The sequence below is a fragment of the Hordeum vulgare genome, chromosome 3H, assembly GCF_904849725.1.
Source record: "Hordeum vulgare subsp. vulgare chromosome 3H, MorexV3_pseudomolecules_assembly, whole genome shotgun sequence".
In the NCBI taxonomy this organism is placed as follows: domain Eukaryota; kingdom Viridiplantae; phylum Streptophyta; class Magnoliopsida; order Poales; family Poaceae; genus Hordeum; species Hordeum vulgare.
This window is the reverse complement of record NC_058520.1, coordinates 1,736,320-1,874,282: the sequence shown is the minus strand read 5'-3', so window position 1 is coordinate 1,874,282 and position 137,963 is coordinate 1,736,320. Positions and strand designations below refer to the sequence as shown.

Sequence of the window (137,963 nt, the reverse complement as noted above, 5' to 3'; positions counted from 1 at the left end):
CGCCAAAACCGATGATATAAATAGGTGTAGTTGACTAACTCCCTATTCTATCAGCATGTCGCCATCCATATCGGCTGAAGATAGCCTGAGCCACCATCTCCCATCGGGCACACCCAGTAACCAAAGGCTCCCTGGTTTCCACAGGAGTGAGTAAGGACCACATGCGGATCAAGGCGGTAGCCCTGAAGGTGACCTGCAAAAAATTAATACATTGTTGTTTGTTAAAAACTAGGTCATTTCTGCAGTTCCATATAGCCCACAAAAGTGCAGAGGTTCCAACTCGAATTAGTTTGGCGAAAGAAACATTAACCCCGTTCAGCCACGTCCCAAATAACATGTTAATGCTAGTAGGCGGGGGAATGTTAAAAGTAATATGGATTGAGCGCCATAAGATTTTAGCCATAGGGCAGTCCAGAAAGAGGTGCTTAATTGTTTCATACGTCTGACAAAAGCTACATCTTCGATTTCCTTTCCAATTTCGCTTGGCCAAGTTATCCTTAGTTAAAACAACTCCTTTGTGGACAAGCCACAAAAAGATTTTTAACTTAAGGGGAACATTGACGTTCCAAATATGCATTGATTTTGGAATAAGTGAATTATCAATAATATGGTCATACATTGATTTCACCGAGAATGTACCATTGGAGGTCAGTCTCCAAGTAATACTGCCGCAACGAAAAGACTAACATCCATTAGCCTTCTGACTAAATGTAGCCATCTAACCCATCTATTGCCAACTAAGGATCTGCGAAACTGAACGTTGAGAGGAGTCTCGCGTAACACTGCCGCAACGGACGTCTGTCTGTGCTGGGCAATATTATACAGCTGCGGATACTGAAGAGCTAGGGGCTCGTCACCTAGCCAATTATCCTCCCAGAATCTAGTAGATTCACCATTGCCTATGGTGAATTTAGTCCTGTTTAAAAAAGCCGTTTTTGTCCTCATTAGACCCTTCCAAAAAGGTGAATCTTTAGGTCTCACGGTGACCTGAGCTAAGGTTTTTTGCTGTAAATATTTGTTCTTCAGAATTTGTATCCACATACCTTCTGATTCCATAGAGAGTCTGAATAGCCACTTGCTGAGCAGACACCTGTTCTTAACCTCTAAATTTTCAATTCCCAAACCTCCCTGGTCCTTTGGCCTACAAATAATATCCCATCTAGCCAGCCTATATTTGGTCTTGATCTCATCACTCTGTCAGAAAAATCGGGATCGGTAAAAATCCAACATTTTTCGCACCCCGACTAGTACTTCAAAAAAGGATAGAAGAAACATTGGCACGCTTGTCAACACTGAGTTGACTAAAACCAATCGTCCTCCATAGGATAGTAGCTTGCCCTTCCAGCAGCTCAATTTTTTCTCAAACCGATCCTTGATACACTTCCAGTCCTTAATAGTTAACTTTCGGTGGTGAATAGGGATCCCTAAGTACGTAAACGGTAACATACCATCCTCACAACCAAAGAGTTGATTATAAGTGAGTTGTTCTGCTTTTGCGTCCCCAAAACAGAAGAGTTCACTTTTATAGAAGTTAATCTTCAGCCCAGATAGCTGTTCGAATAAGCATAATATTAGCTTCATGTTTCTGGCTTTTTTGAGATCGTGTTTCATGAAAAGGATCGTGTCATCCGCATATTGTAGGATGGAGACACCCCCATCTACTACATGTGGCACTAGTCTCCCTACTAACCCTTTGTCATTATCCCTCCTGATCATTAGCGCCAACATATCTGCTACGATGTTAAATAGAATAGGTGACATAGGGTCTCCTTGCCTAAGTCTCTTAAGTGTCTGAAAGAAATGACCTACATCATAATTTACTTTAATACCGACACTGCCCTTTTTTATAAAACAATCGATATGTTTTCGCCAAATCTCGCCAAACCCCTTCATACGTAGAGTTTGTTGCAAGAAAGACAATTTCACTTTATCGTAAGCCTTTTCGAAGTCTACCTTAAATAAGACTCCGTTAAGCTTCTTGGAGTGCAATTCGTAAAGGGTTTCATGTAGAACGACCACCCCTTCAAGTATATTCCGACCAGGCATGAAGGCCGTCTGCGAAGATTGCACCACGGAATGTGCCATCTTAGTTAGCCTATCCGTTTCCACCTTTGTGAAAATTTTAAAGCTAACATTGAGCAGACATATGGGACAAAATTGTTCAATTCGCGAAGCACCCTCTTTCTTTGGTAGCAACGTTATCGCACCAAAATTAAGATGAAAGAGTTGTAGGTGCCCGGAGAACAAATCGTGAAACATAGGCATAAGATCTTTCTTAATAATATGCCAACATTTCTTATAGAACTCAGCTGGGAACCCATCTGGCCCCGGCGCTTTACCGTTTTTCATACCCTGAATCGCCTGTAACACACCTCTTTCTTTAGGAATGGAGCGGATAAACTCTCATTATCGGCTTGTCCGATCTGAGGAATATCCGCGATCTGACGCTCGTCCATAGACACAAAACTATGAGCCGGAGCACCAAACAACCGTTTATAATAATTTGTGATGTACAATTTTAGATTCTCATGACCTACTGTTGTACCCTCATCTTGCTCTAGTTGTATGATCCTCTTTTCCGATGCTTGCCATTCGCAATCAAGTGGAAAAAATTTGTGTTGTCATCCCCTTGGACAATTGCCCTAACTTTGGCTCTGACAGCCCATTTCATTTCCTCTTCTCGAAGAAGGATTCGAACTCTTTGTTCAGCCTCATTCTTTAACGACCTCTCGAGTTCATCCAGCATGCGAGTCTCTGCCTGACGATCCAGAGTATCTATAAATTGGAGCAGTTTGTCTTGCTCATCTTTATAAACCCCAGAGACATTCTTAGCCCAACCTCTCAAGAATTGTCTAAGATGGCGTATTTTATTTTGCCAGATATCAACACTAGACTTCCCACCTTGTTCCATTCCCTAGCAATCATGTCCACAAACCCCTCACGTGTGAACCAACTTGGTTCAAAAGAGAAAGCATCTTTTTCCCCTTTGTGAGTGGCCTGACCAGAATCTAGTAGGAGCGGGGTATGGTCAGATATAGCCCTCTGAAGTGCACAAACCGTGACTAGCGGGAATTTCTGTTCCCAGTCAACACTAGTAAGTACCCTGTCCAATTTTTCAAAAGTTTGATTATGTAGAGAATTGGCCCAAGTATATTTCCTACCTGAGAGATCAATTTCCCGTAGGTTTAGGCTCTCTATAATTGTGTTGAACATAAAAGGCCATCTGCCATCGAAGTTATTATTGTTCTTCTCATCAGCTCTCCTGATGATATTAAAATCACCACCTACCACCAGTGGTAAAGTGTCATCACAAATTCAAACAAAATCAGCAAGAAAGGCTGTCTTTTGCTCTGTTTGGGCCGCCCCATAAACCGCAACAAGAGCCCATTGGAACCCATCTCCCTTGGTTCTAATTCGAAATTTGACCGAGAACTCCCCTAGCACCACTTCTCGTACTTGAAGTGTATGACAACGGACACCAAGTAAGATCCCTCCAGACCTTCCTCTTGGACGAAGACTGTCGTGGGTATAAGTCTGACAGTAGATGTGTAGGGTACGAAAGGATGGGCAGAGCCTTAGCTACGGCGAGGTTTGTATGAGTTCAGGCCCCTCTACCGTGGAGGTAATAGCCCTACGTCTCAGTGCTCTGGGAGCTTGTTGTCGAGTGGAATATGGATTACAGTGAATTGCTAACCCCTGCACCAGTGGCGGAGGGCGGCTTATATAGAGTGCGCTGCCCTCCACTACGGTTCGGTGTACATGGGTGGAGTAGTGGCGAATAAATGCCCGCGTTACAGGTAACGTATGTCTTAAATGCTAATAAAGGTGCGTGGAAACGTACGACCGTTTCCCTCCAGGGGGGTTACAATGCACAGAGTGGAATCCAGTCGGTTAGTTTGATACACTCCGAATGCTCATCTCCGACTGGATGGTGGAGGATTCGTTACCGACTGGATGATGGGATGTCCTTAATTCAGTCGGAACTGACTAAGGGTCTCATCCCTTATGAAGGGTAGTCCTTGGGTAGGACTTATAGGGCAGGCCTATGACCCTACCCTAGGACTATAACCCCATCATTAGTCCTCGAATGGATTGGGGTTGGAACGACGAAGCGATGCTTGAAGTATGGATGCGACTGGTACGGATGCGATTTTGGCGTTGCTTGCCTCGATCCATTTTATCTTCTTTGACCAACGATCCGAGTGGAAGTATTTGTGAAACGAACTGTTGGGAACCGAGTGCTCCCGCGGTATCTTTTGATGTGACCAGTCAACTGACAGCGGCGGATTTTCCGGGATCCTCAAATTTTGGTTACCGCGCGCTCAGCGGGGGTGACGACATCGCGCTCGAGTAGTACCTGACGCCTCGATCCCCGCGCCTTCAGCTTCTCCACTGATATCGACGCGACCGGTTGGGGGATAAGATTTCGGGGCCACTTGCCAGTGACCCAGTCGGAACCTTATTTAAACCTCGGTGGTGAGGGTTTTTTCGTTACACTCGCCGGATAACTTGCCTTTTCTCCGCTTCCCTCGCCATCCTCTGTGCTCCCCAAGCTCCTTCCCTCTCCTTCTCCCTCGCGAATCCGCAGCTTCCGCCATGACAAAGGGGCAGACTAGCAAGCTGGAGGCGCGGAAGAAGAAGGGGAAGGCGGCGGCTCCTGCTCAGCGGAGGCAGTGAACGCTACCGGCGGGGTGGATCAACGGGGACTTCCTCCCTTCCACGGTGACGGAGGAGAACCTGCTGGAGTTGGTGGAGCACGGGATGATCGCGCACAAGTCGTGGAGGTTGCCGGCGGAGGACGAGACCGAGCCGGCGCCCCGGGAGGGGGAGCGCGTCCTGCTGCTCAGCCACGTGCACCGAGGTTTCTCTCTGCCCCCACATCCCTTCTTCAAAGGCATAATGAACCACTTCGGGGCGCAGCTCCACCACTTTCCCCCAAATGCCATAGCTCATCTCTCTGCTTTCATAGTCTTGTGCGAGTGCTTCATCGGCTGTCCTCCCCATTGAGGGCTTTTCAAACATATCTTCTCTGCTAGATCCCAAACCATCAAACGACTTAATCAGCCGGATGATAAAAATCACCTTCTCCAGCTCTGCGGAGGCTTAGGCTTACAAAAGAAGAGCAAAAGTAGTTATCCCGCTCTTCAGCTGAGTGAATCGGTTAGGAACTCGCAGTCGACATGGTTCTACTGCCAGGACGTTGCTTGCCCGAATGCCACGACAGGGTTGCCTCCTTTTAGCTTAGATCGACCAGCTCCGCCTAAGCAGCTCGCGCTCACGAAGGCGGAGAACATCCATATCCATCCTCTGGTCGACGCACTCGTAGATGTCGTCAGAAAGGGAGTCACCGGCATAGATTTGCTGGAGGTTTTCCTCGGCCGGCGCATCCAGCCACTGCAGGCCCGAGACCATGCCATGTGGCACTACACGGGGCCCGAAGACTCCACTCGGACCAACGTCGAGTGCGTGACCGGGGAGACGGTGGCGTCGTGGGTGCTCAACATCACAGGCGCGTGCGAAAACCCCAGAGGATCCCGACGAGTGAAGGCTTTCCGCGCGGACAACCCTCCTCCGAACGAGGTGAGTACAACTTGTCGAGTGCACATAACTGTCTTAGATTTATCGCTTTCTTGAATCACTGTCTGACGTCTGATGTCGTCGACTGTATCTTATGCAGAAGTGGACCAACTGGTTCTCTCCTGTCTCGAACGGGAATCCGACCGAGGAGGAGGAGGAGGGCAGCCAGGAGGGCAGCGTGGAGAGCGTCGAGTACATCTCCGACAGTGGGGAGACGGAGGAGGAGTCTGGGGAAGAGGAGGAGGAAGACGAAGAGCAGAACTCGCCACCCCCGCTGCCAGAGCTTCGAACCAAACGCCGACACGAACCCGCGGCTCCCTCGGCCCCTCCAGCATCCTCGAGTGCCCCGCCAACCGCTCCTGCGGTTCCGAGCGCCCCGCCAACTATTCCCGTGGTTCCGGGTGCTCGGAGCATCAAGAGAACCAGGGACGCTGCTGCTGAGCCTGCGGGTCAGCCCTCTAAGATGGCCAAACCGAGTGGGTCTAAACCTCGGAAGGCTTTGCCGCGGATGAGGGTCATCGTTCCCGTCACCTCAACGTAAGTGCATTGTTCTTCTAACTTCTTCCGGTATTCGATTGAACTCCTGCTTATTGGTCGAATGAATTTCACTCGACAGAGTTGCTACCTCTGCCACCTCTCCGGCACGGCAGGGGGACGATCCCATGGACATGGACAATGTTGTCACATCCCAGCCAGGTGCGTCGTAGCGATTCCGAGAGTTTACATTATTGCATCACTAATTCTGTCTTCGGTCTTGTCTTTTTTCCTACGATCTCACGCCGTTCGGTCGGGTTTCCCTCAGGGGCGATTTATGTGGATGAGGGTGACCAGGGGAGGTCTGAGCAAGCTGCGGTGCCTGTCCTTGAGGCTGTTCCACCGGTTACTGCTCTCGCCGCGGACGTGCCGTCGACTGAAATGGCGCTGGTTGCTGCTGAACCGACTGGAGCAGGCCTTGGGATGCCCAAGGAGCCTCCGACGATGCCAGGCCCGTCGACTGTCGAGTACAACGTCCAGCGCCTCCTGGAAGATCAGGTGGGAGCAGCCAAGGGAGCCATGGTGCAGGCGGAGCTGATGGCAGGAGAGGCCAAGAAAGCGTACGACTCCATCGCGTCCGTGTACAAGCGAAGCTTGGAACTACGGGACGATATCCGAGTAAGTGGGCTAGTAAGTATTTGTTGGAATTATGCCCTAGAGGCAATAATAAATATAGTTATTATTATAATTCCTGTATCAAGATAATAGTTTATTATCCATGCTATAATTGTATTGAATGAAGACTCATTTACATGTGTGGATACATAGACAAAACACCGTCCCTAGCATGCCTCTAGTTGGCTAGCCAGTTGATCAATGATAGTCAGTATCTTCTGATTATGAACAAGGTGTTGTTGCTTGATAACTGGATCACGTCACTGGGAGAATCACGTGATGGACTAGACCCAAACTAATAGACGTAGCATGTTGATCATGTCATTTTGTTGCTACTGTTTTCTGCATGTCAAGTATTTGTTCCTATGACCATGAGATCATATAACTCACTGACACCGGAGGAATGCTTTGTGTGTATCAAACGTCGCAACGTAACTGGGTGACTATAAAGATGCTCTACAGGTATCTCCGAAGGTGTTAGTTGACTTAGTATGGATCAAGACTGGGATTTGTCACTCCGTGTGACGGAGAGGTATCTCGGGGCCCACTCGGTAATACAACATCACACACAAGCCTTGCAAGCAATGTAACTTACTATAAGTTGCGGGATCTTGTATTACGGTACGAGTAAAGAGACTTGCCGGTAAACGAGATTGAAATAGGTATGCGGATACTGACGATCGAATCTCGGGCAAGTAACATACCGAAGGACAAAGGGAATGACATACGGGATTATACGAATCCTTGGCACTGAGGTTCAAACGATAAGATCTTCGTAGAATATGTAGGATCCAATATGGGCATCCAGGTCCCGCTATTGGATATTGACCGAGGAGTCTCTCGGGTCATGTCTACATAGTTCTCGAACCCGCAGGGTCTGCACACTTAAGGTTCGACGTTGTTTTATGCGTATTTGAGTTATATGGTTGGTTACCGAATGTTGTTCGGAGTCCCGGATGAGATCACGGACGTCACGAGGGTTTCCGGAATGGTCCGGAAACGAAGATTGATATATAGGATGACCTCATTTGATTACCGGAAGGTTTTCAGAGTTACAGGGAATGTACCGGGAATGACGAATGGGTTCCGGGAGTTCACCGGGGGGGGCAACCCACCCCGGGGAAGCCCATAGGCATTTGGGGAGCCACACCAGCCCTTAGTGGGCTGGTGGGACAGCCCACAAGTGCCCAATGCGCCAAGAGAAGAAAAATCAAGAGGAAAGAAAAAAAAAGGAAGGAGGTGGGAAGGGAAGGGGACTCCTCCCACCAAACCAAGTCCAACTCGGTTTGGGGGGGAGTCCTCCCCCCTTTGGCTCGGCCGACTCCTTGGGGGTCCTTGGACCCCAAGGCAAGGCCCCCCTCCCTCCTCCTATATATATGGAGCAATTAGGGCTGATTTGAGACAATTTTCTCACGACTGCCCGACCACATACCTCCACGGTTTTTCCTCTAGATCGCGTTTCTGCGGAGCTCGGGCGGAGCCCTGCTGAGACAAGGTCATCACCAACCTCCGGAGCGCCGTCACGCTGCCGGAGAACTCTTCTACCTCTCCGTCTCTCTTGCTGGATCAAGAAGGCCGAGATCATCGTTGAGCTGTACGTGTGCTGAACGCGGAGGTGCCGTCCGTTCGGTACTAGATCGTGGGACTGATCGCGGGATTGTTCGCGGGGCGGATCGAGGGACGTGAGGACGTTTCACTACATCAACCGCGTTCTCTAACGCTTCTGTTGTACGATCTACAAGGGTACGTAGATCACTCATCCCCTCTCGTAGATGGACATCACCATGATAGGTCTTCGTGCGCGTAGGAAAATTTTTGTTTCCCATGCGACGTTCCCCAACAGTGGTATCAGAGCTAGGTTCATGCGTAGATGTCTTCTCGAGTAGAACACAAAAGTTTTTGTGGGCGGTGATGTGCGTTTTGCTGCCCTCCTTAGTCTTTTCTTGATTCCGCGGTATTGTTGGATTGAAGCGGCTTGGACCGACATTACTCGTACGCTTACGAGAGACTGGTTTCATCGTTACGAGTAACCCCCTTTGCTCAAAGATGACTGGCAAGTGTCGGTTTCTCCAACTTTAGTTGAATCGGATTTGACCGAGGAGGTCCTTGGATGAGGTTAAATAGCAACTCATATATCTCCGTTGTGGTGTTTGCGTAAGTAAGATGCGATCCTACTAGATACCCTTGGTCACCACGTAAAACATGCAACAACAAAATTAGAGGACGTCTAACTTGTTTTTGCAGGGTATGATTGTGATGTGATATGGCCAACGATGTGATGTGATATATTGGATGTATGAGATGATCATGTTGTAATAGAAATATCGACTTGCACGTCGATGGTACGGCAACCGGCAGGAGCCATAGGGTTGTCTTTATACTAACGTTTGTGCTTGCAGATGCGTTTGCTATTTTGCTAGGATGTAGCTTTAGTAGTGATAGCATAAGTAGCACGACAACCCCGATGGCAACACGTTGATGGATGATCATGGTGTGGCGCCGGTGACAAGAAGATCGTGCCGGTGCTTTGGTGATGGAGATCAAGAAGCACGTGATGATGGCCATATCATGTCACTTATGAATTGCATGTGATGTTAATCCTTTTATGCACCTTATTTTGCTTAGAACGACGGTAGCATTATGAGGTGATCTCTCACTAAAATTTCAAGACGAAATTGTGTTCTCCCCGACTGTGCACCGTTGCTATAGTTCGTCGTTTCGAGACACCACGTGATGATCGGGTGTGATAGACTCAACGTTCACATACAACGGGTGCAAAACAGTTGCGCACGCGGAACACTCGGGTTAAGCTTGACGAGCCTAGCATGTGCAGACATGGCCTCGGAACACATGAGACCGAAAGCTCGATCATGAATCATATAGATGATATGATTAGCATAGGGATGCTTACCACTGAAACTATACTCAACTCACGTGATGATCGAACTTGAGCTAGTGTAAGTGGATCATGAACCTCTCAAATGACTAGAGAGATGTACTTTTTGAGTGGGAGTTTAGCGAATAATTTGATTAAGTTAAACTCTAATTATCTTGAACATAGTCTAAGTCCACTTTAAATATATTTGTGTTGTAGATCATGGCTCATGCGACTGTCATCCTGAATTTTAATACGTTCCTAGAGAAAGCTAAGTTGAAAGATGATGGAAGCAACTTTGTAGACTGGGCTCGTAATCTTAAGCTAATCTTACAAGCTGGGAAGAAGGATTATGTCCTTAATGCTGTGCTAGGAGATGAACCACCCGCTACGGCTGATCAGGATGTTAAGAACGCTTGGTTAGCACGTAAGGAGGACTACTCAATAGTTCAATGTGCAGTCTTGTATGGCTTAGAACCGGGACTTCAACGTCGCTTTGAGCGTCATGGAGCATTTGAGATGTTCCAGGAGTTGAAGTTTATCTTTCAGAAGAACGCCCGGATCGAGAGGTATGAGACCTCCGATAAATTCTATGCTTGCAAGATGGAGGAAAACTCGTCTGTCAGTGAACATGTGCTCAAAATGTCTGGGTACTCAAACCGTCTAGCTGAGCTAGGGATTGAACTCCCGCAAGAGGCTATCACTGATAGAATCCTTCAATCACTGCCGCCAAGCTATAAAGGCTTTGTGTTGAACTACAACATGCAAGGGATGAACAAGTCTCCCGGCGAGTTGTTTGCGATGCTGAAAGTCGCAGAGTCTGAACTCCGTAAAGAACATCAAGTGTTGATGGTGAGCAAGACCACTAGTTTCAAGAGAAACGGCAAAGGCAAGAAGGGCAATTCGAAGAAGAGCGGCAAGCCTGTTGCCAATCCGCCGAAGAAACCCAAGGCTGGACCTAAGCCTGAAACAGAGTGCTTCTATTGCAAGGGTATGGGTCACTGGAAGCGCAATTGCCCCAAGTATCTGGCAGATAAGAAGGCGGGCAAAGAAAAATCAGGTATATTTGATATACATGTTATTGATGTGTACTTAACCGGCTCTCGTAGTAGTGCCTGGGTATTTGATACCGGTTCTGTTGCTCACATTTGCAACTCGAAGCAGGAACTGCGGAATAGACGAAGGCTGGCGAAAGACGAAGTGACGATGCGCGTAGGAAATGGTTCCAAGGTTGATGCAATCGCCGTCGGCACAGTGTCACTTCAGCTACCATCGGGATTAGTGATGAACTTAAATCATTGTTACTTAGTGCCTGCGTTGAGCATGAACATTATATCTGGATCTTGTTTATTGCGAGACGGTTACTCTTTTAAGTCTGAGAATAATGGTTGTTCTATTTCTATGAGTAACATCTTTTATGGTCATGCACCGAATGTGAGAGGATTGTTCATATTGAATCTTGATAGAGATACGCATATACATAACATTGAGACCAAAAGAGTTAGAGTAAAAAATGATAGTGCCATATTTTTGTGGCACTGCCGTTTGGGTCATATTGGTGTAAAGCGCATGAAGAAACTCCATGCTGATGGACTTTTGGAGTCACTTGACTTTGATTCACTTGACACGTGCGAACCATGCCTCATGGGCAAGATGACTAAGACTCTGTTCTCAGGAACAATGGAGCCTGCAAGTGACTTGTTGGAAATCATACATACCGATGTGTGTGGTCCGATGAGCGTGGAGGCACGCGGCGGATATCGTTATTTTCTCACCTTCACTGACGATTTAAGTAGGTATGGTTATGTCTACTTGATGAAGCACAAGTCTGAGACATTTGAAATGTTCAAGCAATTTCAGAGTGAAGTGGAAAATCATCGTAACAAGGAGATCATGTTCCTACGGTCTGATCGTGGGGGTGAGTATGTGAGTTTCGAGTTTGGTACTCACTTAAGACAATGTGGAATTGTTTCACAGTTAACACCGCCTGGAACACCACAGCGTAATGGTGTGTCCGAACGTCGTAATCGTACTCTATTAGAGATGGTGCGATCTATGATGTCTCTTACTGATTTGCCGTTATCTTTTTGGGGCTATGCATTAGAAACAGCGGCATTCACTTTAAATAGGGCACCATCAAAATCCGTTGAGACGACACCATACGAACTGTGCTATGGCAAGAGGCCAAAGTTGTCATTTCTTAAAGTTTGGGGATGTGATGCTTATGTCAAAAAGCTTCAGCCTGAAAAGCTGGAGCCCAAAGCGGAAAAGTGCGTCTTCATAGGTTACCCAAAAGAGACAGTTGGGTACACCTTCTATCTCAAATCCGAGGGCAAAGTGTTTGTTGCTAAAAATGGAGCTTTTGTCGAGAAGGAGTTTCTCTCGAGAGAATTGAGTGGGAGGATGATAGAACTTGACAAGGTTGCCGAACCTCTCATCCCTCTGGATGGTGGCGCAGGGCAAGGGGAAACCCCTGTCATTGCGACGCCGGTTGAGGAGGAAGTTAATGATGATGATCATGAAACTCCAGTTCAAGTTTCTGTCGAACCACGCAGGTCGACGAGACCACGTGCTGCTCCAGAGTGGTACGGTAATCCCGTCTTGTCAATCATGTTGTTAGACAACAATGAACCTGCGAATTATGAAGAAGCAATGTTGGGCCCAGATTCCAACAAATGGCTAGAAGCCATGAAGTCCGAGATAGGATCCATGTATGAGAACAAAGTGTGGACTTTGGAGGTACTACCTGAGGGCCGCAAGGCTATTCAGAAAAAATGGATCTTTAAGAGGAAGACGGACGCTGACGGTAATGTGACCGTTTATAAAGATTGACTTGTGGCAAAGGGTTTTTCACAAGTTCAAGGAATTGACTACGATGAGACATTCTCACCCGTAGCGATGCTTAAGTCCGTCAGAATCATGTTAGAAATAGCTGCATTTTTCGATTATGAAATCTGGCAGATGGATGTCAAAACGGCGTTCCTTAACGGTTTCCTTAAGGAAGAGTTGTATATGATGCAGCCCGAAGGTTTTGTCGATCCTAAAAATGCTGACAAGGTGTGCAAGCTCCAGCGATCCATTTATGGACTGGTGCAAGCATCTCGGAGTTGGAACAAACGCTTTGATGAGGTGATCAAAGCATTTGGGTTTATACAAGTGGTTGGAGAATCTTGTATTTACAAGAAAGTGAGTGGGAGCTCTGTGGCGTTTCTAATATTATATGTAGATGACATATTGCTGATTGGAAACAACGTGGAGTTTTAGAAAGCGTAAAAGGTTACTTGAATAAAAGTTTCTCTATGAAGGACCTAGGAGAAGCTGCTTACATTCTAGGCATTAAGATCTATAGGGATAGATCAAAACGCCTGATAGGACTTTCACAAAGCACATACCTTGATAAAGTTTTGAAGAGGTTCAAAATGGAACAGTCCAAGAAAGGGTTCTTGCCAGTTCTACAAGGTACGAGACTGAGTAAGACTCAGTGCCCAGCAACTGATGAAGATAGAGAGCATATGCGCTCCGTCCCCTATGCTTCAGCCATAGGTTCTATCATGTATGCGATGCTGTGCACTAGACCGGATGTTAGCCTGGCCATAAGTATGGCAGGTAGGTTCCAGAGTAATCCACGAGTGGATCACTGGACAGCGGTCAAGAATATCCTGAAGTACCTGAAAAGGACTAAGGAGATGTTTCTCGTATATGGAGGTGACGAAGAGCTCGCCGTAAAAGTTTACGTCGATGCAAGCTTTGACACAGATCCGGACGACTCTAAGTCACAGACCGGATACGTATTTATTCTTAATAGGGGTGCAGTAAGCTGGTGCAGTTCCAAGCAAAGCGTCGTAGCAGATTCTACATGTGAAGCAGAGTACATGGCTGTCTCGGAGGCAGCTAAGGAGGGTGTCTGGATGAAACAGTTCATGACGGATCTTGGAGTGATGCCAAGCGCACTGAATCCAATAACCTTGTTCTGTGACAACACTGGTGCCATTGCCTTAGCAAAGGAACCACGGTTTCACAAGAAGACCAGACACATCAAACGACGCTTCAACCTCATCCGCGACTACGTCGAGGGAGAGGACGTGAATATATGCAAAGTGCACACGGATCTGAATGTAGCAGACCCGCTGACTAAACCTCTTCCACGGCCAAAGCATGATCAACACCAGAACTGTATGGGTGTTAGATTTATTACAATGTAATTCACATAGTGATGTGAGGGCTAGATTATTGACTCTAGTGCAAGTGGGAGACTGTTGGAATTATGCCCTAGAGGCAATAATAAATATAGTTATTATTATAATTCCTGTATCAAGATAATAGTTTATTATCCATGCTATAATTGTATTGAATGAAGACTCATTTACATGTGTGGATACATAGACAAAACACCATCCCTAGCATGCCTCTAGTTGGCTAGCCAGTTGATCAATGATAGTCAGTGTCTTCTGATTATGAACAAGGTGTTGTTGCTTGATAACTGGATCACGTCACTGGGAGAATCACGTGATGGACTAGACCCAAACTAATAGACGTAGCATGTTAATCGTGTCATTTTGTTGCTACTGTTTTCTGCATGTCAAGTATTTGTTCCTATGACCATGAGATCATATAACTCACTGACACCGGAGGAATGCTTTGTGTGTATCAAACGTCGCAACGTAACTGGGTGACTATAAAGATGCTCTACAGGTATCTCCGAAGGTGTTAGTTGAGTTAGTATGGATCAAGACTGGGATTTGTCACTCCGTGTGACGGAGAGGTATCTCGGGGCCCACTCGGTAATACAACATCACACACAAGCCTTGCAAGCAATGTAACTTAGTGTAAGTTGCGGGATCTTGTATTATGGTACGAGTAAAGAGACTTGCCGGTAAACGAGATTGAAATAGGTATGCGGATACTGACGATCGAATCTCGGGCAAGTAACATACCGAAGGACAAAGGGAATGACATACGGGATTATACGAATCTTTGGCACTGAGGTTCAAACGATAAGATCTTCGTAGAATATGTAGGATCCAATATGGGCATCCAGGTCCCGCTATTGGATATTGACCGAGGAGTCTCTCGGGTCATGTCTACATAGTTCTCGAACCCGCAGGGTCTGCACACTTAAGGTTCGACGTTGTTTTATGCGTATTTGAGTTATATGGTTGGTTACCGAATGTTGTTCGGAGTCCCGGATGAGATCACGGACGTCACGAGGGTTTCCGGAATGGTCCGGAAACGAAGATTGATATATAGGATGACCTCATTTGATTACCGGAAGGTTTTCGGAGTTACCGGGAATGTACCGGGAATGACGAATGGGTTCCGGGAGTTCACCGGGGGGGGGGGGGGGTAACCCACCCCGGGGAAGCCCATAGGCATTTGGGGAGCCACACCAGCCCTTAGTGGGCTGGTGGGACAGCCCACAAGTGCCCAATGCGCCAAGAGAAGAAAAATCAAGAGGAAAGAAAAAAAAAGGAAGGAGGTGGGAAGGGAAGGGGACTCCTCCCACCAAACCAAGTCCAACTCGGTTTGGGGGGGGAGTCCTCCCCCCTTTGGCTCGGCCGACTCCTTGGGGGTCCTTGGACCCCAAGGCAAGGCCCCCCTCCCTCCTCCTATATATATGGAGCAATTAGGGCTGATTTGAGACAATTTTCTCACGGCTGCCCGACCACATACCTCCACGGTTTTTCCTCTAGATCGCGTTTCTGCGGAGCTCGGGCGGAGCCCTGCTGAGACAAGGTCATCACCAACCTCCGGAGCGCCGTCACGCTGCCGGAGAACTCTTCTACCTCTCCGTCTCTCTTGCTGGATCAAGAAGGCCGAGATCATCGGCGAGCTGTACGTGTGCTGAACGCGGAGGTGCCGTCCGTTCGGTACTAGATCGTGGGACTGATCGCGGGATTGTTCGCGGGGCGGATCGAGGGACGTGAGGACGTTCCACTACATCAACCGCGTTCTCTAACGGTTCTGCTGTACGATCTACAAGGGTACGTAGATCACTCATCCCCTCTCGTAGATGGACATCACCATGATAGGTCTTCGTGCGCGTAGGAAAATTTTTGTTTCCCATGCGACGTTCCCCAACAGTATTTACTTTCCTCCTGTAACCCAGTGGGTGTTTGATCAATGCAGTCGGATATTTTATGATTGTTTTACAATGGGTTCGCTCTTAGTGAACCCAGTGGGTGTAGTCCCCGAGACTTCTGTCGAGTGCTTGCACCGGCAGTTGTCTTTATGCATATGTTTTTTAACTTGTTCAGATCAAAAATTAATCTGCTCGAATGCTAGCAGTGGGGGCACTCCGAGTGCACCTACTGGATGAGTCCCCGAGAGTAATGTTACTCAGGTCAGGTAGTAGTAACCTCATAGGCTTGTTTGTTGTCATGTATCTCAAATAGGGCGGACCTGTTTGAGCTTCATGCCAATGGGGTCACTCTTAGTGAACCCACTGGGTGTAGTCCCCGAGACCGCTATCGACTGCTTGCGTCGGCAGGGGTCTGAAGAACTTAGAATGTATATTGTTGTCCTTGTTGAATTTGTCTGCTCTTCCCTTGGCGCTGACTTGCAGAAAACTTGCGAGATGGGAGCGACGTTCGAGGCTCTGAGGGCGGAAAAGGTGCAGTTCGCTGGTGAACTTGATGCAGCGATGGTTGCAATGGCTGGTATGAAGGATGTGCTGGCGGAACGAGAAAAATCCTTGGAGCAAGCCCGTGAGGCAAACAAGGCATTGACTGCTGAAGTGGAGAGAATGAAGGCGCAAAGGACCGAGCTGATGGGACAAATGAAAGTGCTGAACACGCGGTGTATAGCACATGAAACATATGTCAGTGACTGGGCCCGGAAGATGATAGCGCTTCTGGGTGGTAAGTTCTGTTTTTCCGAGTGCTTGTGGTATGTGCAATTCATTCGGCGCTTATTGTTTGCTCGTCCTGTTTTTGCAGATTTTTGCATGGACGCTGAGGCTGAAGCAGCTGACGTTGAGCGGTCGATTCTTGAGAACATTCCACTCGGCGAGGATGCCAATCAAGATCTGCTCCGAGCGCACATTCGCCTAGGCAAAGTTGGGCCTTTCATCGGTCGACTGAGAGAAGTCGTCGGCCGAATCGACAAGGAACTTTGGCCTGAAGACGAGTCTCGGCACGAGATGGAAGGCTTGATGACTCGTCTGGAGGAGGTCCCGAACCGAGTGCAGGCATGGAAGAAGTATGCGGCTCGTTGTGGTGCGGACGTCGCTCTGTCTTTGGTCCGAGTGCACTGCAATGAGGCTCGCGAAGAGAAGCTGAAGGCGTTGCAGGTCGCCGACACGAAAAAGCTTCGATTCGAAGACTTCATGGAGACCTTCCTTGAGAGCGCCACTCGCATCGCCGACGGGATCGACCTCGACACATTCGTAGAACCTGCCAGTCCCAGCGCCAGTCCTGACGTCGTTTGAGAAAACTTTTGCGTCGGTATGCCGAGTGTTGGTTGTAAGAAACTTTGGCCACTGCTGTTGGCCGTCACATTCTTGGTTCGGTGTGGGTAAGCTTGATCCACACTGAGCCAACTATCTTTAGGTGAACTTTGAATTTGAATCGAATCTTTTGCTCTTCTGTTGCCAAAGAGTTGTTGATACGATTCTGGCTCGTGTTTTTTGTTTGGCGTTTCTTGGTGAAGCCAATGGCAAACATGCGGAGCATGTAATTGTCAGTTGTCTTGACATCTGCATGAGTCTCACTGAGGGTCTGCTGAGTCTCCGAGTGGATCTATAGGATACACTCGAAGGAAATAGAGTACTTAGGCGATTCATGATCGCGGCTAAGTCGTCGAGTGCGACTGTCAAGCCGCACTCGGAGCGAGTTGTTACTCATGTAATTGTCAGTAGTGTTGACATCTACATGAGCCTCAATGAGGTTCTGTTACTCATGTAATTGTCAGTGGTCTTGACATCTACATGAGCCTCAATGAGGTTCTGTTGAGTCCCCGAGTGTATCTGTAGGATACAGTCGAAGGCATCTGAGTACTTAGGCGATTCGTGATCGCGGCTAAGTCTTCGAGTGTGACTGTCAAGCCGTACTCGGAGCGAGTTGTTACTCATGTAGTTGTCAATAGTCTTGACATCCACATGAGCCTCAATGAGGTTCTGCTACTCATGTAATTGTCAGTGGTCTTGACATCCACATGAGCCTCAATGAGGGTCTGCCACTCATGTAATTATCAGTAGTCTTGACATCCACATGAGCCTCAATGAGGGTCTGCTAAGCCTCCGAGTGGATCGGTGAGATACATTCGAAGGAAGCTTTCTATTTAAGCGATTCTTGATCGCAGACAAGTCCTCGAGTGCAACGTTAAGTGCACACTCGGAGAAAGTGTGTAGTTAGGCGATTCATGATCGCAGTCAGGTCCCCGAGTGCGACGTTTAGTGCACACTCGGAGAAAGTTTGTACTTAGGCGATTCTTGATCACAACTAAGTCCCCGAGTGTGACGTTTAGTGCACACTCGGAAAAAGTTAGTACTTAGGCGATTCTGGATCGCAGCTAAGTCCTCGAGTGCGACGTTTAGTGCACACTCGGAAAAAGTTTGTACTTAGGCGATTCTTGATCGCAGCTAAGTCCCCGAGTGCGACGTTAAGTGCACACTCGGAGAAAGTTAGTACTTAGGCGATTCTGGATCGCAGCTAAGTCCCCGAGTGCGACGTTAAGTGCACACTCGGAGAAAGTTAGTACTTAGGCGATTCTGGATCGCAGCTAAGTCCCCGAGTGTGACGTTAAGTGCACACTCGGAGAAAGTTAGTACTTAGGCGATTCTGGATCGCAGCTAAGTCCCCGAGTGCGACGTTAAGTGCACACTCGGAGAAAGTTAATACTTAGGCGATTCTGGATCGCAACTAAGTTTTTTTTTTGAGACCGGAGTTTGCGACCGCGGAAGAATTTTGAATCTGCAAAAAAAAACTCGATCTGCTTTGTATTATTTCACCAATACTTGTTCTTTACATTGCTTCAGTCAACGGTCACGTGTAGAAATGCTTCAGGAGATCTCCGTTCCATGCTCGCGGCTCGTCTGTTTCCCTGTCGATGTTGTAGAGTCGGTATGCACCATTGTTCAGCACCTTGGAGATGATGAAGGGTCCTTCCCAGGCGGGAGCCAACTTATGAGGTCTCTGCTGATCCACTCGGAGTACCAGGTCGCCAGCTTGGAATGTACGACTCCTGACGTGTCCCGTGTGAAAGCGCCGTAGATCTTGTTGATAAATTGTTGCGCGAGTCAGTTCCATCTCGCGCTCCTCCTCTAGAAGATCCACTCCGTCTTGCCTTGCTTGTTCTGCTTCAGCTTCGGAGAAGAGTTCAACTCGTGGAGCGTTGTGAAGCAAATCACTGGGAAGGACTGCCTCTGCTCCGTAAACGAGGAAGAACGGGGATCGCCCTGTAGATCTATTTGGGGTTGTGCAGAGACCCCAGAGCACCGAAGGTAGCTCGGTGACCCATGCACCAGCAGCATGTCCCACCTCTCGTAGGAGTCGAGGCTTCAAACCTTGCAGAATAAGTCCATTCGCCCGCTCTGCTTGCCTGTTTGTTTGGGGATGCGCCACAGATGCAAAATCCACTCGGATACCTTGGCCTGTACAGAAACCTTTGAATCTGTCCGAGTCAAAGTTTGTTCCAGTTGTCAGTGATTATGCTGTGAGGTACCCCGAATCTGGAGATGATGTCCCTGACAAACTTGATAGCCGTTAGAGCGTCGAGCTTCTTGATGGGCTTGGCTATGATCCACTTTGTGAACTTGTCGACTGCCACCAACAGATGTGTGTATCCCCCTTGGCCTGTCCTGAATGGACCGACTGTATCTAATCCCCATACTGCAAATGGCCAAACAAGAGGGATTGTCTTCAAAGCAGATGTTGGCTTGTGGGACTTGTTGGAGTAGAACTGACAGCCTTCACATCGGTCGACCATATCTTAAGCCATTTCGTTCACCTCCAGCTAGAAGAAGCCAGCTCTGAATGCTTTGGCGATGATTGCTCTTGAAGAGGCGTGATGACCACAGGTTCCCGAGTGAATTTCTTCCAGGATCAACTGTCCCTCCTCAGGGGAGATGCATCGTTGAAGGACGCATGAAATGCTTTCCTTGTACAACTGGCCGTCAATGACAGTGAACGACTTTGACCTGCGGACGATCTGTCTGGCTTGGACTTCGTCTTCCGGTAATTCTTGCCTCAGGATGTATGCAATGAATGGCACAGTCCACTCAGGGATGACAGCAAGAATCTCCATGATCAAATCAACCACGGCAGGTACTTCGACTTCAGTCGGGTCCGTCGAGCTCTTTGGTTGTACTGGTTCCTCTGTGAAGGGATCTTCTTTAACTGAGGGAAGGTGGAGGTGCTCGAGGCAGACGTCACTCGGGACTGTTCTCCGAGTTTCGCCAACTCATCAGCTGCTTGGTTTTCAGTCGCGGAACGTGGTGGAGTTCCAAACCTTCAAACTTTTTCTCAAGCTTCCTCACTGCATTGCAGTACGTGGTCATGGTGGGGTTCCTGACGTCCCACTCCTTCATCACTTGATTGACCACCAAATCCGAATCGCCATAGACCATCAGGCGACGGACGCCGAGTGAGATGGCCATGCGTAATCCGTAAAGGAGAGCTTCATACTCTGCCTCGTTGTTGGAGGAATCAAAGTGTATCTGCAGCACATACTTGAGTTTGTCGCCCTTTGGTGATATGATCACAATGCCAGTGCGGGAGCCGTTCAACATCTTGGACCCATCGAAGAACATTGTCCAATGAGCCGAGTAGATGTGGGTCGGTTGCTGTTGTTCTACCCATTCTGCTATGAAGTCAGCCAGAGCTTGAGACTTTATAGCTTTCTTGGCCTCGAACTTGATGTCGCAGTACAACATCTCCATTGCCCACTTCGCCACTCGGCCTGATGCGTCCCGATTGTGGAGGATTTCCGACAACGGAGCATCAGAAACGACGGACACCGAATGGTCTTGGAAATAGTGAGCCAGCTTCTTCGCAGTCATGTAAATCCCATAGATAAGTTTTTGATAGTGGGGATACCTCTGCTTGGAAGGAGTCAGGACTTCGGAGACGTAATACACTGGCCGCTGAACTTTGTATGCTTTGCCTTCTTCTTCTCGTTCGACTGTGAGAACAGTGCTGACGACTTGATATGTAGCCGCGATGTACAGAAGAAGGGGCTCTTTACTGAGCGGAGTAGTAAGAACCGGCTGGGTGGAAAGTAGGACTTTGAGGTCGTCGAATGCGACTTGGGCTTCGTCTGCCACTCGAAGGTATCTGATTTTTTCATGAGTCGGTACAGAGGAAGTGCCTTCTGGCCGAGTCGACTGATAAACCTGCTCAAAGCCGCTAGGCAACCTGTGAGCCTTTGAACATCGTGTATTCTGACCGGCCGTTCCATTCGGACGATGGTCCCAATCTTTTCGGGGTTAACATCGATCCCTCGTTCGGAAACGAAGAAACCGAGTAACTTTCTGCTGGGAACACCAAATGAACACTTGGCTGGGTTGAGCTTGATATCGTACCTACGAAGGTTGGCGAATGTTTCTGCCAAGTCAGTCAGCAGGTCAGAACCTTTGCATGACTTGACTACGATATCATCCATATACGCCTCCACATTCCGACCGATCTGGTCAAGAAGGCATTTTTGGATCATGCGCATAAAGGTTGCTCCTGCATTCTTCAAACCAAATGGCATAGTGATGTAGCAGAAGCACCCGAATGGGGTGATGAAGGCTGTTTTTAATTCATCGGGGCCATATAGACGGATCTGATGATAGCCCGAGTAGGCATCAAGAAATGACAAATGCTCGCAACCCGCAGTCGAATCGACAATTTGATCGATGCGGGGGAGGGGAAAATGGTCTTTCGGGCAGACCTTATTGAGATGCTTGAAGTCGATGCACATTCGGAGCGACTTGTCCTTCTTGGGCACCATGACAACATTGGCGAGCCACTCGGAGTGGTGAACCTCGCGAATGAAGTTGGCTGCCAAAAGCTTGGCCACCTCTTCCCCGATTGTCTTCCTCTTGAGCGCGGCGGACCGGCACAGGCGTTCTCGGACAGGCCGAGCGGTGGGATCCACGTGCAGTCGGTGCTCAGCCAACTCCCTGGGTACACCTGGCATGTCAGAAGGCTTCCATGCGAAGATGTCCCAGTTCTCACGGAGGAATTGGATGAGCTCGGCTTCCTATTTAGGATCGAGGGTGGTGGAGATGTTCGTCGGGGCGGCGGTGTCGTCCGTCGGGTGGATGCTGACCTTCTTCGTCTCTCCCGCCGACTGGAATGCGGACTCCGAAGCTGGATTCTTCGAACGCATCAAGTCAGCGGGGTCGACTGTTTTCTTGTACTCGTCAAGCTCGAGGACGGCCATCTGCTGATTGGCAATTCTTGATCCCTGCTGCAGACATTCCTCGGCCCGCTGTCGATTGCATGTGATGGTGATCACACCTTTCGGGCCTGGCATCTTCAGCTTCAGGTATACGTAACATGCACGGGTCATGAAACACGCATACGCCGGGTGGCCCAGAATTGTGTGGTAAGCGCTCTGGAAGTCCACCACCTCGAACGTCAGCTTTTCCTTGCGGAAGTTCTTGTCGGAGCCGAAAACGACATCCAACGCGATCTGGCCGAGTGACTTGGCCTTTCGTCCAGGGACGACTACATGGAACTGCATGCTGCTCTCGCTGAGTTTGGACATCGGAATGCCCATCCCCTTGAGAGTGTCGGCGTACATGATGTTCAAACCACTGCCGCCGTCCATGAGGACTTTGCGCAGTCGGACTCCTTCCACCACCGAGTCAATGACCAAAACTTGCCTCCCTGGGGTGGGCACGTGTGCTGGATGATCCGACTGGTCAAAGGTGATCGCAGTCTGAGAACATTTGAGGAACGTGGGGTTGGTCGGCGTGGACATGTTCACCTCCCTGTTCACCAGCTTCAGTCGACTCTTGCTCTCAACGTCAGCAAAAATCATCAGTGTTGCATGGACTTGGGGGAACGGATCCTCCTTGTCCTCCTCATCTTGCTCATTGCCCTTTTCACTCGGTTGCCCTTCGCCGAACCCCTGGATCAGGAGGCGACATTGCCGAGTGGTATGCTTCGGATATATGGCGTTGCCCTCTTCATCCATCTTCGTGTGAATCGGACATGGCTGGTCCAGGATGGGGTTGTTGAACTGCTTCTTCTTGGGGGTGAACTGAGCCTTCCCCTTGCCCTTCAACTTGGCATTGGTAACAGCTACGGCTTCCGCCTGCGGAGTGGACGGAGCTTTCTGCTTCTGTTTCCGAGTGTTATTCCCATCTCCATCGGCGACTGTTTTGTGTTTGCCGCTGCGGATGCGGTCCTCTTCTTCGCCATTTGCATAGCGTGCCGCTATCTCCATCATCTTGCTCATGGAGATATCGCCTATTCCACCGAACTTCAGGTACAGATCTCTGTACCGCACGCCTGCCTTGAAGGGGCAGACTGCTTGGTGCTCTATGACGTTCTCCACCGTGTGGTAGAGGGTCGTCCAACGCTGAATGAAATCGCGCAGGGGTTCATTCTCCTTCTGGACGCAGTGCTGGAGCTCCACGAGGCCAGCAAGGTGTTTGCACGTCCCTTCGAAGGTCCTGATGAACACTCAGGCCAGATCTGCCCAGCTGTAGATGCTTGAGGGGGCCAATTGGTTCAGCCACGCTCGCGCCGAGCAGTCAAGCATCAGAGGGAGGTGCTTCATGGCGACGTGGTCATCCCCTCCTCAGATCTGGACTGCCACTCGGTAGTCATCCAGCCACATTTCTGGCTTGGACTCTCCTGTAAACTTGCTAATCCCCGTCGCCAATCGGAAGTTGGGAGGGATGTCAGCCGAACGGATTGCTCGACTGAAAGACTCGGGACCAGAAACGATGGTCATGCTTCCACTCGGACGGTCAATATCGCGACCATCGCGGTGGGCTCGGCCCCTCTCGACCCTCCGCTGGGCGATATGTCCTCCCGCGTCGGGCCTTGGGTCGTAAGTGTCCCCGACTGAACGCCGATCATCATGATGTCGGGACCCATAGGGCCCACCCCGCGGAGGGGTGCGTGAACGGCGACGATCTTCGGGATTTAAGGAACGGCTGCCTCCCCTATGTAGCTGATGAGAACCAGGGCTGTGAACTGACCGATGCGTATTCGCATGAACAGAACTATTGTGGATCCTGTTGTGCGACTGGGAGACCGTCGAATTTTGCTGCTGCGCCGTGTGCAACAGGGCGCGGATTTGCTCGATCCCCCTGCCAGCGTCCGAATCAGTCAGCTGAAGGGAATCGGCTATCTTGGCGGCGGCAGCCAAGTTGAGGATGGGTGTGCGGAACAACTCCACGATGCTCCGCCGAGTGTGCCGACTGGTAGAACGGCGAGGTGGACGGCGAGCGCCGGATGTTTCGCCGATCTCGCGCTCGTTCCGGCCAGTTTGGCGGGGACTTTCATGGGAGTTGGCCATGTGTACTTCTGCTACAGGCCCGCGACCCACGCACTCGGAAGGAAACTCAGTCGGAACCGAGTCCGAGCGCTGGGACGGCGGGGCAACCACAACCGACTCTAAGACCGCCACTTGTGAAGACGCGTTATGGCGCGCTCGGGCGTGTTGCACCCAACGTTGGAGTCGCGGACGGCGAGACCGCTTGTTGCGGCGCGTGACGACGGTGTAGGTCGACACCGGAGCCGACTGCTGGAGAAGAAGAATGCCGCGGGCGCCGGCACGGAAGTGCGTAGCCCCACGACAGGGAAGCTCCTCGACGTCGTGAGGGGCGTCCCGAAGCCATGCCGAATCGTCGACGATGAAGGAGAGAGCGCCGAAGAGGATCTCATGACCCATGCTCGAATCTCCGCCGGATGACATGACGAAAAGATGTAGTCGCAAACTCGCCGGAAGTCGCTTAGACGCCTGCCCCACGGTGGGCGCCAACTGTCGTGGGTATAAGTCTGACAGTAGATGTGTAGGGTACGAAAGGATGGGCAGAGCCTAAGCTGCGGCGAGGTTGTATGAGTTCAGGCCCCCCTACGGTGGAGGTAATAGCCCTACGTCTCAGTGCTCTGGGAGCTTGTTGTCGAGTGGAATATGGATTACAGTGAATTGCTAACCCCTGCACCAGTGGGGGAGGGCGGCTTATATAGAGTGCGCTGCCCTCCACATCGGTTCGGTGTACAGGGGTGGAGTAGTGGCGAATAAATGCTCGCGTTACAGGTAACGTATGTCTTAAATGCTAATAAAGGTGCGTGGAAACGTACGACCGTTTCCCTCGAGGGGGGTTACGATGCGCAGAGTGGAATCCAGTGGTTAGTTTGATACACTCCGAATGCTCATCTCCGACTGGATGGTGGAGGATTCGTTACCGACTGGATGATGGGATGTCCTTAATTCAGTCGGAACTGACTAAGGGTCTCATCCCTTATGAAGGGTAGTCCTTGGGTAGGACTTGTAGGGCAGGCCTATGACCCTACCCTAGGACTATAACCCCATCAAAGACAATGCCAATCAAATTCAACACCTCCCGAAAGAGAGTTTAGAAATTGCGATGTGAAATTATCCCGCCCCGTCTCCATCAACGCGATGAAGTCAAGACTATGCTGTAAAGTTGTTTCTGCAAGGAACCGAATTTTAGCCAAGTCTCTCAGACCTCTGCTATTCCAAAACATTCCTTTCATATTTCAACGTAGAATTTTTTAGCAGTCTTGAATCAAGCGCTCCTACGTATTGCAAATACTGTATAGACCCTCCATTTGTAAGTTCGTTTTGGCTTTTCAGAAGCATACTCCTGGTCCATATAACCAGTCGTATCTTTGCCAGCATCATTAAGTGTAACATTGGGTTGCTGGTTATGATGCACAACCTCCAGTGGCTCTTCTCTATCCTCAGGTGAGACTAAATTTTCACAAAGTAAATTCAGACCTCCCATATTAGATATTGCCTCATCATTCATTGGTTTAATTGCGGCTAGGTTGCGAATAATATCCAAAGCCCTATGAACTTCTAAGTTCAATAAGTCGTTAACAGATTTGGAAACCTCTTTGCTTGTACTACCCAAGTTGACCGCCACAGAGGTAACATTATCTATTATGTCTTGCGGAGAAAAATGTAGAATGGAATGCTCAGTATTAATGGACATACCTGTCGAATTCTGAACCTCCTTCATTTTAGCCGCCCGCATAGCCCGCCCAATCTGCAAGTCATCCGCATCTGGCTGAGACTGTACCCGTTGACTAGCCCGTCTATCCAGACCCATCGAATCTGGAACTCCTCCAAATGCTATGACTTCATCAACAGATATCGCAACGGGCTGCGGTGTAGGAACTGTCAGTGAGGTAGCCTCCCCACCCACCATAGGCCGATCTGGTACACGCAAAGAGCCTTTGGTGCCAGTGCTCGCAGCTCCCAGTTCAGCAGTACCCATAGCGGCGCCCAGCTCGAATCCGATGCCAGCCGGCCGACTGATGGCCGGACAAGCTTGTGCACCGCCATGCAAAAGGTGCTCAGCAGCAGCAGTCAAATGAGCAGCAACAGCGTCGGCTGCATTAGCTGCAGGTGCAGCCTTACTCGACGCAGCTAGCTCGCGTGGGTCTCCTCCCATGCATGGGCCGCCTCCCATCAGTGAACATGCAGCAGCCTTAGTTGGCTGAGCTGTCGCAAGCGTCGCACCCGATGCCGCCATGGCGCCAGCAGCAACTGGTACAGCAGCTAGCGCCGGCTCTCCCGCACCTCTCGGTGAGTTGATAGCGGGAAAGTTCTCCAGCACAGGAGCACCCCTGATCCCACCAAAACGACGAACTGGTTCAGCTTCCAAAGCGAATGAATACACCCAGGTTGGTTACTAACCAACTTTGCTTCTGCCAAATACGTCTCCAAGGAAACTAGTTGCAACTTATTAGTAGACTGCAGAATACCTATGTTGCTCCTAGGATTCTTTCCCATGAACCTCGGCAGTCTCGCCCGCACGTAAGTATCCTTGCACGTCGACCGACAAAATTTTGCCAGCGCAGATGCAGGCTCAAAAGAACCAAACCGCAAGTCAAGATCAGAAGCAGAGGCCAAGTGTTTTGTACCCGTGCCTGAGTATTGCATAGACTGAGTGGGTTGTGGTTGTGTATTCTTCTGAGAAGAAAACTTAGGCCCTGAATCATTTGAAGTATCCACATTATCCTTGGCACCATCCGCATCATCACCATCAGTCATATTGGTATCTTTATCCGTGTCCGATGCATCAAAAAGAGTAGGGCTCTCAATTTCCAACTGGAGAGTGTAACGCATCCCCTCATATGTCCAAATGACCTCATCTGGAATAAGCTGAATATCTAGCACAATCACCAGCATCCTCGCGACGCCTTTGGCTCTAGTGAACACCATATCCACCTCCTCTGTTTTACCAATAAGCGAACCCAAACTACATACAACTCTAAAGTCATTCATAGCCCTGGAAGGAGCTCCTGCAAAGTGTACCCAAATCTAAGGTAGAGGAACACCCTTGGGCTCCTCACACTTCCAGGCATCAAACTCAAGTACGCAGCTTGTGCTAGCCACTCTGCACATACTGAACTTAAGCAAGCGAGCCAAATCCTCCTTAGTAGGAAAAACGACCTTAAAGACATTATCTGATATCAAAACCGGTTCCCACCTGAAAGTTGATGATACAAGCTCCTTGAGCTGTTGCACCACCTGCTCCACAGTCAAGATCCCCCGAGTCACCGTCACCGTGCCCGTGAATCCAGCATCTGGTGTATGAAGTGTCGCCGTCGCCGCCGGCGACTCGAAGAACATTAATTCTTGACTCGAAACACCATAAATGGTCACAACCGGCATAGTCCCAATCGTAAGAGGGCACTTAGCAGAACCATGCGTAGGCTTAAGACAATACACACAGAGCTCAGCCTTGCATTCAGAAACAAAGTGCCCTGCCTCACTGCATCGATAACACACCATCTTCTCTTTCGTACATGCCCACTTGGAGGGTCTATCACCTCCATCTCCTTTAGGCACCGCAAGATTCTGTTCAGCTAGTGCAGGATCGGCCGCCTCATTCACTGGCTCTGGCACAGTCGCCCTAGCAGACTCCTCAATATCTGTCGGCGCCTCTTGAGCAGGCATAGGAGGCCTTGGCTTCCTATCTCCCCCTCTGCCCGCCCAATTCTGTCGAAAGCCACCTCTCTTGTGATGCAAAGGTCCCGACGTCCCCGACACAAATTTGCCCGGTGGTGCAGTAAAACCCTGGTTGCCAGCCCCATTGTTCAGTGACGCATGACCACGCCCACCACCATATGATGATGAGCCACGGAACTGACCGTCTCCATAAGAGGTACCTCCATCATTGCCCGAGCGTCCTCGCTGCTGAGACCGATGATCCCCCGGCTCCCCCACCTGACCGGCTGCCCCGGGCGGTCTCCCCGCCTGTGCAGCACCATGAGGGAGTCGCGCGACCTGCGCAGCGGTAGCCGGCTTTGCGATATTGGGTCTGTCCCCTTGTCCAGGCGGTCTAGGTTGCGTGGCCGGCGGCTGCTTGGTAGCACCCCTACCCGCCATGTCCCTTCCGCTAGTAGGAGGAGGCGGCACCCGAGTTGCTCGTCCTGTTCCCAACGCTGGGAAGCCGTGGTTCTGTCGCCGAAGAACCCTAGGGTCAGGCAACTTCGTGCATGGGATGGCGTCTAGGGGAGAAGGAGCCGCGATGGGATCTATTCCGCCCAGGCCAGTCTTTTGCACGGTAGAAACTGCTGTCGAAAGAGCTAAGTCATGGGTCCTATACCCAGGACTAGCGCTGTCCGACTTGGCCTTGTCGAGAAGAGGCCTGACCGCCTGGGCCATATACCCATCGATATCCAGGCTGTTTGAGTCCAACACTAATCCCGCAGCAACTGATGCCGATTTCAAAAACGAATCCCTTTGGAATCGCACCGCTGCATGCGGTAATCTCGGCTCTGTAACAGGCGTTATCTCCGCGATCCTCGTACCTACCATCTTCTTCTTCTTCCTGCTCTTGACTGCACACCAGGCAGCCGTCGTGAAGAAATCGGACAAAGTGATCGGTGGTAGCTTCCCTTTTGTCAAGGGACCGATCCATGGACGGACTCTCTGCTTCGCCATGTCCTTCCTCGGGAAGCTAACTTCTGCTTTAACACCTTGCCTAATGGTAACCGGCTCCAATCGACAAGCATGAGCTTCATCTCTAGTACTATCTGTCTCTTCGTAGTTGATCTCCTCTACCTCATCATCCGATTCCTGATCTGCGAGGACCCAAAAACGCCCTCCAAACCGAGGGGAATTAGAATTAAGATCAAAACTTACCTTGCTCTTATGAAGATCTCCTTGATGAGCCTCACAGATCTCTCCAACGATGAGCTGAAAACCATCAATCTCCATGGTATGCCCGATCTTCGGATTTTCCTCATCTCGCAAGTATCTACCTGCCAATATGTCGTTATCTTCATCCCGAATGGTAATCCAGCGAGATACCTGATGAAGTTTGATGAAACCGAATCGCTGCACTCGATCATTAGAGGAGGTGTCTTCGAATGACACCGTCCACTTCCGATGGGATGCTCCGCAGTTCCCTTCGCCGTCGCTCCAGATCAGAGGGGATGTGCGGATCGCCCCTCTGCTCGGCTCTCCGTTCGCCCCTCCGAGCGCCCCTCTGGTCGCCTCAGGGAGCGCCCCTCCGATCGCCTCAGAAGTCATCAGGTGGTTTGATGGACGTGTTTTTTCTCTCTTCTCGAATCCCGATTCTGAGCTGAAATGTATTTTAAACCGAGTGTCTAGATTGCAAACAATTAATTGTTTTTGTCCTTCACGTTGATAGCTTCGAAACTAATCCATACTCGAACTGGGAGGTTTATCGGTGATAACTCTTTTCTCCCCCCCTCCCCCCCCCCCCCCCCCCCGTCGTGGATGTGATCTTATATATGTAGTGCCTTTTCTTTTCTGAAATTCAATATTTAAGAACTAAATTTTGAACTGAGCATCAGTTGTATATCTTTAATTGTTATGTTATGTAGTCAATATCTTTGAAACAAACATGCTCGAATAGCTGGTTGATCGATGAGGTTCAGAAACACAAACATGCATTGTGTAATGAAAGAAAATAGGACTGCAATATGTGGTTGATGTTCCCCGTTGGATAGGCTGCCGCGACGGATTCGTTCCCCCGAGGCAGGGGGAACGAGCGAGCGAAATCGTTCGTCGGGATAACCCCCTGCAGATTACAAATTGTTCGTCAATAAAAAAGCAAGTCAGACCTAGAGCAAAGTTTGTACATTGGAATTTAGGAATTCCGGAGTACATACACATGGCAGAAAATGCTGAAATTTGCCATTGTATGTAAACTAAAAAATGACATGGTACATGGTATCTATACACAAAAGCCATGGTGAAAATAAAATATTTGCCATGTGAAATTTTCGAATTTAGAGAAGCACTGGATTTAGAGAGCATTAGCCTTCAGTAAGAAAAAACCTAGATGGAATCTAGTGTGCGAATTAGTTGTGGTCATTCTGAAACTACTTAGCAAAAGGAGCGCCTCTCGGCAAATAGAAACCTTGCCAAATTACTATGCAGATGGCCATGAAGTCGTTTTCGCCAAGTGTCGGTGTGAAAACCGACGGACCACAGAGAGAGGAAAGGACGGAGCGAGAAAGGAAAGTGAGTGAGCTAGGGTTTTGGAACGATAAACCGGATAAGGTTTTTTCTGGAACCGCCGCGAGGTCAGTGATGGGCTGGGCTTGTCAGTCGAGTGTGCATGAGCCTGCTCAGTCCAATTCATATATGCTTTATATTTAAACTGGATATGAGAAATGTCGGTTAGTTCGGCATTTGAGGCCGGTTTAAGGAGGCGTTTGAATCGATTTTTTGAGACCGATCCGGGATATGACGGGCTCGATGCTCTAAATAGTAACAAATGTGCAGGGCACGCGCGACAAGTGTTTTGTGTGTGTGACTCAATTAGCTAAGTACTGCTAACTAGGGAACAAACAAGTTTGGAAGATAAGACATGGGGCAGTGCGGGTGGCACGCGTGGTCGAGTGCTCCTAGGAGGATCCTCCGGCAGCCGCATGTGCGATGGAACAGGATCATGCTTGTTTTTGCTTGTGCCAAAATTTAGTATGCAAAACTCTGTCAAAATCACACTGATTGGAGAGATATCCGCGGAGCATCACCTCTAGTGGCTACACGTGAAGTAAGACATGCTCGAATTAAGGGGGTTGATCCATGGAATTGAGGGAGTTGTTGGCTCTGTTTTTTTAGCAGAATACAATCCAAGTCGCTCACATATACGAGCATACACTCACCCTTATGAACGCATGCATGCACATCCTACCCCTATGAGCACATTTAAAAGACTGAGCCGACACATCATCTTAGGATTGACGAAGTCGCCACAGACGTCTTCGTAGTCGACGGAAACGTCTCCTCCCATTAAACGCACACCGCCGGAAGACCTGGAATAAATCCAGGAACATGCAAGCATCAATGTCAAATCTAAAATTTAAACTCTGACGAGCAGGGAATACCACAGTACTCCTAACCATCCAACCACAGGTTGGTTTGCGGCTCTGGTTTTTTTTTTCATGATACGCGGGAAACCAAATAATGGCTTGTTCAAACTAAAGAGGGTCGATAGATGAGATTTTTCGTCCTTCCATGGTGTGCAGGTGGTTTGATGGACGTGTTTTTTTTCGTTCTTCTGAAATCCAAATTTTGAAATGAAATATATTTAAGCCGAGTGTCCAGATTGCACCTTTAATTATTTATGTCCTTCACGTTGATAGCTTTGAAATGTCCATCAAGGCCGATCTAGAGTTAGGAGGATTGTTAATCCTAGACGAGGAAATCTTCGCGTTGATGCCTTTAATTTTGAACTGAAATCCAAATATTGTGCGAATAGGAGGATTGTTACTCCTAGACAAGGAAATCTTCGCATTGATACCTTTAAGTTTGAACTGAAATCCAAATATTGAGCGAATAGGAGGATTGTTACTCCTAGACGAGGGAATCTTCTGATGAAAGTCTCTGACCTTATTGATCCATTCACGAACGTCTGGGATGAAGATTTGGTAACACAAACATTCGGGCCAATTGATGCTCGCAGAGTCTTGGCGAGCTCTTTCCCTATGCATAATATGTCGTATTTCATTTCCAAGAGCTCTTTCCCTATGCATAATATGTCGTATTTCATTTCCAAGAGCTATAAAAAAACGGTTTGTTTACTGTACTATCAGCTTATTGAGAGAAGTGGACTAAACAACACATACAGGAGGAAATTGGAATATGCAAATTGTATGGGTAGAAGCAAGATTAGTCCTATTTGGCAGAAGATTTAGACATTAGCTTGTCCGACGAAGGTAAAAATATTTATCTGATGTACGCTTCATAAGACCCTAACATGTTGTGTTACGTAGGCTAATAGACACATGAAAAACTCGCCCGTTTGCTAGCTTGTTCGAATGGACAAGAGGATACCAAGCACATGTTGTTTCTATGCCAGAAGGCGAGAGAAGTTTGGGATAAATTGGGAATGTATGGAACGCTTAAAAAAGCTTGTGTTGTTGATCATGCGGGAGAGGCAGCCCGTGAATTATTACTCCTTATGCCAGATCAAGAACTAGCTATTTCGGGTTTTCAAAATGGAAGGAGATGATTGCTATAATCGCGTGGTACTCATGTGTGATGGACATGATCTTGCTTGTTTTTGCTTGTGCAAAATCTAGTGGTGATAGGTTAAGACATGCTTGAATTAGGGAGGTTGATTATTCCTAAAATTTTGTCATCCTGTCCATGGGATTGAGGGGATTTTTGGATGTGTTTTTTCCCATGATACGTGGGAAATCACATAATCGCTTGTTCCAACTATGGCCCTGTTTGAAACCACTCAGATTATATAATACAGTTTTTATAATCTATTCAGTCTCCAAACAGAACAAATTATGATGTAGATTATAAAAACTAGATGGATAGATTATTAAAAACTCACAATCTATTCTACCCCGACTAAAATCAGATTATGGATTGTTCATGACCCATTATCCTTATAAAGTTTGAGATAATTACATTTCTGCCACCGTCACCCTCCTTTTAAGAAAACAAAGGGCAGACAGGCCATTATGCAATGTAAAATATGGATTATAGTTTTATATAATCTGGCCTCCAAACATGTTCACCTAGATTATTTTTTATACACCAGATTATATAATCTATCTTCATAATTCATATTATCATAATCTATTGTGGTTCCAAACAGGGCCTAAGGAGGGTCGATAGATGAGATTTTTGTCCCGTTTAAGGGGTGCAGGTGTTTTGACCCTATCGACGACCTCTTCATCACCAGCTTATACCGACTACCTTGCCTACATCGATTCGACCGTTTATGTTACTCCTCACACTCTGGAAATTTTGGGATGCTAGGAACAAAAAAAGTTTTCCAGAGTATGGACATTAATGCTAGTTGCTCTGTTCAAGCCATTTTAGAGGATCTTATTTATTCGTCTCACCGTCTCAATACGGACACATTGAAGGAACACGTCGCGCTGTCGTGCGATTTTCTCTCTTCATGTATTACGTGATCTATGTAACACTCAATTTTTTAAAATATATTCAGGTGGGGAGCCTTTCCCCCAAGGTGACCATTTCAAAAACAAATGTTGAGCGTGAGTGAAGGAACATTTTTCCAATTTTAACAACATTCATTCATCCATAATTACATTCATTTAGTTTGGAATCAAGGTTACAACATATATCAAAATCGAGCCACGCAAATGCATGGGTCACTGTGCTAGCTAGATTCAGTATTGTAGCTGTAGATACTTCCTACAAAGCTGAACTTTGAAAAATCCATATGCTCGCTCTAAGTTGACGGAGTATATTTTGTATATTATAATAATATAGCAGTAGTGAAAGATATTATCCATCGTGAATCATATCGTCATGGTGGTCATCCAGGCTCACGTCTCTCACGAAACGAGCGGCAAGCTCGTGCTCATCCACCCCGCCGACGACCTGGATCTTGTGTTCACTCGGCAAGATGGCGTTGAAGCCGGCGATGAGGTCCGGTCTATCTCTGAACAGCTCCCCCACCCTCGACGCCACCTCCTCGATGCCGATCCTGCCATGAAACCATGCATGCATGCATCAACCCACAGCTCGCTCAACAATATTACTCCCTCCGTAAACTAATATAAGAGCATTTCCAACACTATTTTAGCAATCTAAACGTTTTTATATTAGTTTATAGAAAAAGTAGTTATTAACCACTTTTTAACCTTCAATAATGGATCAGTACGTACGTCCTGTAGTCGTCCGATATGATGCGGAGGAACTCGAGGTACGTGGCCGGTTGTGTGTCCATCACCGCCTTCACGAAGCTCGCCGGCTCCTTGATACCCGCCGCTTGTTCGTCCGATAGACGGATCCGGTGGCCCTTGGGCAAGAAGGAGTTAAAGCCGACGATGAGGTTCCGGCTGTCCAGGAACAGCGCCGCCACCCTCGACCCCACCTCCGTGACGCCGATCCTGCATGCAGGCACTCATACGTACGTTGGGTTGACCCATCACCGATACATGGAGCAAATACGTCGGTCGATCGACATGGATTGGATTGGACATACCTGCTGTTCCTGTAATCGCGCATGAGGTCGACGAACTCGCTGTACCTCGCCGGATGGCTGTTCTCGAGGGAGGCCTTCACAATCTTCATGTACCTCACCGCGTCCTCCATCTCCAAAAACTGCGGGCGGCTGTCCGCTGCCGCCATTGGAGCTTCTTCCTCTTGATTCTTCCCAGCTAGCTTGGTTGGACTACTGATGTGTGTCTTTGATACGATCAAACCCAACTACGTACCATCATGCATATATTAAAACATACTATAAACGAATCCGTGTCCATCTAGTAATTACTTTGTCCTTGACTCGCAGCCGAACTCGGACGTACGTAGATGAAGTATAGCACCAGGACTTTCAACGCCAGAGGCCAAGACTAAAACCAACTTGAAAATTAGCTACCCGGATGGAGCACATGCCAGCACCCACGTACGAGTCGTCCTATTCCTCGCCTAGGTTGCTTGTAGTGGCCCGGCCCGCCAATTTTCATTCTGTTCGATTGGTTTTTCTTTTAACTGAGTACAATTAAGGCCGCTTACATACACGAGCATACATTCATCTTAATGAACGTATGGACGTACTTCCTATCCCGATTAGCATCTCAGAGAGACTGAGTCTACATATCATCTTTAGATTGACAAAGTCGCCACATATGATCCCGATGAGCACCTAGAGACTGAGTGAGACATCATCTTTAGATTGACGAAGTCCCCACACACGATCCCGATGAGCACCTAGAGACTGAGTGAGACATCATCTTTAGATTGACGAAGTCGCCATAGACGACCCCGATGAGCACATGTGGGAGACTGAGCCGGCACATCATCTTTAGATTCACGAAGTCGTCACAGACGCCTTTGTAGTTGACGGTTAGGTCTCCCTTCAGTGAATGCACATCGCCGAAAGGCCTGGAATAAATACAAAAGTGCAAGCATCAATGTCCAGTCTAGGACTTGAACTCTGGTGAACAAGTGTCATGGTATTTCCACGACAGATGCCAGCGATGGCTTAAGTCGTGGTTTGAGGCCGACGGGTGCCGGCGGCGCTCGGAGACGGATGAGGGTCCAAGACAAATGACGCAAGGCGTACCCAAGTTTAGGACGCTGCGATGGAGGTAATACCCCTATTCCCGTCGGAGTGACTATAAATGATCATAATACAATGGTGCTCCCAGAGCTGTTAGTGAGGAGGAAGAAGGAGCTCTCGCTATCAGCCTTGCTACCTCGGGTGTGTGGGCTCATGGTCGACCCCCTCTAGGGGGGGGGGGGGATGGGGTGGCTTCATAGTGCAGACAATCTAATACAATATGGTTGTAAATAAGGGTGCGGGCACCGGCTGCCAGCCTCTTAGGCCGGCTGTGGGGCCCGCCGGATGCAAGCCTCTCAGGCCGGCTGCGGGGCCGTCGGTGGTCGTTTCTTGTCGAACGCGGGGCCCGTCGGCTGCACGCCTCAGGACAGCATGCGCCGTTGTCATGGAGTAGTTAGGCGCACGCCTACTGCAGGGCAGGACCGCTCGGTCAAGGTCAGCGGTATCTGCGGCCTTGTAGCCATGACTCACCCCTGTCAGGGGTCTGCTAGCCACACGGGCTCGGGTCATGTAGCCACGCGAGTCTCGTCATGGAGGTTGTGTCTTGTTGTTATACGGCTGCTGCCATAGCTAGCTGGTCAAGCCAATCGTTGCCCAGTCAGCTGTTGATCGAGGGGCCGACTTGCAAGGTGAGTCGGCCAGCTGGCCAGGCGACACAGGGGGGCCAATCGGCCCCCAAATGTCTCGGAATTTGACCTCCTCTGCTTTGGTATATCCGGGGGTCATATCTCCATCGGCAGGGCATATCACTACCCTCATAACCATCAAACCACAAGTTGGTTTGCAGTTCGATTGGTTTGGATACCCGGAGTTACAGCATGGCTCTCAGAAACAGAGAAAAAACTTATATATTTTTTCTTCCGCGAGAGGTAAATCCAACGATGAAAATGGTTATCGATTTGGACGCACGGTTTAAGAGATAAAACGTTTTGGATAAATAAATCTATGGAAAAAAAACTTCTAGATTACGACAAGTGATGCTTTTATACTAGTGCACTACTTGTCATAATCTGAAAAGATGAAAGCGCTCCTTCCAATGGATATCCCTTTGTTAACTCGCGTGACCCTACCCCTAAGGGATACAACTTGTTTCTTAAGGGATACAGCTATGTGCTCCCCGCAGCGAGTTCTACCACACAAGTCCACTGCGGGGAGTAGGTATTCGGCCGATGCAGTAACCCTGTGCTATGATCATCGCCTTCATTTCCCCCTTTTTAATTCACACCTTTGTTGTTAGATTTTTTTTTATTTTCTTTATATTTTATATTTTCTAAAATATTATCAAAAAAAAATTCAATAAAATGTCAAAATGTTAATCTTCAATTTCAAAATTTTCAAACATGTATAAAATACATAATCTAAATAATAAGTAGAAAAACGTTAATCATCTTTCCAAAAAATGTTAATCATGTGTACAGAATATTTTTGGGACATTTCAAAATATGTCACGTGTTGCAAGAAAAATGCTCATGACATTTAAAAACAATTGTGTAATTTGAAAAGTGTGTTGTACATTCAGGGAAACATATCTTACCCTTTTAAGTGTTCACGCGTTTCAAAATTTTGTTTGTATGATTTTCAACAAATTAGTTGTACAATGTAGAAAAACCGAAGTTAAAAATATTCTAAGGTGCATTTGAAAAATTCTTAACATGTATCCAAACAATGTTCAAAATATATTTTTGTTAAATAATGTTAATGATCTATTTGAAAAATATGAAATTTTATACAAAGTGTTTTAGATGTACTCCCTCCATTCTATAATGTACGGCGTTTTTTGACATTAGCGTAGTGTCAAAAAAATGTCTTACACCATGCGACAGATAGAGTATATTAGAAATGTACCATGGCTATGAGAAAAATAGAAATCAAAACATATATTTGAAAAATGATAATCATGTATCTGAAAAATACTAAACATGTAGAATGCTTTGGTTTGAAAAGATGTACAATGCATTGAATTAGGAAAACAGAAAAAACAAAGATACTCGGTGAAAACCGAAGAAACAAACAAAGAAAACCAAATAAAAATATAAAACAGAAAACAAAACGAAAAATAAACAGAATCAAAGGAAACCTAAGACAATATAAAAGGAAAGAGGTAAAATCATAGAAAAAAACAAGGAAATATCCTCGCACTGTGATACTACAGTGTTGGGCTTTCCTAAATGAAAATTTCTACATGGGAATTGGTGCAGGCGAGACATAACCATTGCGTGGCCTAAGCTAGTGTTGCCAGAAGGTTTTCTTAGCGAGCGCTCCTTCGGAAGCCTCCCAACTATCACTCCCATGTGTCGTCATTGGACGCGTTCTCAGCCTCCGTCACGTGTCACGTTCTGAGTGATCTCTTTGCATTTATTTTTCAATTTTCCGCACGCATTTACGTTTCTGGTGATTTTTTTTTGGTGATTTTTGGTATTCCGGTTTCCATTGTGTTTCTTAGCTTTCAGACGAGAAATATTCAAAAACAATTGGTACTGTGTTTTTTCTTCAAAGAAAAGCATGATTTTTCTTTCGCACAAGGTACGGTTGTGCCTCTCAAAAACGAAAAAAGCATGTTCTTTCCTTATCGAGGGACAGGCACTAATTTGTTTTCGCGAGAAGCACAGCTATTTTTTTCTTTTGTGTGAGGCAAGGTTTTTCCCTTTTTTTTCTTTCACGAAAGGCATGATTATTTTGTGAAAAATAAAGTACGTCAAAATCTATCAACATTGGATCTAGTTTTGAAGATCTCGATGCGGAGAATCCAACGGTAAAAATGGTTAGAGATTTGAATGCACGGTTTAAGAGATAAAATATTTTAAAACATAACGGATATACGAAAAAAAACTTTCGAATTACGGCAAATGACACACATTGAGTACGTCACTTGTCACAACCTTATATGTATGAGTGATCTTTGAAAGAAATGCTTTTCAATTGACGAAAGGAATACTTCTCAATCATGTAGTTTACAGGTCCGTTCTCTGTTGCTATTTTACATTTGCTGCCAGCTCGTGTGTGTTCGTTCGTTCAGATTAACATTTTCTCGTTCTATAGTTGGGATTTCTTTCTTAAAAAATCTATCTAGAAGCGCCGCATTTCGAACATTCGGTGCGGCGGGTCATGCATGTATGCAGTCATCGAATTAATTCTAAACGATCGAAATTTAAAAACTTTTATGTCTTAAACCGTTCATTCGATCAATTATCCGTTTTTGCCGTTGACTTTGTTTCGATAAAATCTTCAAAACTAGATCCCATGTTGACATGTTTCGACAACTTTTTTTTTACTCGTACTTACCACATTTATTGCACTTACTTGTCATATTAGTAAGTACTTACTTGTCTGATAAAATATAACTTAATTGCCATTTTTTTGGAAATTGCGTATAGATATGACATCTCGGCATAATTAAAATGACAAGCACAAATAACTTTTTTTAGGCGATTACGGATAAAAATATGACAACTCAACATTTTTTAAACCGGTGATCACAAGAAATCTTTTTTGATCATCGTTTCTAAATATGACAGCTCGGCATAGTTAAACTGACATGCACATAAAATAATTTTCTGATAAAGTTGTAGGTAAACATGATAAGTTGGTATATTTAAATTGGCAACACACAACCTATGCCATCTTTTTATATTATGTATAATAAAAACTGCTACAACGCTTTGTACGAAACAACATAAAAAAGTGTCAATCAAGTTAATTTTTCAGGCAAGTAAGTGGCTAATAATATGGCAAGTCCGTCAAAAAATTGTGACAAGTATGAATAGAAAAAAATAGTTGATGAAACATGTCAACATGGGATCTAGTTTCGAAGAACTCGTCGCGAGAAAGTCAATGGTGAAAGCGGATCATTGATTGAATTAATGATTTTATAGATAAAATTTTTGAATTTCAAACATTAATAAAAATCTTTGTTGACTTCATCCCATGCATGCATAGGAGAGAGAGGGGACTAGCCGCATTATGGCAATACTTAGCTTACTTTTTAAGTGATGGCAATACTTATCTTAGTAGTACTAATAGATCATGCCTTTTTTATTTTTCTTTAGCCACGTTGTGCATGTCAGGGTGGAGTTGCACTGCATGTGTACTGCTCCACTACATATGCATGTGAGGCGACCTCGCACATGCATGGACACGGCCTACCAGTGCATGCCATTTTTGCTAGCTAGCGGCCGCCGCACGGAAGTGCTAATTTGCGGCGCCGCTAGGTAGTGCAGTCCTTCTTTCTTCTCTCTATCTAATGGGCTCTGGTCCGGTTTTGTCATTTTTTTTTCTTCTTCTTTTTCGTGATTTCTTTTCAGTTTTCATTGCTTTCTTTTCTATGTGTTTCTTTTTCAGTTTTCTTTGGTTTTTATTTATATTTCCTATCTTTCTTCCGGTTTTCTTTGGTTGTTAACAGTTGTATTTTTCTCTATTGGTTATGTTTCTTTTTCATTCTTTGGTTGTTAATGGTTGTATGTTTCTCTATTGGCTATCTTTCTTTTTCATTCTTTGGTTTTAACTGGTTTTCTTCGTTAAAATGTCTTTCTATTGTTTTTCCTTGTTTTTATCCTTTTTTTTCTTTATTCCTTTTTCCTTTGATTTTCACCGGCTTTCTTTGTTTCGTTATGTTTCTATCTTGTTTTCTTGGTTTTTCTCTTTTTTTTTCAGCAGATAGCTGGGTGTCTCTTGCCTAGTCTTACTTCAACACACTATGTTTTTATTTGTTATTCATGCTTCGATTCAAATATCTAACCCTCGCTAATTATGACAACTCAGGGTGGGAGAGGAGGAGAGAGAGTTTCCTCGCATGGATCCATTATTTGCCCTGTTACTAGAAAATGGAATTCTCCATTTATAAATTTAAAACACATCGAGGTAGCCCTATTTTTCACATCATTGTGGCGTTAACAAATTCCTAATTTGGATGTGCAGTCTTGCTTGCAAGGACGCACCGTGCAATGCCATGTGCACAGCACACGTATCTTGATGCCCGCATACATGTCAGTCAGATAGTCCGAAGGTAACATTGGTCGTACGGCTTTCATGCATGGTTCATGCATGCAAGCATGAAGAGATTCCTCACCATGCTCAAGCTGCCTAAGAAAAGACTTTACTCTTTTTTTATAAAGGTGAAAACGGATTGATAAAGGGAAGGCATGCAGCTCCCAATTTCATTTAAATTAATAAATAGTTCATCCACATCAACAAGGATGCGTCTAAATCAGGTTTGGCCACAGCACTAGCTACCAGGTGACAATAACCTCGCAAAAGCTGCACAACTTGAACACGGATTTTTTTTTCTTCTCTTTCTTTTTGCAAAGGATGCGTCTAAATCAACGAGACAAAATTTACAATGAGTAACCTCATTACTCAAAAAACAATGAGTAACCTCGCAAGAAAGAACCCGGAGTTGATGTAAAGAAAACCTTGATGTAATATACTCCCTCCGTTCCTAAATATAAGATTTTTTAAAGATTACATTACGGATTACATACGAAGTAAAATGATTTAATCTATACTTTAAAATATATCTATGTACATCCATGTCTAGTTCATAGTGAATGTATAAAAGGTGTTATATTTAAAAACAGAGGGAGTATTTAACAACTCGGAGACGGGGGAAGACCATAGGTAGTAGTAGTGCAAACCAAATTATATGTACAGTACAGGACGAACGCGCGCACACACATCTAGCTAGTTCAACAAGGGAAGGAGGAAAAGAAGATTGAAAGGAAGATAATAAAACGTACACACGAGGTAGCTAATTAAAGCTTGAGGTTGAGATCAAGCTGCTGCTGCTGCGTCTGCTTCTGGCCGTTGCTGTCAAGGCGCGCGTTTGGCCATCTCGCCGGCGCCATTGCCGCCACGGTGGCCGGCCAGATACCTTGCTCGGATTGGAGGTAGAGGTGGGGGTTCCAGCTGCCGACCCGCTCCCTCTTGTGCACGTTCTGGTGGCCACCGAGCGCCTGCGACTTGAGGAACTTTTTGTCGCAGAAGAGGCACGAGAACAGCCGCCTCGATCTTGCCTCGCCGTCACGTCCACCATGGCCGCCGTCGCCGGCAGAGAGGTCTTCTCCTTCAGCCCAGAAGGAGGAGGAGGAGGGTGGTGGTGGTGGTGATGGCTTCATGGGGGCAAGCGTGAGGGACAGGTCTAACGAAGCGGCTGCGGCATGGGGAGCCGCATCCATCGGAGAAGAGGAAGAGGAAGATATTTGGTGGCCAGCTCTGCTTCACCCTCTACCTCTAGCCTTGCTAGCTGCGTGGGTTTATAGATGGAAGCGTGCCACTTGCTAAATATGGGAGCAGCATTCATTATTGCAGAGGGCCACCAACGTCCACCGTGTGTGGGCCCCACCAGCTATAGCCAACCACAGAGGAACATCAGCCCATGAGAAGGACGTCGAGGCACATCATGGCTACACTAGTGAGTACTATCATCTTCATGGTGGTAACAGTTTGGTGGTGATTCTTGTCTATACTAAGCATGCTTTCCACTCTTCCCTGTGACGTCCAAGCGTTTTCCTCTCTTCCCTTCCCTGGCAGTTGGAACCCTAGCCACCGCCAGGAGAAGGCAATCTTCCAGTATTCTCCTCCGACGGCTCTCCTCTGCTAGCGACCTCGGTTGTCGGTGGTGAGGAGCATCGTCAGATCCACGCGTGTGTACCATTTTTAGTTCTTGTAGTCTAGGTTTTTAGGTTGTTTGTGTCTTGGTTTCGGCAGTGGTGATGGCGACGTTGAATAAAGATTGTTCGAATCTTTCCCTGACGAGGCCATCGGTGCTATGGTTGTGGATGGATTTGGAAACCAGACTATTCAAGCAAGGATGGCGTAGCAGCGGCGGCATCCTCGTGGTGGACTTGTGTCCTCGTGCTCCGTCGTTGCGATGTCGTTTGCTCCAACATCGACGTGGAGCTTGGGAGGTAGTCCATGGGCGGATGCAGATTGTGGTCTGCATCGACGACATCTGGAAGAAGAACCGTGTGCTGGGTTCATGGTTCATGGATGACACGTATGGTTTCTCCTCCTTCGACGTCTTAGTCATGGTGGGGTGCCAGATCTGGAGTTCGATGACGTGTCTAGGGAATTGCCCCTATCTGATTCGTTCAACGCAAAGGCTTTATTTTTAATAAGTCACCTTAAAGATCCGTCAAGCTGCATATCAGCCATAGGAGTAGCGACAGATGTTGCCAAGATGGTGGATTCAGACATATTGTTGTACTGCTTTGTAAGGTCCTCGAGAATAATCAATAAAATGGCCGCATGCATCTTCCAGATGCAGAGGCAGGAGGTCATCCTCCTTAAAAAAAAAAAAAAAAAAAAAAAAAAGGCCACGTCCGAGAAGAGAGGGCCGGACTGAGGAAGATATTTGCTGGCCAGCTCTGCTAATCCAAAGATGGAATCTGTGGCTTTCAGCTGCGTGGGTGGGTGTGGAATGAATTTGGAGTTTATAGATGGAAGGGTACCACTTGCTAAATCTAGGAGCTGCATTATTGAGAGGGTGGGGCCCACCTGCCATAGCCAAGAACAGAGGAACACCAGCCCATGAGAGAAGGACGTCGAGGCCAACCACATCATGGCTACAGAGGTGGTAACAGTTTGCTGGTGATTCTTGTCTATACCTTGTTGTGATCCTTATTATTTTATGCAAAGGTCAAAAGCAGATCGAGCAACACCGCACCTGAACTATGTTTACACTACATCAAGGGATTACTCATCTTACCCAAAAAAAAAAGGGTTGTGTGGTTAGTCGACTCGTGCATGGCGACGTGTGGAGGAACAAATTATAACAAAGTGATCGTGGTAGAGCGAAACGTCAGAGGGTTAGACGGACACCTCAAATGATTCCTCATACGTTCGTGTATGCGCCTGGTCAGTGACCCGATAAAAGAGAGAAGAAAACATGTTATACAACCAAACCTCTCATATCATCTCTATACGCTAGGTTTGTCTGCGAACAGTCATATCCATCTCAAATATGGGATGGATATGAGGGCTCGCGGACGCGACCCCACGCGGACCATATTTTCTTTTCTTTACTTATTCTTTTATTTCTTTCTTTTCCTCTTCATCAATCACATGCGAGTGACCGGACATATGAGAAAGAAAATGAGGAGTGTGGTTGCACGGACGGACAAATAAAGGAGACGACCGGCCACTGACCGGACGCGTCCGCGGACGTTTAAGGGTCATATTTACAATGTCCGGCTATAGATGCTTTTAGAGCATCTACAGCCGGACCCCTCAAATGCGGACATTGACCGACGCCTCAAATAGTGCAGTCTAGATCCTGACAACTCAAAACTAATATCTTAAATCCTTACAACCCATGCAACTACTACGTGGACGCACACATGTCGTCCGACTACTCTATCACTGCTATATTTCCATCCTATATATATGTAAATAGGTGATCACAATTACATATATGCAAACATGAACCTCAACAAGCTACCATGAATAGGAAGAGACACAGCTCAATATGCAGTCGCACATGCAAAAAGGCTAGTTGTTTCTACTGGTTCAAACTTTTTTACCAATATACAATAATTATTACGAAGAAACGTGTGTGTATATATATATATATATTTACAGTCAGTTTTGCTACCAGTGTTGGTGAACTTTATAATAGATCCGAGCCTTTTTTAAAGAAAAAAAAGTTGATTATGATGTACCATCAAAATCTTGACACGTATGAATAGGTTGCTTATACTTTTCAAATTGTAGTTGGGACAAAGGGCATCATTGGATTAGGATCTTCATCAACATCATTGGCATATATATATATTTTTTGCTCTTCCTTCAATTTAGCCAAGGTGCCAAGACATGCATGCACCATATGTCGGCACATAACAAGAAAACCTATACATGGCCAAAAGGAGATGCCTCCGCAAACGTCCTGACAAGGCCATGCATGCCAAGACATACACATCACTTCAGCAGACATACAATGCTCAAGTCACAGACTATAGTCTACATCATCCTTTCTTAGAAAAGTTACAATGCATGCATCAACTGTGCACACGATGCTCGATCATGGCCTCCTGGGCCGTTGGACGTACGGCACCACTGCTGGCGCATCTACCATTTTTTTATCAGCGCTGGCAACGGAACGGATGAGTACTATTAACATATTCCGCTTAAAAAAAGGCGCTGGCAAAGAAAGGAGCCTCCATTGCAGAAGATGGAGAGATATTTGCAGGTCAGCTTGGCTTCTATTGTGGTTTTCACCCTCTAGCCTACTGCTAGCCATGGGTTAGATGTTTCTAGATGGAAGCGTACCACTTGCTAAATCTCGGAGCCACATTAGAGCGAGTGGGGACGAGGTCCATGATACCCCCCCCCCCCCCCACCCACCACACTGGTATAGCAAATCACGAGGAACACGAGCCGAGAAGGACGTCGAGGTACATCATGCCTACAGAGGCGGTGACAGCTTGGTGGTCATTCTTGTTGATATCGTGCATTTATTGATCATTATTCTCTTATGTAAAGGTTAAAACCATGGGGAAAAAACCACCTGTGCCCTGTTTCCACTAATGAAAAAACCACATTACACTAGTAGAAAATAGGACTTTCATTCTAATCGGATCGAAGCAATAGTCCCAATCGCATTACGAACCGAGGCTAATGTGAGCATTACAACAAAAGTGATAATTTGTGACGCTCGTTCCATGACGATTCAATGAAAAAACGTCACAGCTTGTGAAATTAAGATGATTCCATGACGTTTTTTTACTGAATCATCACAGAATGTGCGTCACAGATTATAATCGAGCATTAGTCCTGGTTCGAACGGTTAGGACGTCAGACGAAGCTCGGCAGGCAGTTCCGGATCAAATGGGATCTTTAGTTCCGGTTGGAGACACCGACCAAGACTAAAGGGATTGCGGCAGGCACCATACCATTTAGCCCCAAGGGCCAACATTGGTCGTACGGCTTTGCATGCATGGTCCATGCAAGCATGAAGAGATTCCTCACCATGTTCAAGCTGCTTAAGAAAAGACTTGTACTCTTTCTATACCTAAATTACATAAATTTGATAAAAACTAGACTAGTTCTTTCCACCTATAAGTATTACAAGCATTTCACTTGACTGTTACACTAGTCATTTTGCCAGTAACGACGGCGGCGGTCGCTAAATCAAATTAGAGCAGGTGCTAGATCATGTAAGCATTGTAGCTTCTTTCAATTTTTGTGTAGCTGCAGCTGAGAACAACGTGAAGAACTGATGTACTACCAGAATGCATATATATAAATTCAAAAATACCTATAAAAGGTGAAAACGGATTGGTAAATGGAAGGCATCTCCCAATTTCATTGAAATTGATAAATAGTTCATCCACATCAACAAGGATGCATCTAAATCAGGTTCGGCCACAGCACTACCAGGTGACAAAACCATGCCCGAAAGCTACACAAACCAGCACCGATCGAATGACAAAAATCATAACACAACGACCATGGAAGCAAAAGCTGCAAAACCTGATCACGGAATTTTTCTAGTATTTGTTTTTGCCCATATATATCCGAACAAATCAATGAGACAAAATTTGCAATGAGTAACCTCGCAAAATAGAACCCGGAGTTGATGTAATTTAACAACTCGGAGACCAGGGGAAGACCATAGGTAGTAGTAGTACAAACCAAATTATATGTACAGCACAGGTCGAACATGCGCACACACATCTAGCTGACTAAATAGCTAGCTACTTCAACAAGGGAAGGAGGAAAAGAAGATTGGACGGAAGATAATAAAAACGTACACACCATCGAGGTAGCTAATTACAGCTTGAGGTTGAGATCAAGCTGCTGCTGCTGCATCCGCTTCTCGCCGTTGACGTCAAGGCGCGGGTTTGGCCATCTCGCCGGCGCCATTGCAGCCACGGAGGCCGGCCGGTCACCTTGCTCGGATTGGACGTAGAGGTTCGGGTTCCAGCTGCCGGCACGCTCCCTCTTGTGCACGTTCTGGTGGCCACCCAGCGCCTGCGACTTGAGGAACTTCTTATCGCAGAAAAGGCACGAGAACAGCCGCGCCGATCTTGCCTCGCCGGCATGGCCACCATGGCCGCCGTCGCCCTCGCCGGCCCAGAAGGAAGAGGAGGAGGAGGGTGGTGGTGGTGATGGCTTCATGGGGGCAAGCGTGAGGGACAGGTCTAGGGAAGCGGCTGCGCCATGGGGAGCCACATCCATCGGAGAAGAGAGGAAGATATCTGCCTCTCCTGTAGTGGCTAGCTGAGCTGAATCTGTGGCTTTCAGCTGCGTGCGTGGGTGCGGAATGAATGAGGAGTTCATAGATGGAAGCGTACCACTTGCTAAATCCAGGAGCTGCTGCATTATTGAGAGGGTGGGCCCCACCTGCCATGCATGGCCAACCACAAAGGAACACCAGCCCATCAGAGAAGGACGTCGTCGAGGCCAACCACATCATGGCTACAGAGGTGAGGTGGTAACAGTTTGGTGCTGATTCTTGTCTATACCTTGTTGTGATCTTCATTATTTTATGCAAAGGTCAGAAGCAGATCGAGCAACACCGCACCTGAACTATGTTTCCTTTTTTTTTTTTTTTGCGGGGACCTGAACTATGTTTCCACTACACCAATGATTGTGGCCCGATCAAGGGATTACTGATTTTACCCAAAAAAAAAGGCAGTTGCATGGCGACGTGTGGAGGACAGATTCACAAAGTGAGTGGGAGTAGCAACAAATAAATAACCTTGGTGTTGATGTTATCGCGGGTATCTACAGCCAGACCTCCTATATCCTCTTTAAACGTTTATAAGTAAAAAAAGACGGTTAGTTAAGTCATTACTCTGTCGATAATGTGTGGGGCGCTTCGGATAGGCTCAAGGGTTCAATGACGACAAGTAAGTCCAAGGTGTTGGTCCTTAGGGACATGCACACTGTCATCGATAACAATGCATAAGCGACTGGTTCTATCATACCAGCAATAGTAGTCGCTCGATGCTCCAAAAACCTCAATGCAATCTTCATGATGTTTGGGGTGTTTTGTAGTGTTGGTGAACTTTATAATAGATCCGAGCCTTTTTTAAAAGAAAAAAAGTTGATTATGATGTACCATCAAAATCTTGACACGTATGAATAGGTTGCTTATACTTTTTAAGTTGTAGTGGGGACAAAGGGCATCATTGGATTAGGATCTTCATCAACATCATTGGCATATATATATATATATAGGTCTTCTTTTTTTGCTCTTCCTTCAATCTAGCCAAGGTGCCAAGACATGCATGCACCATATGTCGGCACATAACAAGGAAACCTATACATGGCCAGAAGGAGATGCCTCCGCAAACGTCGTCCTGACAAGGTCTGAATCATGACCGGGCCATGCATGCATACCAAGACGATGCTGGCATACAATGCTCAAGTCACAGTCAATAGTATATATACATCGTCCTTTCTAAGAAAAGTTACCATGCATCAACTGTCCACACGATGCCTCCACGGCCATTGGACGTACGGCACCACTGCTGGCTCATCTGTTTTTTTTATCAGCGCTGGCAACGGAACGAATGACTATTATTAATATATTCTACTTAAAAAAAGAGGAGCCTCCATTGGAGAAAATTTAGAGATATTTACAGACCAGCTCGGCGTCGACTGTGACTTTCACTCTCTAGCCTACCACATTAGATGTTTGAGCTCACAAGGACGCCGAGGTACATCATGCCTACAGAGGTGGTCACCCACTAAACGCCTACCCTGGTGTGTTTCCTATTTATCTATTCACATTCTTTAATTTTCACCTATTTTTTAGTAATAATAATAGAATTATAGGCGAAAATGACCGAAATTGCCACCAGGCCCAACCCAGCCGGCAGATGGCATATTTGTTTTCTCTCTCCCGTTCACTCTCATCTCTCTCTCAATCAAACTCTCTGTCCCCAACTTTCAAAATCACCCATCAACTCAATCTCTACCCACATCGCATCCCTCTCTCCTCCCCTACCCCACCCCAAGCCACACAATTCATCCACACCAAGTAACTCACTCGGTCATCTCCTTGTCAGCCTTCTCTATCTCCTGCAACCCCTCGCTGCAGCGACCAACGCCGGCCGATTCCGATGAGCCTCAACGACAATGGTCGGCGTGCATCTCTGCGTGGACCTCGCCTGCCTTGATGTGTCCTTTCCTCCGGCCAGATCCTCTGATCACGGCCTCCGATGCTCGTGACCAACCCTCCCCGTATATTGGTTTCTGGAACGGCTTCGCCTTCATCGGCGGCGTGGCTCCAGTCTCCCTAGCGGCTCCTCTATGGTGGCAGTTGTGCACAGCATGTGCTACAATATTGCCATGGTGAGCTGACTCCTCGCTGATTGCGTTTGTTTTCCTCCAAGCTTAAAGGGTGATGTAGCACAGCGATGACAAGTATTTCTTTCAGTTATGAAACCAATGTATCAATTCAGTAGGAAGATCCACAAGACTATGTAAGCGGTACCTGCACACAAATAACAAAATCTTGCAATCCAACACGTGTACGGGTTGTCAATCCCTCATGGGTAAAGTAAAAGGATAGATTGATAGATGTAAATAAAGTGCTCGCAAATTAAACGCAACAAGCTATTTTTGGGGTTTTGATAATATAGATATGAAAATAAAAAAGCAATTAAAATGGAAACGCGAATACATAGCAAAATACAAATTGCAAATAGATGATGTGAAATAGAACCGGGGGCCATAGGTTTCACTAGTGGTTTCTCTCTACAAAATAGCAAACCGTGGATAGATAAATTAATGTTGGACAATTGATAGAAGAAAAAATAATTATGACGATATCCAAGACAATGATCATGTATATAGTTATCACGTCCAAGACAAGTAGACCCACTTCTGCTTGCATCTACTTCTCTTAATCCATACATCGACCGCAATCCAGCATGCATCTAGTGTATTAAGTTCATGAAGAAACGGAGTAATGCTTTAAGAAGGATGACATGATGTAGACAATATCTATTCATGTAGGAATAGACCCCCGTCATTTTATCCTTAATAGTCATCATGGGTTGTTGATTCTCATTCCTGTGTTGAAGTGTCAAAAGTGCGGTAAACTTGAATTATGTTTATACTAGACCACATATAAAGGCGGGATCAAGCAAATATGAACTTCAAAAGAATGATCTAGGTTTGCGAGGCTGATTGATTGTCGGTGAAATTAATTTGAACTTCAAAAGCATAGGTTGATTAAGAGAGCGTGAGTAGCGGTGCCAAATCATAACCTTGTTAATTACCACCAATGTTGGTCACGGCGCAAGGTTGCAACGATCGATCGCGACTAGTTGCAGAGTATGCATGAGGACGTAATCACTCTCATTGAAGTATAGTGACAATGTGGCATCTAATTAAGCTTATGATGTGGCTTTAGTACCAAATAAAGTTGGAAAAATATTATTTTCAGAAAACTTTGGATGAGGAATGTACCATTGATCTTCTTCGATCAACATGAGCATCATATGTTAGTTTCTTCTCTTTGTCCTCTTTGGGGCCATGGGCGCGTACGGCACAGAGACACGCATGCATGTGCATATATATGTCGGCACATAACAAGCAAAGCTACACATGGCCAAAACGAGATGCCTCCAGTGATCAGTCGTGTCCTCGTCAGTTGGAGACAAGCTCTGAATAATTATGTATGACCAGGCATGTGTGGGCATGCATGCCATGACAAACACTTCACATCAGCAGCTGGCATATATACCTATAGCTCAAGTCTCCGTCAATAGTATGCGCCGTCTATGTGCATGCATTGCTCGATATTCGCTTCCTGGCCTGCGATGTCATCATCTCTTACATGTTTTCTCATTGAAATTTTGGACTGGTTACGCGTGTAAGCTGAGCGAATTATTTTATGTAAGAATCTACATTCCTATCCCTCTAAACTAATATTGTTAATTCATGCATCACACCCTTTCCCATAGAAAGAAATGAAGAATATTCTTGCCATCCTCACGCGAATCTCCACATGGAGATATCAGGGCTCAGGGCATCAAATTAAGTATAACACATCTTGGAAAACATAGATTAAGCAAATCTTTTGTATTTAACTGTTGCAATGAATGGAGGAATGCGAATATTTTACTTCTAGAGATAACACTAAGAGATAATTCTCTGTTTACAAACGAAAACAATAGGAAAGGATCCTACTGTAGTTTTGTATTAATATGGTGATGTACAAGGGCATATAATTCAGTAAATTACATGTGAAAAGAGGTTCTTGATATAAAAACTAGAGATTATGTTGCATCCATGCTATAAATTTGGAGAGTGCTTACTCTTCACTGTATAACATGTTTCTGTTGCCATTTCTAAATAGACCGTTTTTACGGTACCCTATACTACAGCCAGGGGAGGGAGCGGTATATTAAAATCTGGCAATTGACTTTCTAAGGGTGGGATGGACATTCTATGGTTTCAAATTTATTAAGGATATAACCAGCCGTTGTAGGATGACTGGATGGGCAACATGCATCGGAAGGCGCCAGATGTCCGGAAGGCGTGGACACCGGAAGGGCCGGACCAGCCGTTCTCAGCGGGTAAAATCAGCGGCAGTCTAGTCCCCGAGGCTAAGATAGCGGGGCTGAAGTTGGCGTATGTGGTCAAGCCGAGTTGAGGCTGTGCGCGCTGCCGGTTGGGAGGTCGTCAGAGTAGACGGGCGCACAGCTCCAGCATGGGGAGCCGGTAGGAACCTCCGTGGAGATGAAGACGAGGCAAGAGCAGTCTCGGGTAAGTGCCGACCGGTCCTGACTCCTGAATGTCGACGGGTCCCAAGGGAGCAGCGGCGTGGGCGACGAGACCTCGAGAGCCTCACGGCGGGAGGAAGAGGATGAAGGAACAGATGGGAGAGAACAACGCAACATAGATAGCGAGGTAGAGGGGCCGAGCTCGGCATCATGCTGATCTGCCATAGTTGGCCTTGGCTTGGCGGACGGGCTGAATGCTTACCTTCCAAAATACCTTCGGGACATGTATACTGGAGGACCAGAAGCGAAGCGGTCCAATCTATACTGCTTTGCAATTCAATTAGTCAATTTAAGCAGCACATGTTACTTGCCACCGTAAGATTTTACGAACGAACAATCCTTATTTATTGCTGGGTAGGGAGACCTAAGAGTAGGTTGCCAACCACCACTCTACATGCCTTTGTTGTGTCAAGGAACGATGATGTTTGCAAGGAAATATGGGCAGATACTTAATTATTGTTTGTTTAATACATCCGGCCTCCGTCACGGTTTAGAAGGCGTGCATAGAACCTAGATGGTTATTGATTGGCTGTGAAATGAGTTAAGAAAAACACCTATGTCTTGTGGAAGTATGATGCATATTGTCGTTCTTAATGGAAAGAAAACATTGTGTGAGCGCATAACCTACATCGTGGCTTAATTATTCATTTCTTATCACATTGACTTTTCAGAAGAAAAAAACACATATGTCTTGTATACGTGAAAATACCAATTAGTGTTTAAAAAAACAACTAGAGGGAGTATGTAGTTTTTGCAGGTATAATGTGTTTTCCTTACTGCAAAGTAGTAGATTTTCCATTAATTAATCTAATTTCACAATCCAAGGCGCAGCAATCACAAACATGGTCGGAGATTTGTTTTTCATAAATGGGGATTTGTTGCATTCCATGTATTTTTAGAGTTTCGCAAATTAATTAACTTGCAACGATTTCAACGAGCGTCACGGAAGAAAAGGATGCATTCCGCGTACATAAATGGGTATATATAGAGCAAGTCTCCCTCCGTTCCTAGATATTTTTTTTTAAGATTTTAATGTAAAGTACATACATAACAAAATACGTGAGTTATATATTTAAAATACATGAAGAGAGTAGTATACTACACACACATACGTAGCTACTGTACTCTCCCCCGTTCCACCAGAAATTGATTATATACGCATGCACGAATGCGTCCGAAGCGGGAAACACCTGTATGTATATATAGCTAGCTCTCGTATACATACAATACAATAGAATACATACGAGAGATCGATGTCTAGTACTATTACCACATGCACACACACGCTATGGCTCTAGCTTGTTAAGGAGGAGAACATACACAGGAGCTAGCCCAGAGGAGAACATATATACACACGCTATGGCTCTACCTCGTAAAGCGAAGCCGAGGTCCATCACCGTGGCCGCCGGCAGCTCGGCGTGACCAGCTCCATCTGGGAGTGGGAGGTAGAGGTTGGCGTTCCAGGTGAGGACGCGCGCCCATGTCCTTCCTCTGCTTGTTTTGGTGGCCGCCCAGCGCCTGCGACTTGAGGAACTTGTTGTCACACAAGAGGCAGGAGAAAAGCTTCGAGCCGGCGGTAGAGCTCCAAACGGCATCCCTTGCAGCCCCAAGGCTACTCGTGATGGAAAGTATCATACAATAGTATCGTGTATATGATATTATTTTCATAATACATAGTATCATAAACTAGTAGTATCATAATCGTGCCATCTCAAGAACACGAGAGAGAGAGATCAAACACGTAGCTACTCGTACATACCCTCAGCCCCGAGGGTGAACTACTCCCTCCTCGTCATGGAGACCGTCGAGATGATGAAGATGGCCTCCGGTGATGGTTTCCCCCTCCGATAGGGTGCCGGAACAGGCTCCCGATTGGTTTTTGTGGCTTTGGAGGCTTGCGGCGGTGGAACTCTCGATCTAGGTTTCTTTTCGGGGGGTCTGTATTTATAAGAATATTTGGCGTTGGAATCACGCCAAGGGAGTGCTCGAGGGGCCCACAAGCCAGGGGAGTGCCCTAGGGGGGGCTAGGCTTGTGGCCTCCTCGCGACTCCTCTTCGGTATCTTTTTGCTCCAGTATTTTTCATATTTTCCAAAAATATTCTTCGCAAATTTTCAGCCCATTTCGAGAACTTTTATTTCTGCACAAAAACAACACCACGGTAGCTCTGGTGAAAACAGCATCAGTCCGGGTTAGTTCTAATATAATCATACCAAAATCATATAGAATTATTGTAAACATGGCATTAATACCTCATAAATTATAGGTACATTGGAGACGTATCAGCATCTCCAAGCTTAATTCTTGCTCGTCCTCGAGTAGGTAAATGATAACAGAAATAGTTTATGAAGTGTGAATGCTAGCAAGTGCACAAGTTTGATCAATGATACTTCCAATCATTTTTTCTAGCATCAATATATATCATAAACAGTAGCTCATCTCATAAAACTTCTCATGATGAAGTAACAAGCTATTCACATGTTAAAGTATAGACCATAAAGTTTCTTAAAAACTTACGAACTATGCTTTCAGTCACCAAACAATTGCAATTCATCTTATTTTCAGGAAGGGTCTATGTAAGAGCTTTGATTTAGCAAAGTCCACATACTCAACTATCATATAGTCTTCCATGATTGCTAACAATCAAAGCATATTTTTAGAGCAAATGGCATCCATCGAACACAGAGAAAAATAGGGGCTTAAAGTTCCGCCTCCCAACTTATTTATCATATAGATAATTGTCAACAAAAATAATTCATGATCAAATATATTTATATGGATATATATGTTTGGATCCTTCCCCACCACATGATGCTTGACAACTAATACATTGAGGGTGAAATAAGAAGTTGACTCAACATGAAAGTAAATAGATTGACCCTTAATAATAATTTTGAGTGGTATGCTTTCATTGTCAACATAACAACTAAGAGATCTCGGTATCTTCCATGCTAGATACATTATAGGTGGTTCCTAAACAGAATGGTATAGTTTTTACTCCCCCTCCACCAATCAATCACACTCCACGGCGAGCCAAATCCACGGGTACCGTCCATACCAACAACATTCCTGGGGGAGTTTTGTTTAATTATTTGCAAAAAAACAGGACCGGGAATCCTTAATATCGACCACTTTCTCATGAATGATAGTGAATCAACACATATCGTGAGAATAACCCACCTAGCATGAAAGATACCGACAGCCCCTAGTCACTACATGAGCGATTCATACATACAAAATAGAATATTATTTGAAGGTTTAGAGTTCGGCACATGCAAATTTACTTGGAATGGCAGGTAAATACCACATGTAGGTAGATATAGTGGAATCTCATGGCAAGAAACTGGGTTTAAGTGTTTTTGGATGCACAAGTAGTATCTCTACTTAGTACGAAGTGTTGGCTAGCAAAAGGTTCTAAACAAGCACCACATGTTGGAGGATCCATAACAATATAACTTCTATGCAAATATACCCAAACATAACTCATTAAGTTGTCTTCCTTGTCCAACTTCAACTAATTTTCTCAAGTTTGATAATAATTAATGGGGCTCATATAAGATGTCCAAGATAGTATATTTATATGTGGAATCTCTCTTCCTTCAATATTCTTTCATGAATTGTTCAAGTGACCAATGCGGTGTTTGCTAACTTTCAATAATTTTTTACCACCTATAATTATTATGTGTGAAGTCATTACTCCCCATGGGATAAGTATATGAAGAATATTTAATTTCATATTTATGATATTCAATTCATTAAACCATTTACTCATAGGATATAAGTGAAGCACGAAAGTAAATGACAAAACTACTCCAAAACATATAAGTGAAGATCAATGAGTAGTTAAAACAATCAAGTAGCTATGTGAGGACTTTGTATATCTCTCTCGATAAATATTTTCAGATCTGAGTATTTTATTTAAACAGCAAGCAAAATAAAAACATCACTCCAAGAATAGGACACATCATGTGAACGAATAAAAATTTAGGCTCAACATAGGCTAACCGATAATTGTTGATGAAGAGAGGTGGGATGCGTAGCATCCCCAAGCTTAGATGCTTGAGAGTTCTTGAAATATTTCCTTGGGGTGCCTTGGGCATCCCCAAGCTTGAGCTTTTGTATCTTGTTCAATCCTCTCGTATCCCAGTTTCACCTATTCTCAAAAACTTCATCTACACAAAACTTGAAAAGAACTCGTGAGATAGGTTAGTGCATATAATAATAAATCAACTCTTTATGTACTGCCAAGACAAGTTGCATAATAATTTCAAACATCATCTACTTTCACTATCATCTCCATAATTTATATCTATCAATATAGGCTATGGAAACTATAGGATAAGTAGATAACAAAACTATGACAGCAATCTGTCCAAACAGAACAGCCTGTAGCAATTTATGAAAACAATGTACTTATGTAACTCACAAAATTATTAAACTTTAGGACATGCTATAAAATTTATATGACAACACTGTGTAAGAACTTTACAAACTTTCCATGTTCCAGTAAAATATGAAAATTCAAACACTACAGCACCAGTTTTTGTTTTTACACAGCACCAATCAAAGCATGCAATGCAATTCTTGGAAATTTTTATTGAAAAAAAAGATTATAAATAAAAACTAACAGAGAAAAACAAAATAAAATGATGCTCCACGCAAAACTCGTATTATGTGACGAATAAAAATATAGCTCAAAGTAAGATATACCAATAATGTTGAAGACGAAAGAGGGGATGCCTTCAGAGGCATCCCCAAGCTTAGGAGCTTGAGTATTCCTTGGATATTACCTTTGGGGTGCCTTGGGCATCCCCAAGCTTAGGTTCTTCTCACTCCTTATTATCCTCATATCGGTATCTCACCCAAAACTTGAAAACTTCAATCACACAAAACTTAACGGAACTTCGTGAGATGGGTTGGTATAATAAATAATGATCATTCACTTAGGTACTATCAAGACAAGATTCATAATTGTTCCCATATGATACCTACTGTATTCTACTATTCCCATAATTTATATCACTGAATATAAGCTATGGGAACACTAAAACAAGCAAACTATGCATGCAAAACAGAATCTGTCAAAAACAGAACAGTCTGTGAAGATCTATAGTGTAACCATACTTCCCTCTCTCTAACAATTCTTAAAAATTAGGACAATCCAGGAAATTTGTATATAAATCATGTGTAAAAAATTCAGATCAAAATCACATTCCAGTGAATTTACAAAATCCTGGACTAGGAGCAAAAGTTTATGTTTTTGCACAGAATCAAGTCAACTATCATCCACACTGTCCCAAAGGCTTTACTTGGCACTTTATTGAAATAAAAGTCATAAAACATGATTAATACATCATATTAATCATGTGAACACCAAAAAAATAGAAAGAAAAAGTGTTGGGTTGTCTCCCAACAAGCGCTTTTCTTTAAAGCCTTTTAGCTAGGAATGATGATTTCAATGATGCTCACATAGGAATAATAATTATAACATGCAAAAGAGCATCATGAATCTCATGAGAAGCACATTTAAGTCTAACCCACTTCCTATGCATAGGGATTTCGTGAACAAACAATTTATGGGAGCAAGAATCAACTAGCATAGGAAGGCAAAACAAGCATAACTTCAAAACTTTGAACACATAGAAAAGAAACTTGATATTATTGCAATTCCTACAAGCATATATTCCTCCCTCATAATAATTTTCAGTAGCATCATGAAGGAATTTCACAATATAACCAGCACATAAATCATTCTTTTCATGATCTACAAGCATAGAAATTTTACTACTCTCCACGCAAGAAAATTTCTTCTCATGACTAATAGTGGGAGTATCATAAAAGAATTGAATGCTACAAATTTGTTCCACGTTAAAAGAGTAATGTTCAGTAAAAGGATATTCAAAATTATGACAATAATTACCACTACTCTTTATAACATAAGTATCATCACAATAATCATCATATATAGGAGGCATGCTATCATCATACTAGTTTTGCATATCATCTTCATCAAACATAGCATCCCCAAGCTTGTGGCTTTGCATATCATTAGCACCATGAATATTCAGACAATTCATACTAACAACATTGCAATCATTATCATTACTCAAAGATTTAGTGCCAAACATTTTTAATAACTTCTTCTTTTAACACTTGATCACAATTTTCCTTTCCATCGTTTTCATGAAAGACATTGAAAAGATGAAGCATATGAGGCAACCTCAATTCCATTTTTTTGTAGTTTTCTATTATAAAACCAAACTAGTGAAAAACAAGAAACTAAAAGATTTGATTGCAAGATCTAAAGATATACCTTCAAGCACTCCCCCCAGCAACGGCGCCAGAGAAGAGCTTCGTTGACGGGATGTGAGTGCCGCTTACCTAACCTCCCCGGCAACGGCGCCGGAAAAGAGTTTCATGTCTACTACACAACCTTCTTTTTGTAGACTCGTGGTAGGCCTCCAAGCTTAGAGTTTTGTAGGACAGTGGCAAATTTCCCTCAAGTGGATGACCTAAGGTTTATCAATCCGTGGGAGGCATAGGATGAAGATGGTCTCTCTCAAGCAACCCTGCAATCAAATAACAAAGAGTCTCTTGTGTCCCCAACACACCCAATACAATGGTAAATTGTATAGGTGCAATAGTTCGACGAAGAGATGGTGATACAAGTGTAATATGAATGGTAGATATAGGTTTTTGTAATCTGAAAATATAAAAACAACAAGGTAAAAAATAGTAAACAACGAGCAAAATGTTGTATAAATGCTTGGAAACAAAGCCTACGGTCCATACTTTCACTCGTGCAAGTTGCCTCAACAATATTAACATAGTTGAATCATATATAAATCCTCACGTGCGACAAAGAGTTCACTCCAAAGTCACCAATAGCGGAGAACAAACGAAGAAATTATTGCAGGGTACGAAACCACCTCAAAGTTATCTTTTCTGATCAATCTTATGAGCTATCCCTATAAGTGTCACAAACAACCCTAGAGTTCGTACTAAAATAACACCTTAGGATACACATCAACCAAAATCCTAATGTCACCTAGATACTCCAATATCACCACAAGTACCCATGGGCTTGATTATACGATATGCATCACACAATTTCAGATTCACCATGTTCAATCCAACACAAAGAACTTCAAAGAGTGCCCCAAAGTTTCTACCGGAGTGTCAAGATGAAAACATGTGCCAACCCCTATGCATAGATTCCCAAGGTCACGGAACCCACAAGTTGATCACCAAAACATACATCAAGTGGATCAATAGAACACCCCATTGTCACCACGGATATTCCATCGCAAGACATACATAAAGTGTTCTCAAATCCTTAAAGACTTAATCCGATAAGAAAACTTCAAAGGGAGAACTCAATTCATCACAAGAAGATAGAGAAGGAAAAACTCCATATGATTCATCTATATTAATAAAGCTCACGATACATCAAGATCATGCCTTCTCAAGAACACGAGAGAGAGAGAGAGAGATCAAACACATAGCTACTGGTACATACCCTCAGCCCCGAGGGTGAACCACTCCCTCCTTGTCATGGAGACCGCCGGGATGATGAAGATGGCCTCCGATGATGGTTTCCCCCTCCGCAGGGTGCCGGAACGGGCTCCCGATTGATTTTTCGTGGCTCTGGAGGCTTTCGGCGGCGGAAACCCTATCTAGGTTTATTTTCGGGGGTTTCTGTGTTTATAAGAATATTTGGCGTTGGAATCATGTCAGGGGAGTGCTCGAGGGCCCACAAGCCAGGGGGCGCGCCCCTAGCCTTGTGGCCTCCTCGGGACTCCTCTCTGGTATCTTTTTGCTCAAGTATTTTTCATATTTTCCAAAAATATTCTCCGTAAATTTTTAGCCTATTTCAAGAACTTTTATTTCTGCGCAAAAACAACACCACGGTAGCTTTATTGAAAACAGCGTCAGTGCGGGTTAGTTTTAATAAAATCGTACCAAAATGACATAGAATTATTATAAACATGACATGAATACTTGATAAATTATAGATACACTGGAGATGTATCAAGGATGCCAACAACTCTTACCGACCAACCATGCAACAAATAGGACTAGTATAGAGACTAGCTGAATACCCGTGCGTTGCAACGGGGATAAACACCAAATGCCTCAAATATCTACCTTTAAGATCCGCACTAATGCCAGTTACAAAATTTACAATATTTTTAACTGATTTTCATGATAACTAATTCACATCTGGGTTACCATGGCACATTATATTCCATTCATCTGCAATGTAGACAAAATTGAAAGGAAATGCAACTAAAAGAGCACAAGGAAAGGAATATATTGTGCTCAAATTCTCATCCCTGCGTTAATTGCAAACTTTGACATATAAGCGAACATCTCTATCCTATTGGTAATTTATGTTGTTTCATCTGCCACCCTATTGCTATATCATTTAAATCTCGCACAGATTTCCTGTGAACAGACCTAAGTCGGATACACCACCAAGCCTAACAAAGCAAGAAAATGCACGAAACTGAAATTATATTCTATATAAACAGATTATAAGATAATTTTAAGGGGTTCTACACAAACAACTTAAAGCAGCACATGCATGTCGGATGAACATATACTACGTACTGAACAATTAAAAGCAGCACATGCATGTCGGATGAACATATATACTACGTACTGACGAATACACAAGACTGTACTCTGAAAGTCATTGTTGTCGCACTCACTTATTTCTTCTTACCGTTCTTCTCCTAACTTATTCCATGAAGTAAATACATACTGACATATTAATAAGCGACATCTTTATTTTAGTCCATATGTTCTGTTTATTAATTGTAGAAACATGAGAAAATGAGACTAAAATAGTTCGTTCGTGCCATTGCAAACCTAGCTAGGTCTCTTCTCTTCAATAATCAAAAGAGAATACTTGCATAGAAATAAAGCAGGTACACACCTCCAGTTAAGTTCATCTGAACCATTTCAACACAAATATACATAGCCATGGATCAGCTATACATACCTGATGCGCATGTCTTAATATTCCGTGTTTTCCTCCGCCTGACCATCGGTGCCACTGTCCACCATTGCCTACATACATATCTATCAGCAAACTTGTCTGTGTTTTGCAACGGGAGAAAAAATTAGCGTAGTCAGTTGTTTCTCATTTTACAAAACATTGTCATTGCGGGCCACATCCTTTCCAATTCGTTACTGAGTTACGTAACCCCATTAGGCGTACAAATAAAAGCAGACTACTCACACTATCTATAGTAGAGCATCTTACAATGGTGTGAAAAGAAATCAATATGCACGATGCAAAACATGGCTAATATACTTTATTTGTAGCCGTAGAATCATAATAAGACTTTACTGGAACATTTAATATGTTACAAAAACTCCACCAATAACTTGAAAATATATGACACATCTCATTTTTGGAGCATACATCTCACTTATTATTAAGCATTTGTGCTACACAAACATGTGTTTACAGAAAAAGAATTGTAGCAAACAGACATGTGTCAGGCTGCAGATTTTTTATGTGTAAGCTCATGTGGCTGTAAATTTCAGAAAAAACAACAAATTTTGGAAGTCATTGAAATATGCTAACTATACAACACATTTAGTTATTCATAGACATCCTATTTTATGTATCCCAGTGTGAAGATTTCAGCTTAATAGCAGTTTTATGATACGTTTTCGTGTGGCCTGCATTCTTTTAGAAGGAACTCAAAGATAGTTTAGCTCATCTATCCCTATGGCTGGCATCCTCAACGTTCAAAAAAAGATATCATATATGCAGTGGAGTACGTAATTTTACTGTCCCTCTCGGCGCACTCGTGCAGGAGCTCCAGCGACTTGTCGGCCTGGCTCTGCAGGTCCTCAAACAGGTCGCGCTTGGCCGGGTCGTCCAGGTAGTAGCCGAAGGCGTAGGTCCACCGGAGCATCCGCCGGCACTCGGCCACCTGCCGGAACGCCTCCTCCAGGAAGTCGAGCTCCGTCTCCACGACCCCGAACGCGGCGGCGACAGCCTCCCTTTGCGATCCGTCCTTGCCGAGCGCCGCCACGTCCTCGAGCGCCTTATGCCGAGACCGCTCGTGCGCGCCCCAGCGCTCGTAGTAGTGCAGGTAGCGGTCGACGGACGCCTTGGCCTGCGACCGCCGGAGCTCCTCCTCCGTGTACTTTCCCTCCGGCCTGGCCTCGTTGTAGCGGTTGCAGTTGTAGTTGCTGCCGTCGTGCTTCTCCCAGGGGCCAGGCAGAGCCAGCATAACTGGTGCTTGCACGGCGGCGAGCACGTCATGTGCATGCACCCGTGGTTCTTCTCGATGGGGCGGCAGCACACCGTGCAGTGCTTCGTGTTGGCCAGGACCCACTTCGCCGTCTCCGAGTCGGAGCGGTTCTTCTCCATCCACACCCGCACCGTGTCGCACGAGACCGGGCGGTGCACCTCCTCGCCGCAGGCCAGGCAGAGGCCGTGCCCGCACGTGCACCACGCGTCCAGCTGTACCGTGCACTTCTCGCCGTCGAACTCCACAGCCCGGTCGCACCCGGCCGCCGGGCATCACCGGAGCCTCTTGCTCTCCTCCACGTAAGATCGGACCAGGAACTCGCCGTACCGTTTCGCGTCCTTGTCGTCGGCCACGTCGTCGACCAGGCCATGTCCGGGCACCGGATCGACAGGCAGCGGACGCTGTCCCCGACGGCCGTGCGCACGTAGCCGCTCCAGCACCCGCGGCAGTAGAAGTGGGCGCACCCGGCGGACCGCATCTCGCCGGGGCCTTGCACTTCTAAGCAGATGTAGCAGGTGAGGGTCGCATCGTTGACGGCCATGGAGAGGACGCTGCCGTCCTCGGGGAGGCCGACGGCATCGCGGACCTTGTGCTCGTCCGAGAACCACCGCTCCCACACGCCCTGGGCGCTCCACTTGAAGTGCCGGAGCACGGCGGCCGCGAGCGCCGGCGACAGCGCAATCAGGTTGAATGAGTGCCAACCTTGAGTCCGATGGGAACCCTAAAAGAGAAGAAACGGCCCAGTCCGATGGGAAGATAGATAGAGTCCCCTCCCCTCCCATATATAAATACTTTACTCTGATGAAAGGAGGAGAGAAAAAAGAAGGAGCTTTCCCCTCCCCCGACCAAACACTAATCCCCCCCATCGCCGTTACCGAGGATGCCATCCGAGCCCTCGAGCCGACGCCGCCGCCGCGGACGCGGATCCCCTGCCGATCCACAGACAGCCCACCGCCGCGGATCCCTCGCCGATCCACACCGCCGCGGATCCCCCGCCGATCCGCAGGCTGGGTCATATGCTTGGACCTCCACCCAGTCGTCAACCGCTGCGCAGGCCAGGTCATATGCTCCAACGTCCGTGACACAGGATTGGCCCTATGCTCCGGTCTTCACTCCATTGTCTGCTCCCGTGTTCGCTCCCAAGTCAGCGCATGCTCCGCCGCCAACACCATACGCTCATTTCTCAAAGATGATCGATAAGTATTTTCCGGATAGCCCTCGTCCGGCATACACTTCATACTCTCCAACGTATGACCGCCACCACTCCCTCTCGTCTAATCTTGATTATTTTATACTTGATCTAGTTGAAAGTTTGTTTGTTGATGGGGTTTGATTGCTTTTTGAGGGGAGGGGATGCAGAGTAATTATACATCAACTGGATGTTTGTTCTCTTGGTAGAGACTTTTGATAGAAAGAAAAATAAGTTTATTTTCCCTATCTTTATCTGTGTCCTAACAAAAGTTGCATTGTCGCTCTGCTACTCATCGGGTCTGCCTCTTCAACTTCAGGTCTCAGCCTCCTTTGGCACACACGGTGCAAAAACTGGATGTCTTGTCATTGGAGGATTCCAACAATGGACCACACCTTTCCTGGTCGCCTATTTGGGACCGTTCTGTTTTTGACTGGGGAATTACATTTTACACCACCAGAGATCGTACAGGATCTTTCCGCACGTATCCTGATGTGGGCGGTCCTTTTCAGAGCCTAGATCAAGTTAACAGCGCTATCGATCAGTATCTCATTGACCACGAGGATCCAACAATGTAATGTTTCTCAACTTGTTTCTTTATTTTCATAGATACATTTCTCCTGGTTTTTTGCATAGTTGAAATTGAATATATCCAGGCAGAGCCTCGTATGACGTTATCACATAGTTAGACTATTTGTGGTTGAAAAAAGGACTTACCCGTTCAAACTACTTAGGATTGACAATAATTTTCTATTTGACAACTACTTAGTGTTGATTAAACTTTTTTGTAGCTGTATCTGTGAGAGTTGATTAAATACGGGTTTTCTGAACTGGGATTTGTACAATTAGTATGCTAGTGCACACATGCACATCTCAGAAATGAGTTCCTCAACTGTTCAAAACAGTGTGAAACACAATGAGTTGGGGACCTGATTTTTTTTTTTGCAGAAATTTAATAAAAGAAACTTCCTGTACTCACGGGCATGGGAACAGTTCTGTTCTGTTTTGTTTTTTGTATTCAACAGCTTTCCATGCAATGTAATCCACTCTGTTGAATTAGCAAAGATTTTGGTTTGAAATCCTTTCATTTAATTAGCCAGCCCCACCTTTTTCTATAATTTGTGTTGTTCTGATTACTTTTACCAATCTGTATGTATTCATCCACTTTTGATTAGGCACAATCAGCTAATCATATAGAAATGCTCTAAATCTGAACTAGGTGTGTGGGGCTTTCTCAAGTGGATTCAATTGTAAAACGTGTCCGTTACTATCCTGATGGCACAAAGAAGCGTGGATCAGAAGTCAAAGATAAAAGGCGTGATAAGTATTATCAGTTGGCTCGATTGTTGGTGGACAAGTATAACGACCATCACAATCTTTTTGGGGTTCGCACTCTTTCCTCCCTCCAGCCTCCCTGTGTCCTGATAGCAGGGCTGTGATGCGTCTTATTGTCTCACCCATTCATGTAACAAATTGCAACCACTGATCAGATCCACACCTCTTATTTTAGGATCTTGCATATGAGGTCAAAGATTTTCTGCATGGGAAGCCTCTTTGGGAGGATTATTATATCCATTGGACATACTTTCATATGAATTTCATTGCAAAGGCCAAAGGATCTTATGGTGTTGACATTGGCAACTTATTCTTTGCTGAAGTCAAATATATGCGAGGAGATGATGGATTAACGGTGAACAGTTGCTGTATACTTGAACCTTCTGATGATCATGGTATTCTATGAGAATCCTAACTTACATATTATTGTTGAAATGATAAGCACTTTGTGATTGACAGTAACCTGAACATATCTGTTAGACAGCTTTGTGAATGTGTTTCTGTCTTTAGTATATGATGATGCTTATCTGTTAGACAGTTCTTTGTGAATGTGTTTCTGTCTAGTATATGATGCTGACTGTATTAGCCCATTTGTTTTGCCCTGTTTCTTCTCATCCTTTATCCTTTATTTAGGTTTGCATTTTTGGTATTTTTAAGAACTCTGCGCACTTACATCCATATGTAATGTCTGCATAGACACAACCTTTTAACATTCAATTGTGAAGCTGTTAATATGTGTTTGTGCCTGGTTAGTTATTTGGCAGTTAAATGACAATTACCCCTCTTTCTTTTAAACAAAGGCCTCTGCTATGGTTGTGGAGCTGATATGAAGCACCCCAATGATGGTAATACATACGCTTGTGGTCGGCGGAACATCTCGTATCATTTTCAGAATGGTGCACCTGAACTACCTCCGGGCTATTGCAATGACCGCTATTACGAGGATGTAAGTGTAACGTTTTTCTTCTTCTGCCAAGCTAGTCTTTAGCGCACTTGTGTTGTTTTATTCATGGTTTGGTACACTTGTTGTACAGTCTGATGAAGAGGTGGAAAGACTGAGATCTCAGTTCAAGGTAAATGACATGTTCCTACTTGCTGTGCAGTATAGTACCATCCATTTGTTGGTCACTCTTGGATTATTATTCTTTGCTTGTGTTTTTCTTTTCTGTGGGAAAATTGAGGGGGGACTCAAGCCACTGCCAATTCCCCTCGTTGTTTAACTGCTCGAAGTCGAAACTTAGAAGGGCGTTTCTGGCAAATAAAAGGTCCCCTCTTTTAATTTCTTGATGACTCAACATATAGTTTGCCACGATGAGCTGTTCCATGAGTAAAGGCAGTTCCATGAGCACAAACAAAGTCTGCATAAACTTGCCCTGTTACATTCGCAACAAGTTAAGTTAGCTACTTTTGTCATGAATAAATCAAAGAGCAAAATATGCTGATCTAGAGATTTACTAGTCAGTATGCACACTATATCTGTATATGCTCTAAGTTGTAACCCGATGTTGTTGCAGAAAATGTTGTCGCCATGAGCTGCAGAAAACATGTTGTTCATGGGTTGTTGCAGAAAATGTTGTCGCCGCCATGAGCTGCAGAAAACATGTTGTTCATGGGTTGAAGAGAAGGCTGCTTTGCATGATCCAAACTTGTCCTCTTTCTGGAAGCCAAAGGAAAGGGACGGAGGAAGCGTGGAAATCCTCGTCTTGGAAGCACATCTATCACTTGTCCTCTTTCTTTCTGGTGCTGCGGCGGAGGAAAGGATGATGGTACAGACAGAGTACCTGCTTGACTCCATTGATACGCACATCTGTAAAATGGTTTTGGGATTTCTTCAGTAAGCTAGCGTGCGTGCACAAGTAACCTGACCTGACAAACCAAACAAGGCTTATAGTCGGTGAATGCCGTTCGGGTCGGTACTTCGGTGTTTTTAAAATTTCGCTTGTTCAAAAACAATGACCGATCGGTTAATAGGAAAAGCACTAACCGATGCTTTTGTACACCCAGAATACGGTTCGGTCAAAACAGACCCAGATTTCATTTAATAATATAGGAGGAACCACCCACAGTCTGGAACCCCAATCATTAAAAAATACTCCCTCTGTTCCTAAATACTTATTGTTGGGGAAAACTAACCCACTAGTGTGCAACCCCAATCATTTAATAATAACTGAAATCTCTACACTAATCTGCAGTTTTCTTGTGTAAAAACAAATGGTCTACTATTTCTTTTGCCAAAACATCTCCTATTTTCCGTCCTTTCTTAATAAACAGGAACAACAATCAATCACAAAATGTAATATCATGATGTAGAGTTAACACAGATTGGATGTAAGCATATATTGATACACAACATAGCATCCAACACTAGTTTAGTGCACACTCACACAAGCCACACCTGACATAACATTAAGTTTGACGACAGAAACGGGCTAAATTTTAAAAATATGAAATAAACAGCAACGAGCAGCGTACAAGAGCAGTATCGCTGCCATGCCCCTAACTTCTTAACTTCAAGCTTTAGTGCATCTGCTCTAACAACCAGCACTAGTTATTCAGAACCGCGACCAGGACAACCAACCAGAACATCTGTAATATCAACAATAATTCACTTTAATGGTTCATCCGTGCGTTGCAACGGGAGACAAAATATTACGTCCTAACTAAATAAGTATGGCTCAATACCTCGATGTATGAGCGTCTTCTATTTTTTTTATTTTAACACAATGGCTCATCATGTTGACACTTTTTATTTTTTTCCATCCTTTTTAATGATGTCCGACGTGTGCATGTAATCACAATGCATTTGACGTGGTAAATCTCAAGGCTATGAGCCAGCCACTGCACGCCACACTTGTTATTGCATAGCACAATGGAAATTTTTAAACTTTAACAACTAATCTCGTCGATCACAAACTATTCCCAATCCCTAGGCATATAAACACTTCTCAAAAACTAAGTAAAACCTAAACCTAAAAGACTTAACCGCTCAAATTATAAAGCTATTTAGATCAATCTTATGGAGAACTACTAAAATAGACCATGTGACATTATGAAAATAATAATCTTTATTAGCACAATTTTCAAACAATAAGAAAACCAATATTAAACCACTGGTACCTCATATCAATAATTTAGTGTCCATCGCTTTCGGGAAATGAACCTCTTTTCGTCCAGTTTTTATTTTGATTATCTTACGCTTTTATCTTTTCTTTCCGGTTTCACATTTTCTCTTAGCTTTTCTATTTACTTTTTATTTATTTCTTTTTCATTTTCTAAAATCTTCCAATTTTTTAAATATCTTATGAATACTAAACATTTGTCTGATCCACAATTCATTTTTGAAATAATGAACATTATTAGAAATCATAAACATTATTAGAAATCATAAACATTTTTTAAATTCATGATGTTTTTACATAGTCCTAATTTTCTGAATAATAAACATTGTATGATTTCGTGAACATTTTTTTAGAACTCACAAATAAAATAGACCACATGACGGTATGAAAATAATAATTACTGTTAGCACAATTTCAAACAATATGAAAATCAATATTAAATCACTGGTATAAACCTCATATCAACAGTTTAGTGTCCATCGCTTTCGGGAAATGAACCTCAACGGACACCTTCGGAGATATCTGTAGAGCACATTTATAGTCACCCACTAACGTTGTGACGTTTGATGCACACAAGGTATTCCTCCGGTGTCAGTGAGTTACATGATCTCATGGTCATATAAATGAATACTTGACATGCAGAAAACAATAGCAACAAAATGACACGATCACATGCTACGTTCACAGTTTGGGTCTTGTCCATCACATCATTCTCCTAATGATGTGATCCAGTTATCAAGTGACAACACTTTGCATATGGTCAGAAAACCTTAACCATCCTTGATCAACTTGCTAGTCAACTAGAGTCTTACTAGGGACATTGTTTTGTCTATATATATCCACACATGTATCTATGCTTTCATTCAATACAATTATAGCATGGATAATAAACGATTATCTTGAAACAAGAAATATAATAATAACTATTTTATCATTGCCTCTAGGGCATATTTCCAACAAGCGCCTCGCGCGCACCAGCCGGCGGACCACGCGTCCGTGTTCGACAGCGCCTCGTGTGCATCAGCCGGCGGACCATGCGTCCACTCCCGGCAGCGCCTCACGCGCACCAGCCGGCGGACTCCAAGTCTGCGCGCGAGGGACGCCTCACGCGCACCAGCCGGCGGACTCCACGTCCGCACCCGGCAGCGCCTCACGCGCCTCAGCCGGCGGACTCCAAGTCTGCGCGCGAGGGGCGCCTCACGCGCACCAGCCGGCGGACTCCACGTCCGCACCCGACAGCGCCTCACGCGCCTCAGTCGGCGGACATTGCGTCCGCGCGTGACATCCCCGACGCTACCGTCTGCTCCAGCAACAGCAAAGACCCTCTGGCCGACTCTTCGAGTCGCCCGGAGGCTCGGAGGCTACACCCAGCGGGTGCGCCCCCGCTTAAAACAAGTCACGCCGTCCCCGGCTTGCAATCGACCGTCATCGACAACTTCTGCAACAACAACGACTGCAAAAACCCTCCATCCGGCTCTTTGAGTCGCCCGGAGTCTCGAAGGCTACTGTCGGGGGAATGATCCCCAGGTACCCCAAAGACGGAGAGTCAAACGGGGTGCCTGTCCGCCCGGGCCGGCTGCTCCCATTCGTACCCACGGCCGGCTGCTTCGACGAGTCGGCTGTGTGAGCCAGACTGCTGCCCGAAGTCAACTACGACGTCCCTTCGGGCATCGCACAGCTTCACCTAATGGAATCTTTTAAAAGACTTATATATATATTTAGGAACGGAGCATAGAAGCAAATAAAAGAAGACGCAGCTGGATCGACACTGTCACGTCAGACAGTTTAGTGCTTGTCAACATTCATTCATAAATTAAGGCGACTGCCATTTACTCCTATTTATTTATTACTGTACTGTTCTATCCCGGTGTTAAGAAAGGACTTAATGGAATATTCTTGGCGTTACCCCTAGGTGCCGGTGCGACGGCGTCACGACTCTTCACACCTGGGCATCCGCCGACGTGTGGGCCGGGCCCATGTTCCAGCCAGCGCGGTGCTTCCATTAGCACGAATTAAAAAAAAAATGGGTCCCCGTTCTCAGCAGTTTCCACTCCCTCGCTGCTATTTCCAATCCCATCCAACCAAACGCACGACGCCCACCTCCAACCTTCCTTTCCTTTCCCTTCCTTTCCTTCCCCACCAAGCCAAGCCAAGCGGGGAGGAGGATGGGCGAGTACTGCGCCGCGGCGGCGGCGGCGGCGGAGGGGGAGCAGCCGGTCGCGGTGGTCCCGCTCCCGCTCCCGCAGGGGGCGGCGGCGGCCAGGTACCTTTACGGCGACTACGACCGCTGCTCCACCAAGCAGGTCTTCGACAACCTCCACGGCAACATCTCCCTCGACCCCGTGAGCGATTCCGTTCCTCTCCTCCCCTCCTCCCTCCCCGTCACCGATTTCTTCTGTTGCGTGCGAGGCTCGGCTCGGCTCGGCTCACTGTGATTGGTTGGGTAGCGTTTGTTCTCAGCTCGGTACGGTCCGGTGGTCCACCAATCCGTCCGTTTCGGTGTAGCTCGCCGGTTCGCTTTGCGCCTTCACCGCACCGCTCGCTCTTCCGCGCCCGCGCCGCATTGCTTCCCCGCCCCCAATCTATAACTGTCTCTGTACTAGTAGTACGCGTTTCCTTATGTCTGTGCTCGACGACGGGACCAAACACCACATTATCTGCTCCCAAATCCCAATGCATTACTAGCAGTTTTTCCTATTCAGATTTTGGGGAGTATGTTCCTCCTGTCGTGCCGTGTAGACTGCTTCTACTTACTGGACTACGCCGCATGTGCCGTTCCGTTTTACAAAAGAAATTCGGCTGCCCCCCTCCCTTTTTTTTTTAAATTCCGTCGACTTTTTCTACGCGTCTGCTTATTATGTAGTATGACCTGGTTGTGTTTCCCCTCCACCAAACCGGAGAGAATGTTGGTGTCTCCTCACCTGACCTCACCTCACCCAAGCGAGGTCAACCTTGAGAACCATGTGTATTATAAATGGAGTTTATGGGGTTATCAATTAATTAACAAACGTATGCTTTGGTTGGCTTGTTTATCTATCTATCTACCTATAATTAGTGCTTGGGCTCCCAGGTAATGGAACACGGAAGCATACTGGAGTATACTATACTAGTTTAGCAACACCACCGGATGGACAGTTCCAGCATTTCACTTCATGGCTATTTTTGGCTTGGCTACTTTCTCTCTCTCTCTATATATCTACTTCATTGTTATTGCACCACACTACAGTTACTCCAATCTGCTCTAACCGCTGCTTTGCTTATGGAAATTAAATTCGCAACGTCCGTCCTAATGTCGTTGATGAATCCATCTCCACTAACTACTAGCTCGTATTTATGGTCATACTGGGTCCCTTTTACTTTCCACCATGGATACTACTAGTAATCTGCATATGCCGTTTTTAACATTTCAGTATCCTGAATCTGAAACGACTCGGTTCTGACGCCACTAGCATTCGTCCATCTTCTGTCTTGCAAGTAATTAGCAGGATCTCATACTGCATATATGTATATTCCTTATATTTAGACTAAAACGTGTTCAGCCACTGAGGATTCTGTTGGGACTTCTCTCTGTCCTACAGCATTTAATGATCATGCGTAACTGCCCTTGTCTTCTTGCTGTTGGGCAATTGGTTTTCCACTTTGAGCTTCAGTGCTCTGCCATGCGTTACAAGTAGAACACCACAACCCCTGTTTCTTTCTCCAAAAATTTGCTCTGTTTTACCTGGATGTGCGGTCACTCATCAGGCAGTATGTATCTGTTGGTCTACTGGCCAATTGAAGCTTTAGATAATTACTGCTCCCAGCTGTTCATTTTCTGTAATAATAACAATTACTTCCTCTGATGTGCAGTTGGCCCGTGAATTTGTGGATACAGAAGAATTTCAGAGGTGGCTTCAGTTTCCCCAAATTATTGCTGCACATTTGCCAATTTAACTTCCTAGATGGCCTAATCATGTTTTCATTTCATCCAGGTTGCGGGATCTGAAACAGCTTGGTGAGTTTTCTTCCCTCGCTAGAGAAACCACATTGGGAACTTTGCATTCTATCTTACCGGGGGTGTCAGAAATCTAAATGGAGTCATGTGCCCTATGTTTTGTGTGTGTGTGTGTGCTAGTGAACAGTGAAAGTGCATTGCTACTTCAATATTGTCAGGCGACTGTGGACTTCTTTATGCAACAGTGTTTGCTGTATATGGTTTAGATGTACATTTGGATGTTATTAATTTTTCTTTCTAAAATGAAAACTGCTGTGAGCTTCTTTTATGGGTGATCCAGTTCTGATGGAATTTACAGTTTAATTCGTGTTGATATTTGTGTAACGTGCTCTGTATGCTTTTCAGGCCTTACATATCTGGTGTTTCCTGGGGCTGTCCACACGCGTTTTGAACATTCATTAGGTGTTTATAGGCTAGCTGGGGAGGCTATGAACAATCTTCACAAGTACCAGGTTTTTTTACCATTGAACACTGTCTTGACTGATATATACTGGCAAGTGACAGCTTAGTTAGTAATGGAGAAGCTCATGCATTTTCTTTTTTCACACAACAGGGAGAAGAGCTTGGCATTGACCGCGTTGATGTCCAAACTGTGAAACTTGCAGGTTGGTATTCTCAACTATGGCTCCATAAGTTCTGCTTGTTAATGATCTTTGTGATAATTCTGTTCAGGTCTCTTACATGACATTGGACACGGCCCCTTCAGTCATCTGTTTGAGCATGAGTTTCTTCCGCGTGTTCATCCTGGATCAACATGGTGATTCTCTTTTCATATATGCTGTTGATATTTATATTTCCTAAATTGTCAGTTCTTCTACGTATTTATTTCTACTTTCTTTATGCCTACCATGTTAAAGCGCTAATAAGATTAATGTTTATACTATATGGTTGGATCTCACAGCTTAAAAGACATGATTTAAGATTATTTCACTGCCTATAGTTTCCTGTCTTCTGATTGGAGATATGCATTCTCTTTTCCAGTTTCATTATTTTTTAAACTGAAATCCATTTTAATTATTTACGGACCCCTTTGTTCCTAGACATTCATTGTGCAACATGTGTGGGCATATTGACCTTGCATGATTATATATTATTTATCCAATTATATGTGTTTCCATATGCATGTTAATTAATCTGCCAAAATTATCTGGAGATTTTGGTTGATATCTTAAAATCCCGTTTGTTTATTCAGGTCCCACGAACATATGTCTGCACTGCTTCTGGACAGTATTGTTGACAAACACGCAATAGATATTGAACCTGATTATCTGAAAGCTATCAAGGTAAACTGCATCTCACTGTAAGAACTTGTGGTGGCACAGACTTGGTTCATCTTCCAATTTTGAAGCAATTTTACTTATTGGTTATACAGAGTTATGATGTGCAATCTGCCATCTCTAGGGAGAACTGTTGTAAAAAATGAAATAAAAAACCTGGAGCAGTCGAGCACAAGTTCATCTGTAGGGTATCCTGTATAGCTTGTAATAGTACAGCACAGTGTGCTATAAGTTATTAAACTCTTACCCTGCTCCTTCAAAAAACTGTGCAGGAAATGATTGTTGCAAGCTCTAACTTCTCCACAACTGAAGTATGTATATTGTTCTCTCCTACCATTTTTATCACCCATTTTGGTTGAAATAGACTGATTAAATGAAGCCTGGTTCTTCACAGGGTGTGAAGGAGAAGCGTTTCCTTTACGACATTGTTGCTAATGGGCGCAACGGTATAGATGTTGACAAGTAAGGGCCTTGTTTGTATCGTGCTTCCAAATTTCGTCTATAAGTCTACTATTATCTCTACCATCATCTGGTTATGGCATAACCTAGAGTAATATGCAGGTTCGACTACATTGACCGTGATTGCAGAGCATGTGGTATCGGGAGCAATTTCCAGCACTGGAGGTATATTTTACCATCAAACGTGCCGACTTTCTTTTGCCCAAATTGCCCCTATGACCTAGTTGAGAATATGAACACAGGCATTCCAAGATCTTGCGCTGTTGTGCAAACTGACAATGCCAGATAATTATGTAGATCCGCAATGGAAGTTTAGGAATGTTAGCATAATTGAAGATATATAATGTTGATGATGAAAGAATGACAGATACACTGTTTGCAACGTTTATGTCCTGACAAGAATGCCAATGTGATTTTGTGATCATGAGCATTAGGCAGAACTTGTCCATCAGCATGTCTTTGGCTAGAGTTGATCTCTTAGAAGATAATACAATCCGGACAAGTAACGCAGAAAACTTAGACTATGTTATATTACGATTCTTAACTTTCCCTTTGATAAGATAGCTATCTTGGTATTGCTTTACAGTAGGTAAAAGTGTGTTTTCTTATAATTAGCTGGTTCATACAGGGCCTTTTAAGATCAAACACACATTATCTTTTCAAGCTTCTATGTGAGACATGCATAAATCGTTGTGTCTGAATGTTCAAAATAGTGCACTGGGAAGGTGTTAAATTTGTGACCTGCCACCAAACTCAAGCTAATTGCTGTCCTGTCTTCTTTTGGAAATTCATTTGATGTGTAACATTTATTACCACACTAATTATCATACCTTGTGGTTCATTGCCATTTTCCATTCAGGCTTTTAGAAGGTATGCGAGTGATGGGTGATGAAATATGCTACCCTGCCAAAGATTGTAGGTCTATTAACAGTTATCTATTTCAGTTTGACCCATTGCCATTGTTTTCTTTTTCTATGACTATCTAATACGTGACTTGGTATACTCCACTTGGAATTACAGATCTGAGCATCCATAAATTGTTCACAACACGTGCTGATCTGCATCGGACTGTCTATACCCATGCCAAAGTGAAGGTACATGTTCTTTATACTCTGTGTTTGCCAGCTCCAACACAGTACTGTCTTTACATTACAAAATACCATGGTTATATCAAGAGAAAACCCATAAGCAAGTTGATACGACTGTGTTCCACTACACTGAGACTTCCCGTCAACAGTGTTAACTGTTGCCATAATAGGGTATTGTAGATGATCATCATGGGTATTTAGATGAAGCTTTCGAAGATCTCATGTTTAAATAAAAATGGTTATGCTATCGTGATCTCATTTTTGGATGTCCTTAAGTTGCTTCACCAATTTATACTGCTATAATTGTTTATGCACCAAAAATCTGCACTCCTGTATATTGCCTTCTTGTTTTTGTATGTCATTTAAGTTGCATCACCAATTATACTGTTGGCTATCATGCCCGCAAAAAGACGTTGCCAGTTCCAGTTATCCGCAGTCTCCTGTGCATTGCCTTCTTTCTACATAAATGGAACTGTTTCTAACAGCCTTCAATCGTTAGGCTGTTGAACTGATGCTTGTGGACGCGCTTGTCGAAGCGAATGAATACTTGGGAATATCTTTGCATGCACATGATCCAGAAGACTTTTGGAAGGTTTGGTGTTAGATAATGTTATTTTTGTTGTGTTGATGTTTCTTTTGTTGGTCTATCCTCCTTACTTGTACAACTCTGGGATTTCCAGTTAGATGATACAATCGTTAAAAGCATCGAAACTGCTCCCAATGATGAACTGAAGAAGGCCAAGGAAATCATTCAACGTATTCGCCGGAGAGAGCTCTACAAGGTAGCAGTTCTTTCCAGTTGTAATATTATTCTATTATTTTGTCTCCTCTTGTGTTACATATGTTGATTCAGTTAAATTTTCTTTTGAGTTGGCAGTTCTGCAATCAGTATTCTGTTCCAAAGGATAAACTGGACCATTTCAAGAATATAACTGCACAAGACATAGTTTGTTCACAGGTTCATGTCTCCCCTCTTCACTTATTTCAGTTGGTTGCCAACTATCCGACCTCCCTGAAACTAACTATACAAGCTCTCTGTCTCTTACCTTGTGCATCTTCAGAAATCTTCAAAGGTGCTGCTGACGGAGGAAGACGTGGCGGTCAGCAATGTCAAGATTGACTTGACGCGTGGGAAGGACAACCCGCTCGAAAGGTTTTTCGATGCTTGAACTTCATTTTGGTATATATGCATAATCTTCCAAGTTGTAAGTCGTAACCAGTCGCCCTTTTTTTTTTCTTTCTTAAAACGCATAATGGCGGCCATTCCACAGCATCAAGTTCTTCAAGGTATTTACAAACCCTCCTTCCCATCTCTTTTTTTTTTTGAGGGGATCCTTCCCATCTCTGGGATATGTATGGTTGTTGTGTGTGCCTTGGCAATGGTCTAAGTATAGAAGTGTTGTGACGCACGCCAGGATTTCGGATGCGAAGAGAAGTTCCCGATAACGGACGAACGCGTGAGCCACCTGCTGCCCGTGTGCAACCAGGACAGGATCGTGAGGGTGTACGCCAAGAAGCCGGAGCTGGTGAGTGAAAAAAAAAACATGCAGGCAGATACCACTAGCCTATGAGTTCCATTTTGATTGAATTAACATGAAAACCTTGGCGGTGTTTGCAGGTGGAAGCGGTGTCGGAGGCGTTTGAGAACCTGCAGCTGAGGATGTACGGGGAGAAGACGCAGGTGCACGACACGCCCACCAAGAAGAAGCGCAGGTTCAACTAGTCGGGCGGGCGGTCGGTCGGTCGGTTCGCAGGTGCTGCATAACACAGGCAGAGTAGGAAACGACATGGAGGGAGGGTGGACGCCATATACATATATACTACTATAGTAGAGTCAGTTGGTTTTAGCTAGGACGACGCCGGTGAATTGTACAGTTTTGATGGACGCACAGGAAGGGTTGGAAATTTTTAGTCTGGGCGGCATATACATATATATGTAGGCGCTCACTGAGTGACACACAGGAAGAGGATGTCAGGATGGGTATGATTTTGGCACGCACGCACTCCCTCCCCTGTATCTGATATCCGTGTGCCACCTAGTATATGGATGATGATGATGACATATATTGCTCTCGGTTAACGCATATGGTGAATATATATCACACATAGATCCCTTTGGCATGAGAAGCCTTTTTTTCTTCTTGTGTTTGAATTCTAAGCAATGTTTTTTTTAGAATATTCATTTTTTTCTTTCTTTTTTGAAACTAAGGCAAAAGACTTACCTCATCAATTAAATAAGAAGTGAATAGAGTTTTAGAGTGTTACAAAGAACAGACCCCCTCATATACGGCATGACAACTACTCACGCAAAATGATATCCCCTAGTTTCTTAGCGCCCGGGCGCGGTGATCCAAAGCTTTCCCTCCTCTAAAATGTTGTGAAGGAGGATGTGTGGTGGTGCACATTTGTGGCGGAACATCCTAGCGTTTCTTTGGTTTCATATTGTCCAAGAGACAACCATGGTGAGAGAGGTCATTCCATGTTGATTGGGGTTTTGATTGTTGGTTCTCTTTCCCATCACTCCTTGATGGAGTCTGCAAGAGACCAATAGGTTGTGTCCATGTGATCAAGGCCAAGCTTCTCAATGATTAAGCGCTATATAGCCTGAGCGTGTAGCGACACTCGAAGAGCAGATGTGTGTCCGATTCTTGTTGGCAAAGCCCACAATTTGGCCAACCACGTTTTTTCCAACCGATCGGCAGTCCAAATCCTATCTTGTATAGCCCACCAAGCGGAAAATTTCACTTTTGGTGATGCCCAGACTTCCCAGGCCATTTGATCCAAAGGGGATAGCGACATGTCAAGGAACTGAGCTTTATATGTGGTGGGCATCGTGTAGACCCATTTATTTGCATGCTTCCAGACGATTTCATATTTTAGTTGGTCGTCGAACTGGAAGTCATTGATGAGCATCCAAAGGGTGGAGAATTCACGAATGTGACGACAATGTTGCTGTTGATTTTATGAATCCATGCATTTCCATATAGAGCCTCACGCGTCTTCCAAGATTTCCTCCTCGAGGCCTCAAAGATGAGTGGTGCGATGTCCTTTGGTCCGCGACCTGGGAGCCACGGGGAGTCTCAAAATGGCGTTAGGGTGCCATTACCGACGGTGATTGTAGTGGAGGCATAGAAAGAAAAATCCTGGTCATCGTCGGTGCAAGGGTTGCCAAGTCCCACCCAAAGCGTCTGAGGTTCCTTCTAGAGGGCAGCCAGAGTTTGCAGACCTCCATTTTGTTTGTTTGAACTGGAACATAGTTTCTTCTCTCTCTCACTTTGAATTGGGCCAACCACAACTGAGCTCCACACGTCCTTCTTCTCAAGTTGTTGAGAGTTTAATGTAAGGCTGTTATCACAAGCCGACTTTAGCTCAGTTGGTAGAGCGGAGGACTGTAGTGTTGCAGATTAATCCTTAGGTCGCTGGTTCGAATCCGGCAAGTCGGAAATCCTTTTATTCTTTTTTTTTTCTGCTATATTCAGTCTCGGATTTGATTTCTTCCTTTCTGGGAAGAAGAATCTATTATCTACTCCCTCCGTTCAACAATATTAGGTGTTGTAAATCAAGATTTTCTTATGAAGATGCTTAAATAATTTCGTCCCATGCTTTAGTGTACTAGCAAATCGTCATGTCGGGAATATACCACAGTGCCCAATTTGTCAAAACATGGGGCGGAAGACATAGCACATCTTTTGTTCACGTATGAAAGATCAAAGAAAGTTTGGGACTCACTTGAGATTTTAGCGGATGTCTCTTTTGCCACTATGATTGATAGGTCTGAAGCATCTATATTAGAGTTTATATTGTGTGATGATTCGTATCAGCGAACATACATTGGACCGGTCGAATTACCTGAACTTGTAGCAATTGTTTATTGGTATATTTGGTGGCAAAGAAGGCAGCTAGTTAGAGGTGAGGATGTACAAAAGAAAGAAAGAACAATTCTTGATGTTATCGCGTTGGCCCTTCACTATGCTCGTGCAGCATGGGACAAGCAAGGTCTTTCCAAAAATCAATAAGTGGCCGGTTTTCCATGCATGACAACAAGTGTTAGATGTGGATGCATCTTTTTCAGAGGGTGAATATATCGGTGCATGTGGAATAATTATCCGTGATCACAAGGGTACTTTTATAAGAGCTTCAACGGCAAGGTTAGAAAATGTAGCTGATGTCGTCACAGTCGAGGCAACGACCCTACTCGAGGGACTCAAATTAGCTCATAATACTGGATGCTCTAATTTGATGATGAGAAAGGACAATATTACGGTGGTGGATACTCTTAATCAAAATGGAGGACAATCCATGGTGGCAGCATCGGTGCTAGAAGATTGTCGTAGTATCTTAGTAGAATTCTTGAAAGGTTATTATTGAGCATTATATTAGAGAGTCGAATAATGTAGCTCATGAGTTAGCTAGATGGGGAAGGGCAAATAACCTTCTGTTTAGAATGACGCTCCTCCAAACTTTATCATGAAATTGTTAGCGAACGATGTAACTGTTATTTGATGAATAAAGTATGCCTACCCGTAAAAAAAAGATGTTGTAACTTTTTTCCTTACTTGGATGTATATAAACATGTTTTAGTGTGTTTATTCATCCATTTTAATCCGTGTTATGTACCTTTTTTTTTTCTTTTTTTCTTTTTTTGCTGCTAGATTCAGTCTCGGATTTGATTTCTCCCTTTTCTGGGAAGAAGAATCTATTACCTACTCCCTCCGTTCAACAATATTAGGTGTTGTAAATCAAGATTTTCTTATGAACATGCTTAAATAATTCCGTTCCATGCTTAAGTGTACTAGCAAATCGTCACGTCGGGAATATACCACAGTGCCCAATTTGTCAACATGGGGCGGAAGACATAGCACATCTTTTGTTCACGTGTGAAAGATCAAAGAAAGTTTGGGACTCACTTAAGATTTTAGCGGATGTCCCTTTTGCCACTATGACTGATAGGTTTGAAGCATATATATTGGAGTTTATATTGCGTGATGATTCGTACCAGCGGACATACACTGGACCGGTCGAATTACCTAAACTTGTCGCAACTGTTTGTTGGTATCTTTTGTGGCAAAGAAGGCAGCTAGTCAGAGACGAGGATGTACAAAAGAAAAAATAAGATCTCTTGATGTTATCGCGTTGGCCCTTCACTATGCTCGTGCAGCAGGGACAAGCAAGGTCCTTCCAAAAATCAATAAGTGGCCGGTTTTCCATGCATGACAACAAGTGTTGGATGTGGATGCATCTTTTTCAGAGGGTGAATATATTGGTGCATGTGGAATAATTATCCGTGATCACAAGGGTACTTTTATAAGAGCTTCAACGGCAACGTTAGAAAATATAGCTGATGTCGTCACAGTCGAGGCAACGACCCTACTCGAGGGACTCAAATTAGCTCATAATACTGGATGCTCTAATTTGATGGTGAGAAAGGACAATATTACGGTGGTGGATGCTCTTAAGCAAAATGGAGGACAATCCATTGTGGCAGCATCGGTGCTAGAAGATTGTCGTAGTATCTTAGTAGAATTCTTGAAAGGTTATTATTGAGCATTATATTAGAGAGTCGAATAATGTAGCTCATGAGTTAGCTAGATGAGGAAGGGCAAATAACCTTCTGTTTAGAATGACGCTCCTCCAATCTTTATCATGAAATTGTTAGCGGACGATGTAACTGTTATTTGATGAATAAAGTATGCCTACCCGTTAAAAAAAAAAGATGTTGTAACTTTTTTCCTTACTTGGATGTATATAAACATGTTTTAGTGTGTTTATTCAGCCATTTTAATCCGTGTGTAGTCCATACTAATAAAATATCTAAACACATGAACTGAGTAAGTGCTTCTCATCAGACTTATAATCTTCTGATAATAACTGGTCCTGGTATTGACTCATCTTCCAGAAATGTAAATATGATGCTCAGTTCAATTAATTGACTTTTCACATTTCTGTGCCATTCAGCACACATTGTTTTGCTTCACGAAAATAACCCTGCCACTACAAGAAAATCCACAGCTTCCTTTTCATCAGCCAGGTAAAAGGGGAACCGACTCCCATTCTTATTCATCATGTAATAAATTCAATCGACAAAAAGATATAAGAAAGGTGCAGCACATCATCTAAATTCCCGCTACAATAAAATCACAATCACAGTTCTGCCAGATCAAAATCTATCTCTGCGGGCTTTCGACCATCACACATTTCTTTCCACCCTTAGGTACACCTCCTCACCCATTCGCTTACATCCGACCAACGTCTGCAACCAACGGAACAACAACATGACCATGTAAGATTTGGGAAAAAAGGGAGATGAGGGGTGTTGAAAGCAGTGCTTGCTAATGCTACTGGGCAGTTGCTACTGCTGCACAAACTAATCTTACCGTTCCAGGAGAATATATGTCCCCTGTTCGGAACCCATTGTCCAATGTCTCCGTAACCGCGGTTTCGATTCTCTTGGCAGCATTTTCGGCACCGAGGCCATATTTCAGTAGCATCGCAGCGCTAAGAATTGTAGCCAACGGGTTTGCCTTGTCCTGCACTCAACAAATAGTAGGAGGAATCATAATTTCAAACAGAGTTTGCACATTAAAAGCTAATCTGCACACAAAATCTGTTCTGAAAGTAGAAGCTATATCAACCAACCTGCCCAGCAATGTCAGGTGCAGAGCCATGGATAGGTTCGAACAGACCCGGTCCCTGCAAAGAGAAACAAGGTCATTCAGTGCCTTCTTCTAGCATTCTCAGCACAACAACATGAGCGATAGCTCGCAACTTAATGTGGTCTGAAAAAACATTAGAGGGGCTCCCTCTATTACCGATTCGCCAACGCTAGCAGATGGGAGCATTCCGATGCTTCCTGTGATCATGGATGCTTCGTCCGACAATATGTCACCAAAAATATTGTTCGTCACAATTGTGTCAAACTGTCGCGATGCAGATAATTTACCCCGTGGTCAGCACATTCTCATACTGCCTAACTCGGCGTGAAACAAGTTGCATACAAAGAAACGAACCTGTTTAGGGTTCCTAACGAGCTGCATTGCAGCATTATCAACATACATGTGTGAGAGCTCAACATCAGGGAATTCAGAAGCTATTGCAGTTACCCTCTTCCTCCAAAGCATAGATGCCTAAAATAATATTAGAGCAAAATGCTATATTAGCCATGCGCGAAATAAAAGCGTCAGCAAAATGATAGGTCATGGTTGCTGTATCCAACAACATGTCCAAGATGGTTGTAGAAACACTAAATATCATACTGTCCAATATAGTTCAATGGCTCAGTTGCAATCCACACAGGTCGAACAGATTAAGTACCTCAAGCACATTCGCTTTGTCCACAGAGCATAGTTTCCCTCCTCTCGTCCGAGCAACCTCAAATGCAACACGTGCAATACGATCAATCTGGGGACAGAGCCATTCAAACAATTAGCTCTCAACTAATGCGTTATTCAGCAAAAATGGTACCAAACAAATTGTTCTTAATTTAGTTACACATAATCTTTCAGCAAACATATCCTGGCATCATAATCAGAAAAACAAAACAATCGGCAGACCTACTAATGCTTATGCTTTGGGGAACTGCAAGGACTATCGCTCATTCAAGAAGTAGCACGTCAGGGGAATGGCTCAAATGTCTGAGGAACAGCGTATCACCTCAGAAACTGAAATAAGCCAGTTTCCTCTCCCTTGTCATTGGTACCAAAACCCCTAGGTTTGCCAAAGTAAATTCCTGCCACACAAAGCAGTAGAAATTTCAAGTTTCATCAGTAAATCAGCAAGATAAGAGGAGCAACCATCCATGTCTCATAATGGTTTGGTCAACAATACCTCCAGTAAGCTCTCTAACAACCATGATGTCAACTCCTTCAGCTACCTCTTTCTTCAAAGTAGATGCATCTACTAACTACAAAAGTGTCAGGTCAAAGAAGGAAGTAATTACGCAGACAACATTTGAGCAAACCAGCACATTATTCTTAGCATATAACCAGTAATAACTCAACATACAAGCCCATCCATCTCAAATCTTGCAGATATGACTACATTTGCTAGTATTTCGCTGTTTTGTTGAACTATGCTATGCTACAACAGATTACATCAGGGATGCAGGAGACATTTGAACGCCTGATGCAACTTGAGCGCTATAGGTGATATAGCCAACTAACAAACTAGAGTAAGAAAGAAATCGTTGCCGAGTAAAGCATAGCACTTGGTATGTGAAATGCACTGGAACTAAAACAAAGTAAGAAAGAAATTTCAAGTTTCAAGAATGCATCAGAATGCGCCGCCGCGAGCGTCTCGCCGGGGAGCGGCACCCCGACGGCGTCCAGCGCCGCGCCGCCCATCAGCATCTCCCGGAACCGGAGCTCGACGCCTGCGTGCCGCAAGCGAACAATGGGGGTCAGCCATCTAGCTAGTGCTCGGAGCTCAAAGTAATGTACGGCGGCGTAGAAAATGGTTCAGCTTGGCTCGCCTTCCTTGGCGCCGGCGACGGAGAGGACGTCCTTGGCGACGGCGACCACCTCCGGGCCGATGCCGTCGCCCGGGAGCAGCGTGATGCTGTAGCTCCGGGCCGCGGCCGAGCAGCGGAAGGTGGCCGCCGGCCGGAGAGGCTTAGGGTTCTGAGCGGCGTGGTAGCTTGGAGCTGAGCCATCGTCGTGCTTGGCTCCTTAACTTGTTGGGCCAAAGTTTGGCCTCCGATGATTATAATGGCTGGGCCTCCGCTGGATACAATTATAATCCCTCTCGATGGAGTTGGGCCAAAGTTTATCTCCAGGGCCTGTTTTTATCCGATTTTAAAAAGGTTTGAACGATAACGAAAAACAAGATCCAATACCCCCAAAAAGAGAGATTCAAAAGGCTTGCGTATTTATTTCTTGAAATAATGGATTTTTTTTATGATTTTTTCATGTATGATTTGTGATATTTATTAATCGCACGATACCATCTTCCTAAGATCCATTCGCACTGCATTTTAGAAGATAATTTTTGTGGCGGACTCTACTGATTTCTATCATCATACTCCCTCTCTACCTTAATATCTGTTGTTGGGGAGAACTAATCTAGTTCTCCCCAACAACAAGTATTTAGGAACAAAGGGAGTAGGATTTAAGTGGATGTGATGATTTTGCACCCGAGCCCAAATTAGCTCGGGTGAACATTAAGTTTAAAAAAATATTGTAATAATATTTAAAAAATCTAAATAAAAAATTGGGCAAACTTTAACAAATGTTGAAAACCCGGGGCATGGACTCATGAGCAACGATGGGTTGAAAAGCCTACTTGTGCTCCTGATTCTATGTTTAGACCTTGTGCAAGGAAAGAATAGGACTCCCCTACAGAAGGGGAGGAAGACTGGACCACCGACATGGTGGTTATAGTCACTTAACTGCTAGAAATTCAAGCAAAGCTAGCAAATCATGAGATTTTGCATGGTGTCATCATATGCCCCGTAGAGGTAGTCGTAGAACTTTGAGAATATTTCGTAAAAGTGGTCCGTCGATTATTTACAAACCAAACCATCTCTAGGGAAGGAACAAGATTTAAAGAGAGCGCACGTGGCCACCTGTTTCATGAGTGCTTTCAGCGTGCTTCGCCAAGTATGTTTGGCGGCGTACTCAACAAGTGTTGGTAGTTACGAAGTGTGTTCTTTTTGCATAGTTTATTTTGGGGAGCATTTGGAAAATGCCTCATTAACGAGTACCGACGAAAGAGAACTCATGAACAACCGAGCACTCGGGAAAGGCCTCGTTTACCGAGTACCTACGAAAGAGAAGTCGACAAGCAACCGAGCACTTGGCGTAGAACATTTCTCCCATAGTGGTATAGCTAACCCTGATCTGAATCACTAGGTGCTCAAAAAAATAAGTTCGGATATGACACCAAAAACTTAGTAGGGAAAAGACTACATACAAAATAATATGAGGCAGAAGATCACTAAACATGTTTGAGAAGGGCAGCATAATGTGTCTGATGCATCCTCCCAAACAACCAACATATGTAGGATGTGGTTCATCATGAGTTTCTTGGTGACTATGATTGATCATCACTATTCACAACCACATATACCAGATAACTGTTACGCCATGCAGAACAAGATTAACAAACTAGGGAGGCACACATTCATTAATCTAGCTTATAATCCTATGATCGAAGCATCTGCCATCCAGAAAATGATTAAACACATAGTAGTGGCATGGCGCAGATCCCAAATTTTGACATTCAATTCGATTCGGTTGTCCCACAGATATGAGATGCATGTCAACATTACACTGAATTCTTTTGGTGTCTCCGATCCTGGAATCATCACCCCATGTATTTTGTTTCCTCATTGCGTCGTGCTTAAATTGAAATGAAAATGCAGCGGCACGCTGGATCTTTCAAAAAACAAGTACTACATCCACTAAAAAAACCTAACAGTACTAGTACATTACAAGCTAATTAAGAATATCCACGGCTCCCCCGAAATAAAACACAGATATAGGCATATAGCAGCAACAATTATATAGACCAGACGAACTGAACTGATATCAGCCAAAAGGTTGGATGAAACAGAGAGCATAGATGAACTAAGCAATTTATCGGACCTCGCCTTTGATCAGCAATGCAATTGAAGTTATGTGCGATGGTCTTATCTTCAGTAGAGCGATTCAACCACGTAGAAATACCGTTATACACCACGTAGAAGAAGGCATGAATTCAGAAAACTGCGGATGAATGCCATTAATCTAGCTAGTTTGCTTGCTATCTATCCTAGATAGGGTCGGAACAAGAAAAAAACATGATTAAAATTGGAACACAAAGGATGATGCAATTTTATCATGCAATTCGATTCGACCATCCAGGAACAAAGATGCAGCTACGGCATTGAAGATTGAACTAGTAGGAAGGATAGTTCCTGCAATTCGACTCGCTCCATCGTCCCACAGATCATAAGATGCAGTTCAATATCAGCACTACATTGATTATATTATCAGTACTACATTGATTATATTACCCCTAAGTGATGTTGAAGCCAAGATGGATTGCATCCAGAATTCCAGAATAATAGCATAGCAGCAGGTTAATCTGACGGACCCAACTGAACTGAACTGAAACATAGCAGCAGAATAATACTCCTAGTACTAGTAGCAATTGCAACCAGATAACTAGTCTGCATATGATGAACTAGCTAGAGATCATAGGTGAAGTCAAGCACTGATGAGCTCGCTAATCCGTTGATGGGTGGGCTGAAGCAGCGGGCTGGCTAATCTGCAATGAGATGGATAATCGGACGGACGGACAGTCAGATTGATGATGATATGCTAGGAAGACGAGCAGACAAAGGTTGGGGCTTTTGATTTGGACCTCAACTCCCAGACCCAGGTAGGCGTGCTTGTCGCTCAGCTCGGCGAGCCGGGCGACCTCCTTGGGGTCGGCGAAGCGGGAGAGCACGGCGACGGTGTGGTCGATGTGCTTCACGGCGAGGCCCGCGATCTTGTTTGCGCGCCGCAGGTAGTCCAGCGCCTTGTGCACTCCGCCCGCTGGCTGCTGCTGCGTCGTGACGGGGCTCCTCGCTGTCCGGGTCGTGGGGCTTGCCGGGGACGGGGGCGCGGCCGGCGGCGAGGCACTCGACGCAGCGCGGGAGGTGGTGCTCCTCGAGCATCTTGACGGCGAGGAGGGCGGCCTCGACGCGGGCGAAGGCCTGGGCCTGCGTGGCGGGGCGGGGCGGGAGCCGCTGGGCGAGCAGCGCGTCGTAGAGCTGCTCGTCCGGCATGAGCGCGAAGGCGATGTTGACGGCGGCCATGGCTCGGCTGTCCACGGCGATGTCGATGCAGCGGGCCAGCATCTTGGCGCCGGCCTCCAGGCCGAGGTAGTAGACGTTGAGGATGTCCGAGGCGAGGCCCCCGAGCCTGTCGTCCTCGGCGTCCGCGGCGGCGGCCTTGTGGTGGCGGTGCAGGCGGCGGTGGAGCTCGAGCAGGCGGCCATGCTGCGCCCGCACGTTCTTGGCGGCCATCATGGCCTGCGTCAGCACCACCTCCAGGTCCGTCTTGCTCACCTGGCTCGCCATGGCCGCGAGCGAGAGAAAAGTTGGGGTTTTTGGAGCAGGCGCGAGCCAACGACAGAGGACGGGGGGGGGGGGGGGGGGGGGGGGCACGTGTCGAGCGGATATTGGAGAGCGACAGGGAATGCTGCTCTGCAGTGTGGGCCCACCTTTTGACCGGGTCTGCAGGGTGGCGTGCTCCCTCCGCTACCACTGGTGCAGGACATGACATGCAACCTCAGAAATTTGATCAAGGTGGCAGATCAATATTTTGGGAAATGCCATCGACACTACCGGCTTCATCGTGCCAGCCTACAAAAAATCTTGCCACGTAGTCCGTGTCTTCACACTTGCCAGCGATCGATACACATGAAACGACCACATTTCTTGCATCACGGCCCTAGTTCATGCCGGCACATGAGCCGACATACAAAATGGTGACATTCTCGGCCATAGCTTGATCATCTAGCTTGAGCATTGCCTTTAGTTTTTTTTTTCTCGAACCAAACCCTTCTTCCTTGGGTCTCGTTGGCATATCCGTAGCCTTGCCCACCACCTTCGAAGATGATATTCTTCATGAAATCATCAGGTCATCATGCGTCAACGCTTTCTCAAATAGGTTCCAAACATCCATCAAGCCGGACTTTTCTTTTGCATCCTGGTGGCCGACTGGCTAGCGTCAGATACAAATATGGTGTGGTGTTAAGGTCGACGCAGGCTGCGGGCGTGAGGGATGGACGGCGCGATCACACTACCTTTCGAGACGACATGGGCAACAAATTTCCTCTCCACATCTTTAGCCCTCTTCTGTGATTCTCGGGCCGTTTGCTAAAATGTGGTTGCGAAGATAAAAAAAGTAAGGTCTTAAAACTAACACACCCAATAAGCCCGCGTGCGTATATTTACTAAGTCCGTCTGTATATATTCATTTCATGCGCACATATACATACATTATTACGCTGAAACACCAAACACGCACCTTCTTTGCCGTCTCTCTTGGATAGACGATGAACTGGAGGTACTAGATTGTTTTGTTTCATGAAAGAAATTCACATCTCCGGTTTATTCGTTCATATAGGATGGCTTCATGCATGCATGGCCTCGTGACTCCTGTGTTCCATCACATCAAATCAAGCATCGCAGTACGATCCGGGAAGAAAACCATTGTATTGTGAACATCAACTAGAGATTGTATCACCATTATGTACCATACTATCTCTAGCTGTGAGCATCAACAGTGACGACTCTACCTATCTACTAGTACGAGTATCTCACTCTCGCGAACATACCTGCCCAAACGGGCCGGCCCGGCACGGCCGGCCTGCCAGCCAGAGTCGTGCGTGGCACGGCACGGCACACCGGGGCATGATTAGTAAACAGTGCCGTGCCGGCCCACATGTCCGGGTATCAGGCCCAAGCATGCCACGCGTTGTAATCGTATCGGCCCACGGCACGCTCGGGCACGTCGGCCCGCGACACGCTAAACACGTTAGCCGGTTCGTTCACTTCATTAAAACCTCATTAAAACCTTTGACATAGTATTATATAGAATAAATCTAAAGTTTTATTAGCACATGCCTCATTAAAACCTTTCATCCCAAAGAAATAAGATAGTACAAGCCATTCTCTAGAAAAGTAGAAACACAAAAAGAAGAAAAGATAGAGAAAGGAAAAAAAATACAAATACTACATTACATGCCATGCTTTGGATTTCTAGAAATCCTTCAACCTTGCTCTGCACCTGCAGCCGCAGCTATAGCCGCCGCGTCGGTCGCGTACGCTGCCTCCTTCACGTGTGTCGTTACGTGCCTCAGCAGATGGCCGGTTCCCGCATTTTGTTTCACGAGCAACTTCTTACCGCATTGTTGGCACTTTGCAAAAACGTGGGGGAGACCATCCTCATCTCTAACTATTTCTTCATCATAGAAATTCCAAATTGCGTGCTGACGCCTCACAATAGCACCAAACCAGTTTTGATTTGCATCAGCCATGTTTGTGTGTGTACAATGAGATGGAGTTATAAATGAGAAATTTGGCATCCTTTTTTTTATAGCAATGGCACGATAGGCACGATAGGCAATGTGGCATGTGGGATAAATCTTGAGCTTTATTAGTGGCTGCCTCATTAAAACCTTCCATCCCTGAAAAGTAAAAGAGTACAAAGCCACGCTCTAGAATTACAAAAAAGAAAGAAAATTACAAAAAGATAAGAAAATTACAAAAGAAATAGAAAAGGAGTACACTACACCACTAATCTAGAGATAGGTTCGATGCCGAGTCTTCGTCAAAGCACATGTCTTCAAACATGCCTATTAGTTCCATGTTTTCTGCAGTGTGTTGAGCTCTCCTTCTTGATAGCTCCCCATCTTACACGGACTTTAGTGTTCTCACCATATTAGGGGTGAGACTGGTTCTTCTATCCTCAATTATTCTTCTAGCAAGGCTGAAAGCAGACTCCGATGACACCGTTGAGACGGATACCGATAACACATCACGTGCTAATATGGCAAGCAGAGGAAATATAGTTTGTGTTCTTGCCGCCATTGCAGTATGTTGAAGTCTTCCTCACTATCTAAATCAAACATGACTTTTTCACTCTTGAGGTACTTCGATAACTCCCCGACAGCTTGAATCGAAGATGTTGAAGTAGAAGAGCTTCCGACGGTAGAGGAGGACGACAAAGAAGAACCAAAGATCTTGCTCCATGCTCCTCTCTTTTTACCCGCAGTAGGTGCTGGTGGAGGTCGTTGCATTCGAACTCTGGAATATTTTTCCTCATACTTAGCAAAAACTTCATATAGCTTGTCACGAGCCATGTTGAAGTCATTAGTATAATCTAAACTTAAGGATGTGGACAATACATTGAGTGCACTACTGTACCCTTCAAGTTTAGCTCTGGGATCCAAGATAAATGCAAATGCATACAACAGTGGAATATGTTCCCAATATTTTAAATACTTTGTTTTCATGTCAGCAACAACATTAAGTAATAATACATCACCTTCATGATTTCAAATGACTAGCAATGTCTAATATGGTATGCACCATCAAAGGAGATGTGGGGGTAATAAACCTCAGACAAAGTAATTGTTGCATCATAGAACAACTCAAGAAATGCAGTCAATGTTGTAATAACATGCCAAGTTTCACCGTGATTAGAGGTTCAACCCCATAATTTGCATTAATAAAACCATTGAACAAAACCGTGTCTCGAATAACTGCCTTAAGCATCAAATATGTAGAGTTCCATCTAACACGCATGTCTGAATTATACTTATGAGGAGTTGCATCTATGGCAATGGAATATCTCCTATAGTTTGAAATTCGTTGAGTTGAATGTTAAAGATACGATATTGCAGTGTGTATGCATTCAACGTGTGGTTCACATATATGTAAATCACCTTTAGCAATAAGATTAATGATATGACAAGCACAACGTTGATGCATTAAAAAAGATGCATCATATGTGGAGAATATAGGAGTCAGAGTGTTCATTGCATTCGTGTTTGCTGAAGCATTATCCAAAGTTATTATGAAAACTTTGTCGGCAAGAGTAAAATCATTCACAACTTTTAGTATAGCTTCAGCAATCTTTGGACCACCATGTGATACATCTATTAATTCAAATCCTATGACTCTTTTTTGTAGCTGCCAATGTTTGTTAACATAATGAGTTACCACACTAATATAGTCTTGCTTTGCACGACCAGTCCATATATCAGATGTTAACGACACTGAAAAAGTGCACGTAGAAAATTCATATTTTATTTTATCTTTACCAGTCTGGTAAAGCTTTTTAAGATCCCTACTTGTAGTTTGTCTAGAAACTGGTCTATAATTAGGATTATGACAAGATTGAATAAATTCTACGAAACCGTCAGATTCACCAATACCCAATGGTAAATCATTCAAAGCAATAAAACGGCATAGACCTTCTCGCGCTCGTTGAGGATCGTAAACGAAATTGCTTACCGTACCGTCGGTGTTGAACTTGAGATGAGTTTGCACGGCCGAGCTAGACGCGCTCGTTGCATCCGCCTTCTTGTGGGAATTCAAATGCCTCTTCAGGTGCCCGGTTCCTCCCTTGGCTTCTCCGATTAGCTCCTTCTGACACCTTTTGCACCGTGCCGACACCTTCCTCATACCGCCCACCATAGATATTTCTTCATCGAAAAATTCCCACACCTCGGAGGTTCTCCGACGAGTTCTTCTCACACCCATGCTGGTGAAGGAACCCGTCCCACTACTAGAATTGCCTTGACCATCAGGTTGGGTATCGGGAAGGGCCTCGAGAGAGGGATGATCGGTATAGGGTGGTTGCATGCATGGTAATGTGATTGGAGCTCGGGGGAAGATGCCAAAGTCATCAAGACCAAAATCGGCTATTGTGAAGGTAGTATTATCTTGGTTGTCCATGTTTGAGTGTGTGAAATATGTGGGCTAGATAGCCCTATTTATAGGGGGGGGGGGGGGGGGGGGAAATCAATACTCAAACTAATTTAACCCTCCAACGGTCACATTTTTTAAAATATGAATTATGTTTAAAAAAATCCCTCTTAAAACCCACCTAATCCCTCTTAATCTTTGCTCTCCTGCGCTCCAAGCCTCCAACTGTTAGTCCAGCCACTCCCCCCCTCCAATGTGAGCTGACAGAAAAGTTGTCCTCCCGTGCATTGCATTGTGCACCTGCTGCATGGAGGACAAAAAATAGTGTAGTATACAAGACCATACCTGGCCAAACACGATGCACGTACGGCAATTGCCTCCATCCATCCATCCATCTGCATTTTCAAATTTCAAAATTGAATCCATGGTAGCGGAGGGAGCACGCCACCCCCCAATCCCATGTCAAAAGGAGTCAAACGCTACTGCCAGTGCCAGTGTACGAGCAGGAGCAGCTATCTTCTGCCACGCCACGCCATTGCCTCACCTTCCTTGAAAACTCCAACCTTTTTCTTCCCATTTCTCCTCCTTGCTTCCCTACCGCAACTGATCCAAATCTCCGATCCGAGAGAGAGTGCGGCCGGCCATGGCGGGAGAGGTGAGCAAGGAGGAGGTAGGCACCGTGCTCATGCACGCCATGATGGCCGCCAAGAACCTGCGCCCGCAGCGCGACCGCCTCCTGCACCTCCACCGCCGCCTCCAGCAACTCCAGCCCGCCGCCCCCGACGACGCCAAGCTCCGGGACCTCGCCACGGACCTGTGGAAGGTCTACTACATCGGCATGGAGTACGGCGCCCGCGCGCTCGCCACCTGCCTCGAGATCGCCGTCCAGAAAGGCGGCCGCTTCGCCATGAACCCCGCCTTCGCCGTCATGCCGGACGAGCAGCTCCACGACGCGCTGCTCGCGCAGCGCCTCCCGGCCCGCCCCACCACCCAGCCCGAGGCCCTGGCCCGCGTCGAGGCCGCGCTCTTCGCCGTCAAGCTGCCCGAGGAGTACCACATCCCGCGCTGCATCGAGCACCTCGTCGGCTCCCGCCCCCCGCACCCCGGCGCCAACCGCGGCACCTCCTCGCCCAAAGCCGCCGTCGACCTGGACAAGGCGCTCGACTTCCTGGACCGCGGGTGCACCGTCCTCAGCCTCGCCGTCAAGCACGTCGACCTCGCCGTCGCCGTCCTCTCCCGCTTCCTCGACCCCAAGGAGGTTGCCAGCCTCGGCGAGTTCACCGACAAGGTCGCCTACATCTCCAAGGTTTATCCAAAGCCCAAACCTTCCTGTTTTCTACTCGTACTAGTTCCTTCCATCAATCTGTCTGACTGTCCAATTCATCCATCAATCTGTCTGATTTATATCCATGGATCTGATCTGACTGCCGATTCCAATTCGTTGGCTTGACTGCAGGACGGGCCCTATCCAACATCCGATTGAGCGTCGTGGTCGAGATTCAAGGGGATCCTTTGCATTGCTCATCGAATCCATGCTCTCCTTATCAGTCTTTTATTTTAGTTTATCATGCAGACAAATTAACTTGTGGCTTCAGAATTCAGTTTGGTCAGATTTATGTGCTGCCATGCTCTTCTATCTATTTGTGTTCACCAATTCCTGGGCAAACACATTAGGGGCAAACAATGTACTAGTGTAATCATGCTGATCTGCATCGAATTGCAGCACTGCATGTCAAAATTGTTGCACAAGCTACTGCTACTACTGTATTTCAATCCTGTTATGTCACTCGTCTGATCCTAGTTAGAATCGCAATCGATATTCTGCATGGTCTAGTAATATTCTGTTCGTGCGTTTGACTTTTGATTTACAGTCAGCAAGCAGAGCAACTCATGCATCGTTGATTATCCCATGCATTGTTGATTAGTCGCTTACTTTATATTCTTCAACCTAAAAAAAAATTAATCGTTTATTTCACGTTTATTTCATCTATATATGCTCTCTGGTTAGTTCATCTAGGCAGACCTATGGTTTAAGTTCAGTTCGGTCAGATTAGTTAGCTGCTGCTAGTATGTATGTACGTGTGTAGTCAACTTTTGGATGGCTAAAACTATCTAGAGTAATGTTAATATGCATCTTATTTGTGGGACAACTGAATAGAATCGAATTGCAGCATGTAGCGAATGTCGAAATTAAGATTTTGGGCAGGCCATGCTATAATCATGTTCTGTGATGTCATTTGTTCCAACAGCATTTTAATCAAGGCATTCTGGGCATGCTATGTTTTAATCTGAATTAATGATATCTGGTCAGCAAGCAGCATAGTACAAGCCGGTTAATTATCCCTTGCATTGTTGATCATCAAAGCAGAATGCTCTGTAGTTAGAGTTCATTAATATGCAGACTTATGATTTAGTTTCAGTTCGGTCAGAACAGTTTGCTGCTGCTAGTATTTGCATTTAATTAATTTCTAGATGGCTCCTACTATCCAGTGTAATGCTGATGTGCATCTTACTGGTGGGAAAAAAAGGATTGAATCGAATTGCAGCGGAACGGATGTCAAATTTGCGATTTTGGGCATGCTACGTTTTACAATGTTGTGTCATGTAATTTGATCCAATTCTAGGATTGATAGCAATCTTGAATAATGATATGTGCATGATGCCCAGTTTGTGAATAGTGTCACGAAAGGCGTAACTCATAGATTTTTTTTCCTTCTGAAATGACGAGCCGATGATCGATAGTAACCAAGAAACTCATGGACTGCATCCTAGTATATGGATGTTGTTATATGGGAAAATGCATGAGGCATAGTGTGTTAGTTATCCCTTCTCAAGCATGTTTGGTAATTTTCCGCCGCATTTTAGTTACTTTTGTATGTTTGATACGAATTTATGGAAGTTCCTGGGGATAAAAAGACGAGGTCTCTAGTGATTCATGCGTGACTTTTTGTTAGTTTCAAATATTTTGTCCAAAAAAGATCCGAAGTTGGCAAATGTATGCCTTTTGTTTATGTTCCTTATGTGTTTCTAGATGAATCAAAATGGCATGTCTATCCATGCACATACTACAGTAGCTCCTTTTACTTAGGCAGGCATGCTAAGAATAGATTATGTATGAAATTCCTAAAGCATTGTACGTAAACAGGTTCATATAAATTTTCATTTGGTCTCACAAGGAGCGACTATCTTATTTACCCGTAGGTAATGGGTCTGAGCTACTAAGACATCCTAATGTCGGATAACTAACCACCATCACTACCGCAACTCAATTCGACATGCGTTAAATCTGCAATCCATTTCCATCATTTGTCCCACACATAAGAAGCATATCAAAATTACTCAATCCACCCCGCAAAAAAAAAAAAAAAAAACATTACTTGATCCAGATTTCTATCCTAAAGCAAATGCCATCCCAGAAAAATGACTAAACACATACTTAGTTGTAGCATGTCCAAAATCACAATTTTGACATGCGCTGAAACTGCAATTTGAATCTTATTCGGTTGACTCAAATACGACATGCATATCAACATTACACTGCATACAACATTTACACCTAATGAAACTAACTAAGATAGCCACGGTTGTCCAAAAGTTTATTTAACACAGATTTGTAGCATGCAGCAGAGTAACATGAGCCAAGTGTACTGACATCAAAAGGTTTTGCATGAAACAGAGAGCATATATAGATAAAGTAAAGCCACAGATAGAAAACAAACTTTGCAACTAAAATCAAAATGTTCCAGATCGTGTATGCTGGTTCTATACTTCTATCTTCAATATTGATTACCCCTAAGACAGATAGGCACGGCTGTCCAGGAATCAATTAGGCACAAATAATACAAGAAGAGCATGGCAGCAGATAAACACCTGAGCAAACTGAACTGAAACCACAACTCTGCCTGCATGCTGGGGATGCAAGCTAGAATCACAAAGAACATGATTAGGAAGTAAAAAAAAACACATAGTAGTAGCACGCCCAAAATCCCAATTTTGTCATGCGGTTCGTCCAGAAATACGATATTGAACTAGTACCATACATGAATCCAATTAAGAATTTTGAGATAGCTCCTGCAATTCGATTCGATCAAGTGAAGTCCCAAAGATAAGATAAGATGAAGATCAACATTACAATACTACATTGGTTTCCCCTAGCTAACTGATGAAGCTGAGACAGATTAGATAGGCATGCTGGCCGTCCAGGAACCAAAGTCTGACCAAACTGAATACGAATACAAGAGCATTGCAGGCAGCACATAAATCCTGACGAAACCACAGGCCTGGATGGGATGGATGGTAGATTAAAAGACTGATGATAAGGAGATCATGCATGGGCATGGCTTGGATCAGCACAGCGTCCATCGATCAATCGGATGCCAGATAGAATCCCTCCTGCAGCAAGCCAACAAATCCACCGTCAGATCCATCCATCCATGGATTCATTCATCATTTTCATCCAGGACTAGGATCGGAGCAAGAAGAAAAGAGTTTGGAGGACGGACCTCGGAGATGTAGGCGTAGTCGGCGCAGAACTCGGCGAGGCTGGCCAGCTTCCTTCTTGGGCTCCATGAAGCGGGAGAGGACGGAGACGCCCACGTCGATGTGCTTCACCTTCACGGCGAGGCTCGCCATCCTGTTTGCGCGGTACATGTAGTCCAGCGCCTTGTCCACCTCCCCGCCGCTGGCTGCTTCACGGGGACGGGGCGTCCGGGTCGTCGTCGTCGGAGAGGTGTTGGTGTTAAACACGACAAAGCCTTCCAATGCTGGTACGTGTCCAGGTGCCACTACATGTATGATCCGAGTAGGACTTGAATTAGCAGCCGAGTCGTATTGCTCTAGGTGCTAGCTTTGTACTACTTATATATATACATGTAACCAGCCCTGTAATATGTACCGAACCGTGAACTAGATCAATACAAAGCAATTACGGGAGCGACACGCTCCCGTGGCCATCATACTACGTGTATTCCTCGAGTGATTAGTTCCAGCCAGCCAGCTTTGCCTAGCATACGCCGTAGCTAGCTAGCTTTCACCGAATCAATCCACCTCCTTGCCTGCTTGGTTCTTGTATACGTACACGTGTATTTCTAGACGGCCAAAAGCACAGGTCGTCGGAACCGCGTCGTACAAAGTACGTCGGAAAGTACTTGGCGTAGGAGGTCTGGGCCAACAATTGGTATCTAGAGCTTGGTTTATTGGCGTGATCTTCGGAAAGCAATCGAAGGATCATGTTAAACCCGGGCAAGGAGATCGTTGTGGCGGGAGCTAAAGCACCGATGCCGATGGTTGGGGGGTCGCAATTCCCCCGGCTGGATCGAGAGGACTACGCACTATGGGCAATGAACATGGAGGTCGCGATGGAGGGAGCGGAATTCTGGGAAGCTGTCGATCCCAGCGGCGCCGAGTACGCGAAGGGCGCGGCAAAGTACCGGACGGATCGTCAGGCGTTAACGGCGATCTACTCCGCCATGCCGAAGGATGTGCTGCAACACCTCATCGGAAAGAAATCGGCGAAGGAGGCATGGGAGACCATCAAGATCCTGCACCAGGGTCATGAACGTGTCAAGGAAGCACACCTTCAGTCCTTGATGAGAAGCTACGAATGCCTGAAGATGGAGGAAAGCGAGACGGTTGATCAGTTTGCCTCCCGTCTTAAGACCCTCGTCAATGGATTACAGGGCTATGGTTCAACCCTAGAAGAAGTTGCGATCGTCCGACGATTTTTGCGCGCCGCGCCGACACGCTACATCCAGATCGTCACGTCGATCGAGCAATGTCTCGACCTAAAGACTCTCACGGTCGAGGATCTCGTCGGAAGGTTCAAGGCCCACGACGAGAGAATTCGTCTCAGTTTCGGCGACGCAGAGGCGAGTGAGCACCTGATGCTGACAAAGGCACAATGGATTGCCCTGCCAAAAGAACAACAAGACGGATCCACGAGCAGCAGCAAGAAGAAGGGGAAGGGGAAGCAGTGCTCGGCGAGAAAGAACTTCGCCGACTCGGACGACGAGGATGCGCCTGCACCACCGAGGAGGAAGTTTGACATCAGGAAAGTGAGGTTGTTGGAAATATGCCCTAGAGGCAATAATAAATTAGTTATTATTATATTTCTTAGTTCATGATAATCGTTTATTATCCATGCTATAATTGTATTGATTGGAAACACAATACTTGTGTGGATACATAGACAAAACACTGTCCCTAGTAAGCCTCTAGTTGACTAGCTCGTTGATCAAATATGGTCAAGGTTTCCTGGCCATAGGCAACTGTTGTCACTTGATAACGGGATCACATCATTAGGAGAATCATGTGATGGACTAGACCCAAACTAATAGACGTAGCATGTTGATCGTGTCATTTTGTTGCTACTGTTTTCTGCGTGTCAAGTATTTGTTCCTATGACCATGAGATCATATAACTCACGGGCACCGGAGGAATGCTTTGTGTGTATCAAACGTCGCAACGTAACTGGGTGACTATAAAGATGCTCTACAGGTATCTCCGAACGTGTTCGTTGAGTTAGTATGGATCAAGACTGGGATTTGTCACTCCGTATGACGGAGAGGTATCTCGGGGCCCACTCGGTAATACAACATCACACACAAGCCTTGCAAGCAAATGTGACTTAGTGTAAGTTGCGGGATCTTGTATTACGGAACGAGTAAAGAGACTTGCCGGTAAACGAGATTGAAATAGGTAAGCGGATACTAACGATCGAATCTCGGGCAAGTAACATACCGAAGGACAAAGGGAATGACATACGGGATTATATGAATCCTTGGCACTGAGGTTCAAACGATAAGATCTTCGTAGAATATGTAGGATCCAATATGGGCATCCAGGTCCCGCTATTGGATATTGACCGAGGAGTCTCTCGGGTCATGTCTACATAGTTCTCGAACCCGCAGGGTCTGCACACTTAAGGTTCGACGTTGTTTTATGCGTATTTGAGTTATATGGTTGGTTACCGAATGTTGTTCGGAGTCCCGGATGAGATCACGGACGTCACGAGGGTTTCCGGAATGGTCCGGAAACGAAGATTGATATATAGGATGACCTAATTTGGTTACCGGAAGGTTTTCGTGCATTACCGGAAAAGTTTCGGGCTCATCGGTAGTGTACCGGGAGTGCCGGGAGGGGTGCCGGGGACCATCGGGAGGGGTGTCACGCCCCAAGGGGTCTCATGGGCTATGGGAAGATATAAACCAGCCCCTAGTGGGCTGGAATAAGTTCCCACTAAGGCCCATAAGGTTTGAGAAGGAAAAAACACAAGGTGGAAAGAGTTTCCAAGTGGGAAGGTGGAATCCTACTCCAAGTAGGATTGGAGTAGGACTCCTCCACCTCCAATTTCGGCCAAACCTTGAGGGTTTGAGGCTGCCTCTTCCCTCCCCCTCCCTCCTATATATACTGAGGTATTAGGGCTGATTTGAGACAACTTTTGCCACGGCAGCCCGACCACATACCTCCACGGTTTTACCTCTAGATCGCGTTTCTGCGGAGCTCGGGCGGAGCCCTGCTGAGATTAGATCATCACCAACCTCCGGAGCGCCGTCACGCTGCCGGAGAACTCATCTACCTCTCCGTCTCTCTTGCTGGATCAAGAAGGCCGAGATCATCGTCGAGCTGTACGTGTGCTGAACGCGGAGGTGCCGTCCGTTCGGCACTAGATCGTGGGACTGTTCGCGGGATAGTTCGTGGGGCGGATCGGGGGACGTGAGGACGTTCCACTACATCAACCGCGTTCACTAACGCTTCTGCTGTACGGTCTACAAGGGTACGTAGATCACACATCCCCTCTCGTAGATGGACATCACCATGATAGGTCTTCGTGCGCGTAGGAAATTTTTTGTTTCCCATGCGACGTTCCCCAACAGTGGCATCATGAGCTAGGTTCATGCGTAGATGTCTTCTCGAGTAGAACACAAAATTTTTTGTGGGCGGTGATGTGTGTTTTGCTGCCCTCCTTAGCCTTTTCTTGATTCCGCGGTATTGTTGGATCGAAGCGGCTCGGACCGACATTACTCGTACGCTTACGAGAGACTGGTTTCATCGCTACGAGTAACTCAGTTGCTCAAAGATGACTGGCGGGTGTCAGTTTCTCCAACTTTAGTTGAATCGGAATTGACCGAGGAATTCCTTGGATGAGGTTAAATAACAACTCATATATCTCCGTTGTGGTGTTTGCGTAAGTAAGATGCGATCCTACTAGATACCCATGGTCACCACGTAAAACTTGCAACAACAAAATTAGAGGACGTCTAACTTGTTTTTGCAGGGTATGCTTGTGATGTGATATGGCCAACGATGTGATGTGATATATTGGATGTATGAGATGATCATGTTGTAATAGTTAATATCGACTTGCACGTCGATGGTACGGCAACCGGCAGGAGCCATAGGGTTGTCTTTATAACTAACGTTTGTGCTTGCAGATGCGTTTACTATTTTGCTACGATGTAGCTTTAGTAGTAACAGCATGAGTAGCACGACAACCCCGATGGCGACACGTTGATGGAGATCATGATGATGGAGATCATGGTGTGACGCTGGTGACAAGAAGATCGTGCCGGTGCTTTGGTGATGGAGATCAAGAAGCACGTGATGATGGCCATATCATGTCACTTATGAATTGCATGTGATGTTAATCCTTTTAATGCACCTTATTTTGCTTAGAACGACGGTAGCATTATGAGGTGATCTCTCACTAAAATTTCAAGACGAAATTGTGTTCTCCCCGACTGTGCACCGTTGCTACAGTTCGTCGTTTCGAGACACCACGTGATGATCGGGTGTGATAGACTCAACGTTCACATACAACGGGTGCAAAACAGTTGCGCACGCGGAACACTCGGGTTAAGCTTGACGAGCCTAGCATGTGCAAACATGGCCTCGGAACACATGAGACCGAAAGGTCGAGCATGAATCGTATAGTTGATATGATTAGCATAGAGATGCTTACCACTGAAACTATTCTCGACTCACGTGATGATCGGACTTGAGATAGCGGATTTGGATCATGTACCACTCAAATGACTAGAGAGATGTACTTGTTGAGTGGGAGTTCTTAAGTAATATGATTAATTGAACTAATTGCCATGAACATAGTCTAATGGTCTTTGCGAATTACGATGTAGCTTGCGCTATAGCTCTACTGTTTTTATATGTTCCTAGAGAAAATTTAGTTGAAAATTGATAGTAGCAAACTTTGCAGACTGAGTCTGTAAAACCGAGGATTGTCCTCGTTGCTACGCAGAAGGCTTATGTCCTTAATGCACCACTCGGTGTGCTGCACCTCGAGCGTCGTCTGTGGATGCTATGAACATCCGACATACACGTTTCTGATGACTACACGATAGTTCAGTGCAAAATACTTAATGGCTTAGAAGCAAGGCGCCGAAAACGTTGTAAAACGTCACGGAACATAAGTGATGTTCTAAAGAGATGAAATTGTGATTTCATGCTTGTGCCCTTGTTGAGAGGTACGATACCTCCTACAAGATTCTTTGTCCACAAAGTAAAGGAGAAAAGCTCAATCGTTGAGCGTGTGCTCAGATTGTCTGAGTACGACAATCACTTGAATTAAGTGGGAGTTAATCTTCCAGATGAGATAGTGATGGTTCTCCAAAGTCACCGCCACCAAGCTGTGAGAGCTTCGTGATGAACTATAACATATCAAGGATATATACAATGATCCTTGAGCGATTCGCGATGTTTGACACTGCGAAAGTAGAAATCAAGAAGGAGCATCAATAGTTGATGGTTTGTAAAACCACTAAGTTTCAAGAAAGGCAAGGGCTAGAAGGGATACTTCGTGAAACGGCAAAACAATTGCTGCACTAATGAAGAGACCCAAGATTAAACCCAAACCCGAGACTAAGTGCTTCTGTAATGAGGGGAACAGTCACTGAGCCGGAGCAACTCTAGATACTTGGTAGATAAGAAGGCTCGCAAAAGTCGAGAGAAGTATATTTGATATACATGATGTTGATGTGTACTTTAACTAGTACTCCTAGTAGCACGAGGGTATTGGATACCGGTTCGGTTGCTAAGTGATTAGTGACGCGAAATGAAAGCTACGGCATAAACGGAGACTAGCTAAAGGCGAGGTGACGATACGTGTTGGAAGTGTTTCCAAGGTTGATATGATCAAACGTCGCACGCTTCCTCTACCATCGGGATTGGTGTTAAACCTAAATAATTGTTATTTGGTGCTTGCGTTAAGCATGAACATGATTGGATCGTGTTTATTGCAATACGATTATTCATTTAAAGAGAATAATGGTTACTCTATTTTCTTGAATAATCACCTTCAATGGTTTATTGAATCTCGATCGTAGTGTTACACATGTTCATGATATTGGTGCCAAAAGATACGAGTTAATGATGATAGTACCACTTACTTGTGGCACTGCCGCTTGAGTCATGTTAGTATAAATTGCATGAAGAGGCTCCATGCTGATGGATCTTTGTACTCACCTGATTTCGAATCACTAGTGACATGCAAATCATACCACATGAAGCAAGGCCTTGTTTTCATTGAGATGAAATAAGATAGTAACTTGTTGGAAGTGATACATTTTGATGTATGCAGTCCAATGGGTGCTGAGGCACGTAGTGGATATCATTATGTTCTTACTTCACTGACGATTTGAGTAGATACAGGAGTATTTACTTAATGAATCACAAGTCTGAAATGTTGAAAAGTTCAATTCCGTTTCAGAGTGAAGTTCGTCGTAACAAGAGGATAAACTGTCTACGATATGATCATGGAAATGAATATCTGAGTTACGAGTTTTGGTACGCAGTTAAGACAATGTGGAAATTGTTTCGCAGTTCATGCCACCTGGAACATCATAGTGTGATGATGTGTCTGAACGTCATAGCCACGCACTATTTGGTATGGTGCATACTATGATGTCTCTTATCGAATTACCACTATCGTTTATGGGTTATGCATTAGAGACAACCACACTCACTTTAGATAGGGCACCGCGTATTTCCGTTGAGATGACACAGTATAGACTGAGGTTTAGAGAAATCTCAACTGTCGTTTCTTGAAAGTTTGGGGCTTCGACACTTATGTGAAAAAGTTTCAGTCTGATAAGCTCGAACCCAAAGCGGATAAATGCATCTTCATAGGATATCCAAAACAGTTGGGTACATCTCCTATCTCAGATCCGAAAGCAAAGTGTTTGTTTCTAGAAACGGATCCTTTCTCGAGGAAAGGTTTCTCTCGAAAGAATTGAGTGGGAGGGTAGTAGAACTTGATGAGGTTATTGAACCATCACTTCAACCAGTGTGTAGCAGGGCGCAGGAAGTTGTTCCTGTGGCGCCTACACCAATTGAAGTGGAAGGTGATGATGGTGATCATCAAGCATCGGATCAAGTTACTACAAGCCTCGTAGGTTGACAAGGTCGCATACTACTATAGAGTTGTACGGTAATCCTGTCTTAGAGGTCATGTTGTTGAGAAACAATGAACCTACGAGTTATGGAGAAAGCGATGGTGGGCCCAGATTCCGACAAATGGCTGGAAGCCATGAAATCCGAGAGAGGATCCATGTATGAAAACAAAGTGTAGACTTTGAAAGAACTACTTGATGGTCATAAGACTATTGAGTAAAGATGGATCTTTAAAAGAAGACAGACGATGATGGTGATAAGTCACTATTAAGAAAAGCTCAACTTGTCGCAAAGATGTTTTCGACAAGATCAAACAGTTGACTATGATGAGACTTTGTCACTCGTAGCGATGCTAAAGGTCTGTTAGAATTATGTTAGTTGTTGATGCATTATTTATGAAATATTGCACGTAGGATGTCAAAACATTGTTTTCTCGACGGTTTCCTTGAGCAAACATTGTATGTGATACAACCAGAAGGTTTTGTCGATCCTAAAGATACTAGCAAGTATGCAAGATCCAGTCATCCTTCAATGGATTGGTGCAAGCATCTCGGAGTTGGAATATACACTTTGATGAGATGATCAAAGATTTTGGGTTTGTACAAGGTTTATGAGAAACTTGTATTTCCAAAGAAGTGAGTGGGAGCACTATAGAATTTCTGATAAGTATATGTGGTTGACATATTGTGGATCAGAAGTAATGTAGAATTTCTTTAAAACATACAAGGTTGTTTGAAAGGAGTTTTCAAAGGAATACCTGGATTGAGCTACTTGAACGTTGAGCATCAAAGATCTATGGAGATAGATCGAAAGCGCTTAATGGAAGTTTCAACAAGATGCATGCCTTGACAAGTTTTTGAAGGAGTTCCAAATAGATCAGCAAAGAAGGAGTTCTTGGTTGCGTTGTGAGGTGTGAATTTGAGTAAGACTCAAAACCCGACCCCGGCAGAATAAAGAGAATAGACGAAGGTCGTCTTCTATGCCTTAGCCGTAGAATCTAAAGTATGCCATGCTGTGTACCGCACCTGATGTGTGCCTTGACTCAAAGTATGTTGAGAGGTACACAGAGTGATCCATGATTGAATCACTAGCAGCGGTCAAAATTTATCCTTAGTAACTAATGGACTAAGGAATTTTTCTCGATTATGGAGGTGGTTAAAGAGTTCGTCGTAAAGGGTTACGTCGATGCAAGCTTTGACACTAATCCGAATAACTATGAGTAGTGAAACGGATTCGTATAGTAGAGTAGATATTTGGAGCATTTCCGAATAGCACGTAGTAGCAACATTTATAAGATGACATAAATATTTGTAAAGAACGCACGGATCTGAAAGTTTCAGAACCGTTGACTAAAACCTCTCTCACGAGCAAGACGTGATCAGACCCCATAACTATATGGGTGTTGGATTCGTTGGAATCACATGGTGATGTGAACTAGATTATTGACTCTAGTGCAAGTGGGAGACTGTTGGAAATATGCCCTAGAGGCAATAATAAATTAGTTATTATTATATTTCTTAGTTCATGATAATCGTTTATTATCCATGCTATAATTGTATTGATTGGAAACACAATACTTGTGTGGATACATAGACAAAACACTGTCCCTAGTAAGCCTCTAGTTGACTAGCTCGTTGATCAAATATGGTCAAGGTTTCCTGGCCATAGGCAACTGTTGTCACTTGATAACGGGATCACATCATTAGGAGAATCATGTGATGGACTAGACCCAAACTAATAGACGTAGCATGTTGATCGTGTCATTTTGTTGCTACTGTTTTCTGCGTGTCAAGTATTTGTTCCTATGACCATGAGATCATATAACTCACGGGCACCGGAGGAATGCTTTGTGTGTATCAAACGTCGCAACGTAACTGGGTGACTATAAAGATGCTCTACAGGTATCTCCGAACGTGTTCGTTGAGTTAGTATGGATCAAGACTGGGATTTGTCACTCCGTATGACGGAGAGGTATCTCGGGGCCCACTCGGTAATACAACATCACACACAAGCCTTGCAAGCAAATGTGACTTAGTGTAAGTTGCGGGATCTTGTATTACGGAACGAGTAAAGAGACTTGCCGGTAAACGAGATTGAAATAGGTATGCGGATACTAACGATCGAATCTCGGGCAAGTAACATACCGAAGGACAAAGGGAATGACATACGGGATTATATGAATCCTTGGCACTGAGGTTCAAACGATAAGATCTTCGTAGAATATGTAGGATCCAATATGGGCATCCAGGTCCCACTATTGGATATTGACCGAGGAGTCTCTCGGGTCATGTCTACATAGTTCTCGAACCCGCAGGGTCTGCACACTTAAGGTTCGACGTTGTTTTATGCGTATTTGAGTTATATGGTTGGTTACCGAATGTTGTTCGGAGTCCCGGATGAGATCACGGACGTCACGAGGGTTTCCGGAATGGTCCGGAAACGAAGATTGATATATAGGATGACCTAATTTGGTTACCGGAAGGTTTTCGTGCATTACCGGAAAAGTTTCGGGCTCATCGGTAGTGTACCGGGAGTGCCGGGAGGGGTGCCGGGGACCATCGGGAGGGGTGTCACGCCCCAAGGGGTCTCATGGGCTATGGGAAGATATAAACCAGCCCCTAGTGGGCTGGAATAAGTTCCCACTAAGGCCCATAAGGTTTGAGAAGGAAAAAACACAAGGTGGAAAGAGTTTCCAAGTGGGAAGGTGGAATCCTACTCCAAGTAGGATTGGAGTAGGACTCCTCCACCTCCAATTTCGGCCAAACCTTGAGGGTTTGAGGCTGCCTCTTCCCTCCCCCTCCCTCCTATATATACTGAGGTATTAGGGCTGATTTGAGACAACTTTTGCCACGGCAGCCCGACCACATACCTCCACGGTTTTACCTCTAGATCGCGTTTCTGCGGAGCTCGGGCGGAGCCCTGCTGAGATTAGATCATCACCAACCTCCGGAGCGCCGTCACGCTGCCGGAGAACTCATCTACCTCTCCGTCTCTCTTGCTGGATCAAGAAGGCCGAGATCATCGTCGAGCTGTACGTGTGCTGAACGCGGAGGTGCCGTCCGTTCGGCACTAGATCGTGGGACTGTTCGCGGGATAGTTCGCGGGGCGGATCGGGGGACGTGAGGACGTTCCACTACATCAACCGCGTTCACTAACGCTTCTGCTGTACGGTCTACAAGGGTACGTAGATCACACATCCCCTCTCGTAGATGGACATCACCATGATAGGTCTTCGTGCGCGTAGGAAAATTTTTGTTTCCCATGCGACGTTCCCCAACAGAGGTGTCATAAGTGTGGCCTCCTCGGACACTTCAAGGCTGACTGCGAGGAAGCACCGAAGCAACAATCACTCATGGCCGAGGAAGGAGACGATGGGGATATGATGCTGATGTGCGAGCTGGTGGATGAAGAGGATCCACATGATCATGATCAGCTGGACATGGATCCGGTGAGTGCATCTGTACCAGTAAATCCAGGCGAAGTCATGGTGCCAGAAGACCATGATGCACGGAGTGATGGAGTGGTCACGGTAGAACCAGGCGAAGTCATGGCGCCAGAGAACCATGACACAAGGCGTGACGGTGTGATCGCGCTAGAAGCAGGTGATGTCATGATGCCAGAGAACCATGACACAAGGCGTGACGGTGTGATCACGCTAGAAGCAGGTGATGTCATGACGCTAGAAGCCCATGACACAAGGCGTGATGGTGTGGTCGCGCAAGACACGAGCAAAGTTATGATGCCAGCAGTTCATAACACAATACGTGACGGTGTGGTCACGTTAAAAGACGACGAAGACGTGTCGCCCGAAGATCGCATCACGCGGCGAGCTGCACTCGGACCAGATGACCACCACACTCGTCGAGCTAGACTCGGATCAGACGGCACGACAGAAGAATGTCGGGCGATGCTTGATGTGTCAGCCACGCGCACTGAGTCGAGGGAACGAGGCGCTATGCAAGACATGCCAGGAATGCTCGTACCAGTCTCTACAAGTGACCTTGCGAGCAAGGAGGCGACCGACACGTCAACGAGTTCATGCATGCAGGTGGATAACACTAAGTTCGAGTGCCATGCAGCAAACCGGCTAGAGGAAGGTGTCCTAGAAATAACGCAAGCAAGGCCGACAGTAGTGGCAGCCACCACAATCGATGGAAGCAGCAACGGCTCAGCCTTTGCATGGCCTTGTGCTGCTTTGAAAGGCGTTGGTGGGACATCTCGAGAAGTACATGCACGTGAAGAAATGCATGACTACGTGGCTGGTTCATCTGGTGAAAATGCAACCAGCTCGAGAGAGTCCGAAATTCCAGAAACGAGAAGTTTGGCAACTTCAGAAGATGTGTCGTTTCTTTCGAAAGCACTGGACACAGAAGAAAGGCCACATGAACAAGTGAAAGCGTTTCAAATAAATTCGGTGAAGATGAAAAGTAAAGGGCAACTATGTTTGCAGATCGAGGAACCAAAATTTTTTGAAGACGCAAATATGGAAGAATGTTGGAGTTATGCTATGGATGAAGAGTTGAGGTCGATCCGAGACAACAAAGTATGGGAGCTCGTGGATCTTCCCAACGGACATAGTGCCATAGAGCTCAAGTGGGTGTACAAAGTCAAGAAGGATGTCGAAGGGAACTTGGTGAAGCATAAAGCAAGACTCGTGGCTAAAGAAAATGTGCAAGAGCAAGGTGTGGAAATCAAAGAAGTGTTTTCTCCAGTTGCAAGGATGTATTCGATGAGGCTACTTATTGCTCTCGCGGCTCAAGAATCTTGGGGGATACATCACATGGATGTGAACTCCGCGTTTTTGACTGGGGAGTTAGAAGAAGAATTGTATATGAAGCAATCACCGGGATACATCAAACAAGGAGAGGAACACAAGGTATTGAAGCTACACAAGGCGTTGTACGGGCTACGACAAGCTTATCAGGCATGGAGCATCAAGCTTGACAGTACATTGATTTCTCTAGGTTTTTAGAAGAGTCCACTCGAGCATACGATGTATAAGCGAGGTAATGGAAAGGATCGTCTCTTAGTGGGCATCTATGTGGATGATCTGTTGATAACTGGAGCTGACGAAGAGGTGATTGCAAACTTCAAGCTACAAATGAAGGAGCTATTCAAGATGACTGATCTAGGGCTCTTGTGTTACTACCTTGGGGTCGAGGTACAACAAAAGTCGGACGAGATCACACTATGCCAACAGGCATATACAAAGAAGATACTTGAAAGCAGTAGCATGGAAGATTGCAACCCAAGTTATGTTCCAATGAAGCCTCGTCTTATACTAAGCAAGAAAAGTGAAGCACCCATGGTTGATGCAACGGAGTATAGAAGTGTGGTCTGAAAGTTGAGGTATCTCACGAATACAAGACCAGACTTGGCCTATTCCGTTGACATAGTGAGTCACTTCATGGAAGCACCCACGACGAAATACTGGACAGTTGTGGAAAATATACTCAGGTACATCAAAGGGACAACAAAATTCGGTTGTGTCTATTTGAGAGAGAAGAAGAAGGAGATGCTGGAGCTATTGGGCTACAGTGATAGCGACATGTCAGGAGATGTGGACGACCGTATAAGTACCTCGGACGTGGTATATTTCTTGGAAGGAAATATAGTGAGTTGGCTATTACAAAAGTTGAAAGTGGTCGCATTATCCTCACGTGAAGAAGAGTATATTGCAGCTGCAACCGCGGTGTTTCAAGGTGTGTGTCTAGGAAGACTACTCGGTGACCTCACAGGTAAGGAACCGGAACGAGTGGTGCTCAACATTGACGACAAGTCTACAATCTCTTGGTGGAAGAATCCAGTGCGTCATGATAGACGCAAATACATCGATACAAGGTATCGGTACCTACGAGAGTGCGTGGAAGAAAGCAAGATTGACGTCAACTACGTTTGCACCGATGACCAGCTTGCAGATATCCTAACCAGATCTTTGGGACGACAGAAGTTCATGGAGATGCGGAGAAGGATCAGCGTCCAAGCTGTGAAGTGAGGACATCGTGTTTAGGGGGTGATTGTTGGTGTTAAACACGACAAAGCCTTCCAATGCTGGTACGTGTCCAGGTGCCACTACATGTATGATCCGAGTAGGACTTGAATTAGCAGCCGAGTCGTATTGCTCTAGGTGCTAGCTTTGTGCTACTTATATATATACATGTAACCAGCCCTGTAATATGTACCGAACCGTGAACTAGATCAATACAAAGCAATTACGGGAGCGACACGCTCCCGTGGCCATCATACTACGTGTATTCCTCGAGTGATTAGTTCCAGCCAGCCAGCTTTGCCTAGCATACGCCGTAGCTAGCTAGCTTTCACCGAATCAATCCACCTCCTTGCCTGCTTGGTTCTTGCATACGTACACGTGTATTTCTAGACGGCCAAAAGCACAGGTCGTCGGAACCGCGTCGTACAAAGTACGTCGGAAAGTACTTGACGTAGGAGGTCTGGGCCAACAATTGGTATCTAGAGCTTGGTTTATTGGCGTGATCTTCGGAAAGCAATCGAAGGATCATGTCAAACCCGGGCAAGGAGATCGTTGTGGCGGGAGCTAAAGCACCGATGCCGATGGTTGGGGGGTCGCAATTCCCCCGGCTGGATCGAGAGGACTACGCACTATGGGCGATGAACATGGAGGTCGCGATGGAGGGAGCGGAATTCTGGGAAGCTGTCGATCCCGGTGGCGCCGAGTACGCGAAGGGCGCGGCAAAGTACCGGACGGATCGTCAGGCGTTAACGGCGATCTACTCCGCCATGCCGAAGGATGTGCTGCAACACCTCGTCGGAAAGAAATCGGCGAAGGAGGCATGGGAGACCATCAAGATCCTGCAAGGAGAAAAGGTTGGAGTTTTGGGCTTTGGGAGGAGGCTGGCGAAGAGAAGACGACTGAGGGACACGTGTCGCGTGGCTACTGAAGAAGAGAGGTCCTGCTGCTCTGCAGGACGGGCCCACCCGACCCATGGACCCCTTTTTTGACCGTCCACAAGGGGTCACGTGCTCCCTCAGTCCACACGTTTTTACAAATTTTGAAATTTGAAAATGCTAGCCCCTCCATGGAATCAACATTTTGGAAAGATGAGGTTCCAAGCAAGGTTGAATGCTTTCAAACAAGTCCGACTTCACCAAGACAAGACAGGGGAGATGGCCGGATTTTCAAGATTTCACATTTGTCCGTTCGAGAATGAATTGTTGAAATTTAGTGAGGTGTCATGACCCACTTGAGCCTACAACGACTCTTCTGTGAAATTAGGTCACCCATGGGTCCACACATCATTCATCTGTCCTGGCATTTTCGTCATTCGCGATCCTCCAAGCTAGACTTATTTCAAAAGTCTCCTCTTTCTCAACCGAAACAAGAGAGCTTCCAAGTATGTGACACCTGCATATATGACATTTTGTAAGAGAAACAAACACATTTTAGATAGAGCGAATCAGATGTTTAACTAAAATTTAAGTTTGGTACAACGAGAGGAGAGGAAAATCTGAAGTGCTTGTTTGACTCACCAGATTTGTAAAACCTAGGAATCGAAAAACACAACAAGGTATATCATAAACTACATGCTTGTGTAGTTGTTTGATTGTGCACAGAGAAAGCATAGGATTGTTCACATGAGATTGAAGTGGATAGTTTTCCCTATGAAACCTTGTATGAATGAATTCTAAAGAAAAGATGCACTGGATTACGATGCAACCCATAGAGAGAACATTCTTTAACGATTATAATCCTTCAAAATTTCATTGCAAAAACCCTTTGATCATTTTTGTTTAGATAATCTCACTAAGCTTTATTAATTTGACACAATGTTTACAGGAACGAAAGGAAGATATAAAAAAATTAAATAGATACAAAAACCCTTGAATTAGACAATCTCACGATCCTTTAATCAAATAGATGAGTGCTTTGTAAACCCTTACTGACCCAGGATGTAAAAAAAAAACCTACTTGAACGGTGTCCGGGCAAGTCTATACCTGTTGCAAGTCTTATGCAAGTGTCACATACAGTGGCACCTAATTGGGCCAGGCCCATCTAGCAACGTCTCCTAGAAAGTGATTGCTAGCTACACATAATCACTTCTTCTAAAAAAAGCTACACATAATCACATAAGGTACACCAGTTTTTGTTTTTATTTTTATTTATTTTTTATATTTTGAAAGTATCCTACGTATATATATATATATATAATTCAAAACTATTAATGCAGTGTAATAAAAATGATACCATCATTTTTTTAAAAGACGATCATCATAAATTTGGAAAATATTAGAACAATATAATAAAAATGATATCACCATTTTGTAAAAACATGATTATCGCATTCAAAAAATGGTCACTTGTTTCAAAAACTATGTACCTGGCCTTTTTTAAATGTTTATACAATGTATAAAGATGTCTATATAATTTAAAACATTTTTTTACCATTCACAAAATTGTACATTACATTTAAAACTATATTACAAGCTTCAAATTATGTTTCTAACATTTAAAAAATGCTTACACAAATATAGAATATATTCACATAGTTTTCAAATATTTTTAATCATTCATAAATGTTTCACTGTGTATTTCTAAAATGTTTACAGGTATGCAACTTTTTCAAATCATGTAGTCACTCCGTAAACTAATATAAGAGTGTTTAGATCACTATTTTAGTTATCTAAACACTCTTATATTAGTTGTATTTGAGAAAATAATAATCATTTATTTGAAAAATATTAAACATGTATAAAAAACGTTTTAGATGTATGCCACAAATATAAATTTGTATAAAAATAGACATGAAAACAAAATTTTAAAAATGTTAATCATGTAATTAGAAGATGCTAAACATGTATAAAAAGTACTCCCTCCGTTTCAAAATTCTTGTCTTTGTTCTGTCTAGATATGAATGTATCTAGTCATGTATTAGTATTTAGATATTTTCATTTTTAGATAAATGTAAGACAAATTTTTTGAGACGGAGCGGGTATTCATTATGCTTAAAAAATTTACATTGTGTACAAAAAATTAGACATGTCTTGAAAAAGAAAAAATAAGCAAAAACTGAAACCAAAGTAAACTGTGAAAATCAAGAAAAAAAAGAAAGAAAACCAAGGAAAAATAAAATAAAAATAAAACCAAAGAGAAGCAAACAAACCTGTGTAAAAGGTTAAAACCCGATAAGAAAAGCACGGTCAAAAGATGGACATCATCAGCACATGAGTAACAAAGATGAAACAATTTACCTACATCTTAACTGTCTTTTGCCCGGTAACCGTGCTTCAAATTAATGTGTCATAGTTTTAGTTTAAATTATAAGTTTCATTATCCGAATTAAAACCACACCACTAATTTTAAAATAGAGCGAGTATACTATTCAAAGTTGGAACCCCAGTAGTTCAAACAATCGACTCAACAACTATAGATGGTCGTGACCCATGAAGCCATTAGCAAGGTTCATCTTAAGGCAACCAAACAGCATAACTAGAATCAGCAGTTTAAAAACACTAAAACACACCAAATATAATCATGTCATTTCAAATAGCTTCTAGTTATGTTGTTTTAAACTGATGTTTGGTGTGTTTTTGCTATTTGAAGCTATTCTGATGCAGTTCAAATATAATCATGTCACTTCAAATAGCATCAAAATAACAAGGTTCATCTTAAGGCACACCAAATACAATCATTGTTCAAAAACACTAAAACACACTAAATATAATCATCACTAAAACACACCAAATATAATCATCAGTTCAAGATAGCAAGGTTCATCTTAAGGCAACCAAACAGCATAACTAGAATCATCACATTAAAAACAATGACTGTTGCAATACTTGCATTTAACCGACCAAGGCTACATATCTTGAACCCAAAAACTGAGTCAATATGACATAACAAGAGACCTATACCAACATCAACAAATGGTGATCATCCTTCTACGACCAAAAAGACACTACAGGTAACATGTTAACAGAACAAACAACATTCTTCTGACAGTACATATTTACAAATAGACACGCACACACACATCTTTTTTCGGCGCGGCCTAAGGCTGACTGAGGTGGCTCTAACATGCTTTGCTTTGCTGTATTTACCAAGTATATCATCTATCCAGCGGCCAGCTGATTATTATTATTCTTGTCACTGTCGAAGCAAGAGCAAGGCGGTCGCAACCCCAGCGGCATCTCCTGATTTGGATACAATGTCTGCAAGGCGCCTGCCAAAAAGGAAATCAATGCCTTGTTACACAAAATCATGCGATTTTGTCTGGAATAGCACTTTCTTGAGATGGAAAAAAATATATGTCATGATAACAATCTCCCAAACTTTTCTCCGTATAACCATATACAAACAGCACAATGCTATATAGTGATGAAGGGTTCGGAACAGAGCGGAATTACCAATGTTTTTTTTTGCCTATGGCCCTCTTAAGGCTTGGATAGAAACAAATGGAAGCGCTGCACTTTTGCAGCATACTTTTTGGAAGTCGGTGACTTGTCAGCCACGTTTCCACCAGGTGAAAGCCTCCTCCTCTTTCTCAACCGAAACAAGAAATCTTCGGTGTCAAGGACATAGGAGACCTGCAAATATGGATGCCACTGTAAGCAATACCATAATATCCTGGTAAAACTGAACGCATGGAATTTTCGATTAAATAAAGATGCAGTACCTTGGAGGTCTTGCAGGATATCTTGCATTCAAGACCATTAGCAACTTTGATACCATCCATGGCCTTTAATGAATCTGAAGGCTCACCATCATTTGAATGTTTCCGCTTGTTCCTGGAAGAACGTCAAGAGATAATGGATTACAAACAGAAGAAACGTAATCAGGAGCTTCAATTTGGTTGTGGGGAGTAGGGGTCGGGGGATACCTTCCAAGGAAGACACCTTCAGGCAACATCGTGCCTGATGAATTTGACAGATACTCGCTGAAAAGATACGAGGCAAAATTTGGCTCAATGGATACCGCAGTCACTTCAGGCTTTTCATGACCATATTCCATCAGCTGAATAGACAACCTCGTTGGACTTGAGCACTGTAATTTGGGAGAAAGTTAAATTGACTAGGACTTGGACAATTATCAAAACGGCAGTACAAGTAAACCAGTTAATCTGCAACACAAATCGATACAAACTGGGATGAGGCTTACACATTCGAAACGATACATGCTCTCGTCATGGAGTAGGACACGGGCGTTTTCATGATAGACCAGATCAAAGAACCTCCCAGGGGATCTTGACTTCTCGTATATGTAAAGCTGGAGAAGCTTGCTGTCCATTTCATCTGTTGCTATGGCTTGAAGCTGACGCCAGGGAAGAACAAGAATGAATGTTGCAGCCAAGAGCCAACCCAGAGTGGATAATAGAACAGGGGATGGCTCAACTTACCTGCTTCACAACTTTGTATATCAGTTTATCCAAAGTAAAGAGAACGTATGACTGGGTCCCAATAATAGCACGGCAGTCATCCTCAAACTTGGTATTATCAGAAGTACCATCGAGCAAGTTGTACAGTGCCTTTATGAACCTTCATCAAAATGAGAGATCAATTACAGTCAGCTGGCAGTCTTTAGCACTTGACATAAGCAACGGAACAATTCGGAAAAGCAATATTACCTTGCATATAGGTCAGGTGGGTTTGTATCCTTGGAGATTCTCCATTTCTTTTCAGCACTTGAAGAGTTTGTCTTTGCTGAAAGCAGTCTTTCATACAGCATCTGCAATTGCCAAGTTTAGCAAAGGAGAGCACATGCAAAGACATAGGGCCAACACAACTGTAAAAGCTCACCTGATGCAACCTGAACAAGATATAAAATGAATCGTTCCCATAAAATATATGTGATGATCTGTTCTCCCGACCATGTAAAGATGAGGGTACATGCTTGGCCAGCGGTTTAGCCGAGTACAGAAAGCGTTCTGATGAAGGTAATGATATTCCGGGTAACGATATTCCTCCTTCAACGTCATGGTTCTCAGTTGTCCCCTCTGCCTCACCCTCACTTTCTGCCTTCGCATCCTGATCATGATCCATATCTTCTTCCTCGTCATGATCTTCACGAGAACACTGCTCGCCATCACCAGATTCACTTCCCGATGCATCTTCACCAGCCTCAGAAGCATTTTCACTGTCCTCGGTAGACCTTTGAGTGCTTTCCTCATCATCAGCGTCATTCTCGCCAGCTGCCTCAGCATGAGGTTCCACTTGACCAGGTCTAACCTTGAATGCTCTGCTCGTAGAACCTTCCTTTGTTTTAGACGCGCCATCTTCAAAAGGCACAAAGTTGTCCTCTTCAAAATCTCCATTCGGCGATAGTTCACCTTCTTCTCTTTCAACTTTCGAAGTATTATGGGACGCAGCAGGTTCATTAAATAGGCGCCCTTTGTTACCCTCACCGGTAGCCCCACCATTCAAAGATGATCCTGACTTGCCAATCTCTCCACCCTGTCGACCAAGAAACCTATGAGCTGGTGTTGAGTGGATCTATGGGTAAAAAGATTAATGTGCATTTTGCCTTGGATAAATGGTACACAAGCACAAATATTCCATTATTCCAAGCATCATCATCAAAAAGGGCAGCGGACAGATAAAATGGGAAGGGAAAAAGCAACAAAAAGGAAAATTGAAATTGCACAAGAATGAAAAAACGACCATTAAAAAGGAAAAGAATAGTGCCCTGGCACCAGCAGCCATACGACCTACAGGCTCCAGCACGTGAACTGACTGTAATACTTCACTGGAAGTCCTGGCGTACTTAACAAAGGTGGGGAGTAAACTGAGCTCACAAGACGTTATATACCTCAGTAGATGGTAATGCTTCATGGCCAGCCCTGGCACCACCAGCTATACTAACCCCAGCATGTGAACTTTTAGATGCATTCACTCCTAGCAAGCAAGACAATCATAAGCATTGGCAGAAAGATACCTAATCAAGTCATAGATAATAACGAATACAAAGCATCCAACTATCAGAAATGCAAACCTGGTGTGGTTTCAGAGTTTCCCTTCATATGGCTATGTTGTCCTGCTGACCTCTCAGTAGGCATGTTCTGGGTGCTTACTGCAGATACTTCATTTAGTGCAGCATTTGATGCTTCGTCATCTCTACGAGCAGTTCGATCTGCATCACGGGAACCATTTTGGGAGTCTGCTGCAACTCCTTTCACTGACCTAGCCAATCTAGCCACAGCTGATGGTGCTTGTTCATGTTGCATGCTTTCATCACCATGGCCTTGCTGGGCAGCAACTACATCAGGAGAAGTGTTGCTTTCCCCCACATTTGCAATACCAGATTTTGTGATCCCATTCTTGGGTTTAATTATATCTGCATCCACGGTACCATGGGACCGAGGCGGGACGCGTAAAATTGGTTCCAGAAAAGTTGTCCAAATCCTCATCACTTTGTCCAGTTGGTCCGAGCCACAGACTTCTCCACATGAGTACTTGACGATCTTATAAAGATCGTCATGGATATTTGCATCTACATACTCAAATGACATATTGGGAACTATAGGACGCCTATTTCCAGCAGCAATAGCAATGAGAACATCGTCTTCCTTTCTTTTCTTCTCATTAATTTCTTTAACCTCAGTCAATAGAGCTACAAAAGCAACAAAACAGAATCAAGTAAAATTAGGCAACTAAGCGAGGCTGGAACCATAAGAAACATTTGCATGTACAAAAGGTATACATACATTTTATGCTAAGGTTCTTCGAGTCTTGCTGCTTGAAATAGAAACTGCGATGATCAAGTGACTTGTGATAATTTTTGGCATAAATATCAGCCCAAACCTTGTTGAAATCAGACCGACACCTTGACCATTCATCCTGCTTTTGTTTCAGCCTGGATAAGATAACTGGAAGTGCAACACTAGCATTTCTTCGAAGAACGTCCATCACATCCAGACCATGGTCACCATATAACCGTTCAATGCACCTTAGATTCAGAGCTGAAAGGCAGTGGTTAATAAGCCAAAAGGACTAGTCAGGTTCCATTCAGTTCAAGCATCCCCAAATAATATCAACATACGCTGAACACAAAGTGTACTTACGAGTTAAGTGTTCATCGATGCGTATTGGGCTTTCTGGTTTCACCGAGTTATCTTGCATTTTTTCTATCAACTCCTCGACCCGCTTAGTTGCCGCATTAACTGATTCCAACAACATATCCAACTCGAACCTGAAAACATCCAGACCAATTTGTAACCAGCAACAAGAGATGATTCAACAAACAGAGTAGTTTACATAGGATAATAGATCAGTACCTGTCATCTTCACATCTAAATAAACTTTCTTCATACTGATTCTTGCGCATATGCTTAAAGGAATAGTCCTCACTCCCTGATGTCACTGACACCCAGTGATCATTAAGAACTGAGGCACCAAGATCAGTCTTGTTGCCTGCCGGAGGCATTGGGTACTGAAAGCAGCATTAAACAAAATTGTTAGATGAAACAAAAAATGAAACCAAATGTCAGATGAAACACAGCATGAAGAAGAACATCAGAAGCAACATTATCTTACATTTTTAGGTAGAAGCCGGTAACTTGGAGTGCATCGCTGACAATTTGAGAGATCCAGCTCTGATATTGGTTTGCATAGATACTTCTCTTTGACAACCGAGGGTTTCTGGCTAGGGCCTTCCTTTGGATGTAGTCTTTCCCGTTCCTTTTCTCTTTCCTTGTCCCGATCTCTGTTCCTTTCCTCCCTCTCATGGTCCTTATCTCTTTCTTTATCCTCTGTTTTGATTAGCCTTCCAGGTTGCTCTTCAATCCAGATAAAATAGCGTTAACCAGAAAATTCAAAATGATTTAGGAAAGAGGGATACAATTTTTGAAGCAAATAGCACATACTTTTACTAAAGACTCCAGCCAGAAATCCATCTGCGGAGTGGGAAAAAACAGAAAGAATTACATGAAATTCAGTAGTGATGTAAAATCCTGCAAGATGGTCATCGATATGCATTAGGTATGCAACGCACCTATATTTTCACAATGTTCTAAGAATTCATTAAATCCAACCATAAGATCAGGGTAGTGCTGTAGTATATCGCTAACCTGTAAAATCAGCGAGGATATGCATGAGTCACATATAACAAATTAAGACCAAATAGATAAGGGAAAGATTGATCCTTAAGCATACTTAGTGAAGGAACTGAAGTTTAACTATTGAATAAGCACTGTAGAGCTTTGTCTCACAGTAAATATTCAAAAAATATATGAAGAAGCACAATTCCGGCAGAAACCCACCAGGTTCTTCAGTTCACTTCTCGTAATAATTTCCTGGCTGTAGATGTGAAGGCATTTCAAGAACTCCTGGTAAGCATCATATTCCAGCTTCTCCTTAACTTTTTCACAGAAATGGAACTCCTGTGTGTATGCACCTAATGTTGCAAGAAAAAATTGTGGATGTAAGTAATATACAAGTGGAAAGCACATGAAAGTTGAACAGATATAAAGACGATATTGACTATATTCAGGCATTAAAAACATAAAGTAGAAACATATGCACATTGTTTCTGAATATTTGACACGGACACAAGAAGGCTACACTGAAACAGAGTTATGCAACAGGCGTAAGGGCACACATTTTAAGGTCATGCAATTGCACTTTCGTGATCATAAGACGAACAGTGATGTAAAGCAACAAACTGCCATACTGACCAGAAATATTATCTAGTACGAGTACTCACTAATAAAGAGAAACTTACTCTTTAACGCGTCCTTATTATCATATGATGAAGCAGAGGCACTAGCTATTCCATGAATCTCAGGGTGGCCTCCTTGGTGTGCCTCAGCACCTGCTGCAAGGTTTGCGCTTGGAAAAGGCTTGCGCTTATGCTGGCCAACATCCAGCTCTTTGCTGTCTTGTTCACCATCTTTCTCATCTCTATCATAATCCCTTCTCTCCCTTTCTGCCTTGCGCTCCTTGTTCTTCTCCCGTTGTCTTTGGCGATCATGGTCCACATCAGGACGATCGACACTGGCATCACGGTCGGTATGAGATGGAAAAGCCCTAGGCTGAGGAATGAGACATAGGATGACAGTCAGGCTACTTTATACAAATAATTACCTCACGGTCATCATATAGATGCAGCAAACATGTCTAATGGGATAAAAATATATGACTGACATCGTGTTGACCTCAGCTCAGCTCGATCACATCAACGGAAAACATTAAAATAACTTGGTTTCCAATATTTAGTTAACAGACATAGAAGTAGGTGATGAATACACCAAATATCATGCAAAATTTAAGAAGCAGCATTTGTTAAACATCTAAACATTTTCACCTACATGAAAGCCGTGTATGCACGAAGTGTATTTCAATCACTAGAAAATGGCAACCAATAACAATCCTAGGAAAATATTAGAATTAAGATACATATCAGCACCTTCCTCGTGATATCTAGCCAGTCACTAATGAAGCTAACGAAACAACACTCCTGTGATTTATACCTTTTCAATGTGACCCCTACTGGCAGGGGGCATTAGAGCTTCCCGCTTAACTAAGCCGCCTCTTGGCGCGGTCCCTGCTTGCGGAGACACCGAGGTGTCAGGCAAGAAGTGCTGGAATTCTTCGAGCAGGTCTTTATGGTCGCTGAACAGCACCGCAACCTGTCAAAAAAGACGTGTTAAACTCTAGCCTCGCAATGAAAGAAGAGACCTGAAATAAAATGAAACACAAACCAAAGATGAAAAGAGAATGTGCACCTCATGGTAAACATCTTGGATGGACTTGTTATCCTTGCGGTACATGTTGAGAATGTCCAAGAAAGACTTGTAGACGTGCTCGTCGCGCTGGAACCGGCTCTGTTGTACAAGGGGAGGCAGTCACGTCGCGGATCGACTCATACATACATACAGACATGCATCACAGCTTGGCTTTTTTACATGATGATGATGATGGATCAGCAGCCTATGTGTTTTATACGGGTACTACCTTAATCTTGTTGACGAAGTTGATGGCCTCGACGAAATCGACGGGCTTCTTCTCGTCCTGCAGCCTGATTGCAAAGCCCTTGGGCAGGAAGGTGTTGAACCCGAGGATCAGCTCGGGGTACCCGTTGAAGAGCGTCTTGACGCGGATAATCACCCCGTTGGTGTCGATCCTGCGTCAATCCATGCATATATAACAAGTATTAGAAACGTCGGCGGCGAAATGATGGTACGGATCGGGATGGGGAAAAAGGACCTCTCGCTCTTGAAGTCGCGCATGACCTCGAGGAACTCCTCGTACTTTGCGCGGTTGTCCTGGAACTTGTCCTTGACGGCCTTGAGGTAGACGAGCGCGTCGTTGGTCGTCAGCTTCTGGCCGGCGGCGGCGGAGGGCTGCGCGGGCGGAGCGGCCACGGCCTGAGGCGGCGGCGCCGGCACCAGCGCCGACCCCGACCCCGCCGGAGGCATGGGCTGCGGCGGCGACCTGCACGAGGGGCCAAACCGTCAGATCGCAGGGTGAGAAGCGAAAACACCGTTTTTTGGGCGGCGCCGAGTTGGAATTGGGAGGAAGGAAGGCGAATTCGGGGCCTCCAGAACCGAAACGAATCCCGAATTCCCGCCCGCCGGCGACGACTATTTGGGCGTCGCCCCGCCGGCGACCCCGGAAAAAAAGGGCCGGAACCGAAACTGGATAAGAGGAAAAAAAAGACGAGACCGAACCCCCTCGAGACTCGACGGCCAGCAGAAGGGCCTCGAAACGCGGCGGGCGGGGCTGGCGGTGCTACTCACGGATCGGATCGGGCGACGGCGGTGCGCTTGGGCTGGGAGCCGGCGGCGGCGAGCGTGTCGTCCCTGGAGCGCTTCATCAGGCCACCATGCACCGCCCGGCCCTCCTCCTCCTCGTCGCCGTCTTCGTCCCCTCCGCCGCAGCGAACCGGCGCCGGTTCCTCCCTCGGCAGACCTGCTTGCACACCGCCGCCGGCGCCGATCCTGCCCCCCCGGGCCGGCTTGAACCCCGGATCTGCCCGGTCCCGCGAGCGCGCGCGGTCCAAGGAGCGGCCTTTCGTCGAAGGAACACCGGCGACGGCGAAGGGGAGCGCGGGCGCGAGAGGCAATTCGCTTGGGGAACGATGGTGGTGAGATGGAAGGGAGGAGGAGCGAGACGAAGGACGCCTTAAAGAAGAAGAGGAGAAGGGCGTAAACCTACCGGGCGGCCGTCCGATGGAGGATAAGGGCCTCGTGGACGGCGCGGATCGGAGCCAGCGGCGGTGACCTGACCGCTCTGCCTCTGCCTCTGCCTCTGCTTCGTTGGTTTTTTTTTTTATTGAAAAATGTTGTGCTTCGTTGGTGTGGGTAGCGCACGCACGCACGGCACGGAAACGCTGTGGGTTGGGTTGGGTTGGGTTCCGATCCGGTTTCCCAAACCAAACCTGGCTTTTTTGAATTTCGATTCGAAATTCGGACGAATTACGTGTCCATCCAAAAAGTCCCGACCGATGAACAAAACATGCCTTGCCTTGGGTTGTTCTTTTTTCTCTTGTGTTCCTCATCTTTTTGTCGCTTTTATTTGGGTTGTCGTGTGAAGATTTTCATAGGGTTTTCCAAGTATGCTCGCCGTGTAGTATGTGAAAGTTCACCGCGCGTTTTCAAAATCATTCGACGTGAAAAAAGAATCGATGTATTTTACGCTAAGAAATCCTCGTGTCTTTTTTGTACAAGTGATAATGCGTTAAAAAATGGTATTGTAATTTCAAAAATAAAATATGTATTTAGAAAATGTTCATTGTGTATTAAAAATGTTAATCATGTATTGTCAAAACTAAATAGGTATTTCCAAAATGTTTGTGCTGTATTAAACATTTTTAAGCATGTACTGTCAAAGTTAAATACAGTAGGTGTTTCGAAAATGTTCATGTGGTATCAAAAATGTTAATTATGCACTGTCAAATTTAAATAGGTGTATTGAAAATTTTCATCTGGTACTAAAACTTAACCATGTTTTTTCAAAATTAAATAGGTATATAGAAAATGTTTGTGTCATATTTAGAAAATGTTCGTGGTGTATTAAAAATGTTATTCATGTACTGTCAAAGTTAAATAGGTACTCCCTGCGTAAACAATTATAAGAACATTTAGAACACTACTTTAGTAATATAAACATTCTTATATTAGTTTACAGAGAGAGTATTTATGAAATGTTCGTGCTGTATTAGAAAATGTTAAGCATGTACTGTCGAAATTAAATAGAGTAGGTGTTTTGAAAATATTCATGTGGTATTAAAAATGTTAATTATGTACTGTCAAAGTTAATTAGGTGTATTGAAAATGTTCATCTGGTACTAAAATCTTAACCATGTATTTTCAAAATTAAATAGGTATATAGAAAATGTTTGTTTCGTATTTAGAAAATGTTCATGGTGTGTTGAAAATGTTAATCATGTACTGTCAAAGTTAAATAGGTGTTTTGAAAATGTTCATCTGGTATTAAAATGTTAATCCTGTATTTTCAAAATTAAATAGGTACATAGAAAATGTGTGTGTCGTATTTAGAAAATGTCATGTTGTATTAAAAATGTTAATCATGCATTGTCAAAGTTAAATAGGTGTTTTGAAAATGTTCATCTGGTATTAAAATGTTAATCATGTATTTTCAAAATTAAATAGGTATATAGAAAATGTGTGTGTCGTATTTAGAAAATGTTCATGTTGTATTGAAATTGTGAATCATGTATTGTAAAAAGTAAATAGGTGTTTCGAAAATGTTCATGTGGTATTAAAATGTTAATCATGTATTTTCAAAATTAAATAGGTATATAGAAAATGTGTGTGTCGTATTTAGAAAATGTTCATGTTGTATTGAAATTGTGAATCATGTATTGTAAAAAGTAAATAGGTGTTTCGAAAATGTTCATGTGGTATTAAAATGTTAATCATGTATTTTCAAAATTAAATAGGTATATAGAAAATTTTCATGTCGTACTAAAGATGTTAATGATGTACTGTCAAAATGAAATACTAGGTATTTAAAAAAATTCATGTTGTATTAAAAATGTTAATCATGTATTTTCAAAACAATGTCCGCCATGTTCAAACTGTAATATAGAAAATGTTTCACGTGTATTCAAAAAATGTGTGTGTTCTTCCTTCTAATTATTTTGCCTTCTCTACATTCCCATTAACTCTTTTATTTTGTTGTTGTTCGCATTCTTTTTATTATGTTTTGTAATCATTGATGAACTAGCTAAGCATCTAAGATTTTTCACGAGATTCCTCAATTGTGCGAATTTTCTGATCTGTACAACTCTGGAAACCCAAGAACAGTATGCTTAAGCAAATTCGTCAACCACTGGTTATATTCCTCAAACTGTCAAACTTTTTCATTTTCTTCAAATCTGAGAACGCATATGACCTCTCCAAATTCCTCGCAACTATACTCTGTTCACAGGTACACACATGTCAGCTGATGAATCTCTCGGTTCTCATCACATTAACTCATTTGCAGCGTTTCTGGAAGAAACTCTTCAAGGCTCATCAGAATCTTCAAGAGTTCAAAATCATTAGCAAATTCCTCGTCTGAAGAAAATGGAGGAAAAAAGGAAACAGAAGGGAGGAAAGAAACTGGATCAGAACACAGCTGTTGATATTCCTGATGACATATACATGGACTATTGCACGCCTGATGATGAACCTGAGACAATGCCTAAAAGAAAGATTAGACTGCAGAAAATTGAACGTAGATGGGCAAAGGAGTGGAAGGAGTACATGTTTGTGACCCAAAATATGCGAAGAAATTCGCTTTGAAGCCTCTTGGCAGAAGGGCTCCACTTGAGGATCATCAAGTTGCTCATCCCTCAAGTCTTATGACACTTGATGACTACCCAGATGAAAAAGAAAGGCATCTGTCCAAGCTCAAGAAGCAAGCCGAAACAGCATTAAAAAATTTCATGAATCCTCAGCTGCTGCCTCCGGTGCTGCTCATTCCTGAGCAGCAGAAACTTCCGGCTTAGAGATTCCTCAAAAGCAGTCTGCGCCATCAAAGCCAAAGGCTCCAAAGCCTCAAGAGAAATCTGGACAGGCTTCTGTCACAAAACCCTCAGCTCCAAAACCCTCGGTTCCAAAACCGTCAACTCCAAAACCATCAGCGCCAAAATCCACAGCACCCATCTCATCTACACGAAAGTCCTCAGCTCCACCTCCAAAGCCAGTACAGAAGAAAGTCGTGAAGACTACGACTGCCAGCTCTAGCTCCTCACTCCCAGCTGCGACTAGCTCGGAGACAAAGTCTTCAACTCCCCTTATGAAGACTTTGACAACTACTGAACCTGCACCTCTGCCCAGGCATCAGGAACAAGCAAGAACGGGTAGCACAAGCATCAGGCAGTGTTATTTCTCTGGCCATGGACCCCCAAGGTCCTCCTCGACTTCATCAATGTGTGGTATGAAGACCCAAACACACCCATTGATGATTTGAAACTTCCTCGTGGCGTCAGCCACATGGTGGCTACCTTCATAAACGAAGCCAAGTGGAAGTAACAGAAGGCCAAGCAGGCAAAGATTGCAAAGGCCAGAAAGGAGAAATTTCTCAGGCAAAATGTCCTCAAGCTGACGCCTGAAGCATTGGTGTCAACCCAGGCAGAGCTGCAAGTCTTGTCTGACAAGTGTGAGAAACTGTCAGACCGCACAAGCATCAAACGCAATTTCATCAAGCTAGCCACTAGTGTTGTTGATGACTACAACAAGCGACATCCACAACCAGCACCAACTCCTCAGCCCCTGGTTGAACAGCCAGAAGATGCATCTCCTGATGAGGAGGAAATTCCTCAAAGTGAGGAACAACACCAAGAGCGCCGAGCTGATGAGCCGGCCATTGAAGAAATCATCACCAAGACCACCACAGATGAAACTGCAACCCATGATGCAACTGCTACTGATCCAGCTGCTTTACCAAAGCAGGCTGATGACTCTGTTCCAGCTGGTTCCTCACTGCCAGCTGAAGAATCTGTCGAGAAAACACCTTCACCAAAAGCTTCAAAGGTGAAGAAGTTAACCCCGTCTGCATCAGACGCGAAAAAGACAAGAGCTGCTGAGAAGGAAGCGAAGAAGAGAAAAGCTTCCTTAGCAGAAGAAAAGATTGAGGCAAAACGCCTCAAGGAAACTGAAGAATCTGCCCCTCTGGACCCGGTGCCTCTAAATGTTGCACCTTTATATGAAATGGTCGTCATTGGTGACCAAACTACAAGGGCAGATGAAGAAATGAAGGATGCTGCCTCTGAGGAGCATACTGATGAAGAAATACAGATTGATGACAGTCCTCAACCTCATATTCCTCAGAAAGAGACTACTCAAGCTTCAGCTGCAGCAGTTGATGAATCTGCTTCTGCCACAAAGTCAGATGATGAAAAACAAGCTGAAGAATATGTCTAGTCTGAGCAGGCTCCTCCCACTGAACAGGCTGACCAAACTCCTCAAGCTGAGGAGGAAGAAGAAAAATCCTCAGCCAGAGCAAGAAACACCAGCTGATGAAATTCCTCAACATGAGGACACTGCTGAAGAAAATGTTCCCGCCCCTGACAATGAATTCATTGTACTCAACCCAGAGACTGCCATGGTTGTTTCCCCACCCATTCCTCAGCACACGATCCAGCCAGTTCAGCGCCGCCATTCTCGAAGCGGCCCAAGTTTCAGAAAGAAAATTTCTTTGAGGAACACATGTATTTCATTGGAGAGAATCCGTATGACAAGCCTCAAATGAGGCATCTGAAGTTTTGGACAAAGACTCAGATGAACTACTATGGTTCTGTGCTCTGTGGTCGCAACAAGATATTCCAGCACAGGCACATTCCTCATGCTGAACTTGAAAAAATTCCCTGCATGGAACCAGTCCTCAGTGTACTTCATGATGCAGGTTTGCTCCCTATGTGCTCTGACATATCAGATTGGAATAGCGAGCTTATTCTTCAGTTCTATGCAACTCTGCACATCTCGAGCAATGCTGATGACATCAACACTTGAGTGTTCGACTGGATGACCCAAAACACTCACTACAAAGCTCCAGCATCTGAACTCCTCAGAGAACTGCCCGTACCAATTCCTTCAGAACGGGCAGTAAAGCTTTATGGTGAGCGTGAGCTACCAAATGAAATGATGGAAGTCCTCATGAAGCCTTTGGCTGCAGGAAAACCCTCAAGAACCACATTCCTCGTCCATGAGCTCAAATACACACCCCGGTCTGTCTACCGCATTCTCTGCAGTGTGCTCGCGCCCATCAAAGGCCATGATGATGAAGAAGATGTCGTCGGCCTCATGAAGAATATCCTCTACAACATCATTCACGATATCCCCATGAATATCCATGATTTCTTCTTGAGGACTTTGGCTGACAATGCCATGTGCCCCTATGATCACAAAAATTTATGCACCATGAATCATGAGATTCCTCAGGACTAGGACAGGCATCAACTTCCACGCAGATTTCCAGAACCATGTTGGTTATATGGCTCCTATCCGGGTCAACAAGAAGACTTTCGAGCCCCTTGAGGGAAAAGGAAAGTCTGTGATTGATGAAGGCAGCAGGCCTCTTGATGGTCAATTTAAAGAGCCAGATGCATATTCCTCATGGGACGATACTGAGACTCGTCCACCAAGCCCTGTTCCTCCTCGCGTGCTAAACACCAGAGAGCTTCTCCTCAGTCTTCATCAGAAGGTGGATCACAACCACAAATGGGTCAAACGCCAGTTTGGTGCCATTGTGAAAACCCTCACTGAGACACAGAACTCTGTGAAACTTAATCATCACTATCTGCATGAGGTTATTGATCGCACCTGGGCTACCCTTGCACATCTGAAGACCCAGACTGAGCTTGAAGAATTGAACTTTGAGCAGGACTTTGACTGGTCGTGGCCTTCCAAGAAGAAGTTCAGGCCCGTTCCAGTGCCAGATCTTGAAGACAACTCCTTCTCGTCCTTCCGCACCGCCGAATCCGATGAGGAACAACTCGACACCGCAACAGGCCCAAGGAAGAAGACTACACCCAAGAAGCGCCAAGGATCTTCATCAACCGCCAAGAAATGAAGTCTTCACGGGCGTTAGTCCTCAGTTTGTCCCTTTTTGTCACTTGATGACAAAGGGGGAGAAACTTGAGAGTTAGTCTTCAAACGGGAGTTATTTTTTTGGGGCTTATGAACTATATTTAAGTTACAAACTCTTGGCTCTTCTGAAGTTTTTATGTAATGAGTTGTAACTTAAGCCCGATGGTACTCTGACGCTTTTTGAACGTTTTTCTTCGCATGCTTATTCCTCAAGTTTTAATGCACGCATGCTGGAATTCGTCAGATACCATTTGCCATCATGCATCTTCATTTTCTTCATATGATATGTTATATATATGCATGATTTACAAGATTCAGGGGGAGATCTCCATGATATAAGTCATCAATGTGCATATGCTATAAAAGCAAAATCCTCAAGGTATGCACATCTTCAGGGGAGTCTCTGTGAATCCTGTCTTCAAATTTCTCAATTGAGTATTTACACTTCACATTTTTATTCCCTGTTGAAGACTTAACCTAATTGTCATCAACCACCAAAAAGGAGGAGATTGTAAGTGCATCTAGTGCCCCTTAGTGATTTTGGTGGTTTGAAGACTTATAGGTTAAGTATCTAATGTGTTTATAAGTGTACACAAGATCTATAAGTCATTGAGGAGTTTGAGATATTTGAAGAATATCGACCCCTAAAAATATATGTCTTCAGTTGAAGAAATTGGTCTGAAGCTGAAGAAATGAATCACGAGGAATCTGCAGTGAAATTGATATTCCTCAGGAAGATATTGATATTGAGAAGATCGGTGGTTCCTGAAGAAAATCAGTTTGAAGAAATTGAAGCGTGAAGATTTACGTTTTCCGTTTATACTTTCCTCGCGTTTGATGAATAGGAACACCGTACTGTTAAAGGGGGTCAAAGTAACACTATGGAATGGATTTCCTCATGATGCTCAACCCAAGCCAAATCCTACCAAAAGCCTCAAGTGAGGAATATGAGTGACATGAGGACTCTCACAGTTGAGGGTCCCGACCGTTTCGATAAGCCACGCCAAGTCACTGATCTTATCCACTCCAACGGTCATATTATTTAAGGGCATTAATGTCAAATCATGTCGGGATGCTCCCAGGCTATAAATAGCCCCCCCACAACCACTAGCTGGTTGGCTGCTCCGTTAGAAACTGACACTTGTCATAAGAGCAACCCAAATTCCTCAGAGCCTACGAGAGTAAATCATCAGTGAGGAAATACACCACCCACCGAAACCACAAACCAAACCTAGTGATTGAGCATCACTGAAGAAGTTGTTCCTGTGTGGGACTGAAGCCTTTTACCTTTGAGGACTGTGCATCCTCCAGACGGTTAGGCGTCATGGTCTAGAGCAATCCAGCAGTCAATTGTGGATCGCCGGGTGACCGAGTTTGTGAGGGTTTGGAAGTCTACCCTGAAGACTTACCACGAGTGTTGGGCGAGGACTGTGTGTCCTTAGCTCAAGGAGAATACGGTAGGGACTGTGTGTCCCGGGACTGGGTGTCCTTTGGTTTCAATACCAAGCCGCTCCAAACCAGATGTACAACTGTCACAATAGTTGGAACTGGGTCATCAACAACAGTCTCCACCAAGAATCGGGTTCTAATTCCTCAACTCTTTACTTTCTCTGTATTATGTGTTGATGACTTTCACTGTGACTGTTTGAAGAATTTGCTGAAGACTTTCTCTGAATTTCCTCAACCCCAAATTCTTCACTATAGTTAATCATCACCTGCTTTCTGCGTGCCTGCTTACTGTGCAATCTGCTTTCACATTCTTCACTCTGTAATACTGCTATTGTGAAAGTTTGCACGTCTGATCCGTAACCGTTTCCGCTGTAAGTTAGTCATCAGTGAGGAATTTCCTCAAAAGGAATTTCCTGAGCGATGAAATTCTAAAAATCTCCTATTCACCCCCCCTCTAGTCGATATAACGCACTTTCAATTTGTATTAACTTTAATTACATTAACCTGAGGTGATTTATGTGTGAACTTCAAGGTCTTTGATCTTATTTGTGTAATGGATTATGTGTGAACTTCAAGGTTTCATGAAATGAAGTATGAGTGAAGTTTAATTCTGTACAGATTAATTTGTGGTAGAACTGAAGGTTATTGTTTTAGTTTAACTGAATTCTGGAATTGACACTATTTTGGTTAACTGAATGCATGCTATATGGTCCAAAACAAAGAACTTTAGAGATAATTGGTGCGCATGGGATTAAACCATATGAATTCAGAGCATAGTTGATAACTTGAGTTAACAAGTAAACCAAAATAGTTCAGTACTTCTGCGCTGATAACTTGTAGATAACTTATATGCTAAATTCTATAACTAATCAGCATACCTAACTGCCTCCTTCTTCAATTCATCAGTCCAACATCTTCAGTTATTCAGTTGCTTCAGACACTCTGAGCGGCGCACCTCCACTGCAACACATTTCTTGACGGCTTTCTTCCTCTTCTTTTTGTCATCCACCACACCTTGGTCCTCGTCACCCTCCATCTTGACGATGTCGGGCACGCCTGGCAGTGCCTCCATATCAATTGGGAGCTCTTTGTCTCCCTCTTTGGCTTCGATGTCATGCGCAAACATGTGGACCTCCCGCTCCTCTCCCTGCATTTCCTGCACCTCCTCCTCGCTAGATTGGTGCGAGTAGTAGTAAGAGGAGTCGTCGTCAGAGGAGGAGGAGTACATGTCGTCTAACCAGTCCTTGGGGTGGAGCGTCTCCGGCTGGAATCGATCCCAGTAGGCGGTGTTGACCTGCGTAGGAACGGCGAGGACGACTTGTAGGGTGCTCCCTCGCTTCCGTCCGCCATGATTTCTGGGCCAAAACCCGGCACATGCATGAGGACAGAGTTCCCCGGTGTTCGCCTGGAGAAATCTGTCAGGTACTCGGCGTACGTGAATGTAAAGAGGAAGAAGATACAGGTAGGGACCTTTAATACTATCGAGGAAGCCATCCAAGCTCGAATCCACAAACTTAAAGATTTGAAGGCAAGGAAGCAGGCTCAAAAAGCCACGATGAGTGTTTATGCTTAAGAGAATTGTTCATATTAAATTGTATTAGTTACAAATCAATTTGAACATTATGTTACATGCTTATCACTGTTAAATCTGCAGCAGAAGAGAAAAAGGGAGGAAGGTAACCTGCAGGGAAGAAGGAGAGGCTGAAGAAGACCCCGATGGGGCCGTCGACATCGGCGTCGAGGGAGCTACTTCAGTGGTGCATGCTTGCCGTCGACGTAATTGAAGTAAAACTGCTGACGATTGATTACATTGGCTGTGATGAGACAGCAGCCAGTTAGCACGGCACCATGTCAGTGGCAAAAACCGGCGAGGCCGTATGCAGATGAAAAACTTTATTTTGTCATTGACGACTGAAATAAGCTCCGCTAATTCATTAGCCTGTCTACTCTAGTGCTCTTGGTTTCTCGTAGTGATTTTGTTAAACATTTTTTCTGTTTTTCTAAACTACTCTCTCCGTTTCAAAATAAGTGTCTCAACTTTGTACTATCTCTAGTATAAAATTACACTAAGCTTGAGACAATTATTTTAAGACGGAGGGAGTAATAACTATTGTGGGGATGCTCCAGCTACCATCGGCCACCGCGGGAAAAAAGAGAGATATGAGAACTGAATCAGTGTATACATGCATTTGTGGGTTTAGATTTTTTTTGGGGAGAACGGGGATGATGTCCCAATTTCCAAAGGTTTAGACCACATGATACATATGGTAAACAATCCAAACAATTAAAAAAAAAACTTTGGTCTACGACCAGTAGTGTGAGTAGTATAACTTGGAAGGAAGCAACCAAAGATCGTGGTTAAGGATTGCCTGCCCAATGCACTAGTAGCAACATCTAACAGCAGCTGGAGAGAGCATCACACACATGTATGCAGGTAAAAATAACAAGTTCGATCCAGCACTAGCACTGGAGAGCATAACCAAATTTCTTTCTTCCCGGTGCCTGCCTACCTCATACTACTTCGCAGCCCAATAAACCCAGCCCCAATTTCCTCCCCCGTCCATCCCATCCCATGATGATTGTTGCTTTGCTTGCCCTAACTATATATACACCACCCACCCGCACGCACGCACACGACCATGTGTCAACTAATTACATTATTGATTGACTCGCTCACTGACTGACTCACTGACGGGATTGATAAACCTAGCGGCCATCCGAGGAGCAACATGCCCTGCAACTCTAGTGGCCCGACTCGAATCACGCCGCCCTCATCTTCTCGCCGAGCGTCTGCTGGACGAGCCACAGCACCGGGTTCCCCAGCGCCGGGATCAGGCTCATGGCCACCAGCGGGACCGCGGCGCACGCCAACACCCACGGCCACAGGCTGCCGTTCGCAGGGGCGTGCTTCGCGTGCACTGGAGGCCTGAACTTCTCCAGCCCTTTGTGCAGGTCCGGGTGGTCGCGGAACAGCAGCTGCAGCTGCACAGCAAACATGCGCACGGCGTTTCAGTCGGTTGGTTCAAAGAGAGGGTGCAAACGGCACCCGTGGTTTCGTACCGTTTGGTAGGCCTCCAGCTGGGACAGCTCCGTCCTGCCCAGGATGTCGAACAGCGACAGGTACAGCATGTAGTTGCGAGCCTGAAATGGAAGACACTTATTAATCAAGGTTTCACTGAAGCTCGATTGCGGATTTCGCTTGTATGCTGGAACATGGGACATAAAGTTATAAACAGGGTCTGAGGCAGTGTTAATGGAGGGTATCAGGTTACTTTTGTTAACAGGAAGGTTAAACGGTATCAGGTTTGTGACTGAGCTAACCCATGGCCTTGCATCCTTAACTCCCCCCTCCCTCCCATTTTTTGTTGTACTCCCTCCGTCCCAAAATAAGTGTCTCAACTTTGTACTAGCTCTAGTAGAAACTTGTACTAAGTTTGAGACAGTTATTTTGGGACGGAGGGAGTATATTCTAGATCTATGCAACTCACCTGAAAACAGTAAAGCGAAAGCAGAGCACTTCTACTAGTCTGAACCAGCGTTACATGGAGGGTATCTGGTTCCTTCTGTTAATAATAGTCTAATAATAATATTTTACGGAGAATAGTCTACTTCTTCCCTAATTTTTTTACGGAGAATAGTCTAGTTCTTTTCTTTTCAAAAGTTCCTAGAATCACAAAAAGAGAGCAATAATAATATTCCTTATGACAGTTCCAGAGGTTTCTGACTGGCCTGGCATTCTTAATGCCCACCCTCCCAGTTTTTTTCTTGTATATTCTAGATCTATACAACTTGCCTGAAAACAGTTAAACGAAAGCAAATAGCTCATCACTCGTACTGCTTGCTAAGCGTGGTCTGTTCATACTCAATAACTATACGAACCGAGGAATCCATCAAGATCTCACAAGGGGGAGTTCTTCCAAGTGTAAACACTATCCAAGATGGCGGACATAGAGGGATAAATGAAACAAGATTAAGCAGTGATGCAAGATTCATATTATAATCAGGATATGCAAATCATGTAACAGCATAAATAAATAAATAAAGTGTTGGAGGAACACAGGGGAACTCACCTTCACTTTCTTGACGAATCTGAGGGACTCTTGAAAGGTCAGTGGCTCCGATTTAGATGTTACAGCCCCAAAGACCAGCGTCGTTCTCGGCTCTGCCAGAAACGCCTCATCTGCTCCAGGCATCATAGTGTCTCTGTTGTTGCCTCTGCGATGCATGATTAAGTAGCACCGATTACCATGATTGCAGACACACACTTAGTACGTACTGTACAGAACAAGCAGTCTCAACTCTGAACTAGAGCCAACAAGTACTAGTGTATAGCTAGTACCCTGAACTAGATACAACCAACAGGAAAAAGGCAAAACAACATCAACCACACGAGACGCTGCTACCGATTGTTCAGCCATCATTGTTCATGTGATTACCAAAACCCACCAGATAGCCTAGTGTAGGATTCCAGTGGTACATGCCAACCGAAACGGCCACCAGACCAGTGTAGAATTTCAGTACATGCCAACCGACAGAGCCACCAGACTGATTAGGATAAGCACCAGCGGCATGCGCTTTTTTTTTCTTTTAATCTTCAATTCAATGGCGTAGGGTTCACTCTGTCTGTCTAGGATGAAAAAAAAGAACAGTTCACCTTGAGTTTTACTACCATGGATGGACTGATTTGGGGATGAATCAATGGACTGGGAAGTAAATTCCAGCAGCCAAGAAGGTGTAGAATAAGTTATGAGATGGGACAAATTGTTCTTCCCAAGAGCGGACAGCAATTCAGCAAGTGACAGATTCATAGTTATTCTGCAGGAAACTCGACAGGAACTGGAAGGAGAAACAGAGGACTGAACGTGGAGACAGTTCCACGGGCCAGGAAGCAAATTCTGAAGGGGGGGAGAGATAAAATGCAGCGAGGAACGTCGAGGATCTCCGAGTGCCGACGGAGGAAGGAGCTCGGTGAGGAAAGATTAGATGGACTGCAGCCTGAGGAAACAAATTGAAATGCATACATGTGCGGCTGACATTTCGGTCGGCCGCCGCGGCATCCGGCTCCTCCTAGAACGAATTGAATAACAAGAGGAGGGGAAACCTCTGAGCGCGGAGCGGAATGGCTACGGCTCCGGCGACGGCGAGAAAGGCACGCACCTCGGAGACGAATCGGGCGGGCGGATGGAAATGGAATGGTGGGGGGCGTTCGGGCCGGGGAGAAGCGAGGGTCGCACGCACCTCTCGGCCAGACGGTTGGGGGACGGTCCTCCCTCCTCCGGCCTGGGCTCCGTCTCCTCGCCGCCCGCCGCCGCCGAAAGACGCAAGCTTGGGATATTCGGGCGGTGGGAGGAGGGGAAAGGGGAGAGACGGAGAAGCGGTGGGGGATCCCGTCCGTCGTCCGCCCGGCGCACCGCACATGGCCAAAGCGTCCGTGTGAAAGTGACAGGTGGGTCCAGCCGTGGTGCACCGACGGGGTGGCCCGGATGTCAGTGACCGGTGGACGGTTTCTGATGATTGTTATCCGATGGATGGGGTCAACGAGGAAGTGGGGGGAACGGGTCAGGGGCGGGCCCCGCTACCACGACGGGCTGGGCCATCGGGCCCAGGCCCATCGTTGGGCTGCGGCTCAAGTGAGCATTTCGCACGTGTTCCTGCAATATAAAAAGACAGCTACTACAAATCATCCGGATGATTTTAGCTAAAAACTACTCCCTCCGTTTCTAAATATAAGTCTTTTAAGCGATTTCACTAAGGGTCTACATACGGAGCAAAATGATTTAATCTATACTCTAAAGTATGTCTATATACATCCGTATGTAATCCACTAGTGAAATCTCTACAAAGACTTATATTTAGGAACGGAGGGAGTAGTAAGTATGCACGTGCAACGCACGTTTAAAAAAATTGGATTCATATGGTATCATAGAAAAATAATTTCTGATTTTTTCAGACGGGTACAAAATGTTATTATGTCATTCAAATTGTATTTTCAAAATTGTGACATATTTATGATCCAACACACGTTTCATAATCTATAGTAAAACATATTTGAGTTTTTTATTGAGCCATTTATCGGTGTCTTATATAAAAAAAATGTGAACGTGCGTAACATATGATCCAGAAACATGTCTCCGCACAAAATTCACGATCACATAATAATTGTATTATAATTGTTACAGAAATATATTTTAAAAACCAGGACTAAGCACATCTTGATGGTCCATCTTTTGAAGCAATGAAAGTCCATCTATAGATGCGATCTATGATGCTTCCTTCAATGTATGGGATATTGTTTTGAGATTCATTTTCTTCATACTTTAAAATATGCACCAAAAATCGCTTCCTCCGTTCAAAACAATCTTACATATGCATTAGACAACATTGTTATAACAAGTTTGTATGTGTAATGTGTATACAAATAAGCATGGTGTAAATACTCACCTCGGGTATAGAAAAATATAGCTTTCCATCGCACAATGAGTGCATGTAGTTAAAAACCAAATACCCCGACAAGGCACTGCATGTATGAAATAAACACATAATGTGTGTTGAATGAATGAATTATTTAATATTTAATGCATTGAAAAGATTCATACCAGTGTGAGTTTGTTGGAACAACCGGAACTATACATTCCCATTTAGAGATATCGTCCTTGAATGCAGGGTTTGCAACTTGGAGTGCGAGGTTTAGGTTACTGACCACGGTTTTAAGTATATTCTTCCCCAAAGTAGGTATTGGTATCGGATCAAAAAATTGAGATAATTTTTTTATCTTGATCCAAGATAAACAATAGAAACAACCCAAAAATGTCCCAAGGCAATAAAATCTGCAATGATGCATGCATTTATAAATACATGAAATATTAATTAAAACCAAATAAACCACTGTTATAAACGAAAAATTAAAATCTTACCATATCACAATGTGAGATATGATACTCATTGCTGTCAGGCCAGCTATGAAAGAATCGTTTAAACGTAGCACTGTCCATATTTTCATGATGACTTGGGTCTCGTGCATATTGAAACATGGACTAAAATAAAAATAAGAAAACAATAGTGCTATGAGAAAAAATATGTAAAACACAATTATAGTAACTTACACAAAAGTTTAGATCCATGTAGTGAGATGGAATGTCTCTAAGAAGCTGGACTTCGTGCCGCGCTAGTATCCGCACAGCCATGTTAAAGCAATCAATATCCATATATTCATCATTGTTTAATATGTTTTTTATTTGTCTCAACTTTAAGCTGATAGGGTAAGGATCAGAGCTTTTCATCCATTCGCTTATGTAAAATCAAAATTTCGTCAATTATAATGACATGAGAGTAATTTATTAGAATACAAAATGAACTAAAAGAACATGGCTTACTCTAGTAAAGCGTCATCATCAACCATACCGATGAACAAGCACAGTTCGTCTATTAAGTCATCGTTTGTTGGGTTGACACACGGTGAAAGGATATATGACTGTGAGATGAGCTCAACATTTAATGATGTATTCCATGTTTTGAGATTATGAGGGGGTCCATCCAGAATCATACAATCCGTGGGATCTATATTGGTTTCGTCATCTTTCATGTCTCCATTTCTTATATTATCATCATTCAATTCCGAGTCCACTAAAATGACATCTAGTTTTGTTCTAAAATCTGCCATATGATCCTATTAAAGTAGAAATAAGAGTTAAATAATGATACAACATAGAATAAGTATTACATAAAAATGATCCTATTAAAGTAGAAATAAGAGTTAAGTAATGATACAACATAGAATAAGTATTACATAAAATTACTTGCGTAGGAGTGTCAGACAAATCATTTCCAGTGAAGTACTCCATAAAATTTATCATCCACAGACCACAAATGACTTATATATGATTATAGAAATTAAATACATCCAATACATTTTTATCAATTTTATAAATGTTTTATATAAAAATGATTTTATAGAAATTAAATTAAATTAAATTAAATTATAGATATTTGATAGCCGCGGTGATAACAAAAATCTCACCCATGCAAGTGAATCGGACATGCCTACACAAAATAACCGAGTTGCTAAAAAAAATGTTTTTATAGGACATAAACGGTACCCACTCACAGCATCACCCACTCCCCAACTCGGTTATAGAAAAAAAACTCACAATCTCACCCACTCCCTCCTCTCCCCACCCCATCCCTATCCACAAGTCCACGGCGACTGCTCTCTGGTGGCCTCCCCTCCCCTTCATCTCCATCGCCGGCAGCACCTCCCCTTCGTCATCAGCGCCCGCGAGGGCCCCGCCCTGTTCTCTACTCCGCCCCGCCCTTCTTCGTATGCGCCGACGCCGGGGCCCTCCCTCCTCCTTGCGACGCGGGGTGGTCGAGCTCGGCATGGTCGCCGGCGACACCGAGCCTTCCGTCCTCCTTCGGACGCGGGGGTTCGCGAGCTGGCCCTATGCTCTTCCCCGCCCCGCCCCTTCTTCGTCTACGCCGGCGCCGGGGCCCTCCTTCTTCCATGCGACGCGGGGAGGTCGAGCTCGGCATGGTCGCTGCGGAGGCCGCCGACAGCCACAAGGAGGCTGCGGCGGTCCGGCCGAAGCGCGCCAAGGGGGTGTTGGAATTATGCCCTAGAGGCAATAATAAATATAGTTATTATTATAATTCCTGTATCAAGATAATAGTTTATTATCCATGCTATAATTGTATTGAATGAAGACTCATTTACATGTGTGAATACATAGCCAAAACACCGTCCCTAGCATGCCTCTAGTTGGCTAGCCAGTTGGTCAATGATAGTCAGTGTCTTCTGATTATGAACAAGGTGTTGTTGCTTGATAACTGGATCACGTCATTGGAAGAATCACGTGATGGACTAGACCCAAACTAATAGACGTAGCATGTTGATCGTGTCATTTCGTTGCTACTGTTTTCTGCGTGTCAAGTATTTATTCCTATGACCATGAGATCATATAACTCACTGACACCGGAGGAATGCTTTGTGTGTATCAAACGTCGCAACATAACTGGGTGACTATAAAGATGCTCTACAGGTATCTCCGAAGGTGTTAAAAAAGTTGAGTTAGTATGGATCAAGACTGGGATTTGTCACTCCGTGTGACGGAGAGGTATCTCGGGGCCCACTCGGTAATACAACATCACACACAAGCCTTGCAAGCAATGTAACTTAGTGTAAGTTGCGGGATCTTGTATTACGGAACGAGTAAAGAGACTTGCCGGTAAACGAGATTGAAATAGGTATGCGGATACTGACGATCGAATCTCGGGCAAGTAACATACCGAAGGACAAAGGGAATGACATACGGGATTATACGAATCCTTGGCACTAAGGTTCAAACGATAAGATCTTCGTAGAATATGTAGGATCCAATATGGGCATCCAGTTCCCGCTATTGCATATTGACCGAGGAGTCTCTCGGGTCATGTCTACATAGTTCTCGAACCCGCAGGGTCTGCACACTTAAGGTTCGACGTTGTTTTATGCGTATTTGAGTTATATGGTTGGTTACCGAATGTTCTTCGGAGTCCCGGATGAGATCACGGACGTCACGAGGGTTTTCGGAATGGTCCGGAAACAAAGATTGATATATAGGATGACCTCATTTGATTACCGAAAGGTTTTCGGAGTTACCGGGAATGTACCGGGAATGACGAATGGGTTCCGGGAGTTCACGGGGGGGGGGGGGGCAACCCACCCCGGGGAAGCCCATAGGCCTTTGGGGAGACACACCAGCCCTTAGTGGGCTGGTGGGACAGCCCACAAGTGCCCTATGCGCCAAAGAGAAGAAAATCAAGAGAGAAAAAAAAAGGAGGAGGTGGGAAGGAAGCGGGACTCCCTCCCACCAAACCTAGTCCAACTCGGTTTGGGGGGGGAGAGTCCTCCCCCTTGGACTCGGCCGACCCCCTTGAGGGTCCTTGGACCCCAAGGCAAGGCCCCCTCCCTCCCACCTATATATACGGAGGTTTTAGGGCTGATTTGAGACGACTTTTCCACGGCAGCCCGACCACATACCTCCACAGTTTTTCCTCTAGATCGCGTTTCTGCGGAGCTCGGGCGGAGCCCTGCTGAGACAAGGTCATCACCAACCTCCGGAGCGCCGTCACGCTGCCGGAGAACTCTTATACCTCTCCGTCTCTCTTGCTGGATCAAGAAGGCCGAGATCATCGTCGAGCTGTACGTGTGCTGAACGCGGAGGTGCCGTCCGTTCGGTACTAGATCGTGGGACTGATCGCGGGATTGTTCGTGGGGCGGATCGAGGGACGTGAGGACGTTCCACTACATCAACCGCGTTCTCTAACGCTTCTGCTGTACGGTCTACAAGGGTACGTAGATCACTCATCCCCTCTCGTAGATGGACATCACCATGACAGGTCTTCGTGCGCGTAGGAAAATTTTTGTTTCCCATGCGACGTTCCCCAACAGTGGCATCATGAGCTAGGTTCATGCGTAGATGTCTTCTCGAGTAGAACACAAAAGTTTTTGTGGGCGGTGATGTGCGTTTTGCTTCCCTCCTTAGTCTTTTCTTGATTCCGCGGTATTGTTGGATTGAAGCGGCTTGGACCGACATTACTCGTACGCTTACGAGAGACTGGTTTCATCGTTACGACTAACCCCCTTTGCTCAAAGATGACTGGCAAGTGTCGGTTTCTCCAACTTTAGTTGAATCGGATTTGACCGAGGAGGTCCTTGGATGAGGTTAAATAGCAACTCATATGTCTCCGTTGTGGTGTTTGCGTAAGTAAGATGCGATCCTACTAGATACCCTTGGTCACCACGTAAAACATGCAACAACAAAATTGGAGGACGTCTAACTTGATTTTGTAGGGTATGATTGTGATGTGATATGGCCAACGATGTGATGTGATATATTGGATGTATGAGATGATCATGTTGTAATAGAAATATCGACTTGCACGTCGATGGTACGGCAACCGGCAGGAGCCATAGGGT

At 44.7% G+C, this 137,963-nt stretch overlaps 7 protein-coding genes, 1 long non-coding RNA gene, 1 other non-coding gene and 3 pseudogenes across 12 annotated transcripts; 4 read left to right on the top strand and 8 right to left on the bottom strand.

Annotated features, from left to right (window-relative positions):
- Positions 1-40,790: 40,790 nt before the first annotated feature.
- On the bottom strand, positions 40,791-41,505 carry LOC123439096 (probable transcriptional regulator RABBIT EARS). The gene has a single exon (XM_045115842.1). It carries the CDS (start codon positions 41,444-41,446, stop codon positions 41,024-41,026), a length of 423 nt encoding a protein of 140 aa, XP_044971777.1. The 5' UTR covers positions 41,447-41,505; the 3' UTR covers positions 40,791-41,023.
- A 4,267-nt stretch (positions 41,506-45,772) lies between these two features.
- LOC123439095 lies at positions 45,773-46,523 on the bottom strand. Its single transcript, XM_045115841.1, has one exon. The coding sequence runs from the start codon at positions 46,446-46,448 to the stop codon at positions 46,041-46,043; it is 408 nt and encodes a 135-aa protein (XP_044971776.1). The 5' UTR covers positions 46,449-46,523; the 3' UTR covers positions 45,773-46,040.
- Positions 46,524-60,769: 14,246 nt separating this feature from the next.
- Positions 60,770-62,154, bottom strand: LOC123439068 (annotated as a pseudogene).
- On the top strand, positions 62,097-65,802 carry LOC123439093. Of its 2 annotated transcripts, none has more exons than XM_045115839.1 (8): positions 62,097-62,312; positions 62,346-62,536; positions 62,797-63,051; positions 63,697-63,862; positions 63,988-64,207; positions 64,613-64,758; positions 64,847-64,885; positions 65,327-65,802. In XM_045115839.1, the coding sequence occupies exons 1-8, from the start codon at positions 62,169-62,171 to the stop codon at positions 65,342-65,344; spliced, it is 1,179 nt and encodes a 392-aa protein (XP_044971774.1). In that variant the 5' UTR covers positions 62,097-62,168; the 3' UTR covers positions 65,345-65,802. The 2 variants fall into 2 exon arrangements, with proteins under 2 accessions (XP_044971774.1, XP_044971775.1); XM_045115840.1 differs by lacking the exon at positions 65,327-65,802 and adding an exon at positions 64,984-65,068.
- Positions 65,803-69,030: 3,228 nt separating this feature from the next.
- Positions 69,031-75,876, top strand: LOC123442358 (deoxynucleoside triphosphate triphosphohydrolase SAMHD1 homolog). The gene is made up of 19 exons (XM_045118376.1): positions 69,031-69,273; positions 70,781-70,818; positions 70,903-70,925; positions 71,271-71,377; positions 71,479-71,530; positions 71,598-71,682; positions 72,118-72,208; positions 72,475-72,513; positions 72,597-72,664; positions 72,764-72,826; positions 73,521-73,576; positions 73,682-73,755; positions 74,249-74,341; positions 74,430-74,531; positions 74,627-74,707; positions 74,811-74,902; positions 75,021-75,036; positions 75,165-75,275; positions 75,368-75,876. The coding sequence occupies exons 1-19, from the start codon at positions 69,097-69,099 to the stop codon at positions 75,470-75,472; spliced, it is 1,473 nt and encodes a 490-aa protein (XP_044974311.1). The 5' UTR covers positions 69,031-69,096; the 3' UTR covers positions 75,473-75,876.
- A 1,231-nt stretch (positions 75,877-77,107) lies between these two features.
- TRNAY-GUA lies at positions 77,108-77,192 on the top strand. Its single transcript is given in 2 exon segments — positions 77,108-77,144; positions 77,157-77,192. It is a non-coding gene; the product is annotated as a tRNA-Tyr (tRNA).
- Positions 77,193-79,769: 2,577 nt separating this feature from the next.
- On the bottom strand, positions 79,770-83,112 carry LOC123439067 (annotated as a pseudogene).
- Positions 83,113-84,680: 1,568 nt separating this feature from the next.
- LOC123439092 lies at positions 84,681-85,812 on the bottom strand (annotated as a pseudogene).
- Positions 85,813-90,650: 4,838 nt separating this feature from the next.
- LOC123442357 lies at positions 90,651-91,937 on the top strand. The gene is made up of 2 exons (XM_045118375.1): positions 90,651-91,457; positions 91,608-91,937. Exons 1-2 carry the CDS (start codon positions 90,795-90,797, stop codon positions 91,632-91,634), a joined length of 690 nt encoding a protein of 229 aa, XP_044974310.1. The 5' UTR covers positions 90,651-90,794; the 3' UTR covers positions 91,635-91,937.
- Positions 91,938-94,213: 2,276 nt separating this feature from the next.
- Positions 94,214-94,945, bottom strand: LOC123439091. Its single transcript, XR_006630028.1, has 2 exons — positions 94,654-94,945; positions 94,214-94,543 (listed from the first exon to the last, which is right to left on the bottom strand). It is a non-coding gene; the product is annotated as an uncharacterized LOC123439091 (long non-coding RNA).
- A 16,362-nt stretch (positions 94,946-111,307) lies between these two features.
- LOC123442356 (paired amphipathic helix protein Sin3-like 3) lies at positions 111,308-119,626 on the bottom strand. 2 transcript variants are annotated; one of them, XM_045118374.1, is made up of 23 exons: positions 119,261-119,626; positions 118,728-118,955; positions 118,476-118,644; positions 118,247-118,345; positions 117,992-118,150; positions 117,244-117,553; positions 116,783-116,916; positions 116,515-116,590; positions 116,387-116,416; positions 116,058-116,299; positions 115,799-115,953; positions 115,586-115,713; positions 115,229-115,483; positions 114,517-115,134; positions 114,334-114,419; positions 113,325-113,978; positions 113,153-113,253; positions 112,925-113,063; positions 112,687-112,839; positions 112,409-112,572; positions 112,205-112,316; positions 111,936-112,115; positions 111,308-111,751 (listed from the first exon to the last, which is right to left on the bottom strand). In XM_045118374.1, the coding sequence occupies exons 1-22, from the start codon at positions 119,335-119,337 to the stop codon at positions 111,963-111,965; spliced, it is 4,242 nt and encodes a 1,413-aa protein (XP_044974309.1). In that variant the 5' UTR covers positions 119,338-119,626; the 3' UTR covers positions 111,308-111,751; positions 111,936-111,962. The 2 variants fall into 2 exon arrangements, with proteins under 2 accessions (XP_044974309.1, XP_044974308.1); XM_045118373.1 differs by having other exon boundaries at positions 111,308-111,740; positions 119,261-119,419.
- A 9,741-nt stretch (positions 119,627-129,367) lies between these two features.
- LOC123442355 lies at positions 129,368-132,410 on the bottom strand. Of its 2 annotated transcripts, none has more exons than XM_045118371.1 (4): positions 132,167-132,410; positions 131,080-131,224; positions 130,070-130,150; positions 129,368-129,991 (listed from the first exon to the last, which is right to left on the bottom strand). In XM_045118371.1, exons 2-4 carry the CDS (start codon positions 131,203-131,205, stop codon positions 129,770-129,772), a joined length of 429 nt encoding a protein of 142 aa, XP_044974306.1. In that variant the 5' UTR covers positions 131,206-131,224; positions 132,167-132,410; the 3' UTR covers positions 129,368-129,769. The 2 variants fall into 2 exon arrangements, with proteins under 2 accessions (XP_044974306.1, XP_044974305.1); XM_045118370.1 differs by having other exon boundaries at positions 132,248-132,409.
- Positions 132,411-137,963: the final 5,553 nt, after the last annotated feature.

What these genes read in the sequence shown, in the direction of transcription:
- LOC123442355 (XM_045118371.1), bottom strand. Translation starts at nt 131,205, where the DNA reads ATGATGCCTGGAGCAGATGAGGCGTTTCTGGCAGAGCCGAGAACGACG. An exon ending in GATTCGTCAAGAAAGTGAAG is followed by an intron (nt 130,151 to 131,079) that starts GTGAGTTCCCCT and finishes CTTCCATTTCAG; the next exon opens with GCTCGCAACTACATGCTGTA. An exon ending in AGCTGGAGGCCTACCAAACG is followed by an intron (nt 129,992 to 130,069) that starts GTACGAAACCAC and finishes TTTGCTGTGCAG; the next exon opens with CTGCAGCTGCTGTTCCGCGA.
- LOC123439095 (XM_045115841.1), bottom strand. Translation starts at nt 46,448, where the DNA reads ATGGATGTGGCTCCCCATGGCGCAGCCGCTTCCCTAGACCTGTCCCTC.
- LOC123442356 (XM_045118374.1), bottom strand. Translation starts at nt 119,337, where the DNA reads ATGAAGCGCTCCAGGGACGACACGCTCGCCGCCGCCGGCTCCCAGCCC. An exon ending in GAAGTGAACTGAAGAACCTG is followed by an intron (nt 116,591 to 116,782) that starts GTGGGTTTCTGC and finishes CTGATTTTACAG; the next exon opens with GTTAGCGATATACTACAGCA. An exon ending in TATACAAAGTTGTGAAGCAG is followed by an intron (nt 112,840 to 112,924) that starts GTAAGTTGAGCC and finishes CCCTGGCGTCAG; the next exon opens with CTTCAAGCCATAGCAACAGA.
- LOC123442357 (XM_045118375.1), top strand. Translation starts at nt 90,795, where the DNA reads ATGGCGGGAGAGGTGAGCAAGGAGGAGGTAGGCACCGTGCTCATGCAC. An exon ending in AGGTCGCCTACATCTCCAAG is followed by an intron (nt 91,458 to 91,607) that starts GTTTATCCAAAG and finishes GCTTGACTGCAG; the next exon opens with GACGGGCCCTATCCAACATC.
- LOC123439096 (XM_045115842.1), bottom strand. Translation starts at nt 41,446, where the DNA reads ATGGATGCGGCTCCCCATGCCGCAGCCGCTTCGTTAGACCTGTCCCTC.
- LOC123442358 (XM_045118376.1), top strand. Translation starts at nt 69,097, where the DNA reads ATGGGCGAGTACTGCGCCGCGGCGGCGGCGGCGGCGGAGGGGGAGCAG. An exon ending in GTTCATCCTGGATCAACATG is followed by an intron (nt 71,683 to 72,117) that starts GTGATTCTCTTT and finishes TTGTTTATTCAG; the next exon opens with GTCCCACGAACATATGTCTG. An exon ending in AAGACATAGTTTGTTCACAG is followed by an intron (nt 74,708 to 74,810) that starts GTTCATGTCTCC and finishes GTGCATCTTCAG; the next exon opens with AAATCTTCAAAGGTGCTGCT.
- LOC123439093 (XM_045115839.1), top strand. Translation starts at nt 62,169, where the DNA reads ATGCCATCCGAGCCCTCGAGCCGACGCCGCCGCCGCGGACGCGGATCC. An exon ending in TACACTTCATACTCTCCAAC is followed by an intron (nt 62,537 to 62,796) that starts GTATGACCGCCA and finishes CTTCAACTTCAG; the next exon opens with GTCTCAGCCTCCTTTGGCAC. An exon ending in GACCACGAGGATCCAACAAT is followed by an intron (nt 63,052 to 63,696) that starts GTAATGTTTCTC and finishes AATCTGAACTAG; the next exon opens with GTGTGTGGGGCTTTCTCAAG.